Genomic DNA, 138,295 nt, shown 5'->3' with positions numbered 1-138,295 from the left:
AGCACCTAGGCCTGCAGACTGCTTCTACAGACATTAGTGAAAGAATGGGTCGCTCTCAGGAGCTCAGTGAATTCCAGCGTGGTACCGTGATCGGACGCCACCTGTGCAACAAGTCCAGTCGTGAAATTTCCTCACTACTAAATATTCCACAGGCAACTGTCAGTGGTATTATAACAAAGTGGTCGCCAACTTTCTGCAGAGTCAATACACTACAGACCTCCAACGTTCATGTTGCCTTCAGATTAGCTGAAGAACAGCATGGAGAACTTCATGGATTGAGTTTCCATGGCTGAGCAGGAGCATCCAAGCCTTATATCTCCAAGCACAATGCAAAGTGTTGAATACAGTGGTGTAAAGCGCTGCCACTGGACTCCAGAGCATTAGAGACGTGTTCTCTGGAGTGATGAATCACGCTTCTCCGTCTGGCAGTCTGATGGATGAGTCTAGGTTTGGTGGTTGCCAGGAGAACGGTATTGTCTCACTGCATTGTGCCAAGTGTAAAGTTTGCTGAGGGGGGATTATGGTGTGGGGTTGTTTTTCAGGAGTTGGGCTTGGCAGGAACTCTTAATGCTTCAGCAGACCAAGAGATTTTGGACTATTTCATGCTCCCAACTTTGTGGGAACAGTTTGGGGATGGCCCCTTCCTGCAAGGTCCATGAAGACATGGATGAGCGAGTTTGGTGTGGAAGAACTTGACTGGCCTGCACAGAGTCCTGACCTCAAACCAATAGAACACCTTTGGGATGAATTAGAGTGGAGACTGTGAACCAGACCTTCTCGTCCAACATCAGTGTCTGACCTCACAAATGTGCTTCTGGAAGAATAGTCAAAAATTCCCATAAACACACTCCTAAACCTTGTGGAAAGCCTTCCCAGAAGAGTTGAAGCTGTTATAGCTGCAAAGTGTGGGCCGACATCATGTTAAACCCTATGGATTAAGAATGGGATGTCACTAAAGTTCATATGCATGTGAAGCCAGAAGACCAAATACTTTTGGAAATGTAGGATAGGGGCTTTACAGACAGTGTTCAGAAAAAAATGATTGTAATTTTCCTGGGAAGTGACTACTGAGCTCTGCATGTTCCTAAATAATTCTTTTAATTAATGTGGGACTTGCGTTGCCTACAGTGTTCTCTAGACATTTTGCCACATTAAATTAATATGAATCAAACATGCTGAATGAAATTCAGTTTTTCTAAGCTGTAAACCCTCAGAAAATAACAATGTGATACCATTTCTCAGGGGGAAAGCTTCAGCATTTTTTTTTCCTCAAAAAAGATATGCATCACAATTTTACTCTTTGTGCAAGATAACAGCAGTTCCTAAAATGTTTGAGGCAGTGGAGAGAACACAGCAAGAGATCTGAGACAATTCCTCCATGCAGATTATCTCTCAATCCCTCAGTAGCCTTGGCAGTCTCCTCTTCAGTTAACTCACCAGGTTTTGAAAAGGGTTTAGGTCAAGGCACTGAGATTTCAGAACCCTCTGAGTTTTGTGGAGTGTACATCACTGTGAGGAGCACAGCTAGAGTGAGGCTTGTTTTAAGACTGGAAGTTGCATGATGCAGACCAGACCACCCTAAACTCTTAATTGTATTTCTCCTGCTACAGACACACACAGAGCATTGCCTTTGTGGAAAATCACATTACTTTCTTCATTTTTTTACTCTTATTTTTATCCTACACTGAGATGGCCAAGGTGGAATGAAAGCTGGTGAAAAGCTTTTTCTTGAATGTGACAATCATGACAGTTAGTATACTACAAACTAACCAAATAGGAACAGGGAAAAGCAGTGCTTATGTACAGTACAAAGCTTTCACAACTTGCAAACCATCCCCAGTCAAAAAGAATATGCAGAAAATGACAATGTACACTCGCTGCCCACTTTATTAGGTACACCTGTTCAATTGCTTGTTAACACAAATGGCTAATCAGCCAATCACATGGCCACAACTCAATGCATTTAGGCATGTTGAGGTGGTCAAGACGACTTGCTGAAGTGCAGACCGAGCATCAGAATGGGGAAGAAAGGGGATTTCAGTGGCTTTGAACGTGGCGTGGTTGTTGGTGCCAGACGGGCTGGTCTGAGTATTTCAGAAACTGCTGATCTACTGGGATTTTCACACACAACCAACTCTAGGGTTTACAGAGAATGGTCAGAAAAAGAGGAAATATCCAGTGTGCGGTCAGTTGTGTGGACGAAAATGCCTTGTTGATGTGAGAGGTCAGAGGAGAATGGGCAGACTGGTTCGAGATGATAGAAAGGCAACAGGAACTCAAATAACCAACCAAAATCTCTGAGGAACGTTTCCAACCCCTTGTTGAAAGTATGGCGTGAAGAATTAAGGCAGTTCTGAAGGCAAAAGGGGTCCAACCTTTTACTAGCACTGTACCTAATAAAGTGGCCGGTGAGTGTATATAAATTTTCAAAAGAGAACCTTGTATGTCTGAAACGATAACTTTACAAGAAAAGGAAAAACCTTTAAAAACTTTACTTTTAATGTAAGTCAATGGAACCAATGAATTATTGAATTTGAATGGAAGTCAAATTCAAGTTAAATTTTCAAATTGTGAAAAACTTGAAAAACAACAACAACGGAGATATGGGGTTTTCTTTTGACAGCAGCAATACGTGTTGTCTGTTTAAAAACTCAAAGGAGCTGGTTATTTTAGTTTAGTAGTAATAGCTACATTGGGATTTGACCATTTAATGACTATATAATCGACAGCCTCTTTCTCTCTGGTTACAGTGCTTCAGCTCAGGTTGGACATATGAGGTGACATTATTTTGATTACTAATAGTGACTCCTTGCCTAGTGCAAGCCCCGACTAGACCTCAGTAACATTTTGTGACATTCCCACCAAAATGTTCATTAGCTCCTAAAATGGAGTTGAAATCCGGTCATGCGCCTGTGCTCTTGAGAGTGGGAAAAACCAAAAAAGGAGAGAAAAAAGACATCAAGTCATTGAGTTTCCCAGCGTCTCGGTCACTAGCTAGCCGGCAAATTTAAAATCCTAAAGTGCCATTTTCTGTGCAAAAGCTTTTGGTGGCTGAAATTCCAGTGCATCCTTACTGTGGTTTTCCTCACTGGGATGCACCGTAAGGTGGTTTATTTGATGGAATCACAGTGTGAATCCATAACCTGCTGGACTCCATTCACACCTGCACTTGGTTCTGTCCAGTAATGACAAGATAATCCAAAATGTCAGTTAATGCACGGTGTGAATAGGGCTTAGATGTCCTGACAAAAGCAGTTGCATTTTGCTCTAAAACTGCTTGGAGCTTAAGAGAGTTTATTGAGCAGTGTTGTCCTAAGAAGGTTTTCAGGGCCTTAGGCAGCAAAACAGCTCCACATCCTTACAGTATGGAAGGCTGTTTTCTGCATGACTGTCAATCCTTTTGCCAAGCCTTTCTGAATTGAGTGTGGTGGACAAAAAGGTTTAGTTTGTCCTCATCACCACACAACCCGATCTATATTGAAGCTCTAGTGATGTTTATCAGAGCAGAGCCATTCTGTTCTCCTTCACACCTGCAGCTATTTTAAGTTCTTCTTTATTGTCATAATGCTGCACATAGATATTTTCACAGGGCTGTCTGTTATTTCGCAACTGGTGCCTGATTTATTAAGGTCAGCAACTTTTGTCTGATTTCATTTGTGTTATATCTGTCCCTGAAAGAAGCTGGAGGAACTGAGGAGGCAGGTGAGGGAACGAGAGAGAAAAACAAAGGGGACTGACAGAATAATGGGAGTGAAGTCGTCTCCCTAGTGCTTTTAAAATGCATAAAGATCATAGTTGTGTCTACAGGTGAAAGACTGGCCATGTTAGATAAGTACGATAACATTTTAATATTTTACAGTGATGAGATCTAAAGTATGCCTCATGCTACCTGTCCAATGAAAAGAAAACCGAGAATAACAGTCAAACAGAAAACGATTGTGATGAGCGCTTAACTTTTAATACATGTCAGTTAGATGGACCATGACCAGGGTCCTCTCTGTGTGGAGTTTGCATGTTCTCCCCGTGTCTGCGTGGGTTTCCTCCGGGTTCTCCGGTTTCCTACCACAGTCCAAAGACATGCAGTCAGGCCGATTGGACATGCTAAATTGCCCCTGGGTGTGAGTGTGAGTGTATGAGTGACTGTCTTTGTCTGTCTGTCTGCCCTGCGACGGACTGGTGACCTGTCCAGGGTGTATCCTGCCTTCCGCCTGATGACCGCTGGGATAGGCTCCAGCACCCCCACCCCCACGCGACCCTGAGGGAGAAGCAGCTTAGAAAATGGATGGATGGGTGGACCATAATTAGAACATGCACATGATGATGCATTGTCATTTAAATGAATTAAAACCACTAGTGTGGATCTGTCTTTTATATTCCACCCCTGTCAAACCTTTGCTTTGTCTGATGTATATATGGGCAATCTTGGCTGCACTCACTGGTGAATGAAAACTGAAGTGTGGTTTGAAGGAACTCCCTTGCTGCATGAAAGATGTATAACATTCTCCAATTACTCCAGCAGTCCAGCAAAATCAAAAGATTTTTTTGTGGTTAGCATTGAAATGCCCATTTTAAAGGTGAATTCCACAGATTTTTCTAATTGTCTGCACAGTTAAAAGGGTTACAATGTAAACAAAGTAATTCCAAGTGTTTAGATGTGACATCCTCGGAGTCAAATCTAAAATGCCTCCAAAGGTTTCAGACTTGCTGCTGATATGTGAGACTTTGTTGTAAAATAAAAAAGTGGGTTTAAAAGTGGGTTCTGATCTAAAACATATTTTTAAAATCTGTTCTTGGCAGGAAGGTACAAACCCAGTTCTAAATTGTTCCAAAGTTTGAACAGCAGGAAAAATGAAAAATAAAAACAAGCAGGAAAGCTTTGCAAATCCTTTTTGACTTCTATTCAATTGAAAACAGTACGAAGACAAGATGTTTCATGTTTAAACTTTAGAATTGATTAGATTAATAATTAGCTTTATTGTTTTTGTATTTATACATTTATTCTAAATTTGATACCTGCAACAAGTTGAGTCGGGGGCATCTTTACCACTGTGTTGCATCAATTTTAATTTGAAAAAAGCTTAGTTATCATTTGGGAACTGTTGTAGATGGAAGCTTTTCTCATTCTTGCTGCTGCTCCACAGTCTGGGGTCTCCATTGTCATATATTGTGCTTCATAATGTACCACATGTTATCAATGGGAGACAGGTCTGGACTGTAGGCAGGCTTGTCTTACTACAAAGACACACTGTTGTGACACATGCAGAATGTGGCTTGCCGTTGTCTTCCAGAAGCAAGCAGGGACATCCCTGAAAAGATGGCTTGATGGCAGCATATGTTGCTCCAAAATGTATCTTTTTGGCAATAATTGTGCCTTCATAGTTACCCATTTCTTTGGCACTAACGCACCCCATAACATGACAGACGATCGCCTTTAAACTTTCTGTTTATGACCATCTAAATGGTCCTTTACATCTTTGGCCCAGAGAACATGACCTCTATTCAGAAAATTATTTGAAAGGTGAACTTGTCAGGCCACAGCACATTTCCACTTTGATCAGTCCGTTTCAGATGAGCTTTAGCTCCGAGAAGTTGGCAGCATTTCTAGATGTTGTTTATATAACTTGTGCTTTGCCCTGTCTTAACTTGCATTTGTATATACAGTAACAAACTGTGTGTAGTGACCAGGGTTTTCTGAAGTATTCCCAAGCCTACATGGTTATATTCATAGCAGAAGCATGTCAGTTTTCTAATGCAGTACCACCTAAAGGAATCGAAAGTCACTGGCATTTAATCTTGGGTTTTGGCCTGGATTTAATGGTGGTTGGTTAGTGTAGTGGTTAACACCTTTGCCTTCTACGCTGTAGACTGGGGTTCAATCCCTGATCAGGGCAAACACCCTACACTATACCAATAAGAGTCCTTGGGCAAGACTCCTAACACCACCTTTGCCTACCTGTAAATGATGAAATTGTAAGTTGCTCTGGATAAGAGCGTCAGCCAAATGCCATAAATGTAAATGTAAATGATTTTCCAAACCTAGATGGCTTTGTTTACATCTCAACTATGTAGACATTTTGAGAAATGGGTGGAATTCCTACATTGTGAACAGTGTAGTTGTCTCATGTTTACTAAGGCTGGTACTGGTAAGTGGTGCTGTTAGCTGCATGTTTTATATCGAACCTGTGTTTTAGAAGCAGGACTGTTTAGAGGCCTGAAATTCTGAAAGCTTTGTCTCTATTTTTCCCCCCAAGCTTCTACTTATTGGGGGAAAATCAATTATTCAGGCATTGTGTAACCTGGAGATAAACTTAAATAGTTTTAAGTTTGCTTCACATCCCTTTCTCCCCATCTTCAGCCCACATGATTAAACCCTTTAAAGAGAGCCAGTTGGCAGATGAAGTTGTGCTGTTGATTGGCACGCAATTCGTGAATATAAAGCGCCTCATTTTTGCTTTGTCTTTGCTGAGCCACCGAATGTGCTTGATGGGGTAGGGGACAAACCTGTGATTCTGCTTAGTGATAAACATGATTCACCGCCTGCATATTTTCTGGAGCCAAAGAGTGTCTTTTAAATGAACTGAGCAGTGCAGAAGAATCTACGGTGGCTCCAGCAGAAGCAGTTTTAGTCGGACTTGCTTTGTTTCTTGACACTCTGGATACCAGCCGTTTTTACTACAGTGCGGTGCTACCATTATTGTTTCATAATGTTAGTCATATAACTATAACGCCACTATTTTCTGGTTCTTTGCTTTGTCAGCGCTCTCAGTCATCGTGGACCATTTTTTTCTCCCCAAAGCTGAACCTTTACATCTACTGCCCCCTGCTGTTGGGAATGAAAGCTGCTGGAGGTTAGAGTAGAGTAAATGTAAAAAATGTACTCTAAAGTAGAGTAATGTCTGAAGGCTTGTCCTGTTTGCTTGGAGAGACAACCATATTCCCTTTGTTAGGGCTCTATTATGTACATTTGTTCAAATGACCATATGAAAGGAGAATAAAAAGGACACATTCATTTGTGAGGGTAACGTTGCTGTATTTTTTCCTTCGTCTCAGATGGGCCAGTGAGTGGTGGCAGATTGTCTGCTAAGTGTCCGTATTAGAGCCCTAATTGCCAGCTGTGCTAATTAGTATACACAGACACTCCCCCCGCTTGTCTCCTGCAGTTGCCACAGTGACTCCATGCTGTGCGAGGTTTGTGATCAACTACCTCGAAATTGTGTTTAATGAAGTATCAGATCCAAATTATTAGAATAATTATTGTTTGTCTTTGTATTCATGATTGCCTCTGGAAGAACTCTCACTTTCTCCGTCACACTTCTGTCTCTCTCTGACGCCAGTGCTAACAGTACACTGGATACTGTTTGAGGTTATTTGATAGGCAGTAAGCAGGATTTTTGGGTCCAGCCTTCTTGCTAGCTCATGTACTGCACAATTGGAGGCTAGCTAATAACAATAACTACCACAAACTCTCTGATTTATATTAATTTATTAACTGGTTAATTGTGTATTGCTGATGATCTTAATAGATGCTAGTTTGGGGTTCTAATAAGTTACAGTTGAACTTTTTCAGCATTCTATGCAGTATTTTTTGCTTATCCAGCTAACTTTAAGCTCAGTTGGATCGAACCCTGGTAGTAGTGGTGGCAGTGATGTTTATTTTTTATAAATGCTTTATTTCTACATGTTTAGGCAGTTTTTATCCTTCTTTGGCAACTCCTCACATTTTTTGCTTGGCTGTTTGTCAAACGTCATGGTTTCATATACATATACGCATGAGAATGAATACAATCTCCGGATCTAAACCTGGATTAATCAAGGCCTGGGTATCTAAACCTGGATTAATCATATCCTGAGTTTCTAAACCCGAATTATATAAATGAAAGAATAATGAAAATATGAAGGGAATGAAGCTGAAAGGTCCAGTGTCATGGAAAACCCCATTTTTCTTCACTATTTTGACTTTGAGTTTGATGTGGTATGAACACAAAGTTTCAAAACATACTGTTCACTCTCCAGAACATGGGCAGGGCAGCTAATCATGTAAAAATGGTTGTAACTTTGGTACACAGGCCCACACAAATGTCATAAGTGGACCTCTGAGATGAAAATAAAAGCCAAGAAACATGTAGTTGCTTTAGTTGTTCTAAGGGTCCCACTTACCAAGTACACATACTCCTGCTGTGATACGCAATGCAATAGATAGGGCTGTTGAACATAAAATGATATTCATGCATTGAAACTTGGTGTACACATGCATGTTTGTTCTGACCATCTATATGGTACTTACTCATACACGTTACACATTATGTAACTAACGTGATGGTGGAAGAGGCACATGGTTGACGCGGTTTAGTTTAAAATATTTTTCCATTGTGTGTGTAGTAAGGATTTTGTTTAAGTCTGTTTTTTTTATTCCTTGTCTCTCTTTCTGTGTGTGTGCGCACGCATTAGCGTAGAGACAGAAAGGGTTTTTGACAGCCTTCCAAGTTTGTGCCATGAAGAAACCAGTCAGAAGGGAAAATAAATATGAAGTAGGCACAATCATATCAGGGCTAATCGGCTAAGTGCTGAGAATTCCACTGGCAGAGTTTAATTAAGATCCAGTCCATCAACCATGGAGGGGTGTGTGTGTGTGTGTGTGTGTGTGTGTGTTAAAGAAAGTTAAAGAAAGAAAGGTTTAAGGCTGCAGGTCCTCACTTCCACCTATCCCAGCCATGCATGCCCACTTCAGCATTTGGTTCAGCTCCTTTAATATACACTCGCAGTAGTAATGGGTCTCCACAAAGACTGTGTGTGTACCTGTGTGTCTCACACTTCTATAACTAAAACCTCTAAATCCCATCTGAGCTTTTTATTCATCAGTCTACTTCTGTTTGCTGTGTGCACACTCAGTCATCCCAGACAAACACAGCAGACTCCCCTGACCAAGCGCACTCAGCTGGAGAATCATTAGTAGTAGAGAAATCAATGTTTCTAGAAATGCTATTGGAAAGATATTAATTGCAAATAAAAGGGAAATTATTAGAGCTGCTAGGACACCAAGGAAGAGCGAGGCTGGTTGACTTGTCGGAACATGGTGCAGAGAACTGGCACGCTATGGGTTGTCGGTAGAGCTGATAGATTAATCATTTTAACTGGAAATGCAATTTGAAGGCTTTCGGTGGCATAACTCATCTTAATTATGGCCTACTGCTGCTCGATACTCACTACAAGACAAACTGCCAAACTGTCAGCACCGTACAACAGGTCTCACACATCTCAACATCAGCAAGAGACTCAAAACTGATTTCCCAGAAGAGCCCCCAAACGTTACCGTCCGCTCTCTATACTTGTTTTTAATGACCAGGCCAGGGGCAAGAGAGGACATAACATGAGATCATGAGATGTGTGAAAATCCGGTGCTATTGATGACAGTTAAGACAATCCACACAGCTGCCAAAGAAAAGAAAACAAACAAAACAACTTGCCTGCCTATCCTACTAACTTCCCTAAGAAAAAGAAAAAAAAAAATACACGTGTGGTACTCGCCCCTTACCTGGTGTATACAACAAACAATTAACCATCAATACTGCTGGGTGTTTCACTAACCTGCCCACACTGAGATGGTAAACTGTAGGTTAGCACATAGTCACAATTGCTCACATTAACTCAAGCAAGTTAGCGACAAACAAAAACAACAAGGCCTCCTCTCGCGCTCTCTCGCTCTCGCGCTCTCTCGCTCTCTCCTTTCTTCCAGCATGGGCCACCTTTGAACCAGAAGCCCCGCCTTCAATCCAGAAACAGCTCCATTCATTGGTCAGATACAGGGACTGCTGTTAATCATCTGAAATAGGACAGGATTAAGAGAGCAAGGAAAAAGTGGTGTGCAGAGGAAAAAAAAACACACAGCCTTTCTGGCATGTAACAATGTGCTTTTCTTGGACAATGACAATAAGCGCCCAGCTGGGTTGCATCATAGTTCCGGACCTCTGATTATGAGAGCAGATGAGCAATGAGTCCTCTGCCCTAACAGCAGATTGACCTGTTCAAGCCCTGCTAAAAGACTCGGAGTCCTCCCACTCGCGCTCAGACATGAAAAGGTTTAGTGTTTCAGAAAGTGGCTTAGTGTCTGACCTCTTTGTTTTCCTCAGGGAGAAGTAATTGAGAGTCAGGCAAAGTGTTCTTTTAGACCTGCATGTCAAAGAGATAAAACCAGACTTGCTGTGCTGAGAAAAGAAAAGGCCTCTCAAACAACAGTCTAGCACAGCTCTGGGGCTTTCTGTGATTTTCTCTCTTTTCCCTATTGATTTATTTACTTTCCGTATGCAGTGTGTGTCACTTTCGCAGTGAAAAAAACGAGAGGAATGGCTGCTAGATTGGAGTACCTGGCTGAGGTGACCATATGTCTTATCTACAACAACCGGGGACAAGAACTTGTTCCTAACGTAGAACCAACAATGTCATTCTTGAAAGTTCTATTAGGTCTGAGTCATGATAACACTTTCTTTTGCAGTGCCTTAAGTTCTAGGTCTTAACCAGGTAGGGGTGAGGTATAAATTCCAAACTACTATTTTAGGTAACCTGATGGTAAATTCCTAGGCAGTTTAACCGAATTACACTAAATGCCAAACAGGTTCTATATCGCTGTTGTCGGAAGAAAACCTCGTATCTCTGTTTTTGTCCTTTTTCACTTTTTGACATAATTTCTAAATGCTTGTTTTTGTTGTTTTTTTACATTGTCTGTAAATTTCATGATGAATGGGCCAAAATAAATGGCTCAAAATGGCTTGGGAAAAACTCTGGTTCTATTGACTTACTTTAAAAAGTAAAGTAGGTTTTTTTCCTTTTCCTGTGAAGTTGTCATTTTGGTGATACGAGGTTTTCTTCCGACAAAAGCAATGTAACTACGTATGTGTGGGTTTCCAAAATGCTGCATAATAATTTGGGGTAAAATGATGATAAGTACCAAGACAGTGTTACTACATTACATTGAAACAGTTAACAGGTTCTATGGATTTAACTGGTAAAGAACATAATAAAATACTTCATAAATATTCATAGCAACGTGTTCAGTGCAAACATATTCACCCAAAATTTCACTGTAGTGTTACATGTATGAGCGGGATACTAAATCAGAAACACCTCCAAGTACCAGGCAAGTAATATTTCATAAAATGACGGCACAAATCCAAAGCTAAGAACCCAGTAAAACTGTAGTAAGAACTATTGCTTTCTTTCTCTGCCCAGATTCAGTTATGGTTCTAGGTAGTAAACAAATACATACTATATTACAAATACAATGTTTATTGTACTTTATGTACATCTTTGTCATTTAACTACCTGGTATTTTTTACTTAAAGTATTTACACAGTTCTGTGGAGTTTGTGCCACATATTTACCCAGTTCTATCTAGTGCTCTAGTAATATGTAGTACTTGTTGGGCTTTTTGGTGTAAAGTTAGACTGTGTTGAAACCATCATGTTACCCAAAATAATTACCTAATAGTTTGGAGTTTCTGCCATACACTTACCTGGTTAATGCCTAGAACTTAAAGGATTCATTTCAACAGATGTTTAGACCCACATCAGCTCTTTGAAGAGTAAACAATAGACACCAGCCCTATGATATGACTGATGATGCTCCTCTCATGCCTCTCTTAGCTTACTCTACATGACGTTCACCCAGTTTTATCCACAATTAGCCCAATCACGTTTTCAGAACTGGAGACATATTTCTAGGTCAGGAGCTCGATCGTAACTGTTTGTCAGCACAGACGATCTGGTCACATACATGGTAAACACGTCAATCTTAAGCCTTCCGCTAGATTCCATAGTGATCAGAGGCCTCCAGACCTTTTTATGATTATTTTTATGATGGAGGGCCAGCTTGTAGAACTGAGAAATGCACTAGTACATTTACAATATCATCAATACAGAACATCAAGGCACTCAATTCAATTCAATCCAGTTGCTAGTTTATGGAATGTGTCGCTTGATGCAAAATATACATAGAATGATTTCTGCTTTCATTTTCTGTTATTATGCTTCTTGTCTGCATGTAAAGGCACAACAATGCCAGCTTCATCTTTGTTCATCAAGTGATTGCATCAAATTCCAGGTGATATTCATTCAAATAGCCACATCCCTCCTTGACTTTTTCCTAGCAGACGACAGCCACAGAAGTGTTTTAAAAACATGTTAAGAATTCAGCTGGGAGTCATGCCTTTGCTAAATGGTTCAACTTAACTTCTACAACAACTGAAACTAGCATGCACCTGAAAGAACAACATGAGATTCGCTCTCATCCCTTTTAGATCCAAGAAACATAGCAAGGTAGCAGAGTACACATTAGCTAAAGTTAACGCTGCTCACTGTGGAGGTTTATTTGTTTGATGGACAGACTTCAATCAATCAATCAATCAATCAATCAACCTTTATTTTGACTCGGAAGTACATTGAGGGCAACCATCATTTTCAATGTAGCCGAGCATTTACAAAAACAGGGATTGACATGACAAAGAAAATAATAACTACATTTAATCATTTTAAATTAAAAGAAAATTTAAAATAACAGTGAATAAAAGATAAAAGTAGATAAAAATAGAACTTGAGATTTAAATGGTAAGAAAGATCAAGATCAAAGATCAAAGAAATGAGTAAGGTAATAGTAGAATATCACAAATTAAAAAAAAAGTAATGATAAAAAAAACTTAAAAATAAAATGAGAGGAAATAAATAAATAAATAAAAAGAGATAAAGAACTAAGGAGAACTAACAGAAAAATAAAAGTTACGAATAAATATGATTAAGTAAAACAGGTTGCAATGGGAGCCAATGGAACCAATTTCATACCACTCTGTTATACTCAAAACCAGTGCTGTGATAAATGACATTTTTAAGGCTTATTCGTAGCATACAAAATAAAGTTTTCGAAATGGCTCATGGCCTGGATATAAAAACCTTTACATTATGTGGCGGTTCATAAAACTAAAAACGATAATCTCATTTTCAAAAAATGGTTTCTTCTCCAGCATTTCTCCAGCATTTGTGGCACCTGCTCAAGTGCCACGATGAAGCTGGATGCCTGTCTTTGCGTAATCAAGTGTGTGCACCTTTACTTTAAAAAAAAAACTGAAAAAGTATTAAAGCTGCACTGCATAAGTTTTGGAGATTTGGAGACCTCTCTGGTGGAAATGTGTAATTGCGAACATTTTGTCAGTTATACTTCGGACCCAATACCTGAGCTGATAAACCTGAGGTTTTGCTCATTGAAAGAGTATTCTAAAAGAACTCAAGAGGGACTTAATAAGATGTGAGTGAAATGCACATTGTCATCAGATCTTTATCAGAATAATATTGATTTTGCATTTGACACCTAAACATTCAATCAGACTTTCTCTCTGAGCCTGTGCGTTTGACATATGTAAAGATATATGATTGGCTGTAAACAACTCCAGCCAAATCTAACTTCTAACTTTTTAGAACTGACTTTTTAATGATTATTGCAGGCTTTACAGGACGACTCGCAGCAACGCACACACACCATAAAGTTGCTTTAAGTGTGAGATCCTGTCTGTTTTTTAAACCTATTTTTGTACAAGTCATGTAGTGTAATGTCAGCTTTGAGCTTGCAGAAGATCAACACAGCCAAATGTTTGTCCATTGGTCTGCATTGCCTGTATTTCTGGATTACACTTTCCCAGTACTCTCTTTGAAACTCCACAGCTGCTACTGCAAACTGTCCATCAGGCACAATGCTTAATCAATAACTGCAAACTTAACTTTTTATGGCACTTTCTAAAGTTTGATGCTTGTTGAGGATAACAACAACTCCAAAACATGCTCATAAACAGCGTACATAAAGTGCAAGGACCATGTTTTGACTGAGACCCTCCGAGGTCCCTGAATGGTGTTCAACGGAAGCTTTATTAGCCAGTGCTGTAAGTACTTCGGACAGCCTTGAGTTGTCCGCTCAGTAAAGGTCAATAACGACTTTAACAGACTAGCACAATAGGCGCTTATGGAAAAATGATGGATGGTTGACAGTAGAGGAGAGAAAGTTGCCCGGCTGCCATCTCCCATGTGCCTCTGCATGGGTTCTTGGCGATGTGCAAGTATTGATTATGTTATGCATAGACGCAGGCATTTGAGAGGCTGCAGTAATATTTACAGAGCCCTAAACGGATGGACAGGAATGTATATCACTGCATTGATCATTCCATTACGTGCTTGACGGAGAGCTGTGTATACCGTTCCTAACAACAGACATTTTTAATGGCCGCTATTCTCCATCCACCGAAGTGCTTTGTCTGGCCTGCCGTTTAGCGTACTGAGGAGATGAGGCTCCCCACTGGCTTCATTAAAAACAATACAGTGCCAGATGCAGTTTAATTTTCTTATTACTAGACACTGGATGCTGTCAATAGCCATGCATGCTAAGGTCTTGTTCACATGTAGTCTCGGCCTTCCCTCTCATCTCTTTCCACTGTGAGGGGCCCTAATGAGCAGCACTGTGGTCGAGAATACAGCGTCATCCACGCTCACTGCCTCATTATTTTCATATGAATAGCCAGGAGGGGCTCCATCCCCATCAGAGAAACATCTTCTTGTGCTTGAGTCACAGGCTGAGCAGCACTGTTTCGAGCTGTCAGTGCATCTGACTGTTCTTTTGCTCTAAAGTTAATGACTAACTCAGATAGAACTTGCTAGAATGTGATACATGGCAATAACAATAAGCCATAGACTAATGATTAATGAGGGAGTTGCTGTGGAAAGTTACATTGCTCAATATGATTGTGCTCTCTGTCACATTTACGGCATTTGGCTGACGCTCTTATCCAGAGCGACTTGCAATTTGATCATTTTTACACAGGTAGGCGAAGGGTAGTGTTAGGAGTCTTGCCCAAGGACTCTTATTGGTATAGTGTAGGATGCTTACCCAGGTGGGGATTGAACCCCAGTCTACAGTGTAGAAGGCAGAGGTGTTACCGACTACACTAACCAACCACAGATACCTTATTTCTGCAACAACACTTTAATAGATATGCATAGTGTTCTACAATAGAAAAAGTTTTTACAATGGGACATCAGAGGAAATCCAGATCCAAATGAGCAAGTCCATTGCAGCAGTGGCAAGAAAAACTCCTTAAGAGCAAGAGGAAGAAAAGCTTAGCGGATAGCAAAATAATAGTACACATGCAACATGAATAAAGAGATATAACAAATAATATACAATGGTGAATATAGGATAGAGAAAAGAAGTGAGCCTGTCACTGGACAGAAGAAGTTTAAGATTAACGAGTAAAAATCAATGACTACTGTTAGCGTTAGTTACTCTTACGGTCACTGTTAGAGGCCTATTACAGTAACAAATGAGAGAGACATTGGGAAAAGCAGTCACTGTTATTGAATGGTCAGTGTTAGTTTTACTGTTACAGTCACTGTTACTGTGACTGAAAACTGCTAGAGGCCTATCAGTGTAACAAATGAGAAATAGATCTGTGAAAACCAGTGACTACTGTTAAAAGCACGTCACAGTGAAAATGAGAGTAAAATCTGAGAACACCAGTGACTAGTGTTAGAATCCTATGATGATGTGTTAGTACGAATATGTGGAGAACTTATTGGTATTGTGTAAGGTGGATAAATAGTGTCTGTAAATGAAAAGCAGGGTGAGTTGGCAATGCAGATGTGTGTGTGTCGCTGCTGTAAGAACTAAACCATCCATCAAAATCTCCAAAATGATAACTTTACAGAAGAAAGAAAAAACATACTTTAATTTCAATGAAAGTCAATGGAACCAGACTTTTTTCCAAGTCATTTTGGGTCATTTGTTTTGGTCCATTCATCATGAAATCTACATACAATGTAAAGGGCAACAGGCATTTTCAAACTGTACCAAAAAAAAAAAAAACTGAAACATTACAAAAATGGAGATACATGGTTTTGTTCTGATAGCATAACATTTTATATATTCCTCACACTCACATCTTATTTTCAAAAATGTTTTCCCCTCCATTGAACAGTTCTTTAGAAAACCAAAAGTACTTCTTTAATGGCTTAATGCCATACCATTTCTAAAGAACTAGAGGTTGCTCTGCAGGAGACGGGCTAAAACCCTGAGTATCTCCATCTGATAAAATAGGCGTGGTTGAGCAAATATTTCCTCAACTTTTGTAAACAAAAGTAGGAACGACATTTGAGGTCTTCCAGAAAGCAGAAGAGAAAACAGTCAGTACTCCCAGTACTCCAGCATCTGTTGCGCATTGAGGAATAGAGCAGACAGGATGGGAACACTAGCCCAGTATTCACTCCAGCCTAGAAAGGGAAAATAACCAAGCTAAACATACCAGAGTTCGCTTCGAGTGTCCGTAAGTCTGCTTTGGAGCAAATTTTCCTTTTCAGTGTGGTACTGCCATTACACCACTTTTCTTCTGCTTAAAGCAAAGTGGAGACCACCCTGCAAAGAGCCAGTTTATTTATTTCAGTTAGTCCTTACAGTGTATTTTGATGTCAGTGCATGCTGAGTGAGGAATAGTTTGATGAAAAAGTCCCTTTCCTCAGAAGTTTTCAATCAGCCAAGATATGTTTGGTGACTGAAGTTTGCCTCTTTAATATTACACTAGAGCTGCACAGCTAATGCAGCTATGAAAGAAGCTTGATTTTGAGCTTTATGAAACTGTATGACAATATAGAAACATAAAAATGTGCAGAAATACACCAGAAGCTTTCATTTTGTACTTTGTCCATTTTTTGATGGCTGGATAGTCAGAAACCAGGCAGAGCTCCAAGGAACTGGACATGATTTGAGCCAGTTTGTGATAACTGAGGCATGTTTTGCATAGTGCTAATTGGTGGGGTATAAGCTTCCATTAGCTTCCATTACTTTTTAAGCGCATTAGTTATGTAGCTCCAGTGCAAAAGTAAAGAAATAAACTTCAAATGCCAAAACATGTCTTGATTAATTAATTACATTTCCAATGGAGAAATATTTGTATATTTGATTTTTCACCAAACTGTTCCTGTAAGTTGCTTGGGGAGGTCTGCCACCATTTAACCTTTCTTAATGCTTTTGTATACAGTAAAATGTAAAGCTTCCACCTATGACATGGACATGGCGAAGGGCTCTCGATGGGGCTCTGCCTTTGAATCAAGCACTCAGGTGTTGTGCACTGCATAGACTCTCACACATACCAATTACCTTTTCTGGTATAAGAATAGGATAAACAACATAAGCCTCTAGTTTAATGAAATATTTATGAGTTTACTGGTCTGCTGGTCTGGGCCTCCATGCTGAATAAAACTTTCTGTATGGCTCTCTCCAACGTTGTTTTGAAACAGGGTTATCTGAGGTCGGTCACTGCTCTGTGACTGCAATAATATAAATCCCTGATTAATCCTTTGCGGAGATTTGAATAAAGAGCCAGACAGTAGCACTTTGTGTACCATGCTTCACTTAAAATGGTCTCTGCCTTTGTTTTCTAATTCCCCTGGCCTTAGGGCTGCTTTAGTGGGAGCTTTATGTATATGTGGTGTAACCAAGAGTAAGTGCTTCACACCAGATATTGGAGAGTTTGCTTGTTGGAATCCATGATGGTTTTCTGCTTTTAAGCAAGACATTATATTACATGGATAAGTTGATCCATGGCAGTGGAAAAAACCCAAGTATTTGGAAAAGAAGATTATGTTTCAAACATAAGCCGGTCATTTTCATCTAGTGAATCCAATCACCACAAAGAAGGGCCTTTTTCCTTCATTAAATGCCTTTTTTCCTTCATGCATGGTCTGCGCAGCCGCATCTTCCTTGTTCCACACTGAAGCTTTGTCAAAACAAAATGCTATATAATAACGGCCTCTGCTAAAGGCAATTACAGTTCTGCCCGGAACACCTTATGTCAACATGGATACTCAGGATTCAGTGATTTGGACTTTCACACCAGTAACTCAGCCCAAAATTCAAGCACCAATTACCTGAACATGAGCACAATATGCCTGCAGCTATGAAAAGTTTGCAGAAAACCATGACAGGCATTAGATTAGTGTCTGTCTTAAGAAAACCCTACATCCAGTGTTTTTTTGGCAGATTGACTCAACACTTTATTTTTTTTTATAATCAAAAGATTTTAAATAGGTTTGCATCATTATGGAAGCTTTTTAAAACATACTAAAACTTTTTTAAAAACTTTTTACATAAGGCCTTTATGATAAAGGGTCATAGAGTTCATTGAATATTTTTCTCACTCTTTGCTTTGTGGTTCTTTTTGCAGAACCCCTTAGTGAGTGGAGGATAATTACACAAGTAGTGTAATAGTAATAGTAATAGTTATAAGACGTTATTTACCCCTTCGCTGCATTAACCGTGCCTACTGTTCTGGAAAGCCTTTACACTAGGTGTTGGAATATTGTTGTAAGGATTTGGTTGCAGTGAGGTCAGGTACTGATGTTAAATGATCAGTTCTGGATCACAAACACCACACCAACTCATCTCAACCAGTATCAGTATCAGTAGTGCTTCATCACTCCAGAGAATGCAGCTCCACTGTTCCACAGCCCGTGACTGACGGGTGTTATACCTCTTTGACTGACGCTTGCCGTGGTGACCTTAGACTCATGTGCAGCTGCCCCAGAGCATCCCATTGTCTTCGCAATGCTTTCCATGGAGATTTTACAAGCTATGTGTGTGCATATGAGCACCTTTCTCAGCACTGCATGCACCTTAAAGTAACTGAATTTACTAATTACAGGGACTGTCTGGATACTTTTGGATAAATTGTGTATGTAGTGTTGTATAATGTATGTACTGCGTTGCTGTATATTATGGGTCTGAAACACACTTATAAAATCAGTGTGAACTGCCAGGGCTAAACTGCTGTAGGCTGACTAGGCCAATATATGAAAATGCATTGGTTTCCATGACCAAAAAACCTAATTAGTTTCCATACATGGGCTGTATGGACTGGAGAGCGAATGGTACATCTTGACATTTTTTACAAGAGCTCTCAACCAGTTTGAGGAACAAAAATTAACAACAGAAATGAATGATATTGTGAGAGAAACAAAAATTTTCATCCTTAGTTGAAACATTTATAGATCACTGAATTTGCATGTCATTCTATAGCTGGAATTCTGAGGCTAAGCTTGAATCTCTATGGCAAAAATGAGCAGGATTTTAAGAAATTGCCTTTATCATGCCCTGTGGTTAATAAAAACATTCCAAACCCATTCATTTTGTTCCGTGTGCGTTTTTTTCCATATTTCACTGGATCCTCTAAACTCCAAGGTCATTAAACAGTCATAATACTAACATTTCTACATGCAAGCTAATGCTTCTGTTCGTCAATTTGACCTCACTAAGCTACACAAAGCTACTAAGCTACTGAAGTCAGCTACTTATTCACCAGCTTCTTGTTTGAATTTTCCTGTTCCACCTTAATTGTGCAGCAGTTCTTGTAAAGCATCAGGTGCTAGAATGTAACTGCTGCATCATTTAAGGCAGAAGGGAAGATTCAAACAAGAAGCAATGGGCAATGTCCTTATTAGAAAATGTCACCAGAGTTAAAAGAATCAATAGGATACTTTGATAGATTATCAAGGGGGAAGTAGTAATTAAGCTGAACCTGTACTGAATTAACATTAAAAACACAATAAAACATTTTATTTTATTTTTTACTAACACTATTAATAGTAGTTTACTAATGATATGCACATGCTCGGTTTGACTGCTTGATGGGTGGGTAGGATAAATTGTTAGAACTGGGTGGGCATATTGCTTTGTGGTTTGTGAGCTTATTTGAAGGATGACCAGAAAACTAGTAAATGAGGTGAAACCACTTTCAATCTGGTCATATTGAGCGATGTAGCCTGAGTGCAGGTCAGCTAGGTTGTGCACTGGTTTGTGCTGTTTAAGGAGGCGGTCAGTCTAATGATGTTACTTAATTACGCAAGATTAGCTTGCATGAAGCAATATTTATATTTCAACTGTATAACGACCTTGTGAGAGAAAAACGTTCATATATATATATATATATATATATATATATATATATATATATATATATATATATATATATATATATATATATATATAAATTTGGATCATTTTTGACACAGCAGAGGCCATTTTTGATTCTATTTTCTCGACACAACTTCAGGGGTCTATTTGAAATCCCTGTTACCAGCTGATAATGTTATTAGTTCTATGTTGCACACTGGCATGTTATTTGTCCTACCACCGAACTGTATTTAGATCAACATGACACCTCATGTCTTTTCATTCAGTGTATAATTTTTCAAGTTTTCTATTGCATGTGTGTGGTATTTTTGTTCTTAAGCTACTGATTATGACCTATGAGTAGATAATATGTTTGAATGCGCTGACATGATTTTGTTTGTATCATGTATCGTGATGCAGCAAACCCCTTTGTCAGCTGGTCAGTGGCTACACAACATGAATTTAGAGTTGAAGGTGAAACTGGTTTCGATTTGTGTTGTAAATGGTTTAGGAATGTTGGGGTTGGACCTCAAGAACAGAACTCTTCAAATGTTCTGAGCTCTGAACGTTACTTTAAACACAACTTTCCTGATCGAGGGTTACAATATTTTTCTCAAATGTTTTGTATGTATAATTGTGTGCAAGAAAAAACACACTGCAGTTCACCTGTTCATAGATGCTTGTCTAACAACTCATGATGTAGAGTAACAAGAGAATAGAATAGTGCAGTAGAACAGCACATTTTAGATGTCGTAGGTTGTTAACAGCCTTCATAGCCTTCAGAAAGCACAGCCCCCCTCCACTCCAGGTCAGTGCCAATAGCAAATCATTAAATGCCAATACTTTTACATCAGCCAAGGACTAATATGTCAGTGCCGGTGTATTAGTAATGTACTGATAGTGGTGTTGTTTGAGCTGTGTTGTGTAGTCGAGCAACAGTGCCAGTGAGCGCTCTCTCTGGCTTCTCAGCAGAAGGCCAGTGCTGTCAGATCCTGCTGACTATTTATTACTGTTCCTAAAACAATTTCACTCCAGTCTCTGCTGGTCTCTGGACATCTGGCATTTCCCTCCATAGGGCAGTGCAGAAGAAGCTGGAGAACAGAACACAGCTCTGTTATTCTTGTTCTTTATTGTGTTTGGCAATTCTTCCAAATCTGCAGCCAATTCTGGGCATCGTTTGCATCTGAAGTCCTATTACTGGATTTGTTTTACCTAGGGAGGTACTGTAATTCACATGATTACAGATGAAATATGTGACTGTATGTTTCAACTCGGAAGTCGGCTATTTCTGAGATGATATTCCAGAATGAATGTCCGGCTGACGGTAATAATTCTGGGTTGAATGTCCTTTTGTAATTGGCTGAACCAGGAGCTCCCACAGTGATAGTAATCCTGTTCACTTTAACCCCACCAATATGATAACAAAAGCTGCCTATTGACACAACTGTGTGGTGTGTTGTTATTGTTATTAAGCATCATGACTATTGTGTCAACTGTCGTGTACTACTGATATGTACAGCCAGGCTGTGACATTTAGAGGTAATTTGGGGAAACCGGCTTATTTATTTTTTTTATTCACTACAGCAGACCTGTGCACCACGCTGTGCTATGTGAATTGTATATGTTTGCTCATTGGTATTTCAACATAACCACCACCATCAAATGAAGGCCAGCAGTAGAAGAAGATGATATAGATCACTGTTCTCCATTGCCAGTCCTGGAGGGCACAATTTAATGCTTTTTCCTGCTCCAGCACACCTGAACCAACTCATCACCTTAATTATCAAGCCCTTCATGAGCTGAATCATGTAAAAGCATGGAGCCCCTCCAGGGCTGGAAGTAAAGAACATGGATGCAGATGAAATGGTCTGCAGCAGCCTAACTGCACTTAGTTGATTAAACTGATTTGAATGAGAATAGAGAACAATTCAGTGTCTAGTGCTGGGTGTCCTGATAAAGGAGCTGCAGTGCAGGTCTTATCGATGATTAGCATGAGATACAAACATCTCCCATTCCGCTCTCCATTTCTGAGAGCCTTCATTATCTTCTCTTGTGAGACATGCTTGTGTTTCAGGCTGAGCTGGGCAACAGGCTGCATTGGAGGCTGATGATGATGTTGATGCTGAGGAGCCTAACAGTATTGCTGTAAGCCTCGCCTTCCTCTTCTGTCTTTTCATCCACCTTTGAACAAAATGTGCATTATCTGTCAACAAATTCCAGCCTGGATTTCATTTTGATATATAATCGTTATATATAACGATATATTGTCAGCATACCTACATCTACACACAGCAAGGCCATTTATGCCCTCTTGGACTTCTAGCTGTGGATGGCTGTAGCATCAGCACAGATTGAACTTCTCCCTTTGCCATTTATATTTTTATTACTTTCCACGCTTTAGAGTAGCAATAAAATATTGGCACCCCTGGTATTCATGAGCAAAATGAGCTGTAAAATATACTCTTAAATTCTTGTAATATTTTATTTCTTAAATGAAGATCTAGGAGTGCCACAATTATTGGCACTCTTAGATCTTCTTAAGAGTGAAACTGAAGTTTATTCCAATTAATATTTTATGTTTTAAAGTTCACATGCTTGATTAGGAACATTTAAAGGAACTGGCTACAAGAGAATAGCTAAACAGTTGAAAATGCCCTTTTCCACTATCAGGACCTTAATTAAGACGCTTAAAACAACAGATGTTAATAATCTGCCGCAAAAAGGATGTATATCTATACTGACTTTACACACAGTGAGGAGGATGGCTCGAGTGGACAAAGAATCTGCAAGGACATTATTTAGGTCCTGGAGTCACAATGTTTCCCAAACACCACCTATATAACCACAAGTTATTTGAGGGGCGTGCCAGAAGAAAGCCTCTGCTGCCAAGCACCAACAAACTAAAGATTCTACAGCTTGAGAAAAGTTACTGGAACTTTCAGTGGGTCTGTGTTATATGGTCAGATGAGACATAATGAGACAAAATACAGGTTTTTACAAACACCAGAGGTGAGTTTGGTGTGGACACAAAGATAACCATGTAGAAAAGAACCCCATCCCCACTGTAAAGTATGGTGGTGGACCTGAAATGTTATTTTTCTTCTGAAGGCCCTGGACAGTTTATTTGGATACATGGTAACACAGACGCAATCAAGTACCAGCAGAAAGAAAATCAAAACCTGGCTGCCTCAGCCAGGCAGCTTATACTGGCCCATAGTTTGGACAAGGATCCAAAGCACACCTGAAAATTAACACAAAAATGGTTCACTGGTTCACTTGATTCACAGAATCAAGATTTTGCCATGGCCACTCCGGCCCCCTGACCTAAACCCCATAGAAAACCTGTGGGATGAGCTGAAGAGTAGAGTCCACAGTGTGGACCGCAGAATCTGAAGTATCCAGAGTGCTGTATGGAAAGATCTCTCAGATCCCTTACCATGTGTTCTCCAGTCTCATTACGCATTATAGGAGAAGACTCAGAGCTGTTATCTTTGCAAAAGGAGGCTGTACAAATGAATAAATAAAGAGATTCTAATAATTGTGCCACACATCGATTTGAGAAAAACATTTATATCCTCATAAGATTGATTTTTTTTTTCTTCAATCATTATACTTCAGATAAAAGTTAGATTTTTTGTTCATATTTTTAATAAAAGATCACAAAGACAAGCAATGAAGAATGTTTGTACTCTAGCTTTGCCTTCACAGTACTCCATCTACGCCTTTATTTAGGTTGAAAGAAGTTCTACCTATGCTGAGACCCAGTGAGACTCTTTTCTCCCCTTTTCTTTTTTCTGTGTATCACACAATGGAGAGTGGAAGGATGTGAGGAAATAATCAGCACATTAAATACATACATACGTACATAAAGCTGGTGGCAGTCAACTGTGAATGAATCAATAAGCCATTGTATAGGACACGGATTGACTCATTATTTTTTTTGTGTGCATGTGCTTCTATTCCAGGTATTCAAATGGAGCTCTACAGTTCCTCTGCTAGAGTCAGAGACAGGCGCAAAGAATGATAGTGAAAAAAATATTGCTGACAGACTGAACATCTATTCTTATTGTATGTGTATTTAAGAATCTGTAGTTCAATGTGCCGAGAGCTACAAGATCATGCTTCTCTCTCTCTCTCTCCTCTCTCTGCTGTCGCCCCCCCCCCCCTCCCCTGCCAGCTTGTGCTGTGTTGTTCCTCTAGGCGGAAGCTGCAATGACACCGCAGTCTGCTCATTTTAATCTCGTTATTGCTTTCATCATCTCCATGTTATCCCCGTGGCCTAATGCACATCATCGGCACACGGTGAGGGCTGATGATACCACGCAAATAGATACAGAGGGGGACATGGGGGGTGCTTGGCCTTCAGACGTCTTTGGTGGCGTGTTGCGAGGCTTGCGGACAAGAGCAGGGGCAGAGGCTGCATTAGCAGGGCCCGCCAGCGCCAGACTAGAGATTATAAAGTCATTGGGAAACTAATCATCCCTTATTAAAGAAAAGGCCAGTGAATTAATGTGTCCTGGGGCCACATGGTTTCAGAATGTTAAGCAGGATTTTGAGGTGCAGCCGTGTGGGGGTGTGTGCGCGTTCAAGTGAGAGGGCAGCGAGGTGACCAAAGCGGGGGCCAGCACATCAAGGGTCCAAATAGCAACAAGGACAGCCAGGACAACTGGCCTAGCCCAGGCAGAGTGATATATTACTTCTGAAGGAGGTGGTGGGTGCCCTGTGTGAGTGAATAAAGGCCTAATGGATTGCGTATCAAATAGGTTGAGCAGGGATTATGCAGTGTTCTTTTGCAGAAGTGAGAAGAAGTGCCAGATTTGCAATAGTTTGACCACGGTCTTTAAACTCTGAGTCCCAGGCTTAGCCGTAGCACGAAGCATGGATTCTTTCATTGTTATTTCAAAAGCAGCTGCTGCCAACTTCTTTGTATGCTGCATTGTTTTCTCAACCCAGAGGGAGGAATTTGTTACAGAGCTTTTTAATGGGGCAAGAGCCTAATAAAGAACTCCAGAGACCTTCAGCTTATAGAGCTCATAGAGTGCTGAGTCTCTCCTTACTGCTCAATGAGTGGCCACACCGGACTTTTCAAGGAGATGCTCCGAGGCCTGCTTAGCCACAAATCAGACACAGCAGCATTTGAGTGGGCAACTCACAAGGACAGAAGAGAAACTATTTATAAAGTTAAAAGATCTGCTGAGATGCTGCGTCAGCCTCGCACAGGGCTTTTTACTTCAGGCTGCTGTGTATTTTAGCATGAACGCTCTCAACGCAGTGTTCGTCATGATTAAAATGGTTTTACTCTTTTGCTGCCTGAATGACTTTTTATTTGTTCTGCTGCTTGTAGAGCCTCTGTGCTATTAAAGCTCTGCGTGCACATAATCAAATCAGCATCCTTTCTGGATCACAGCTAAATGAACAAATGCCCCACACACTCGTCGACACATTAGCCACTTTAGATTGCTTTTTAGCGTGTCGGGGAATACTGCTAAGTGTTTGAAAATTGACATCACCTGAGTTGAAACACTTTGTGTTTGCTGCTCATCGTTCATATGGCAGAATGGAATCCATGCAGAGAGAACATAAGATAACTAACATCTTTCCAGAGTTTCAGAAGAGCCTGCTTTATAGCTCACTGTTTTTCTAGGTAATGAAGAGTAAGAGGGAGATCACTAGTTTAATGCTACTTTTAGATTCTGTTGTAATTGCTGTAAATTGCGGCTGTTGGAACAAAACCTCGTATCTCAATTTTTGTCTTTTTTTTTTTTTAGTTTTTGACTTAATTTGAAACTGTGTGTGGCCACTTACATTGTGCAAAACTTCATGATGAAAGAAACAGCCCAAAAATACTCGGAAAAAAGTCTGGTTCCATTGACTTGCATTAAAAATAAAGTATTTTTAGTATAGTATTATTTTAAAAGTAAAGTGTTTTTTACTTCTCCTGTAAAGTTCATTTTGGAGGCAAAAGGTTTGGCTCCGACAGCAATTCCCGATCTACCTGTTGAGCATGAACATCTCTGAAAGTCCCTTGAGAAGCAGTTTTGATATCTGAGCATCAGTCCTTTTACAGACCTTTACTCTTTCATCATGGTGGAGAAAAAGCGGCTTCAAGGTCGATGGTAAATATATATTTTTTATTTTATAAACTCAGCCAAAAATGTATTTTATAAACATGTACATGTCTTTAACCACTGAATCCATAATACTAGGGTTGCAACTAACAATGATTTCCATAATCAATTAATCAGTTAATTTTTGGATTGATTAACTGCTTAGGTGCAGCCAGTAATCTAGCAAATTATTAAATTGTTTCACATCACACGCAATGTTTCTTTCAGAAAACATTAAAAACACAATAAATACATTATTCCTATTTTACACAAACATTAAACACCTGTTTTTACTTTTAACAGGATCAACAATGCCACAAGATGCCTTCTGCACTGCCCTCAAAAATGCCATTTTACTCAGATTGAAAGATGCAGAAGGGAGAAAGTATGGACTTATATGGACGCCCAAGCACTATACACCAAATGAGAACGTTTGTAAACATAATGGTTGGCTATTTCCGGGTGGATAACTTGTGTCAGCGTGAAAACAATTCAATTTACTGAACATGGTGGAATAAATAAATAAGGCATAAATAAAACACTGGCAATAATGGTAAAACCTTGTTGTGTTTGAGACTGTAATGTCAAATGTACCCAAGTATGTAATGGATTTTACCATTTTTTCCATTTTCCAGCTTTCAAAAGCAGGTACAGCTGCTATGAACCTTATTAGGATATGTTTTATGCAGGATTTTGCTAACACTTGCAGCTGAAGCCAAAGACTCTTGACCAAATCTTTCACTTTTGCAGATGAAATTGCCAGAACTGTTCCATGTGCAAAAAGAGCACCAGAATGTAAACTAGGTCTGTATTTTGATGTGTCAAATGGCTTTTTAGAATTATTACTTTGAAGAGAGTTCAGCATAAGGTGACATAAGCTAGTCGACAAACTAAAGCTATTAATATTAATACTAGCGGCCACAGAACGAATACCTTTGCTCATGTTTTTACAAAACACTTAAACACCCATCACTGGATTCTCTCCTGTCCACTTTCCTTGATTTTGCCTGATCTGTGGCCCAAAACTTTGTGGCATCTGCATAGGATAATTTTATTGAACAGGCAGCAAAGGAGAACCGCCATTCAGCTCTAGCTGAAACTATGGATAGCAGGCAGGTCTTCTCCAGCCTTACACCTATCAGCAGGCACCAACACTCCACTGTCACCCCAAAGACCAACGCAAACAAACACAGACACACTCCAGTCCAACAGAAACAACAAGCAGAAGTCTCTCCCACGACAAGAGCAGCACCTACCCAAGAGCCTGTTTGCATGGCCGCTCAACATGACCACACCTTCCTCGCTCCCACGACCAGTAGTAGGACGCTACAATATACTGGCAGAGTGGATACTGGCTAGCATGTGGATTTCCATCACAACCTAATCAGGCAAAATCAGGAGCAGAGATAGGAAACTATTCAGACACAGTGGTGATTACGACTTTGCAAGTGAGAAATAGATCCATGAAGGCAGCATCATTCAAATTTCTGTTACTGCTGGACGGCCAGTGTCCGTTACCAGGACTCCTGCCACAGTTCTCTGCAGCAGATTTTCTTCTTGCGGGGCTCTAGCTCTGACATTTCTTGCAGATAATGGCTGAAACCAGGACAGTAGCTTCTGCTGCAAACTGCCACCACAGATTACAGCAAATTGCACCCAGCTTTCAAACTCTTGCAATCGCTTGAAATATTTAAGAAATGTGAAGTTCCTATTACAGTAGCTAAAACTTATGAAGCAAGCTAGTTGTTTAGCCCTCTGTGCACTTAACAGCGTGTTAGCTTGGGTAAAACACAAAGACGTATGAATAGTGAGATAAGAACACATGCATTTTACAATTTGTTGCTTAGCGAATCTCTGTTCTTCTGCCACATTAGGTGGTTGGGTGGTAGCCTGAATATGTAGATGGACAAGTTTGTAGGCCTAAGTGAAATGTATTAGTAAATGGTTAAGGAGACAAAAGGTTTGATTATTGTTTGCACAAAAGCCATATTTCCACATTTGTTCGCACTGCACACAAGAATGTCCTTTAATGAATACATTATAATGAAATAGATCCTTTTTTATGTTTTGAAATGCATTGTCAGCATTTTGCAATATGCATTCCATTCTTGTTTGGGAGGTCCCAGCTAATTATTTCCTGTTATATAAACATGTCATTTACACAGAGGTGCCATTTATTAGGTACTATATCCCATCCCTAAACTCACACACCACTCAAATGCTTTTATTGTGTTTTGCTATTCAGTGTTGACCAGAGGAGGATGGGTTTCTCTCAGGGTTTCTTCCTCTTGATCTTAGAGGCTTTTTCCTTGCCACTGTTGTTCTTGACTTTCTCTCTAGAAATCCAGACCAAGATTTCTGGAGTACTAGTACTATACAAATACATTAGAATATATGTGTGTGTGTGTGTGTGTGTATGTATGTATGTATATATGTATGCTGTATGGACAGGGTAGAGGGTGTTGTGCAGCAACAGGTGAGCTACAGTTAGTAATCGTAAACCAAAACGTGCACCTACAGTGCTGTGCAAAGGAACAGGTGAGAGATCAATTTCCAGTCAAAGGAGCCATCAAGTACAAATTAGAAATTTCTGTGGAGTTTAGATGTAATCCTAACAACCAAACTGTCACCACTGAATAAGAGAGAGGAAAATCAAGCTCCACTCTTCCTTCAGAAAAAATCCACAGGTGAGACTAAAATAAGTCATTTAAAGCAAAGAAGCTGCTGGTGTTCTCAAATAAATGGACTGACCACCCCAGAGTCCAGACCTCAACATCACTGAATGTGTTTGGCATTACTTGGATCATGAGATGCTCGAAGTGCAACTAACCTCTGAGACTGAACTTTGTTGGTGTGGAAAAATATCCCTGCAGATTTCTTTGAAAAACTAAAAGCATCCCACACAGGGCACAAAACTGCAATTTGTTGAAAGTGCATTACAATATATCCTGTTTCCTTTTTTTCCCATTTCTATTTGGGAGGTCCTGCTCAGACTCTGTGGTTTGCCGCTTCTCCTGTGCAGTCATGGGCAGTGATTGACAGCAAGTGGTGTGTGAAGTTGAGTGCGGGGTGCGTGGGGCTGCTGGCCAGTGCGACGCCAGGGCTCCGGCGATTAGTCAGGAGCAATTAGAGCTCTGGCTCTTTGACAGGAACTTGCGGCTGATTAAGCGCAAGCAGTGGGAGTCCCGGCACCTTGCTGCAAACTTTCCCGGGTGGCTTCCCAGAAAGCGTGTGTGCTTAAAACCGCATTAGCACTGACACTGAACGATGGAACCCGCCGCAAAAGTCATCTGTATCCTCAGAGACCTGCCAGAGTCCTGCTTCTCGCAAGTTGTGGCTGTTTTATGCCGCAAGTCTTCGTTTCTTCCTTTAGCTAAGTCTTCTTAACCATGAAAGCGAAGGCACTCAGCAGACAGAAGCGGCGATGATGTATTCATATTAAGTGGAATGGCTGCCGGTGATTCTGTTTGTCAGAGTGGACTACAGATCACCAGCTGCCCTCGGCTTTTAGAAGCATTGCACTGCTTTCGCAACTCTTTCATCAGATCCTCAGGCCAGTAGTGGTGCAGCGGTGTGAGCTGAGTTGAGCTGAGGAGAGTTTGCATTGGTAGCCAGTTATTACTTAATCCAATCTCTGCCTCCAACCTAACTTGGCCTTTATAGTATACAGGTATATGTCTTTTGTGTATATGAATGCTTATAGGGTGCACATGTATGTGAGGCCTAATGGCTGCATATAGAAGAAGGGTGACTGGCATCGTTTCCAGAAATGGATACTGCTGCTGTCCATTACAGAGGGCTGAGATCAAGACTCTCAGCCTTCAGACTCTCAACCAACATCAAAGTAAAAAGTGCTCACCTCTGTTTCTTTTCGCTTTTTTTTCATAAATTCTCTGAACTCCAAATCAGGAATGTCTGATTGAGGCTTTAGAGAATCCACAGAGATTCTCAGCTCCCCCTCATCTTCAAAGCGCTCTCTCTCTCTCTCTCTCTCTCTCTCTCTCTCTCTCTCTCTCTCTCTCTCACTCCCCCTCTCTCCTTCTCCTTCCTTCTCCCTCTATTTCTTTCTGTCTGTCGCTTTTCTTGTTAATTGATTGTATATTGGCCTCTGCACCTGCAATTAAGCTGTCAGACACATAGAGAAGCCACCCTCCCTCCTCCACCCTGGCAGATTCATCACGATTATGCACTGACATTTCTCCCAGAGTGCAAGAGTGGAACTCAAAGCAGTACAGCAGCTAATTGGGCTGAGACTATATAGCACTTCACATAAATTACAACAAAATCTGACGGCAAACTGTTATTTTTGGCCATGAACAAAATCAGTCATTTCATATAAAAATGAAATAGTTCTAGTAAAAACAATACTTGTAATGAGATGATTCGGTCTTCTGTCCTCTGTGATCACTACCCTGATATTCCATGCACCAGCCTTACGCACAGGATACAGATCAGGACTCATGGAGAAATTCACTAGTGACAACGTCTCCACCCAAACACAGTAGGTCTGAGTCGTCTAACAGTAATTTCAATATAATTTATGATATTGACCTGTACGTTTAAGCGTGGACAGGCAGTTCCAGTCTAGAACGACCTCACAACTTGTACATTTCACTGATACACCCTACTCAGCTCATGATGAGTTTGATAATTAGCTGAAAAGCTACATTAGGTGTGTTACAGCAGGGAAAACCACTCTGTACTAGCACTAAAATTGCTCTCCCCTTTTCTTGGTGCCTCAAAAAGAGTCAGGGGATAACATAGAATTTTTAGTCCAAAAAGAAAATGTCTCTGTGATCAATATTCATACATTACATGCTTTCCAGTGAGTCAACACTCCATCCAAACAGCAAAACTTAACCAGAAGGCAACTTCCAGTCATGTGCACAATGATGTAAGTGATCTAAATGTTTGGATAGCACTGCTAACAAGGCATTTGGATTCCAGCTGTATTAAAGTTAGCTGAAGGCCCGCAAATGCTGTATTTTATAGGAACTTTTGTGAGGACAAGCTTTATAGGATGTTGCCAAAAATCTCATTCAACCCTAATGAGAAATTGTAATGCAGAACTCATTATTTGTCATTTTTCTGTTCAGATTTGTTATATAATGTTGAGCTTACAGTACTACAGGGCAGAGTTGAATGATTTTTGTAGCAAAATGAACCTACTTAGACTGGAAGCTACAGTGTGTCCAAATTTAAAACGGTGCCATTTTTTTCCCTCTGAAATCACTTTTAATTCTAGAAGATTTTAGACCTTTTTTGAGAGTTGATGTAGCAGTTCCATTTGAGAACTTTTATTTATATGAGACAAACTAATCTGGGCTGGATCTCCCAAAAACATCTTTACCCAAAGATCACGTTTAAATAGTGGACGAAGTGTCACACGTAACATTGTTTCTACCAGTTAAGATGATCTAAACACTATGATGCTGTGAGAAACTGAGCCCTGCGTGGTAAAAAGCTCTATAAAATCAGGTTCTGCCAGAAAGACTCAGGAGACGAGTGAAGGAGGACATTTTTTTAGATTCTCAATGGAAATTGAAAGATAAAAGTTCAGTAGAAGTGAAGAGTCTTTGGCGCAGGCCCCGTCCTTGGTCCAGGTCTGGGAGCGTCTAGACCCTTGTTGATCCTGCTGGGTAGAAATGGCAAGGGCAGAGTCTATCCCTGGACAACCAGACAGGGACCCTACTGGTGGTGGTGAGGAAGAAGGAGGGGAACATCAAAAGGCACCTGAAAGCAGCAGAATACGTACATAAGTTGAGTCATTTCAAAGACAAGTGTAGGCCCACGATTGGTCAGGAGTGACCAGAATGAATGACGTAACAGAGTCATCCAGGCAGAAATTTTACTAAAGCTTCCATGTATATAAAATACCGAAAATCAGTTTGAATCTTGACCTCAGAAGTCATCATCATCGTTAACCGCTTAGTCCAGATAGGCTCGCGGTAGCAGTTGAGAGAGCCGAGAATCCCAGATGACCCCCAGCAACTTCCTCCAGCTCATTCCCGGGGACCCCAAGCTGCTCCCAGGACAACTTGGAGATATAATACCTCCAGCGGGTCCTAGGAAGACCCCAGGTCTTGTCCCAGTAGGCCATGCCTGGTACACCCCCACTGGGAAGCATCCAGGGGGCATCCGGATCAGATGCCCGAACCACCTCAACTGCCTCCTCTCAACGCGGAGGAGTAGCAGCTCTACTCTGAGTTCCTCCCAGATAACAGCGCTCCTCACCCTATCAAATAGAGTGTAGCCTGTCACCCTGCAAAGAAAGCTCATTTCCGCCACTTGTATTCGCGATCTCGTTCTTTTGGTCATTACCCACAACCCATAGGTGAGGGTCGGGATATAGACTGACCGGTAAACAGAGAGCTTTGCCTTGTGGCTCAGCTCCCTCTTCACCACTACAGTCTGGTACACTGATCGCATTACCGCCTGTCCCAGCCTGCGGCCGATCTCACGATCCCTCTTCCCATCACTCATGAGCAAGACCCCGAGATTCTTAAACTCCTCCACCTGGGGCGAGTCCTTTCCCCTTACCTGGAGTGGGCATGCCATCCTTTTCTAGCTAAGACCATTGACTAAAACCATTGACCATTGATTTTTCCAAATGTATATAAAGCTTGAACAACTTTGCATCAATTGCTCCAAAAGACTGCATCTGTGGACAAAGCCCATACATTTACACTCAGTACACTGTTACTGTTGCCATGATTAAAACTAAAATTTAACAGTCTGTTAACTTGTAAATGCTGTAAATATCCGTAATATAACAGGCGTTTCTTCACTTTTAAAAATCATGTACTTTCATATCAGCGTTCTATTCACTTAGGGAGCAGTTTCATTTTGAACTTTTTCAGAGGATGAAGGAAAGCAAGGGGGAGAGGAGATTCTGACTGACATGTGGGCTGTAAATGCTGGTGCTGGGAGGAAGAGTAAGAGGCAAGCAGTGAGAATATGTAGAGATGAAGAGGGGAGAGAGAACTGGGAGAAAGAGGCATGAGGTGCTTGTGCTCAAGCAAACTTCGTGGCTCCACAGACCAAAAAGCACCTCATTAGATTTTAATCAACTTCCCCAGCCATCAACATAACCTCCTGCGCTGTGCACACCAACCCTCTGGCCATGGCACAGCGGGGCAGCAGCTTCATGGCCAGCCTCCTGCTACGCAGCCACTTTAGCTGTGGTTTGAGTCCAGCAACCTTGAATTCACTCTTCTGTTTCCATTGGCCTCTGAGGAACGGAGCTTGTCAAAACTGGCCACGCTGCAACTACCTAGCCTTCAGCTGGGTCCAAGAATAGTGCTGAGCATCCTTCATCTGCTCTCTCTACTACTGCCAGAGTGGAGGAGCTAACAACAGAGATTTCTTATGGAGTCTGACAGCGCAATGATTTTCGAATGGCATGTGGATTTGAAATGATAGAAAGCAGCCAGTGTCTATAATCTTAAGAGATGGTGCCAGCACTCATGTCAGCGTTGTGCAACCTGAGAGTATGAGTCAAACACTTCTACCAGCGCCCCCTGAGGGCTCTGTGCATTTATATAGAAATGTGTTTGTGCGTGTGTTTCGACTCGAAGGCAAGCAGAAGATCAGACACAGCGATGTGTGTGCAGGGACACAGGAAGGTGTTTTGAGTTCGCAGTGCTGAAATTTTAAGCAGTGTATAAGTGATGTCTGCAGTGATGTGATGCAAAATGATATGCCTTTTTTATTAGATTTTTTGGGGGGGAATATACAGCACTGTACAAAGGTCAAAGTCAACCCATCCATCCATCCATCCATTTTCTAAGCCGCTTCTCCGTCAGGGGGGGGGGGAGCTGGAACCTATCCCAGTGGTCATCGGGCGGAAGGCAGGATACACCCTGGACAAGTCGCCAGTCCATCGCAGGGCAGACAGACAGACAGTCACTCACACACTCACACCTAGGGGCAATTCAGCATGTCCAATTGGCCTGACTGCATGTCTTTGGACTGTGGGAGGAAACCCACGCAGACACGGGGAGAACATGCAAACTCCACAAAGAGAGGACCCCGGTCACCCAACCGGGGAATCGAACCCAGGCCCTCCTTGCTGTGAGGCAACAGCGCTACCCACCACGTCACCGTGTCGCCCATCAAAGTCAACCATCCATTTATTTATAAAGTTAAAACAGTCACTCAGTACAAGTCATTCATTTCTCAGGAGATATCTTTATCTTATTCTTTTCTGAGGAGATTAATCAACTTGCACAAAGAAGGTCCTCTCTGATTTTATGACAACATGCCAATATATATGCCAACAAATGCCATATTATACATATTATATATATGACATGTATGACAAAAAAGAGAATGTCAAATAAAAATATGAAAAACAAAACTGGAGTTTTAAAAAATGATTAAAAGTTGTAGAGAAAATGGGACTCCTAACAACCATGCAAGATATTATAGACCACCAAACTGTCACTGTCTGATAAACAGCACTTAAAGCTTTCATCATTGAGAGAGAGGAGAAAATCAAGCTGCACTCTTCCTTCAGATCTGAAAAAATCAATAGGTGTTTCAGTCCACGTTGTCTGTTCCACGAGAGAGGACAGCGTAACGCTATGAGTCTGAATTGATGTGTAAATGTGAAGCTGTTATTGAGAAAAACACAGAAATAAGACCATTTGCGAAGCTGCCGATGTTTCAGAAAAATGAACTAATCACGCCAAAGAACGTCCAGAACTCAACATCACTGAATGGGTTTGGGATTACTTGGAACATGAAAAGCAGAAAGTGCAACCAACTTCAAAGACTAAACTTTAGAAGAGTGGAAAAACATCCCAATAGAGTTCTTTGAAAAACTGAAAGCAAGTCTCCCAAAATAATAGAGGCTGAGGCCAAAGATGGGCACACTATATACTGAGAAAATGTGATAGATTTATGTATTATTTAGTTGTCATGGCTTCTGTGTGTATTTTATATTAAATATGTTTTTTTTTTTTAAATGTATCACTTGTGCTTAATGACCATTCTGACTGGAAGTTAAATAAAAGAGAGTGCTCCCTGATTTTTGCACAGGACTCTACTTCAAACAGAAAGTGTCATAACGTGCTATAAAATCTCATTCTGGACGAACTTAATGCAAATGAGTTGAGTAGAAACCAATCACATTGTTGGTATGTGGCTACTTGTGTCATGCCTATAGTAACATGATGAAGATTCAACACTACAATGCACATGGTTGAAAAAAGGTGTTCTCCGTTGTGTTAATTGAATTTTTCATTATAAAATGCAATATTAGGCTGATTTGGCCTGCAGCAGCATACATTTTCACTCTGGACTGTTAAATCTGCTTGTGTTTTAGCAACACACCCTAAAGCGGCCCGCAGTTGGAAAGGAAGGCAGGTGAGCTCGCTGTAATGAAAATGCAGCACTAACTTAAACAGCGCATGACTACTGTAGTCTTTGAAAATATATAAATAAAACATAAAATAAAAATTCTGCTCTAAATCAAGTGCACATGGCTTTAATATGCTCATATTATTATTTACAGTTCACCAGTTCCAAAATCTAGGGGTACTGCGCCCCCCTCAGTCACTCCCATTTACCACATCACTGTGTGTTTGCTCTAGTGTGTGCATTTATTTGTGCACTTTGAAGACTAATCAATTCTTTGCTGCCCCGTAAACCCCCCACAACCCCCACAGAGCCACAGAACAAGAGGCAAAATCCATAAAATCCACTGATGGCATTTTTCCATCTGTTTTCATTTACTCTCTCCACATGCCTAACCGACCAGCAGTGAAGAGTGATTGTGTGAGTATCTGTACAGGAGAGAGAGAGAAAGCTAGACAAAGAGAGAGAAAGGGGTCAATTGTGACTGGAGGCTGCCCCTTTGGCCAACACAAACAGAATAGCACGAAAACAAGTAGCGGAGACCAGCAAGATAAACTCTCACTGCCTACAGTCACAGTCGTCTAAATAGAGGTGAGAGAAAGCAAAGCCCCTTTCTTCATCTCCCCTCTATCTCTCCTCCCTCTCTTTTTCTGTTTCTTTCAGTAGTGCAGAGCCAGCAGGCAGGACTGTTCCCACGGTCACAGCTCTGATGAGATAACACACTCGCTCAGGCCGCAGCTCTGCAGATAAGTGACCCCCCTACAGACAGCAATCCGTCAAATCCCCTGCACTAGCTCAGAGAGGGCCTGAGTCCAACCGCTTGCCCCCCTCATCACAGGAGCACAGATTTATCATCTATCAGACAATGGTCAGGCTCTGCTCCCTCCAGCTGAACACTGATTACACAGAGAAACAGCTCAGTACTCTCCACCAGCTGAACAGCGGCCATGCCGTAAAGACATGCATGCAGTTTTCTTGCAACTTTGCCATGCCACATCTTGTTGGCATTTCATTGGAGACAATGTCCTTATAGGAAGGTCTGTCTACTCAACGGACGTCCTGGCAACTGATCAGGTAGTTCCAGTCAAACAAGACCAAAACCAAAAGCCACAATAACATTTCAAAAACTTTTAAATCACTGTTAAAATCTGACAAAAACAGTCTTAAGTAAGTAGTTTGTACCATTTGGCTCACATAACACAAAAAATGTGATATTTCAGCTTGTTCTGGCTACTGTGCGTGCACATACCTCCACAATGATGGGTAGCTTTTCCCATGAGTGGCTTAACCAGCAAGCTGATTGGCCCTTATTATAGAAGGGCAGAACTTTCTCCATAACAGACACACTCACTAAACCAATTAACAGACAAGTGTATTCAGGTGTGTTTGAGGGGGTAAATTGCCGAAGGGTTCTGGACGTTGATCTTCCAGAACTGGAGTTGTGCTCTCCCGCCATCAACAGATGGCATGTTGAGTGTTACCAGCTATCCCATTCGTTTTCAAACCAGTGACTGGTCTTCCCCTCCATAAGTCTCTGGCTTGGATCTGCACGGTGCCTGATGGTTGTGGAATGACTAAAGCTTCCTCACACCTCTGCATTGCTTTTACCAAACTGGCTTGTTGCTCAAGATGCGGCAGTTGAACTTCTGGCAAAAGCAGTGTGTGCATAATGACATCCAGCGGTATCTCAGTCAGTATTACACAATGACTTTCTACGCAAGATTTTTGCATGATCTACCAAAGATCACAATCGGTTATGCACATCACATCATTCAAACATCCTTATAAACACAGAGGAGCAAAAGACAGAATCATGCTTCATTCACGCTTGCAGCCCTTAACTGGTACTTAAGGTGATAAACACACTCGGTGATGCTGCATCGCTTTGTGCAGTGATGTACTAGTTTCTGTGAGGAGGTCTTGATGGCTGGTAAAGTCAAAAGTTTCTGCAGAACTTTGTTTTGAAAATAAAAAAACAAGGGAGGGCATTTTGTGCATTTAGTGCTGTATCGTGTGAGAGAAACAGCAAAATGTTCCCTTCGTTCATGTGGGCATGCTGCTACTGCACAGAAGTTATGGCACAGTATACATTTTTTGTATCATTTTCCCCCCAGTGTATTAAACTAAGCAATTAATCAGAAATTGTGCACTATGATTTGCAGAAAATGCCATTTTTAACTGTGTTAAATATGATGTGAGGATAAATGTGTTAACTTATTTTCTACTTGAACAAAACATGATTTGCGGGAATATTGTAGTTTACGTCATTCAAGCTGAAGTGGAAAATTCTATATAATATGAATATCATTGCTGTCTCTTGTATCTCCTTGTATCTCCATTTTTGCCATTTTTAAATTTTTGACATAATTTGAAAATATCTGTTGCCCTTTACATTGTTTGGAAATTTCATGACAAATGGATCAGAACAGAAACAGCCCAAAATTACATGGAAAAAACTCTGGTTCCATTGACTTACATTAGAAATACAGTTGTTTTTTTTTCTTCTCCTGTAAAGTTGCCATTTTGGAGATACAAGGTTTTGTTCCAACAACAGCAATATGCTAAGGTAGCTGTCTTTGCTAGTGAGTTTGCTAGCGTGGGTGACTGATGCACTTTAAGAAAATTACAAAAGCATTAAAACAGAAGACTACAGCTGTGGTGTAATGTTAAATAAAAAAAAAAATAAATAAATAAATAAATAAATAAATAAATAAATAAAATTAAGAAACACATTTACTGCCCCAGATATGTTCAGCCCTAGTTCTACATGAGGTTTATCCAGACCTTAAAGGTTTAGTACATTGTTCACATTGATAAATTCGAAACTGATAAAGGTAAATTCCACTGATTTTTCAAAATTAGATACATTTACTAACCCAGAATTGTTCACAGTGGTGGTGATAGGAACCAGAAGTCTGAAAACTTTAATGCCTTTAAAAGTTTCCTCTCAGAAAGATACACAAAATGTTTACAAATGTGCCACCTGGTGCCTGAGACATTGCTTTATAAAGGTTTTGATGCTAAAAATTGTTTTTATTTGTTTTATGATGACTGAGAAGTATTTTCAGATCAAAATAGTCCCCAAAAAGATGTTTTTCGATTGACAGTTTTTTTGCCATGATCCACATCCACATTGCCACCCCCAGTTCACCTGAAATCTGAATTGACAGGTTTTTCTACAATAAACAATTTTACATCCAAATTATATTTTGGAAAGTTGATAATAAAGCCTAGTCAGTTTTTTATAATAGTCACTTTGTCACATTGTCACTTCAAGCTAACTCAAAAGAGTTATCGTTATGAATGCAGAGTTTTATTCAGACTCTGAATTCTCAGTTCAAATTTTCAGGCCTAATTAAAGCTCCATTTTGCACCCACTTTGACTGCAGTTTAATTGAAGTTTAATACAGTTTACCTCCAAGGGTATGCAGTAAAAGACACACATGCTCTACAGCTGGGATGCAGAGTCAGTCAATGTCAACTGAAACTGACAGACTAGTTTTTAATACTGCAACAACAGAAACTTTCAAATTAACTGTAGTGCTGTTTCAGCGGTTCTTGGTTGGATCTTTAGCAATAGCACAGAGGCAATTGCTTAGGTGCATAGGTGCTATGTGACGTCTGCAGCCTGGGCAGTCAAGTCTAAAGATGACCTTGCTCTCAGTGGGACAGAGCACCTCAACATTAAACTGGTTTGTTTGTTTGTGTGGATGTGAGCACTCATGCATGGAGGTGCAGAGTTTGTGTGTGTGTGTGTGTGTGTGTGTGTGTGTGTGTGTGTGTGTGTGTGTGTGTGTGTGTCTGTCTGTATGTGAGAAAGTTGCTGGAGTTCTTGCATAGTGAATGAGGGTCCTGATGTGAGATGCTTTTTCGATCCACCCAGTAATAAAATCACTAATGAAGCTAATGAATGAAAAACAGCATGAGGGATCATGAGCCAGCACTTCTAAGATAAACAAGTCTCTAAGACATTGAGAACGAAAGAACGAAAGGCAGCCCAGTGGGGACATGCATTAGTGTGTTCGCAAATGACTTTAGCAAATGTCCAAGTCAATGTCAGGTTGATTAGGATAAGTATTTCATTAGTTAAGGGTCATATTTAGTTTAGCTTTTAGTGAACTGTGCACTTTAAGGAGAGTGGTTTTTTTTTGAGCATTTTCAGGAAAAATGCCCAGACTTTGTAGGAAAGCCATAGAAAATAGGGCCTGTCATGTCAGGACAGAAAAAATGTATTCTTTTTTTTTTTTATTTAAATGAAAAGGACAAAACTATTTGTTTTGGCACACTGGGGTTAAGGATTTAGCCTAAGTTTAGCATTAGGCTTAGAAATTATGTACTATGTGTAGGTGGCCACAATATTCTACTGAGAACTTATTTCAGAAGATATTTACAAGGATTATGTTGGTGATATATTTAAATTTTTTAATTTAGGTCATTAATTGAGAGAGTAATAAACTAACTACTTACAAAATCATCATTTGTAGGGTACTGTCCCAAACCCTAACCACTAAATTTCAACTTATAATAATAATAATAAATTGGGGGAAAATTGCATGTTATTTTCAATGTTTTAAGCAATCTGGTTTTCATGAGTTTAATAAATGACTTTTTTTAAAAAGTCTCATGTTTCATACCATTACCAAAAGTTTTAGATCAAAGGCGGAGCTGTATTTTAGCCACACCCCTGCATTTTAGAGCAGGAACTGAGACTGCATCCCTGTCCCTCATGGACATCTTTATGGACATCACTTTGTGAAGCACCGTCATGCTGGAACAGGAAAGGATCTCCCCCAAACTGTTGCCAGATTGGAAGCACATAATTGTCTAAAATGTCTTTGTATGCTACAAACATAACTACTCACTGGAACTAAGGGCTGAGCTCAAAGCTTGAAAAACAGCCCCAGACCATCATCACTCTTTCATTGTTGGCACTTTGTATTCTGGTAGGTAGGGTTGTCCTGACATCTGCCAAATTCAGATTCATCCAGCAGACTGCCAAATAGAAAACCTTATTCATCAATCCAAAGGAATTTCCACAGCTCCACAGTCCAGTGCCAGTGTACTTTATACCCCTCCAGCTGATGCCTGCCATTGTGGTTTTTTGTGAGACTTGCTTTCAGATCTTCAAAGAATTCATAATGGATATTTTTCCATACTTCTAAAGTTCTGTATCAGAAGTTGGTTGCATTTTCTGCTTATCATGATCCAAATAATCCTAGACACATTCTTAAGGGGTGGGGGGGCTGTGGGCTGGTCAGTCAGTTTTCCTGAGAACACCAGCGGCTTCTTTGGTTGATTTGCAGATGTTCTTCGTTTTTGTCTAGTAACAGCTTCTTGACAGCTGCACATCCTTTCAGACTCATAGCGTAAAGATGTTCTTCTCACAGTGGAATGATGGACAGAAACAGCTATGGATTTTTCAAATCTGAGGCAGGAGTGGAGCTTTACGTTTTTCCTATAAAAACAAACTTGTGTTTGTGTGTATGTGTGTGTGTGTGTGTGTGTGTGTCTGCTACACTAAGAAATGTCATTTGCTGGGCCATATCTTAAACAGTACTGGCTGAAGTTAGAGTTCAGGTTTGAAAATTGCAAATCTCTCGACTGTTTTCAGAGATATTGGTCATCTGTGATAGAGTGCCACAGTCAAAGCAAATAGTGTTCCAGGAGTGTTTCTGACAACTGAGAACATAGTTGGAAAAGACAGCGTCATGCTTCATACATTTCACTTGTGCCCATTTTTACCCTCTCAGACTGGTGCTATGCAATAGCAGACAAACCGACTTCACTGTGAGTTCTCTAGAGCAGAGCTGTGAGAAAAACAAAGCAAACGCCTCTGTATTCACCAACTTCAAAGCAAATGTGAAAGGAGTGGTTCCAATAGAATGCTTCCATGTGCAGGACACTAGAACACCAGCAAGCATCACTGACTAAACTCAGCTACAGTAGGCTGCACATTTGAGTAATGGCAACTGCAAATCAATGAGTAGTGAAGAGGAGAGTATTTCCTATGGGATGGCCACAGCTTTCTCATTTAGGGATTGAGATTAATGATTAACTTACATCGAATCCTACTCAATCGGTTGGAAACTATCAATCACCAACAAGACCCCTCTCACTCTCTTACTCCCTCTCTCACTTTCTCTCCATTCCACTCTCTCTCTCTCTCTCTCCCTCCCACTCCCTCTCTCACTTTCTCTCTCTCCCTCTCTCTCTCTCTCTCCTTTCTCTCTCTCTCTCTCTCGCTCTCCCTCTCTCACTTTCTCTGCCACTCTCTCTCTCTCTCCCACTCCCTCTCTCACTTTCTCTCTCTCTCTCTGTGTCTCTCTCTCTCTCCCACTCTCTCTCTCACTCTCTCTCCCACTCCCTCTCTCTCTCTCTCTCTCTCTCTCTCTCTCTCCCTCTCCCTCTCTCACTTTCTCTGCCACTCTCTCTCTCTCTCCCACTCCCTCTCTCACTTTCTCTCTCTCCCATTCTCTCTCTCTCTCTCTCTCTCTCCCACTCCCTCTCTCACTTTCTCTCTCTCTCTCTGTGTCTCTCTCTCTCTCCCACTCTCTCTCTCACTCTCTCTCCCACTCCCTCTCTCTCTCTCTCTCTCTCTCCCTCCCACTCCCTCTCTCACTTTCTCTCTCTCCCACTCTCTCTCTCTCTCTCTCTCTCTCTCCCTCTCCCTTTCTCACTTTCTCTGCCACTCTCTCTCTCTCTCCCACTCCCTCTCTCACTTTCTCTCTCTCTCTGTGTCTCTCTCTCTCTCACACACTCTCTCTCTCACTCTCTCTCCCACTCCCTCTCTCTCTCTCTCTCTCCCTCCCACTCCCTCTCTCACTTTCTCTCTCTCCCACTCTCTCTCTCTCTCTCTCCCTCTCCCTTTCTCACTTTCTCTGCCACTCTCTCTCTCTCCCACTCCCTCTCTCACTTTCTCTCTCTCTCTCTCTCTCTCTCTCTCACACTCTCTCTCTCTCACTCTCTCTCCCACTCCCTCTCTCACTTTCTCTCTCTCTCTCTGTCTCTCTCTCACTCTCTCTCTCTCTCTCTCTCCCTCCCACTCCCTCCCTCTCTCACTTTCTCTCTCTCACTCTCTCTCTCTCACTCTCTCTCCCACTCCCTCTCTCACTTTCTCTCTCTCTCTCTCTCTCTCTCTCTCTCTCTCTCTCTCTCTCTGTCTGCTTCTTTCAGTCAATCTTGTTTTTCCTCACAGCATACTATGTATCTTTGAGTTTCATTCAAACTTTACATGGCTTATAATCTTGGAACCTGTAGTGCCTGAAAAGTGGCTCTAAAAGGAAGCCCTTCTAACTGTACACATCTGTACACAACTCCATCGTCCACTCCTCCAAAGCTCTTTTCTTTCCTTTAAATCATTTGAAAACATGATCATCTCTGTCGTATATCGTGATTCACCAAAAACATGTGTGATAATTCCAAGTTGTAGAAAGGAGAAATACTCTGCACCCTGGTATGTGTATGGACCCAACCACCATCATTTTATAGAGCTGTATTACTGATTTGTACCAAAATTCTTTTTTATATGACAGTTATTATCTCTCTTAATCCTTTAGACTTAAACTGACTGATTTTGTTACAGCACCTTTAATAGTGCTATATTGTTACTGTCACACAAACTGTATCTTCATTTTTGTTGTTTTTTTACTTTTTTACATAATTTGAAAACTCCAGTTACATTGACTTTCCTTCCGACTTTAATTATGGGGATACAAGGCTTTGCTCTGTATTCTGATTGGCTGACCTATATTGCACCTTGTTGGCTGGGCTGAAATGCTCCTTATAACTTAAGCATGAGTGGGGAGGGCAAAACTGCTGTAAGATTAATAGGCAGATGAATGTGGTGTGGTCTTTGTAACATCCCAAAAAACAATTCAAATGAAGAATTTGGAGGGAATGGTGCATGTTGAAACTTTAACTGTGTTTGCATTCTACATCAAACTGTTGGGGAAAATTAAGTTTTCCATGGCCTGTAAGACATCACTACCCTTTACATTGTATAAACCTTTCATGACAAATGAACAACAGAAATGATTCCAAATTTTAAGGTTATGTTATTGTAAAATCTTAATGCATTAAATTTAAACATGGCTGTTGGAGGCACCTTAGGGACTAGCCTGCAAGAGGCCTTTATTCGTTTCTCACATAGCTGGAGATGTAAAAGAATAGCAGCATGTGTCCTGGCAGAGAATGTGTTCAGTGGTCAGTGGCACAGAGCAAGTGACCCTATAGTCACAGACAGCCTGAAGGTGAGCGTATTGAGTTCTGCTCTGTTTATGAGTGGGTTGAGGGCTGTGATAGATCTCTAAACTGCCTCAGCTGACACTGAGCCTTCAGCAGAGGTTCAACTGCTTTAGTGGCATCCTGGCTACAGGACTGGCCATTTGGGATTTGGCAGAAGAAGCGTAGACACAGAGATATTCGACCTATTAATGACTTTGGGGTCACAGATAGAAGCCCTTTTGCAGGTAGAGTTAGAAGGCTACACACTGTTCCCTGTGCCTCTGTCTTTCATTCCTTTTAAAAGCAGATGAAGCATTGCTTTGATATGCGGCCGCACGATGTAGCAATTAGGGCTATTCACACACACAAAGCCAGCAATCTAAGACCATTTACATATCTGAGGTTTACACAGGCAATTACATGGAGGGGCTTTATAAGGGCGCCCACCTGGATTTAAATCCATACAACATGAAAAGTGCTTTGCATAGTTTCATTAGAGACACTGAGTTTTTATATATTTGTTGGAGAGCTCAGAAAAATTAGTCCAATGCAAACAGAGCTGTGACAGCAGAGGGATGGTGGGAGACAGAAGCGCAGTCCTGCAGTGCCACCTGTTGGCCAATATGAAATAACTGAACATATTTCAGAAATGGAGAGAAGCTTGGAGTTTTTTTTGTCATTGAGCACCAATTCATGGGTATGCCATACATCTTCCAGTGTGTATTTCCCAGATGACCACCTGAATGTGGCAGACACTATGCCGGCACCCAATAATAGTCAGGTTTCTCAATGACACTGCTGGTGTCTCCATGCACTGGGCCAGATGCCTGGGTCAGGTAATCAGCTCACTTCTGCCTGTAAACTGTGAACATGGTTCACTAAGTGCTGCAGTAGAACAGAAATGTAGAAGGACTAAGGGTTCTTGAGGAACAGATTGATACCTACCGCACCACAACACCATTTCCCACGTCCTTAGAAACCCCCATACAGTCCATTATTTTTGCTGGATCTTAGCTCCTGCTCACCTAACTGATACCTATACAGAACTGGATGACTATAAAAAAAGATGTTAAAGCCTTTCCAGCTCTCAAGTTTCGCTTTCTAAAATGTCATTAAAAAATGGAAGTGAAGGGGAACTGTGGACATCAAGGCAAGATCTGGTAGAACACTAAGACTCTGAGATAGAACTGCTCATATGCTGGAGAGAAAGGCAAAGCAAAACCCCCATATCATAGCAAAGGACCTGTATGAATGTTTTGCTGACACAAAAGTGACGGAGCTATGTTCTATTGTGCAGTGTTGCTTCAATAATCATGCTCTGCATGGATGAATCACCAGAAGGAAAGCTTACTTGCAACCTCATCATGAAGTCTGGAAGCAAGTGCTGTGGACTGATGAAATAAAAATGACACGTTTTGGCCACAATCACAATTAAAGTATATTTTGTTCTGTAATGGACTCAGATAAAGAGAGTGATTTCTCTACTTAGACTTGCTATGAAACACTACACACTGTTTTCACAAGATACCACCTCATGTTCATTTATGTTCTCAGTGATAAAATGTTGAACTAAATGGAATAGTCACTTCAGGGATGAGCAAAAGCAAAGTGATGAGTTCTGGGCTGGTCTGGACAGGTGTACTTCCAGGCCACGTTAGAGGGGAAAGAGTCCAGAACTGCTAGGTAGGGGCTGAACGACCTTTGTTTATACAGGACGCTGAACCTGCACATGATACAATAGAAACACAGGAAGAAAACACACTAAGCAATGTACAAAACAAAGTCTAAAATACTGATTTCCTGGCAATTTATATGTTAGGAACTTGCATAAGCTACATACTTTTTACTTACATAGAAGAACAAGAATAAGGAATGTAAAAATGTGTGAAACCATTTGATTAATTTCTAAAACAAGGCAAAGGAGGCCTTCTCCAATCTACACCAGAGTTACAGATTACCATCATCACAGTAAACAATCTAATCCTAAATTCAAAACCTGAATTGAAGACTCAATAGTAACATAAGGGCTTCCACTAACTGGCTGAGCCAAATTTTCCAACTTAAGGAGCAGAAAGCAAACAAGCAAGTACAAGCTGCCTGGGACGTATTACTTTCATATTTACTAGTGGTTATTTTGCCCAGTAACTAACGTTAAGAAAGTTGCTGAAAAGTCACTCCGCCTATTAATTTACAAAGGTTAGACTAGCAATTCTCATAAAAATTCAAGGTGTTTGATGCTATATTTCAAATACTAGTTTGCAGCTTCAGTAGTGTCACAGACTATTAATAAAGATAATCAAGGGGGAACCAAACTAATACAACTGCTCTAAATAAATGACTGGCAAAAGAGCCACATACCACATACAGCTCAGAAGGAGGAGTACCCTGACGGGATAACAAAGCAGGCATGGTAGCACGCACACTCAAATGTGATTTCATGACAGTTGCATTGACAGCTTCTGCTACCACACAGTTACTGATATACACACCTCCCCCACCATCAGAAAGCCGCCAGCAAACAAATGAAACACAAATATTTCCCTGACAAGCCCCCAATCCTGTTATAACCCTAATAGAAACTGAGAGTTGAGATCTGCTGCCAGTTCAAACACCATCAACAGTGCTTTCACAAGAAACCAGCTCATGTTTATGATTTCCTCAAAAGTCTCAATGGTAAGATGGAAAATTACATGGAATAGTTACTTCAGGTATGAACATGTGCTAAAACAATAAAAACAAAAAGTTGAGGATTTTACAACCGACTAAACCAGAAAATAGTCACACAAAAATACAAGCTACCCTTCGTTCCTGCTTATCAAAATATACAGTTTCACAAAGTCATAGCTTTCATGAATTTAACAACAGCAACAGCAAACAAAATGAAACAAAGTGAAACAAAGTGACGAGTCTCTGGCGAGACTCCTCTGGGCAAATATCAGCACTGATCATGGAGAAATCTGATCTCAGACCCAACAGGCTTCAGCCACCATGCAACTCTTGTCCTTAGTTGTGTTAAAAAGTACAAGGGCAGCGCCGCTCACAGCCCATATGGCTTTCTGGAGAGCTTTTTACGAACATCTGTTGTAACTGAGCACAAGTGGCAGAATATTGGAGCTGAGAGACAGACAGGCTGGGAACAGCATTATGAATGAGATAAGGTTTTGGAGTCATCTAATGAAGTATTTGGCACTAGAGCCCAATTATATTCCTGTAATTCTGCACGGTGGTTCTTCTATTGCTATTGATTTATTCAGCACCTGCCATATGTTCAGTATTTGCAAATACAGATTTCCCTGCAGAGTACATTCTGTTTAAGCGGTGGACTGTAGAAGTGATCATAAACAAGCTGGCTTTCAAATAAAATGAGGCTTTTTTTTCTGCGGCACATCTGAATTGACCTTTGTCTCTGCGTGAAAGGTTTAAGCATGCTACTGCAGCTGATCTGGTGTTTTTGTCTCTTGTCACTAGGGAACTCGGAGTTTCATCTTGCAGCCACGTCGGACACAGGGCCAGTGAAAACAGACTCTGAATTCCTGAAGTAGAATCAGCTCACAGCATTCATGCCCAAGAGGCTCACCTCTGCCAGGTTATGCGTATGCAGCCAATCTTTGTTTACTATATTTGTGAAAAACAGCATGGCTGCAGTTAACATCCTGATCTTAGCAGGATTTGATTTGAGAAGTTAATAAACAGACATGGCAGACATTCTGCACCTGTATGGAATGACCTGCTACAGCAGCTGCTCATCACAGCAGGAAAATTCATACAAATTCATAGTTCAATGGGACCATATTCTACATTTTTTCTTGCATTTCAGTTTCATCCTTGAAATTTACTTATGATGTTTATGTGGGTTTATGCACCCAAAACCAGGCACAGTTCATTACATGACCATTTTCCCACTTCACTGTCTTTTAGATTTAAACTAGCTGTTTTTTTGTTACTGTGCCTTTAAGACATTTTTATAAATGACCTCTGTTTCGGTTGGTTTCCCTGTATTGTGCCTCAGCAGCACTAAAATAAACTTCACTTACTCCATTTGGGTGTCTGGATGCTTTTGGAAGGTTATACAGTGATGCATTAAATGATGCAGTCTTGAGCTCCTTTCTGTAGGCACCTTAGCGTCCATTACATCAGTGGTATAAAAATTGATTCCAATATTTTGAATTACTATGATCAAATAAAATATTTTCCCTGTAGTGCTGTTGGCTGTGAGTGAAATGCCATTACTCTGTTAAGCCGCCCGTCAGCAATACTGGGCAAGGAGGGGGCAGTGAGAACTGCTGTGAAAATCATATTGTATATGACTGACAACACAAAACAGCATTTCAACACTATTAAAACACTTTTAGCAATGTTGATGTACATACTCACCTACAAAGATGAAAGATCCAGATCACTTCTGGATTTGTAAATTATGCACATTGCCATCAAAATATATCACATCAGTGTTGTTGAAGGAAAAATGCATAGCACAAAAACCTCTAAAACAGCTGGAAATTGCTAAGTTAATAACTTCAACATCAGCTGCTACATACCATCTACAGTAACGACACTCCTTATCGCTTCAGCATGAGAGGGCAGCTACTGTGGGGTGGAGGGCCCTGATGACATTATGATGGACCTGTTTTTGTGGCCTCCACATCTGGACTGTGTGAACTGGAGAGTGATGGTATATTGTGAAACTTCCACTGCTTTTCCTGTAATAATTATTATAAGGTCTGCGTTGGAAAAAGCACTGGCGTTAAGTGATGCGGTGGCCTGGCCAGTAGAAACCAGGTAGGTCAGAAGAACAGCCAGACAGGTAAGGAAGTGATACGATGGACAGACAAGCTGGCGGATTGTCGTTGAGCTTGTGATGACTTCCAGATGAACATTACTTTCACACAACATTTCTTTCTCAGTCAGAAACAGAGCGAGATATGGAGAGAGAGAGAGAATGTGTGCTGGAGAGGAAGAGGAGGAGGAATGGGCCAGGAGGAGGAGAGTGGGAGTAAAGAGTTGGGGCCAGTGTGTGTGTATGTGAGCGTAATGTGCAGGGATTGTTTATTACTGTTCTGAACGTCTGGATTGGGCCCCGGTGATATACATTAACTGCAAGAGACACAGAGAAGCCCTGAGGGACGAAGGAAAGTATGGAGACGACAGTACTCATGATTCTGTCTTTGGTCCTCTGCCATCTGTCCATATCTGCTGCCCTGCACTGGAGGAAAGGTAAGATGTGACTGCAAATAAGACAAGTTAGCTGAGAATACAAATGAGAACCAGAAGTTGAGAGCAGAATAGAAACTTTGAACAAAATTGCTCTAAAAACATTTAACCACAAGCACTGTTTGGCCTTAGCATACCATAAGTCCACAGATGCAGTTTGTTTTGTCTGGAGGTCCAACAAATTGTCTGTAGGAAATAAAATGTCTGAAGGAAATAGTTTCAATACGGTCTAATGAAACAAATGGCTTTACTTGATCTAGGTTGTAGTCAAGCACAAAAGCAGAGTGGAAAGAATGTTTCTTTCTCAATTTTCGTGAATGTGTGCGAGGCAGAACTTTCAGCTGTTCTGTTTTGACTGGATTTAGACACACAAAGCTGTAGATCTTGCTTCCTCCATAAGAATAAAAACACTGTCTCCACAAAAGCATCCAATATCCCAAACAAACACTCGCGCTGAAACGGAGCCAAACTGATGTCCAGTGTCAAAAAACCTCCTCATAAGTATTAAACAAAGTAAACAGTTTAGAAATCCTCCCTTCTTCTAATCTCAGCACAGAAGCACATATCCAAATAGGCAGAACAGGAGCTGAGTCTGATCATTTAGTTAACTTTTATTATACATTTTTTTGGTCTTTTGATTGTTTTGGGTTTGCAATTTATCCTTTATGGTTTGTTAACGACATACTGTCCTGCTGTATCCTAAACCGTAGCCAAACTTTTGCTGAGGCCCTGGTGGCAGGGTTTATAAAGCCATAACATTGTGGGCTGTGAGTCTCTGGCTTTGGCTTGACCTCTGTACATCTAACTGACATGTCATTACATTCCACCACTAGGGAGGACATCACTATTTTATATAGAGCATTTTTGGGAAGTCATATCATCAGCACCAGTGTCTACCGGTCTGTGTTGGGCTAGAACTCCAAATATTTTTAATGAGCTGGCCCAAACATGGTAGTTGGCTCGGAGTGATGGTAAGGCACCCATTCACTTGTAGGACATTAACCTCTGAATGGAAATTTGGCAGAGTGAGAAGACTGGCTCCAGCTTTAGCCAAAGACCTCACCTACTACACTGTAAAATGCAATTAAAAGCTATTTACGCAGACAAATGCAAGAACCAGTGCTCAGTTTCAGGTCCTTATATTTTCTGATGTAAAATAGGGTCTACACTCACATTTGCTTTCAAGCATTGAAGGTCAGTAGGAAAACCCTTGCTAGCCCATGGACGTGCTGTTTTCCAGGTGCAAAGAAAGTTCCTCTGACCTTATGACGAATGTGAGTTAAGTTGTTGTAAGAAAGGAGTGGACACATAAGCAAACAAAAGGTTCCTGTAAACCACCAGAGTGGTTTTGACAGAGTAGCTGGTGAATGGAGAACATTCCATGGCTCTCAGTCACATTTACATGAAAGTCTGTCAACAAGCTGAATCATGCACCCTACTGGTGAATCTGAGCGCTTGTGACTGCCCTCTGAGTTCCAAGGAAATCGTACAAAATATGTTTCTGCTTCAAGTTAGCAACACTGAGGGTGAGCAAAGCAAAGACAGGAAGCTTGTACATTTTTTGAAGGCCACCCAAACCTTATTAGCAGCTACTGCTCCATCTCTGTCATTTGGTGCCAAATCACTGAAGCACAGCAATGCTTGCAATGCAAAGTGGACAAGGACATCCTCTTTGATTGTTACCAAAACTGTCTGTTAATCTCTGTGGTAAGGCTTGTTGGCCTATGCTGTGAAACAATACTAGCATGATTTAACATGTTGAGCTGAGAAGATAGTAAGAAAGATAAGATTAGATTGCCAATAAGGCAAGTAACATTAGAACCCAAGAACAGAAAAGAGAACCCAAAATTTGTATCTATCATAAGCGCCATTCAGTCTTAGCTCCCAGGCCAACACAATTTGTTTAGTCAGCTGATAATATTTGTGGCAAGGCTTGTTAGTCTATGCTGTGTGACAGTACTAGCATGATTTGGCATGTAGAGCTGTGAGAGACATGAGGCATCCCTGTTAGATGTGACTGCAGCCTTGATGAGGAGCAGATCCAGCATCACAAGCCTGCCACACAGATGTTTGCTTTAATATCCCCACAGAGGAGCTATCAGAGGAGCTTTAGAGAAGAGCTGTGACCTGTAAGCATATGAGGTGTCTCCCTACCAAAGTCTTTACCTGTCTGTCATAGGAGGCATTACTTCCAGACAGCTGGTCAATCCTTTTCTACCAGATGTTTTAATTGTTCAGGTTAAAGGTCTGTTATGGCTAAGAAAGAAGAGAAAACCATGACTTGCTCACCCTTTGAACCCAATGACCTGACCTTGTCTTTCCCAGCACTGTACCCGTCTGCCTTCAGAGTAAAGAGAGGAACTCCAACTCTACTTAACCCCTCCATTCAGAGATCTGTGGAGGATGCCAACTTGCTCTATGAGGTATGCAACATCCACTCCTTAAAAGAATATTTTTAAAAAATCAAATTTGCTGTTTTTATCACACACCCCATATGTGGGCAATCAGTTAAGACATACTTAATACTTGACTTTGTTTCTTTAGCTTTTCGATGGAGGTATGAAGCTAATGTGAGTGTTTTCCTCACCAATTGCCATTGTGCAAACTACTTTATTAAATTATCACATACTTACCCCAAACTGCGTCAAGTTGTTAAGTAAATAGACTTGCTTATGTGGGTTCTGACACTGTATGACCGTGTATGGAACACAAATAAATGTACAGAGAAAATATTGGCTCCCAGGTGCCTATACCTACTGAAGAAAAAACACCAAATTACCTGCAAAACAATGTTCCAATGAAGTCTGAATGTTGTGCAGTTCAGAGAATAAGGGAATAACATCCCTGATGGAAAAACCAGCACAGACCTGCATACCTGGTCACCAGCAATGCTGGCATATGTTGTATTTTGAATGCTACTATGCTACCCAGCAGCAATAACAGTTATTAAGTCAATCAGCACATTTCTATTTTTTGCTATTTAAATTTTTTACATCATTTGAGTGAAAATTTCATGATGAATGGACCAATAGAAATGCTCCAAAAATGCTTGTAATAAAGTATTTAATATTAAATGCCATTTAACGTAAAGAACCTTCTCTTTTTCCCTCTCCTGTAAAGTTTCCATTTTGGAAATGCTTGGTTTTTTGTTTGTTTTTTGACAGTGAAGATATGGTGTGTTTTGGATGCTTGTATGCTGGTCAGCTAAACCAGCAGAGACCAATTTAGACAGGCATGAAATTTGTGTAAGTCTGTGCTGGGTTGTTTACAGGGTAATTAGAGGGGGATACAGACAGACAGACAGACAGACAGACAGGCAGGCAGGCAGACAGACAGGCAGACAGACAGACAGACAGACAGACACTGACTTTATTGATCCCAAGGTAATTTACACTGCTTGCATTTCAAGTGCTGTGATAAGTGGGACAAAGCGGAGTGGAGAAGTATAATGTATTGTTTAGAGTCATTTATATCGACTGTCCTGTATTGCTTATAACACTAGCACATACCACTGTCATTGAGCCATTGTAATGACAGTATTTCATCGCTAGGGGGGGTGCCTATAACACGGTCAAGTAAAAATAACACAGTGCAGTACACTAAAGGCTGTAAGCTGCTTCTCTGCCTTTAACTATTCTGCATACTTTTGTCGATTATTATAATAGCTGATTGATTACATTTGGGTTAAATGAAAAAAAATATGCAACTATTACTTTAACAGTAATCAACAATAAGAAATTGAAGTAAAGTAAAAATAAAAGATGGCAAAAATGCACAAAACTAAGCCCTAAAAGTCAGATAAAGCCTTTAGCATCGCCCAGTCATCCTACCATCTCCGGCCATCTCTGAACTTTGAGTTCAGTTCACTCATGAGGGATTCTTTTCAATCCGGTGAGCGGAGCGCATTGTCTTTTTTTTCCCTAATACTCTTTTATCCATCAACTGCCCCTCACTGAGGTAAACAGTGTCTCGGCAGATGCCAGTAGCACAAACATCACCAGGCAGTCAACAAGCCTGCACTCAGAAACTCATCCCCTTTCTTATGTAGCAGCCTTGAGCCCAATCTCAGCAACACTGCTCTAAAACAAACTGCACCACGCAGCAGAACACTCACCAGTTAACAGATTTCTCTCTGGCTCTCTATACCTTTTACCTTCAAAGGCACCAGAAGAAGAAATCATTCACATCATTGCCCCAACAATGTTTACATTTTTCATGAAAAAGAATATGGAGATAAAAAACATACAGACAAAAAATAAAAGTGTGAGAGATGTTTTGAAGGTAGAAAGCATCTGAAGAACTCCAAAACCTCTGGCCCTGATCATTCTCAGTGAAGGGGTTTTAAAAAACATATGATGTGCACAGGCTGCAGGAATACAGCTCTTTGGATACAACGTGGACTAATACAGTGGTTGGTTAGTGTAGCGGTTAACACCTCTGTCTTCTACACTGTAGACTGGGGTTCAATCCCCCACCAGGGCAAACACCCTACACTATACCAATAAGGGTCCTTGGGCAAGACTCCTAACACCACCTTGGCCCACTTGTGTAAAATGATCAAATTGTAAGTCGCTCTGGATAAGAGCGTCAGCCAAATGCCGTAAGTGTAAATAAATGTACAATGCAGTACAATATAGTACAATCAAAATACAGTACAATGTGGTAAAACATAGTATGATATAGTACAATATGATACAGTACAAATAATATACTAGCAGCAGAGATGACATTACTGTAACTTATTTAGTGAACAAGCCACTTTAATTAATGAAATATACAGAAATTAAACTTTATTTACCACCCAAAGAACAGTACTAAAATACAGTACTAAGTAATTATACAGTACTTTACTGTTGAATGTCACTGTAATTTATATAGAGTTATTGTTTATCAGTATTGTAGTGATCACCACTGTTACAAGAGACACCGCTTTTGCACAAATCATAGTGCTTTATTCTCCAGCTGATGCTGGCCACAGTTACGCCTTGCGTAAGCAGAGTTTTCTCTTCTAACACACTTGTCCCCCTGGGCCTTCACAATAGGAGTCCTTAACAAAATGACCCTGTGAATTAATGCTAAAGGACAAATAAGGACAAAACATTTCTTGAACACATCAGAGTATTTTTTTTTATTTTCAGTAACACTGTCATGTACAGTTGTTTCCCTCACATATCACTGTTGTCTGAAGAAAACCAAAATAATTACAGGAAAAGGAAAAAAAACTTTTTTAATATAAGTCAATTGAACAATTTCTAAATACATTTATGTCATTTCTGTTGGTCCATTCATCATGGATGTTCCACTTTGGTCAGGCGCTGTGGTCAGGGCTATACGTGGACAGAGGGGAGGGTGTGCTTCATGTGGCTGATGAGGAGTTGGCGTCTCTGCGGCAGCTACAGCCTCTGGAAGTGGTGTGTGAGGACATTCTTCCGCGAACACTATCAGACATCCGCCGCCTCTGTCACCAACTGGAACAGCGCCAGGGACACCTAAGCAGAGAGGACTTTGAGCGTACCGTGCTCACTATGGTCTACACAGCTGAGAAACTTGCACAGGCAACTCCAGGCCACCAGAAGGAGCTGTGGGAAGATGCCTTTGTCCAGCTTTACAAAGCCATTAAAAGAGATCTGAGAGCAGAGTGAGGACTACATTTGAAGTCTGTTGGAACCCTGAATATTTGGAATGAATGAACATTTAAGTTTGACATTTAATTGAGCAACACGCTTTATTTTCATTGAGTTTGTATAAGAACTGTTTTAGAAGCTCATAATATGTGTATAGGCGGAGTAAAACATTGTATAGTGACATTGCAATCAGAGTTCAGTTGCAGATTCAATGTAATCTGTAACATGTCAAGTCACATTGAGGTACTTTTCAAAGACCCACCAGCACGCCATCTGCAGTGGGCAAGTATTTTGACATTTGTGCCAGACTTACAATTGTATTATTTTTTATTGTTCAAGAAACAAAATGTAAAACTAAGTAGCATTTATTTTTCAACTTTTTAATTTTTTTTTGCAAAGTGTTTTTAAACGGTGGCTGGTGCGTTCAGACACTTCCATCTCTGTGCTTTACAGAATTTTCATTGCAGGATGGCTGGAATTCCACGCAAAAGGTCTATCATCAGTTTGATGTTGTTCTAAAAGTGTGTGTCTCTGAAACACATATCTTTTCATAAACATTTTATGATGTCTGTCCAAATACTTACGGTATATTAGTTATTGTGATATTACTGTGCTTCCTGACCCATGAACACTAATGATATCTTTGACCCTAAGTGCAAAGAGTGTCTTTTTCCATATTCAAAGTCCTTGTGGTGCTCCACTGTGTAAGGCATGTTGCTTTATCTTCTAAGATGTTTAATCCATGTCATTTGTTCCCCTCTATAATGGGCATGTGGTGGAAAGAAGAGTCCAAACCTGCTCACTCTCTAGTTCTGCTTGCATCATTGCACTGTGTCTGGTTCATGTATATGTTACACTATTGATCTACATGTACTATGTAATATACACCGTCTTTATTTCTGTGTACATCTTGATAACAATATTTATGCAAAAAAGCATTCAAGGCTTAAGTCTTGAAAATAATGACAAACCATCTCATATGCTTAACGTATTACTAAAGCTAGTCATTTTAACATAACGCAACCTCATTACATCGATTATAGTCCATTTTTGTTCGTACACTAAACATTACATTGTTTACAATATGTCTTTATACATTATAACATATAACCATGGCTATTCATTATGCTAGCGACAGCCAAAGGATGTAGGGGTGGATGGGCTAGTGGTAAAGGTATCAAGCCAGCAGCTGGAGGGTGGTGGGTTTGAATCCCAGGGCTGCTGGGTGTTCATGAACCCATGTGGTTCATGACATGGGTGCTAGTACTAGGGTGCTAGGGTCCTGCTTCCATTCTGGGCATCAAAAATGATGAATTTACCAATAATGTAACTTGACAAATAAACAGCATAGTACCTAATGGCAGCATTAACAAGCATCATGTTTCAATAAATTAGCAGTAAACAGAACAATAAAGAAAGCATTTAACTCAAGTTTCAATAAATCATTAAGTATTCTTTTTTTACTGTGGTGACTAAACACTAGAACTATAATTTCACATCATCCAAAGAACGGAAGAAATAGGTCTACTTAACTTAAAAGATCAAACATGGACTAAGAAGAGCGGACTAAAGAGTATGTAGACTTTAAGAATAGGTTTACCCACTCGCTGATCTGAAATGATTACAATAAAAACATACCATAACATTAAAACCACCACCTTGCTTCACCACTCATTGTCCATTTTATCAGCTCTACTTACCATGTTGGAGCTAGAATTACAGACTGTAATCCTCTGTTTCTTTGCATACACTGTTAGCCCCCTTTGACCCTGTTCCTCAATGTTCAGGACCCCCAAAGGACCACTACAGGACAGGTACTGTGTGGGTGGTGGATCATTCTCAGCACAGCAGTAACACTCATGTGGTGGTGGTGTGTTAGTGTGTGAGTGTGGTCTGAGTGGATCAGACGAGCAGTGCTGCTGGACTTTTTAAACACCTTAGTGTCACTGCTGGACATGAGAATAGTCCACCAACTAAAAATATCCAGCCAACAGCATCCAAGGTATTTGTGTCTAATAAAATAGACAGTGAGTGGACACAGTGTTTAGAAACTCCTGCAGCTCTGTTGTGTCTGCTGTGCCCAGTCCTGGCCTAGACACTACTCCAGTTGTACAGCTAAGAGATGGGTTGGTAATGCCTCCGCTTTATATAAGAAAACTGTGGTTAGTGTAATGCAGTGGGTAACACCTCTGCCTTCTACACTGTAGACTGGAGTTCAATCCCCCACCTGGGTAAGCACCCTACACTATACCAATAAGAGTCCTTAGGCAAGACTCCTAACACTGCCTTCGCCTACCTGTGTAAAATGATCAAATTGTAAGTTGCTCTGGATAAGAGTGTCAGCCAAATGCCATAAATGTAAAACATACAGAACTGAAGCCTGATTTCCTACTGACCACTCAACTGCTCAAACAATTTATAACAAAAGCAGCACTGACTGCTTTGCTCAGGATGTTACCTTTGTGCTGTACACTTCAGCTCTTGAAAGCCCCTGTAAATTATAACATGACCAGACATATAACCCATCTGCTACATGCTTCAGAAACATCTGAAAACACATCTTTTAATCTACTTCTACTTTTCGGGGGCAGTTGTGGGCTGGAGGTCAGGGAACTGGCCCTGTAACCGGAAGGTTGCTGGTTCGATTCCCATTGCCGACAGGCCATGACCTGAGGTGTCCTTGAGCAAGACACCTAACCCCCAACTGCTCCCCGGGCGCTGTGAATAGGGCTGCCCACCGCTCTGGGCAAGTGTGCTCACTGCCTCTTAGTGTGTGTGCTCACTAGAGTGTATGTGGTGTTTCACTTCAAGGATGGGTTAAATGTGGAGGTGGAATTTCCCTGTTTGTGGGATTAAAAAAGTATCACTTAACTTATTACAATTTTAGCTTCATTTTTAAACACACTATTTCAAATAAAAGCACTTTGAGCTGTTATGGGTGAAAAGCTCTCTGTAAATGAAAGTATTATTTTATAAAGTCGCTTTGTTTCTTGTAGGCTGCTGTTGAAGGCTTTGAGACTTCAGTTCTTCCCTGCAATGTTTCGCGTTTTGTTCAGGCGCACAGAACGATCCTGTTGTGTTGTGGGGTCCTAACTGCGACAGCAGTGAGAGGAGAAAGTAACCCATCCCGCTGAAACCACCTTAATGCCCTTTTACGCGTTTTGAAGGTAAGATAACGTTATTAACTAAAGGCAGCGGGGTCTAAGGGTTATAATGAGACTTTGTGCAGGTTGGCGTCTGTACTGTCGGAGCTGCTAGCGGCTCGGCGGTGTTTACAGTCTCCTCTGAGGATGGCCTGAGATTCAGACGAGCTGAGGAGTCGTTGCTGACGCCGTTCACCGCCCTCTCATTTACGGACAGGCCGTAGAGACGCACGGTTTAAAACGATAACTCGAGTTTGTTGGTTGTCCGTCATTAGGGTGTTATTAAACGCTGTTTACTGAATGCCATGCGGGTGCGTAAAGTTTACAGCAGCTAGCACGTAAGCTAGCTTAGCTGTTAGCTGTTTAGGTTTCTGTGGCTGAGCTCTTAGCTTAGCTTAGCTTAGCTGCTAATGGGCATATGTGCTAACCTGTGACCGTCAATGAGGCTGAAGTCTTTTTCTTGTTAACCGGTTTGTTGTTCGAATTTTCCCGTTTCAGCTTAAACGGTGCAGCAGCTAGCCTACATTCTGGCGCTGCACAATTTAAGGTGGAACGGGACGTTCAAACGAGCCAGCTGGCGAGTAAGAGGCTGACTCCAGCCTCGTTGCGCCTCACGGGTTAGGGTTTTTTCAGTGCTTCGGCGCAAATAGCTTTCTTGTGTATATCGACAACTTGTAGTGTATTTAATTGATTATTACCTCTAGAAAAGCAACGTTGATTCATTGCGATTTTTTGGTGATTCTGCGTAGATAAAACGAACGACAGTGCAAAAAACTACGAAACCCGACGGCGTGGCTTTAGTTGGCGGTAGCTAACGCGAGCTAACTTTGTGATGTTTTGCAGAAGACCGCGCAGCTGTCACTACGCGCTACAAGTGCAGCCCGCTGCCCTCTCCGGTTAGCCGATATGGTGTGTATGTGACTTTATCAACTACCATGATGGGCGACGTTAACCCTGACGAGGCGTTGTAGTCAGTTAAATCAACGGAAACGCTAGCTAGCCACCACCGGGGTCAACTTTAGTGTTACAGAAACCACTCGCTCTTAGCACGTTGGCTAAGTTATTAGTAAAAACTTCAGTAGGTTACGTTTTGCAGGTTTAAACATCACGTTAGGTGTCCCCTCAGGCCGTTATCCCTCACAGACCACGCTTAAGACCACTGGAAAGCAAACATGAAGGTCAGGTTAACGGCCAGTTTGTTGTTATTGTAGCAGTGTGCTACCAAAAGTCAGTTAGTTACGTGGTGAAGTTTATTAAACAGCTAGAAAATGATAAATTAATCTCAGGTTTTTCTTTTTTAGCTTTAGCAGAATGCCTGCTGAACGCAAAAAGTCAGTGAACATGGATGAGAAGGAAACAAGCTCCTTCAGCAACAAGGAGAAAGAGCGAGACAGAGAAGGGGAGAGGCGACCAACCTCCTCCAGAGAGAAGGGCAAGGAGGAAGGCAAAATGAGTGGCAAGAAAGACGGCATCAAGTCTGCAGATGACAAGAAGCGAAGAGTAGAGGAGGAGAAGAGAAAGAAGGAAGAGAAGGAGCGGAAGAAGAAAGAAGAAGAAAAGCAGAGGGCTGAGGAAGAGCAGAAGAGAAAAGAGGAAGAAGAGAAAAGGCAGCAGGAGGAGCAAGAAAAGAAGCTGCTTGAGGAGGAAGCAAAACGGCAGAAGGAGGAGGCGGCGGCTCAGTTGAAGTAAGATTTCTGAAGGTTTTTGGGATAAGGGATGGCCGCTGATAATGTCTTCCACATTGACGTTCTCTGTTGACTGGAGATTTATGTGGAGAAGCTGTGCATGCATAATAAAATGATATTTCACAGTGCATGGTGTGTAATGCAATATTTAGTTTTTCAGAGGTTTAATAAGCTGGATTAGTGTTAAAAAGCACCAGTAGTGCAATATTTTATTTATTATAATAAATTGAGGGAAATATTTTTAAATATATAACATTTCTCATACTGCACTGTACCAAATCCAGTTAAACAGGTCTATTAACCCTTTGTAAAGGAACATGCAGTAGGTCCACGTTCTTAAAGTACTGACTAAATCTCTGATGTGCTCAGAAAATCATGCAGATATAATGTGTCAAAATATCTATAAATATATTCATATCCTCTACCTCTAGTTGTACAGCACTGCATTATTTGATATCTTTTGTAATCAGTCTTGAGATGAAACACTCCTGTCTGTCACTTAGCGCTGTTGTGACTGGTTGTTACTAATGGGTTTTTGCTGGTAGGGAGAAAGAGGAAGCTCAGCAGTTGCACCAGGAGGCATGGGAAAGGCATCAAAGCAGGAAGGAGCTGCGAGGGAAAAACCAGCATGCGCAGGAAAGCCGTCCCGAGGAGGCCTTCTTCAGCCGTCTGGACTCCAGCCTCAAGAAAAACACTGCCTTTGTCAAGAAACTCCGCACACTCACAGAACAACAGCGTGACTCCCTCTCGCATGACTTTGCTTCCCTTAACCTCAGCAAGTACATTGGCGAGGCTGTCAGTTCGCTGGTGGAGGCCAAGCTGAAGATTTCAGATGTGGGCTGTGCCGTGCACCTGTGCTCTCTGTTCCACCAGCGCTATGCAGATTTTGCCCCACTTCTGCTGGCTGCCTGGAAGAGGCACTTTGAGGCCCGTAAAGAGGAGAAGTCTCCAAACGTGAGCAAGCTGCGCACAGACCTGCGCTTCATTGCTGAGCTGACCATAGTGGGTCTCTTTACTGATAAGGAAGGTCTGTCACTCATCTACGAGCAGCTGAAGAACATCATCGGTGCTGACCGTGAGACTCATACTCACGTTTCGGTGGTGATAAGCTTCTGCAAGCATTGCGGAGATGACATTGCTGGCCTGGTGCCTCGTAGAGTGAAGAGTGCAGCGGAGAAGTTCAACCTGACATTCCCTCCTAGTGAGATTATCAATACAGAGAAGCAGCAGCCTTTCCAGAACTTGCTGAGAGAATATTTCACCTCTCTCACCAAACACCTGAAGAAAGATCACAGAGAGCTTCAGAACATTGAAAGGCAGAACAGGTTAGTAAATGACATCATGGATCTAGTGTAGTTTTTGTTTAATGATGCCTCAGCAACAGCAGAGCTTCTTAAACTTTGCTTAAAAGAATGGCTTGGTTAAAAAAATGAATAAATGTGTGTAATTTTCCACGTATTCCAGATTTTGTTGGTCAGACATATTTGCTGTCCGCATTTTGTTCTTTAGTTTTAACCTTTAAGGCTGATATTGCTAACCATCACTAGAAATCAGTCCATCCACCCATCCACCCATCCACCCATCCATCCACCCATCCACCCATCCATCCATCCATCCGTCCATTATCTTCCGCTTCATAACTGCATAACATTTATTTGTGTAGTGTTACAAATTCAGTGAAATGAGCAAACATTTAGCACATTAGCCCAGTCTCACCTAAGAACTCTGCTCTTCCAGAGAACAATAAATGTAATCAAAAATTGTTTTGAAATATTGGGAAATCTAAATATCCGTCATATGGCAACAGATTTTTTAACGCAGGTTTCTGTTGATACAAATTTGATTGCAATATTATCGTGCATCACTGTTTAGGACACAGTATTTCTTAATGGAAGCTATTACAAATGATAACAATAGGCATTTTAGACAGCAAGTTTTGGATTCCGACTTGTCTGCCGAATCTAGCTCCATGAAATCATGACCTGTAGCATCCGTATGCCTGCGTCAGGTGCATGCGTGTGAAAGAGGGTCAGAATTCAGAAAAATAATTGTCTAAAATGGCCCCCCGTGTGAAGTTTTGTTCATTTTATTAGTTCACAGTAAGTCTGGGCTAAGTGGAAAATTATGTAGATTAGATTTTTTTTTGGCAAATCACTCGTTTTAATTTTCTCTATTTTTCTCTCAGGCGTATCCTGCACTCTAAAGGAGAGTTGAGTGAGGACAGGCATAAGCAATATGAGGAATTTGCCACATGCTATCAGAAGCTGCTGGCTAACACTCAGTCTCTGGCTGATTTACTGGATGAAAACATGCCTGATCTGCCACAGGATAAGACTGTCCAGGAAGGTATAGACACTTGCAATGACATTTGAGACAATTGCATTCATTTGAGACTGTCCAGTGTCTGTGGTTCTTTACATATGGTTTGCTACTTGAGTGTGCTGTAGCTACATAGTTCACATACACTGTAAACAGTAATTTGGTTGTCATCTTTATACAGTGTTCACAGTTGATATATTTAAGTATATTTCACAGGCAAGTGTAGCTAACTTTGGAACTAACTTGACAGCTTTGTCAAGGGGGGGGGGGGGGGGGGGGTGACTGGTAGTCCTGTCACATGTATCATTATAAGTATTGTACTATGAGTATAACGAATATCATATTGTGAGCTAGTTGTAAATCCCCTGCCCTACAGTAAGGTGTGTGTCATGTTGCAGAGCACGGTCCAGGCATTGACATCTTCACTCCAGGGAAGCCTGGAGACTATGAACTTGAGGGCGGAATCTGGGAGGACGAGGATGCGCGAAACTTCTATGAAAACCTGGTGGACCTGAAGGCTTTTGTACCTGCCATTCTGTTCAAGGACAATGAGAAGGCCAGCCAGAGCAAAGACAAGGACGAGAACAAAGGTAAAGAAGTTATCCAAAGATCCATTGAATTTCAGTGTAGCTGTGTCAGGAGATGAATGGCAGTTTAGTTACATTGAACTGGATTCTTTCCTCCTCCTGCAGAGATCAAGGAGGGACGTGAAGGGAAGGAGACGAGCAGCACTGAGGAGCTGGAGCTGGAGCTAGAGGCTCTGGACATTACTGATGACCCTCTGGAGCTTGAAGTTGCTGATGAAGCTGAGAGTGAAGAATTAGCCAAGAAACTCCTGGATGAGCAAGGTGGATACATACAAACATGCATAGATGTGCTGGGGCAGCTACAAATATGCAGTAAAATTTGGTGATTCAAATTAAAACAGAAAAGCCATGTGAAGTACTGGGACGATTTTATGAAAGTAAGCACACTAGCAGTGCATCGAAAGAGAGCAAGATAAGCCTTTTTTCATGTCCATCTAATGAAACGGTCCTTTCTTGTCAAAGCAGCTGCAATATCTCAAACTGTAGTCAGAACTAAGGCTATCAAGCCTGTATTTCTCACTGTGTATTAGAGCTCATTTTAATTGCCCGATGCAATCCAAATGCTTTTCCTAATGCTCTGAATGGCCAATTAGCTTGCTTTCAACGCAATTATTTCGGAGAATAAACGAGAGCACGCACTCTAGAAAGGTTGCTGTCAAGAGCAGAAAGAAACTTATTAAAACTGCACTGGGCATTAAGATTAACACAGCTGAGTTAAGCACATGGTATAAAGCTTTTTGGAGCTAAAAACATTTTCAGTAGTTAAAAAGGTGTTGTTGTTTTTTTTTTGTTTTGTTTTTTTTTCTCCTGCACTACTCATGAGTGACGCTGATGCAGTCTCAACCACCTTGTCAGGGTTGCCAAGTTGAACAGGATTCCTCGGAAGGGCATTTTGTGCCACTTGCTGTGAGGAGTGGCATAAAATGTAATTGTTTCATTATTAAGTAATACTAATTGATAACAACAATATTACTAATAATAACTAATAAAAAATAAAGCTTAGATAAATACTAACAATTAACTAACTGAAAAATAAGACCGATTAAAAAATTTTCATTTATTAAGTGAAACCTATCTTAAGCCTTTCTTATTCTTATAGAATATTTGAAAAATGTATAGATTATTAAGAAAATTAAAAATTCAGTAGTTGCAGCCCTAAAGTGCACACACCAACACTAGTCTATATTTCTGTGATGTCAAACGTATGGAAATGTCTTTAAGGAATAAGGTTAGGGTCAGAGAGAACTCCATTCACAGGCTTTGTCCATGTCCTCTCAGCTTTGGTGCTGCACATTATGTAGTATCAGACCACATGTTAGAATTACGCTGGCATTTCCTTTGGTATTTACCAAGAAAAAAATTAAAAATATAAAAATATAGTCAATACTAAAGAATTTCTTAGTACAGATTACCTGAAAGCACTAATGTTAATATCACGTTATCATATAACCTGATGTCTTGTAGGGGTGTTGCAATGCGTTGTGACTGTGAGAATGAGCATTCGAAAAATAATAAGCTGTGCATTAACATGGACAGTCAAAGTCTTTCTTCTGTTGAATTTTGTTCACAATATTGTGAGAATGTGAAATCATGAACTCAGTATTGAGAATCCATTCATCTTAGACTGAATGTACCGTTACTCCTACTGTCTTGTCATTCACTTGTAGGGAAATATTCAAGGCCACATTCTCATCAGACTGCTTCAGGTAGTTTTTCATTGTTTAAGGACAATTAAACAAACAAGGGCAATTTTAAAGTGTGTGTGTGTGTGTGTGTGTGTGTGTGTGTGTGTGTGTGTGTGTGTGTGTGTGTGTGTGTGTGTGTGTGTGTGTATATTAGGGACAGTTATGCCGTCACTTCAGTAGCTGTGTTTTTTTTTTTTTTTCTTCATTTAATGTGGCTGTCTGTGTGCACGTGTGTAGAACAAGAAGATGAGGAAGCCAGCACTGGATCTCATCTTAAACTCATCGTTGACGCCTTCATCCAACAGCTTCCCAACTGTGTCAATAGAGACCTGATTGACAAGGTAAACACACAGGCACATCATTCATACAAGAATATTCGGCTCGGCACTCATAAAACTATTTATTCAGCCCCGCCTGGTTTTATGATATCAGACTTCTTTAAATAGTATGTATAAATGAGAGTGGGTGTATCCCGTATGAACAATACTAGACCTGTCACACAAGACAGAACCAAAATATGTAGCTTGGTTGTCCTATGCCCTACTGGCTTTTGTGTGCTTTTTTCTAAATAGTATTCCTCAGTGTTTTCTTATTTAGGATTTGTTTTTAGGTAAGAGCAGAATCTACACACACTCAAGCACAAAGGAGCAAACAGTTCTGTGGTTTATGAGCACGTAATTAATCTGACAGACCTTTTCTTAGGACTATTTACAAGAGCACATTTAAGAAAAAACGTGGGAAGATATTGAAGAATGAAGCCTACTATTTCTTGCTGAAAAAAAGTGTCTCACATTAATATGAATAACATATGAAACGATTGTAATGCTTTATGAACCTTCATTTGACAACAAGGTTAAATGATGGGACTACTTGTGTAATATAGTGCACTGTAACTTGTTTTTGTGTTTTGTCTTATTTTAAAATATCAGAAATTAAACTCTTTATTAAACTTTGCATGATTACTTCCAGGCGGCAATGGACTTCTGTATGAATATGAACACTAAATCTAACCGCAGGAAGCTTGTTCGTGCCCTCTTCACTGTTCCTAGGCAAAGGTGTGTTAACTCTCCTTTCCATTTACCTTGAACACATTAAATGAACATCAGTCTGTTTTTACACTAGATGGAGCTGTTGCTTCTTTCATTTAATGTCACTCTAAGACAGAGATCTCAGGTCTTATCCACTTATCCAGTCTTGTCAAGCAGAAGCACACTTGATTCCACCTCTTTAGTTAGTTGATCTCTTAAAATTTGGCACTAAAATTTGCAGAAAACGATTAAATAAAGTTTTATTTAAGTGTGTTTGCTGTAGAGTAACAGCTCTAGAACATTGGCAGTTAGACATTTAACTGATCCAATGGTTTGTTTATTACATGTTTTAAATATGTTTCCATCTCATGCTATTAGGCTGGATCTGTTGCCGTTCTACTCAAGGCTGGTGGCGACTCTGCACCCCTGCATGTCAGATGTTGCAGAGGATCTCTGCTCCATGCTGAGGGGAGACTTCAGATTCCATGTGTGTATCTGCCTCGTTGTCTTTCATTATCTAAGTAATACTAAGTTAAGACATCCTCTCTAAAGAATACATTTCTGCACATTTTAATGCATAATTACTGTTTATTTTCTGAATATAACAATGTTAAAAATAACTCCAATAAAGAGAAATGATGCACTAAAATTAGCAGAAAAGTGTTTTATTTAGGTGTTTTATATAGAGAAAAAATGAAGACATGTACTTTCACCAGGTTATTTAAACTTTTGTATACAAACTCTTCATTTCTTCTGTAGGTAAGAAAGAAGGACCAAATCAACATTGAGACCAAGAATAAGACTGTGAGGTTTATCGGGGAGTTGGCCAAATTCAAAATGTTTTCGAAAACAGACACTCTGCATTGTCTGAAGGTGTGTAAACTTTCCACAGCAAGAGTCACAACTGCATATTTTCACTTTGTAGAAGGTAACTGTGTGTATGTGTGATCTGTAGATGCTGTTGTCTGATTTCTCTCATCACCATATTGAAATGGCCTGCACTCTGCTTGAGACATGCGGGCGCTTTCTCTTCAGGTCGCCAGAATCTCACCTGCGTACCAGCGTTCTACTGGTGAGACACATATACAGACGTGCATACGTAAACACACACTGAGCAAGTCACATGCTTTGCGATAGCTCTCAGTTCTTTCCTATCCATAAAGCACAACTGTGATACAAATCATGATGGTGGACTGATTCCTGTCACTGCTAGTCTTTGTCTATCAGCGTAAGAAAATGTTGTTACATAGCACGGACACTTTTTCTGCTCTCTTCCCCCACCCCCCTCTCCTTGTTCTTTGCCTTTCTCAAGTGTGCTGCCCCAAAAACCTGTCAGATTAATCACCAGCATTCATCAACTGTATCTGCTTTATCCAAGAGCACAGATCAGCTCCCTAATACATGATCAGACACTAGGCTTAACCTGATTCTTTTAATTAACTCAGTTTCATTAACCCAGTGCACTTCACTCCTTTTAATTATACACTCAGTTCTGTCACATGTCTACATCACGCACTGCATTTGTGCCTTTTAGGAACAAATGATGCGTAAAAAACAGGCGCAACATCTGGATGCGCGGTATGTGACTATGGTGGAGAATGCCTACTACTACTGCAATCCACCACCCATGGAGAAAACTGTGCGCAAGAAGAGGCCTCCACTACAGGAGTATATTCGCAAGCTGCTCTACAAAGATCTGTCTAAGGTTACCACTGAAAAGGTTTGTACTTGGCTTCTGTAGCACTCTTGTCACTCTCTTCTGTTTTATCTCACTTTCCCTTACATACACTAGCACTGTTGCTCAGTACAGTCAGACCAACAGGTCAGCAAGTTATTTTGTTATTTTTGTGCATTACAAAGCAAGAAGGTATCAGAAATCTTTTTTGTATATGTTTGTGTTTTAGGTTTTGAGACAGATGCGAAAGTTGCCCTGGCAGGATCCAGATATGAAGAGTTATCTGATTTGCTGCATGGTGAACATATGGAATGTGAAGTACAACAGCATTCACTGTGTAGCTAACTTGCTGGCTGGTCTAGTTGCATACCAGGAGGATGTGGGTATACATGTAGTGGACGGGGTGCTGGAGGACATCCGTCTTGGCATGGAAGTACGTGTGTCTGCGTGTGCACCTGCATGCTTAATTGTAGCACCAGGAGACATGATGGATAGATTTATGACCAGTCTGACCAGTCTGTGTTTTTCCTGTGTACTTTTGTTTCTGTATTTTTTTTTTTTGTCATGTTGTTTGTTGTGTGTCAAAGCAATAATAGTAAGAAAGCAATCTTTATGTTCTGGTTCTTAGGTGAACCAACCAAAGTTTAACCAGCGGCGTATTAGCAGTGCAAAGTTTCTGGGGGAGCTCTACAACTACCGCATGGTGGAGTCAGCTGTGATCTTCCGCACCCTTTTCTCATTCATTTCATTCGGTGTGAGCACTGATGGCACGCCCAGTCCTCTGGACCCTCCTGAGCACCTGTTCCGCATCCGCTTGGTCTGCACCCTGCTTGACACATGTGGGCAGTATTTCGACCGTGGCTCCAGCAAGAGAAAGCTTGACTGCTTCCTCATCTATTTCCAGGTTTGAGGGTTATCAGGTTATCATGAATGTTTTTTTTTTTCATACATTTAAAGAGGAACCATCATGTTTAGCTATTTTTAATTAGTGGGAGCTGCTGTGTAATTTTGCCCTCAAAGATAAAACTTGGAAGTGCTGGCACAAACGTTTGGTAACATTTTCAAATGAACACTTTCTGGCTAAATATGCTAGCACATTTGGTTTTAAGTAATTACCAGTGGCACCTGACTCATGTTTTCTTTTGTGAGCGGAAATGTTTCTGTCAGTAATGTCTGGCTGGCAGAAGTTCAGGGAACGATTGAGTTCAGTCTTAAGGTGTTGCCAGTTTAAAAAAAAACAAAGTTCAGGAAATCCATGAAATGTTTTAAGGGTCTTAACGCACACCACTGTTTCTTAATGCATTGAATGGTGTAATTTACTCAAAGAATTTCACTTCCTTTTAAAATCTTTTTAAAAATTTAAAGTTTTTTTTTTAATTTATAAAGATTTGTTTAGTAAACAGAACAGTTAAATCACTGACTGCGTGGATGGTTCTTTTTCAAATGTTTTATATTTAACACATCTTTCATTTTTTGTTTATTTGTGTTGGAGCACAAGCGCTCATGTGCAGCACTGTTACCATTTATATAACGAAATGTTAAATTAGTAACATAATTTAAAATGTGAATATGCGCTCTATAAGCATGTGATTCAAATTTGCTAAAAATGTTTTGACCAGTCAGCGTTGACAGAACAAGTTAAAATGTGTGTGTGTGTGTGTGTGTGTGTGTGTGTGTGTGTGTGTTTTGTAGAGGTATATCTGGTGGAAGAAGAGTTTAGAGGTATGGACTAAAGATCACCCCTTCCCCATTGATATTGACTACATGATCAGTGATATGCTGGAGCTTTTGAGGCCCAAAATGCACCTGTGCAGCTCACTGGAGGATGCCTGTCGACATGTCACTGAACTCGAAAGAGAGGTCCTCGTCAAACTGGGTAATTCACCACCTCTTTTCTATGTGCACGCGCGTGTGTGTGGTTATTGTGCTAGTCATCCCAGTTCTGTGTTTCTGTCATCCCTGCTAAGCAGCATTCCTGTGTGTGTATGTGTGGTAGTTCAGTGACTCATTTTCAGGGTTGTTCATTGTGCCTGGCCTCCTTTCATTCATTCTCTCTTCACACCTACATACCTGAAGAAGAGAGAGAGAAAATGTTGCATTCCTTCAGCACATGTAATGGTATCATGCCTGCAGTGGCAACAGAACACCTTTAACGCTGCACTCTCATATCACTGTTTAACTTGGAATGCAGTCACGCCTGTGTCTGTATAGATGGGCTTATTGTTTATTAAAGGAGCTTCTTCTTGCAGCACAGGCAGATATAATAGGAATCTTTTTATGTCTTCTTGTTGTGTTTCAAAGAGGGTACTAATGTACCTCCTTTTCAGCCATAATGCAGAAAGAAAAACTCTGGTTTTCTGTAAAATATATTTTTAAAATCATGTTTGCTTGTAGAGGCTTTAGTAACATGAAGTTATGGCACTGTTGATTGTTCATGATCGTTTTTGTCTTTGTCAAAAAGTTTGTTAGCCCCCTTTTACCCTGTTCTTCAGTGGTTAGGACCTCCATGGACCCTCCCAAAGCAGGTACTGTTTGGGTGGTGGATCAATCTTAGCACTGCAGTAACACTGACATGGGGGTGATGTGTTGGTGTGAATTGTGCTGGTACGAGTGAATCAGACACAGCAGTGCTGCTGGAGTTTTTAAACACTGTCCACTTATTGTCCACATTATTAGACGCTCCTACCTTGTCAGTCCACCTTGTAGATGTAAAGTCAGAGACGATAGCTCATCTGCTGCTGCACAGTTTGTGTTGATCATCCTCTAGTCCTTCATCAGTGGTCACAGGATGCTGCCTACAGGGTGCTGTTGGCTGGATATTTTTGGTTGGTGGACATTTCTCAGTCCAGCAGTGACACGGAGGTGTTAAACTCCAGCAGCACTGCTGTGTCTGATCTAATCACACCAGTGCAACACACACTAACACACCAACACTACATCAGTGTTACTGTAGTGCAGAGAATGATCCAGCCCCCTAATAGTAGCTGTGTGAGGGTTGATTTTTTTTTTTTTTTTTTTTTTGTGTGTGTACATATGTGCGAAAGAGAGAGTTGTGTCTGTTTTGTGAATCACGTTTTGCTTTTGTCTCATTCTTCCATTTGTGTGACCAATAGAATGCAGTTCTGGTTTGCTACAGAGCCTTTGCACGGATTAGGTCAAAGCATCCGGTGCACATTCCGCTCATAGTTAGTAATGTAAACCCAGTTAAGAGTCCTTAAGTTGTGTTTATGGGTGAGAATGCTGCCATATCTTCAGATTACAGAGGCAAAGAACATTAAAATATGACTAGATGTATTCATATTACTCGGTGCAATAATACATTGTTTGTAATTGTAAGTCATAACTGTTGAGGTAGCTTCTGAATATGAAAGGAAATTTGAATAAGCAAGATAAGCCCATGAAAGTGAAACAGGACGTCTATTGGCCTAAGTGCACGCAATAGACAAAAGACTCATTCCAGCTGCATTGTAAATGCCTCAGCCCTTAGATATGACTGCTATTGTTCTCATAATCGACATGGCAAACATTGTGTGTGTTGGGGTGTGTATGTGTCCAGGCTTGGCCATGGAGAAGGATGGTCGTTGTTCCAGCGCCATGGGGGAGGGAGAGGCTTTAGATGAGGAAGACGAGGATGATGATGATGAAGGTGGAGCAGAGACGGAAGAGCAGTCTGGAAATGAAAGCGAAATGAATGAACCAGAAGAAGAGGTAAGAAGAACAGAACAGAGTGACACATTTTAGGTTTCAAATTTTGTACTTTTATTTTAGAATGTTGTAACTGATTGTAATAACATTCAGTATGTGCTCTTTTTGTGACTATAATATTTGGGCTGTTTTCAAATGTAAATATCAAGAGTACTGGTGTATGGTTTTAACTGTCTGTATTCCACTACTGGGTAAATAGTTCTTCCAGTCACATTTGGTTTTAGTGCATTTTAAATTATGATTCTAAATCATACTGTAATAAAACAAGAGTTGACATATTGTGACCCATTTAGGTGTTTTTTTTTTTTTTAAAGAATTAAATATAATTTTTGTGAAATCAGAAATTTACACTAGTCTGACACAGCGTTGCCATCCCACACCCGACAGAGTGTGAGAGAATGTGTTCTGAGTGGAGCACTATTGCAGAAATGCCATTTCTGAAATAGTTATTTTTCAATGTGTAGTGACTTGTAATGTTATAGACTGAAGGAAGGTGGTCTTGCACTCCTGCTGTAATGCCTGGTCCGAATTCAGGATGATATGGCCCAGGTTTGTGTGTTCTGTCAATTCTGTCTGTATCACAGACGCAGAAACTAAACATACAAACAGAGCAGAACGGAAATGCTGGTGTAAACATCCTTGGAGAGCTTTTGTGAGATTCCTTTCTTGCATTCAAGATTATGACCCTGTACACATGCAGGAAGGCTCAGAGAATGAGGAAGAGGAGCGGGAGGAGGAGGAAGAGAACACGGACTACCTGACCGACTCCAACAAAGAGAACGAGACAGACGAGGAGAACAATGTAAGCATACCGCAGATCTGATGATGGGGGGGGCAAGCAGGAAATTTATTGAAAAACAGTTGCTGTGAATAAAAATGTTTGTGCTGCTGCTGTGTAGGAGGTGATGATTCGAGGCGGAGGTCTGAAACATGTGGCCTGTGCTGAGGATGATGACTTTATTCAGGCTCTGGACAAGATGATGCTGGAGAACCTGCAGGTATGTGCCCTAACCTTGAACATTTCTGCACAGTTCTAACCTTACATTTCTAAGTTGTATGTTTTATTAATGTTTATTGGCATTAGCAGAAATACACATGGGAAAGACGACAGGTGTCTGCGTCGGCCTGCAATTCATATTGGTGCATCCCTAGTTCCTAGTTGTTTTCAAAAAGGTTTAACAGCTTGTAAAGCATCGTCTCAGTCTTTATAGGCAACTTGGCTGTTTGCAAAGGAGGACACTTCCTTAGTCCAAGAACTGTGCTGTGTTGGACTTCTGTTTTTCCTATATATGTGGAAGCCTTTGATTAAATTGTCTTTTATGTGGAACCAAGTATTTAATGTCTGTGTGCTCGTGTGTGTGGGTGAATAGCAGCGCAGCGGGGAAGCAGTGAAGGTGCATCAGCTTGATGTTGCTATTCCACTGCATCTGAAGAGCCAGCTAAAGAAAGGCCCTGCACCTTCTTGTACAGCAGAGACCGACACAGACATCAACGACACCATGCAGTTTGTCATGCTGACCAGGAAAGGCAACAAACAACAGGTCTGTGTGTGTGTGTGTGGGAGTGTGTGTGTTGGCTGTGGAATGTGTGGTTTTGGTCCGAAGCGGTAGGGTGTGTTCAGGAAGTGGCTTTGGGAGAGTAAACTGTAGCACACAGAACCATGCACTGTTGAGAAGCTACTCACACACACAGCCCTCTACACTACTTGCTCCATGTTTCTGTGGACTTTCTACTTAATCTCACAGCAAACCCCTGCTGTCGTATTGCTGGTCGCCCACATTACATTATACTGTATTACTGATTCAAATAAACCTAGTTTGTGTGGACTAAAATCTTGTTCTCTGTAGTTTAAGATCCTGAATGTTCCACTGTCATCTCACCTGGCCGCCAATCACTTCAACCAGCAGCAGGCAGAACAAGAGGAGCGCATGCGTATGAAGAAGCTCACTTTGGACATCAATGAGCGACAGGAACAGGAGGACTACCAGGGTGAGGAGACAAAAACTGGGGTTACGTAGGTTATGTTAACATTAACAAGTGGCACAAATCCTCCTATTTTGCCTAAATGTAACAGGTATTTTGTTTTCAAATCGATTTAGGCCATGTTCAGACAGACAGCTCAGATCAGATTTGAGCAGGGCAGATTTTCTTTTTCCAAACATATTTAACCCCATTTGTGGGGGCTTTTCAATCTGAATCAAATCAGATTTATGGATATGTGAATTAGCTTGACCAGTCAGATCAAATTTCATATGTTTTTTGTTTGTCAGCAGCATACATTCAGATATTATAGCTTAAACACAGATAGTAGAACTTTTCACATTTAGGTAACATTATGTACTTTTGTAGTTTACAGTGACTGCTTCATTCAATTTGAAATCAAAGCCTGTCTAAACTGTTATAGCCTATAGCTTGTTAGCAATTTGGTGACCAGGTCAGCCTACACCAATAACACATTCTGTTCTTGCTGTTGTTAATATCAAGTGAAACACCACTATGAAATATAATGTAATTGTTCTAGGAGTTAGTTGTCATCATTTGTTTGCTAAGTTTTTCTCCTACCTAGTCAGTTGCAGCTTTACTACAGCAACCAGTTTGGATATGCAAGCAAATGCTACTAGTCTGGCAATTGTAACTCTTTGCTTGTAACTGAATTTGAATCATTGGTCTAAAAAGTAAGCAACAAATCCAGTTTGCTCGAGTGTGAACAAAGCATATGCAATAACATAACATTATCAAGTCAATTGATACATCGATTGAGCAATAAGGCTTATGTGACCACTTATTTGAAGCACAATTTACATTAGCTTTACGTTACTATAAATATCCTTGCCTGTGCTTTTATTGACTTAATTTGTGTGTACAAACAGAGATGATGCAGTCGCTAGCTCAGAGACCTGCACCTGCCAACACAAACCGAGAGCGCCGGCCACGCTATCAGCACCCTAAAGGGGCTCCTAATGCAGACCTGATATTCAAGACCGGGGGGAGGTAAGACATGCTGAAAGAAAGTATATATGGCGTATATGCTGCTATATATGTGTATCTGTGACGTATGTTGACTGTGGTCAGACTCACGGTATGCTGTGAGTAATTGCTGGTTGCTGTATCTGTGGGCAGAGAGGAGAGTAGGGCGAGCCAGAGGCGCAGTCGAGTGACTAAAATTGGAGGGAGAGAGGCAACACAGCTAGGAAAGCAGCCATGCTGATACAGCCCATCCAGCATCAGTCATCAAGCCTGAAACTGCCCCTATACATCTTACTCACATCAGTCTGCTGTGGCAGTTCCAGCAGAGACTTAAGAGACTGACAGTTGTCAACCTCTCTACAGCAGTTTCATCTATACCACAGATGCCAGACAGTCAAGATCAGACAATGTTATCTAAAGACTGAATAATTTTGTTTTTGCTTAAGAAGCATATGTAAATAAAGCATGTTTATCACTTACATGTTTCTGTTGTTCGATGTCCGATATAATTTCTCTATGACAAAAATGTCTGTCCAACATTGTTTATGCAATAAATATGTTTTGCATGTGTATTTTAGGTTGTGGCTCTGTCTAACTGAACAAGAGTGCACATAAACACTTGCATCCACATGCAAATATCTATCTGCGCATTGGTGCTGCTGCACATCACTGTACGAAGGGACATGGACTTCAGTGATGTGTCTGTTTCGGGGGTGTTATTGTGGGCTGCTCACAGTAAACCTGCTATTCTGCTTTGTAGGAGACGCTGATTGAGCGAGTGAGTGATCGCGTGAAGGAGAGAGAGAAACAGAAAGCGAGAGCATGGTGCACTTGGTCTTCCCTGTACTGGCAGGGAGTGCGCACCTGCTACAGACAGACCTACAGACTCCAACCTCACCATGGCAACCTGAGAGGAGAGCGAGCGAGAGAGAGGAGGAAAGATGAGCATCATCAGCGGCAGAGCTGGAGGAATTCCACCTCCAGCACCGCTCACACACAGACACGGACAGACCCACACATATACATGTACAGATAGACGGTGAGACGGACAGACCGACAGGCTCCAGAGCGAAGACTGAGGCGTGTGTGGTTGTTTGTGATGGGCTCAGTGAGTGGTGTGAGAGAGTTTAGTTGTTTCTTCTTTAAACCGCTGGTAAATAGAGGAGCTCTCTCCTTTCTGCAGCGTTACAAACCACGAGTCAACCTCCACATCACACAATGATGAGGCGAACGTGGTACAGTGACCAAGCGAGAGATGCAAGAATGTAGTGCTGTTTGTGAAAATTAAAAACGAGGACTGAATCTTCACAAAGGCAGCTTGAAAGATGGAAGTGTGAGGGTACTGTGGGACGTGCTGCTTTCCTCAGCCGGAGCAGAGGAGGAGTTGATTGGAGGGAAATATCGTTTATTTTTTCATGGGCAAGCCTTCGACACATCTCCTGAGTTGTAGACCTTTTGCACTCCTAGATCTTCTCTTTCTTTCCGCTTTGTGCTGTACAGCAGCATTTCAGCAAATGAGCAAGTGCTTTCTCTGTAAAACGAGGCTGATTTTCAGATTAACTGATGGGTTTCTTTGTGATTTTCTCTCTGTTCAGTAGCTTATAATATCTTAATATATGAATGTGTACTTAGAGATGGCTTAGGCCAGCAATTCAAGCTGTCAGTGAATATTAATAATATTGCATTAAAGTGACTTAATTGCTGTGGACTTTGTATCTGATTGACCTCATCTGTTTGTCATTTCTGACTTAGTGATATCATGATGAGTACAGTACATCCTCCAAAACATGAAATATGGAAATGAAACACAAGCCTTGTGTATGAGTTAAGTAAATAAAGCGAGTCAGAGTGAGTTGATGTGTAATGTCTCTGTTCTAGAGGAACCCAGTGACTTTTTATTCACAGTAGTGATAGGAACCAGACATCTGAAAGTTCAGTCACAGAAAAATATTGCATGAAATGGTTATGAATGTCCTGCATTCTCAGCATTATGCATAAAAACTCAGAAGACGTGGAGTCATTTGCCATTTTGTGTAGCAGTGTTTCTCAACCCTGGTCCTGGAGGCCCATTGCACGGTTTAGTTTTTTTCTGCTCAGTGAGGTGGTGTTAATGTGCTGAGTATCTGGATCAGGTCTGTTGAGAGCAGGGAACACACTAAAATGTGCAGGGCAGTGAGCCTGGAGATGAGAAACCCATTTTTTATTAATTTATAGTAAAATCCCTGCTGGAAAGAAATTTTAAAAAGCATTAAACGTTTTACTTGGTCCCTGATTGTGTCCAGTAGTCAGTGATCGTATTTTGTGTTTTCCGGGTGGGTTGATATCAAAGTGTAAAGCAGAGGTCACCAAACATTTCCTTTCCCGCAGGGTGAAGTTCCAAACGTAATTCAGAAGTCCTTGATTGGCTGCATCAGACGCATTAGTGATAGGTGATGGAATGGGCAGCATGTTATTGCAGGTTGGAGCGAAACTCTACAGGAAAGTAGATCTCCAGGAGGAGGCGTGACCCCTGTTGTGAAGCTCTTTCACAACCCTGGGCCAGGAAACCCCTTCCAGCACATTTTGTGCTTTTCCTGCTTTAACACTCAACCATGGGCTGTTAATGAGCTTATCAGTTGGATCAGGTGAATTGGGAGCAGAGCAAACACTAAACAGTACAGGGCAGTGGGCCTCCAGGACCAGAGTTGAGAAACACTGAGAGATGCTAATGGTTCAACAGGTGTTCTGGGACTGAGTCTAGATCTATCCGACGGTTTTCTGTTGGGATGTGAAGGTGTCCTACAGGAAACTAGTGGTCGATATGTTATCAATGTCACTTCCCATTAGGAAGAAGCAGGTTCCTATTTTTTATTTTACATGTCTACAGTGCTCCTTCTCACATCAGACCACTCAGTAATGTTTACATCTCATTGACACAGTAAGTACATTGTGTAGAGATGTTTAAAAATAGGTTTAATTCCCTTTTGAATCAGTCATGTAGTCTTAACTGAAATAATTTAACATACACCTTTCAGGCAGGAATCATTAAATCAATCATGTAGTAAATCACAATTTGACATATGAGGCGGACAGAGTTAACATCTTGGAGCATCTGGAAATGAATAGTGACGATGTTGTGAGTCCCTGGCATTCCAAACCGTCACTCTGTACTTCCTAAATGTGTAAAGCACAGCTCGTCTGATGGGAAGCTCTGAATGTGTGAGTAAGCTGGCTGAAGGCGGAGTGACCGTACCTGTCTGAGCACACCAGCAGCCCGTTCTGCTGCATTCTGCTCTAACTGACATGTCAGGCCTGTTTCAGAGGAGCAGAGCAGAACAAAGAAATGACATTAACCAGCTTCACCTGTGCTGCTGCTGACTGAGCTCAGTGTGCAGTTTTACTCCTGGTCTCCAGCACAGCAGGTAGAGCCGGACCAAACCCCGTTACCTCACCTCACCTCATCTGAACATAAACACGAGGACTGGATACTTAATCATCACTCAGGAATCAGAATGGAGAAAATGAATTGGAACACTTTCTTTGAAGGCTACCTACATAAGGGCTTTATGACGCATTCAGAAGCACTGAATAATGTGTTTATGAAGCACTGCTTGAACATTTATTAAGTGCTTATTTCGGTTCTCGCAACCTGACATAAGATGTTTTATTAAATAAATGACATTGTACTGACATAATAAGAATAAACGTCGAACATATTTACAGCGCTAAACATATTTAAACCCTATACATAATTGCATCAATCATCTTATCCACACCATGGAGGGAAGAGGGGGTGGTTTCCAGGCATATTTAACCTGATATCAGTACAATGTCGTCTTAAGAATGCTGACATAAATAGTTATGTATAGTGTTTTAAATGTGTTTAGTGCTGTAAATATGTTCAACGTTTATTCTTATTATGTCAGTACAATGTCATTTATTTCATAAAACATCTTATGTCAGGTTGCGAGAACCGACATAAGCACTTAATAAATGTTCAAGCAGTGCTTCATAACCACATTATTCAGTGCTTATGAATGCGTCATGAACTCCTTATGTAGGTAGCCTTCAAATAAAGTGTTACCAAATGCTTTTAGGATGGTCATCTAGTTCTGTTTCAGCCTTTTTAATGAGTGCATCACTGCAGGAAACAAACAATACAAGCACTGAGATCAACTTTTCTATATGGAATTTTGGTCACTGAGATATTGAACCCCTGAGAATAACAGCACAGGTAAAGTGCAAAGTGCATTTGGTAATCTACAGATTTCATCTAAAGAATGTGCTGGTACTGAGAGAACATCTAATTGAATTGTAGACCCCATTTTTTTCTCAGTAAACACCAACTGACCGCTTCATTCTGACCACCTCCTGTTACCTGCATTTTTTGTTCATTTTATCAGCTCCACTTACTATTGTGAACATTGTAGCTCTACAGTTACAGACTGTAGTCCATCTGTTTCTCTGATACTTTGTTAGCCCCCTTTTACCCTGTTCTCCAATAGTCAGGACCCCCACAAGACCACTGCACAGCAGGTACTATTTAGGTGCTGGATCATTGTCTGCTCTACAGTAACACTGATGTGGTGGTGGTGTGTTAGTGTGTCTTGCACTGGTCTGAGTGGATCAGACACAGCAGTCCTACTGGAGTTTAACACCTCCGTGTCACTGCTGGACTAAGAATAGTCCACCAACCAAAAATATCCAGCCAACAGCGTCCTGTGAGCAGTGTCCTGTGACCACTGAGGAAGAACTTAGAGGATGACCAACACAAACTGTGCAGCAGCAGATGAGCTGTCGTCTCTGACTTTACATCTACAAGGTGGACCATCAAGGTAGCTGTGTCTAATCGAGTGGACAGTGAGTGGACACAGTGGAGTGTTTAAAACTCCAGCAGCGCTGCTGTGTCTGATCCACTCGTACCAGCAGAACACACTAACACACAACCATCATGGTTGTGTCACAGCAGTGCTGAGAATGACCCACCACCCAAATAATACCTGCTCTGTGGTGCTGTCGGGGGTCCTGACCCCAGAAGACCAGGGTAAAAGAGAAACAGATCGACTACAGTCTGTAATTACTTTTATTAGGAGACTATTCTAACGTAACTCTTAACTTTCAGAAAACAAAACAAGGCAACTTTAACAGCTTCCAAAACAATCTATTTTGAAAGGTTGATTTGAGTCAGATATCTTCATCTTGGCATTGGTCATTTTTAGATATTCTTGTTTTGCAGCAGGTCACAGCCGGACTTCATGAGGCAAAGGCCACAACTATTTTACTGATTCTACTAATTTGGACATTTTCACATATAAACACATACATACCAATAGTTATGCAATAAAAAGAGAAAGAGGAGGGAATACATGTTAGGACTAAGGATGGAGGTATAGTAGTTTCCCAATCACCAAAAATGATTGCTCATTGTCCGTCATCTATGTTTTACACTAACCGGTCGACATTTCCTGCTTTCTCTATAAGTGATGTCTTTACATTTGAAACTCTTATGGTACAAACGGCAGCAGATTCTGAGCTTGGTTCCCTTTACACTCAGGACTACCAGCCTCAGTCACATTCTTAGCATGTGACCCATTTGGATTTTGGATACTGAACGAAACATCACGGCCGCCTTTCAGCATCCTAATTCCTCATGGCCCACATTAGTAAGAACATTTGAAAACAGCATTAGGCATAATTCAGGAGATTCAGAGCAGTGAAAAGTAATCTGGTGAGGCTGAAGAGCGAACCACAAACCCCCAGACTGAGGCTTCACTCCTGGAGTCTGTTTCACCTTGAAGAAACAAAAGTTTACCAAAACTTTATTTATTTTTAATAGTATATCAACTCTGGTCTGGTTTGGGGTGTAACTGAGTCTGAACGACTTTGTTAGAATTCCCTCTGAATATTACAGTAACAGACTGACCGATGCACTGTTGACTGACTGTCCTAATGAATTTCACGCAGTTTGATGCAAAGTACATACAGTTACATGTCTCCATTATTTAACCATAATAATTAGCCATTCATAAAGCACTACTTTCAGTCTATACTATAGTCTCTGAACACACAAACACATATCGTGAGGGCAATGATACACTCTTTATTCAGGAAGAGAAGAGGCAGAAGATGATACAGAAATCTGCATAATAATTTAGCCAAAACAGCAGAAACAAGAGATTTGTCATGAAAACAATACATCTATGGCTGTGTCCCTAACTGCAGCTGCACTGTTTATGAAGCCTGAAGAGAAAAATAAAGTAGAGTGGCGAATGTGTTCGGTGTGTCTGTGTGTGTAAAGCACACGTGTGCTTCAAATCCTTCAATTAGAATTGCAGAACTGCTACAAAAACCGGAGTCTTGCTTAAAAAAAAAAAAAAAACACAAAGTAAACACATAAATCAACCAAGTATTTCATTCCACACATCTCTCTCTCATACACACACACACACACACACACACACAAACACACAAACACACACACATACACACACCCCTATGGATTTTATACCACTCTATGCAGCACTGATGAAGAAAGAGTCCAGAAAAGAGCACGAGTGAGGGACAGTCCAAGCAACAGAAATGAAAGAAAGTTACACATATTCTCTCCAGAAGCTCTGAAAGCCAGATTTGGATCACTGTGGTTTAGTGGGGGAGGCACTGCCACCAAACGTAAAAATATCCTTCAGGCAGAGGCCACGGAGCGGAGCAAGAGCAGCAGCCCAGCTCTCACTTCTGACGTCCTTTTCCACACAGGAGCAAGAATATTTCACGATTCATCAACAACATGAGAATAAATACACTGTTTGCTGAGACATGCTGTCAAATTGCTGAAGTTTAAGCAGATGACACACTAGATAAGGGTAAGAATGAGGACAACTCGCTGAAAATGATTGTGTCATCTGAACAACATCACAATTAACATTTAAGAAAGACTGATAGCCTCCATATCACACATAATCATTACAGTTCCTCCTTAGTACAACAAACTGACTTAATGGCCTTTGCGTAATCGCACATATGACAAAGATAAACTTTGTGCTTAAAGCCACATTCCCGTCAGAATTCACTTCAAAAGGTTTTGTCACAGTGGCAGAGTGAGGGTGAAAGAAAGAGAACAAATGTTTGTATGATCTCACACACACTGGCCCATATGGACCAAATATATTTTGAAATATGATTATGAAAGCTAATCTCAGATCAGGTCTCATGAGTTTATGTAATCCTGATCAGTTATATAAAAGGTGAAAGCTGAACCCAGATCAGTGTTATTACTGGGAGAAACTACAGAAGTGGATAAATATGGACCATTGACACTTTTCAATGTTAGATAACAAATGCTAATAATCTCTATTAATTTTGAACAAATAGGAATGACCCACATTTAACATCTCTTTGGTAGCTATTAGGAATGCATCAATATGGGAATTTTGGGCCAATGCCAAAATCCAATACTACATTTATGGCATTTGGCTGACGCTCTTATCCAGAGTGACTTTTACAATTTGATCATTTTACACAGGAAGGCGAAGGTGGTGTTAGGAGTCTTGCCCAAGGACTCTTATTGATATAGTGTAGGGTGTTTACCCAGGTGGGGATTGAACCCCAGTCTACAGCGTAGAAGGCAGAGGTGTTACCCACTACACTAACCAACCACACAATACTATATGTTGATGTCGATACATAAGCATTTATGAATTGTAGATATTGGGACTGTTTCTAACTGGCTTAGCATTCCATAAAATTAAACAGAGTTACAGGAAGACAGTTTAACTCAGTATCTTAGTTTGCCTTAATCTTCTGCTTTTAGGTCTGTAATATCAGTAAAATCTAAACATTTGTTTGATGGCATTTTTTTGTGAGCCAACTGAAACTTGGTATTAAACTATTTCTTCTTAGGATTTCTGGTGCAACACTGGCCTGATTCTGGAGTAGCACTTACAGAGTAGAGGACTGGAACTCAATGAGGGTTCCGAAGAGCAGAGAGAGCCTGAGAAGCACTTATGGAGGGAGGTGAGCAGCAGAGTGTGATTTTTCTTGCTCTTCTTTAGAACATCTTTAGTATCACCAGCAATCTACTTGTCACACAGTCCTTTACAACGATAATTTGGCACCAGGCAGTATCACACACAGCTAAAGCCCTAGTGCTGACTGAACTCTTACAAGTGTAGACTTACATTAATTCAACACTGCTAACTCAACACTGGGTTTTTCGCTGGGCCAACAGTACGGAAAAACTGCTGGGTAGCAACCTGTACTTCTGTCTCTGGTGCACTGTGTTCCACAGAGATTCCTGCACAGTGTACCTTTTTAAAGGAGTCGTTTCCGAAAATTATTACAGTTTAAGAAAATCAAGAACAAAATGTGAGCTTGAAACTTGATGTATGTTTTAACCTCTTCACCAACAGACTGACCCACTTATCTATATTATCTGAAGCTCTATGAATTACTCCAAGTGACTTGCGTTAAGAAAATGGCCACTTTCCTCTTTTTAAACTCTTACATTTGAGTGTGGTATCATTGGTGGTGCTCAGTGGATTACTGTAATATTATTGTAAATTACTGAATATTAAGTAATATTTCTTCTTAAATATTTTTCATTAGATTAATTGTAATTAAAAGAACAATTACCAAGTGCATACTCAAAACAGAAAATAATACTATTACCTTTAAGCTGAAACAAACAGAAGTGCTCCTATCTAACAGGCAACTGCATAGTGTAAAAGTACAATAATCCCTTAACGATGCTGGGATGAGAGTTTAAGAGGTGTTCTTCAGCAGTCCCAGTTTGCGTAAAGCATCTCGCCTGGCTTCGTCTGTGGCTCCTTTCCCAGAGAACTGCACCGTTATGCCCTGAGCGCGAAAAGAAGGTTTGGAAGCAGGCTTGCTGCGGATTTCTTGAGGAATCGGGTCAGGCCGTGGCCTCAGAGATCCAGTGGGCCTCTGTGGTCTGGGGGCAGGCGCAGGAGGCATTGTAGCAAGCCTGCTCCTGCTTATAGGCTGGTAAACTGGGTCAGGGTGCAAGGGGCTTACTGTCTTGGGTTTAGCCTCATGGCTGTTTAGGTCTGGCTGTGCTTCATCTCTCACTGTGCTGGAGAAGGGGGTGTGTTGGCCATCAGCTTTGGCAGGTGGGAAGATACTGGATTGGCCTCCGGTCGGGCTGTGCAGGTCAGTGCGGTGGGTTGAGGCTGTGATGGTGCTGGATGGTGAGGAACTGTGGGAGCGGGGTCTGTAGGCAGGCCTGTCCGGCAGGTCTGTTTGCGCGGAAGGGTTTATGACTCGGGATTTGCCACCATAGCTGTTAATCTGGACCTCTGTTGGCTCTGGCCTGACTGGCAGAGTGCTGGGGGAAGGGACAGACTCAGCCCTGAAGCTCATGGTGGGATTTAGCATGATGGTCTTGCCGCCATAGCTGTTGAAGTCGCTGTGTGTCACCTCTGCGCTGACTGGTGCTGTGTTAGATCTTCTGTCATGGTTAGCATGGTTAGACAAAGTGTCTGTAGAAGCAGGTGTGATTACAGCTGATTTTCCACCATAGCTGTTAAAGCTGTTGGTAGAAAATTCATTCCTAGCTTTTGGCTGATAGCTGCTGGTGCTTGACTGAGTGAACATGGTGCTGCTGTTCTTCTTCTGACTTATAGTGGTGTTAGGGCTGGTATTAGCATTACTAACAGTATTGTTATAGGTATGAGCACTGCTGCTAGTAGTGGCACTACTGCTCATTTTATAAGGACTGCTGTTCTTCTGACTGACAGTGGTGTTAGGACTGATATTAGGACTGATGTTGCTATAGGTAGGAGTACTGCTGCTACTGATTTCAACACTGCTTCCAACTTTGTTGTTAGCAGAATTAGCACTGCTCTGTGTCTTTATGCCGGACACTGGTACCATATTTGCTGGCATTGTTTTAGCTTGGGTCAGTCCCAACATGGACAATGCCTCCATCCTGGATTTGTCTAGTGCTGGGTCTCTGAATGATACACTCCGTAATGGGGGTTTACTGACACAGGCTGGCTCTCCGCCCTCCAGAGGGTGGGCAGAGGGAGGAAGATTGGCTAGCATCTGCGAGCGACGCTCCTGCATGTTGACCGCTGCTGTAGCAATGGACTGAGGGCTTGGTTCTCGGCTGCCCAGCATCATGTTGATGTTGTCGGGGAGTCGGTGAGGCTTGGCATGGGTGGGTGGTCCGCGTCTGGAGGGTGGACTGTTGGGAGACTCCAGGTTTCGTCCGCGCTGAACCAGCACTGAGGGCAATGAAGAGGTGCCACCTGTGCCCTGATGCTCTGCGATCTTGCTGGCAATGATGACAGGCGTGGGGATGGAGCCTGGAGGAGGCTGGTGGCTGCTTTCCTCAAACGCATCAGAGCCTGTTGACGTGACTGAGATGCTTTCCGTAGGGTTCCTCTTCGACATGATCTCAAAATGAGCCACAGGTGTTACAGCCAAGCTCTGAAAATCTGAAAGAGAGGAGGCACAGAAAAATGTTCAGCATTACAGTTTCTACAGTTGTAGAATAATTCAGTAACTACTATGAAGCAATTATTCACTCATTTTGAATTTGATGCCTGCAACACGTTCCAAAGAAGTTGGGACAGGGGCATGTTTACCACTGTGTTATATCACCTTTCCTTTTAACAACACTCAATAAGCGTTTGGGAACTGAGGACACTAACTGTTGAAGCTTTGTAGGTGGAATTCTTTCCCATTCTTGCTTGATGTACAACTTCAGTTGCTCAGCAGTCTGGGGTCTCCGTTGTCGTATTTTGCGCTTCATAATGCGCCACACATTTTCAATGGGAGACAGGTCTGGACTGCAGGCAGGCCAGTCTAGTACCCACACTCTTTTACTACTAAGCCACGCTGTTGTAACACGTGCAGAATGTGGCTCGGCATTGTCTTGCTGAAATAAGCAGGGACGTCCCTGAAAAAGACGTTGCTTGGATGGCAGCGTATGTTGCTCCAAAACCTGTATGTACCTTTCAGCATTAATGGGGCCTTCACAGATGTGCAAGTTACCCATGCCATGGGCACTAACACACCTACACACCATCAGAGATGCTGGCTTTTGAATTTTGCTTAAATCTTTTAAAACAAACGTTGGAGTTTCTGTTTGTGCATGATATGCTGTTTGTGTATAATGCCAATAAGCAAGGGGATACTTAGATAATTGTATGCTTAAGTCATTCTGTGCAAGACGTTTTGATCTAACTGTACACCTTTGTGTCATTTTTAACACTATATTAACGGTGACTTGTAATAGCTTTTAAAATAAATGAAGCACTAAAGAAATCGCTCTTTAATTCAACTGTAAACACTTTTTAAAGAGTCATTTATACCCACACAGCAGCCAAACAAGCCTCCTTTTACTGTTAGCGTCCATAGTTTTCCAACTGCAAACAGCTGAAACTGCATGAACACTTTTAGGTGGGATTCCACATTGGAAAACTCCAAGCTCTCAATTGCCATTAACATTTCATTAGAACAGGAAAAACACTCAAACACACAGGGCAGGGGTACCGAAGGACTTGAGGCCTGGAAACTGCCTCATGCTTAAGAGCAGAAGACCAGGTTACATAGAAATAAGTCTCTGATAAGCAGTTTACATTATTGAACTAAAGTACCTGGCATGGGGAAGTCCGGTGTGGAGTGGACCAGGTCGATGATGTCATGCTCTATCAGGCTTGGGGCAGTAGGTTTAATGGGGGCGGGTCTTACAGTTGAATGGGGTGCCGTTTGAAGATGATCCATATTTGTGCTTCTGTCTGGTGTTAACCCTGTACCATCTTCCTCGAGACCATCATCCAGAGAGTCGATAGTCTCCTCAAAGAAAAGAATGCACTCCTTCTCCTCCAGACTGAGAAACTGCAGGCCGTCTTCTTTCTAGAGAGAGAAGCAGAGAAATTGCTGAAGTACTGTCAGCAGGTATCTGCACGCAGCTGCTGTGCAGCAAGAGCTGATTTGTAACTGAATATTTGTTCTGCATGCCCTCATTTTCCTGAGAGTACAAGGCAGCAGGATAATTAGTGGCTGTATGTGTAAAAGGGAAATATCTATCAACAAGGCATTTTCACAAGCCACTCAACTTCTTTCAGAACATGCGAAAATGCTGTATACCCCTCTGTAATGTTATTGGATATATATTTTTGAGAAGAATAACAGCTGATGTTAATGGAAACTTGTTTTTATCATATCATTATAGAGCACTGGTGTTTCTTGTATGTGTAAAGCCCTCCCAACAACGTCTATGTTGAAAAAATATGTTTTTAAGAAGAAAAGCCTTCACTCTATAAACGTGGACCATCTGCTTCATTAGCCATTACAAATTTCATGATGAATGGACCAATAGAAATGCTTCAAAATCACTTGGAATAAAATCTCATTACATTAACCTACATTAGACGTTAATCATGCTTTTTATCTTTTCCTGTAAAGTTACTATTTTGGACAGTGGACATTTTGCAAAATTCTGGTTAGCAGCGCTACACAAACCACAACATTCCACTTATACAAATGTACTAAGCGTATTCACCTATACTTTCACCTATATTCATATTTCTATATGAAAGAATGCGCACACAGTCCAGACAGGGAGGGACTCTGTAAAAAGAAGGAGTGAACACACAGTGGTTCTGCTTCTCTTCATGTTTTTATATTTTGTTTGCGTTCCACTTTACAGTAGAGAGTTACTCCCTGCCATTTATAGAGAAGACATGGGGCAGGCACTAAAAAGCACTAAAAGAGGGCCATTTTTACTCTGTCTTATGCTGAAACAGCTTGACTGAGTGAAGAAATGCCTGTCAGCCCTGCCTCTCCATTCACATACACAACACAGTGCAACTCAGTGTCCAGCCAGACAGGAGCCTCCTCTCTCCTGCATGTGTATGTGTGAGTGAACAGTGGGCTGTTTGTTTCTTCAGCCCTGTGCCCCCACTCCTCAACCCACTACATCCAGCTTTGAGGTGGAAAGGAGGATCACTCCACCTGCTGCTTCGCAGGAGCTCTGAGGGCGGGGCAGTGTGTGAGGCAGCGAGGCTTCAGAAATAGAACATGAAGTCAGCCTCTAAGATTAGGCAAGGCCAGGTACCTTTACTCCAGTGGTTCCCACCCCAGTCCTAACATACACCTACATTAACATGTATTCATTCAGCAGATGTTCTTATACAGAGTGACTTATAAAGGGTGCAAGCAGTAGATGCCAAACTGGTACAAAGTACCCACCGAATCTGCAAAGAGCCCGGTCATAGTTTAAAAGTTAAATGTTAATGAGCTCTATTCTGATTGGCTGCCCTGTTATGAACCTCATTCAAAACAGTCCAAACTGCAACACTCCTTATAACTTTAATGTGAGTGGGTGGAGCTAAACTGCTGTAGGTTGGACAAGCAGATATACGCAAATCGGTCACACACAAAAACAGTACATTAAAAAAAGGCTGTTTTTGCACTTAAGTTTCCAGATATGGACCATATGGACTGAGGACCCATTGCCTTGTTTCAAGCAGTGTTTACATACTATATCGAACTTTATTATTTTAAAAAAGGGAAGTTTTTTTTTCATTATATAAGCCCTTTGATCTAGTTCAATGAACACAAATGTAAACTCTGAGGGCAAATCACAATGAGAGTTGGATTAGGTATGTGAGAGCAGTGGCAACTTTGGTTTCACTGTTTGGATCTGCCAAGTATAAGGCAGAAGGCAGCCATGGTGAGTTATTAAAAGCATGAAAAAAAGTTTTTTTGATGGGTTGATTGATACATTTTGTGATTTTACAGTAATAACAGGTGTGCTTTGGGTCCTCCAGAGAGAGCGAAGGAGAGAGAGAGCTGGAGGAAAGAGGCAGAACCAGCTTTTCTGCTTGTGCCAAATGGAGAGAGAAACTGAGGCTCTCACATTACTCTGACTTTGTGATGAAAACAATGCTGCAGGCTCTGTGGCAGTGCGCCTGGACCGGCTCTGTTTCTGACATAATCAAAAGAACAATCCCCATACAATTCAAATACAACGAGGTAATCACCATTAGAACACGTGTGTTTATGTGGATGTCAGAGAGAGAGAGAGAGAGAATTTCAGAAGCCTCTCTTGCATCCATCTGTCCGTCCTGTGGTGCTGTGGAGTTACAGACCTTATTACCACATTAACATTCTCCTGTTGTGTTCTGTAGTGACTCTAATCTGTAACTGGCTGCTCCTTTTTCCACTCTTTGGGAAATAACAATGCTGCTCCTAGAAATGATACGCATATACACAAACACATCCGGGATGGAAAGCCACACCTGGTAGAAAGTATGAAGAGCACAGTCAAACGCAGTCCAGAAAACTGCAGAAGAACTGGTTTCTCCCTCAGCACTGTGTGTACACAGTTCAGGTATGTGTGTTTAGCGTGTGTGCGGCAGAAAAGGAGACAGGAAGAATGTATGAGTCTATCTTTGATTATACATTAACAGTTGTATGTTCGTGCATTTCTCTTTGTGGACATTTGACTGTCCTCATTCAGGTCTACGTCATTTGGTGTGACCACGTATGCGTTAGTTTCAAGTTTAGTGTAAACCCATATATACTCACTGAGTGAGGAGCCTGGTGGTAGCCATTATGCCCATAGTGAAGGCGTGGATTGCCGTGCACACGAATGTCCATGGTCACCACGTCAAGGTCACCGTGTCCCGTGGAGCAGTCGAGTGGTGAAGGTCAACAGTTCAAACATCTCCGCTGGTGTCACAGACCTCCGCTGGCCCGCACACCTGAAAGACACACAGTTTCACTGTAATGTGTACCCCAAGCTGTTTTCAAGGCCGAGCCCCCGCGGTGATCCGGAACTCATAATATTTTGTAATGAATCACTCAGCTCTTTAAATACTTTAGCATATGGTGGTATTTAGTACACATACAGAATCATGACGTCATGCAGATCCTTGATGATTTAGCGCTGTGTAAGCTTAGTGTGTTTGTATTTTCTGTTTCTGCCTAAAGCCCTGAGGTCATATAGCATGACACAACTACTTCATACAGTTGAGTGTCGGAGCCAGAACAGACTATTGTTCAAGCTTTTATACCAACTGTAGTGTAGTGTAGCACGGATGACAATTGGAGTAAATCTTGAGTAAAAGGTTTGTAGCTGTTTTATCAACTACACCCAAAAATGATTCAAGAATAATTTAAACAGAAAATTCAAAACGTGATTAAGACCTCAAGCACTCATCTTACAAATGAGACAACCAAAGTAAAACCTTTCCTGAGCACATGATCATGTTTAGTGTGGAATCTGTGACTGATGACATTTTTGTCACTTGTGGTAGCAAACATCTGTTACTGATAACCCACTGTCCATCAAAGTGACCAATAATACTCACACTTATGGCATACTGTATTACATACATTGGAGTTACCAATAATAATTCTAATGACAACCTCTTGTTCATTACAGACACTAATGATTCATCCACTGTTAACTTTTTGTCCATTAGAGTGACCAAAAATACTCATACTGTCCATCAGAGTTACCAATGATAATTCTACTCTTACCTCCCTGTCCGTTAGAGTGACCAATAATACGCTTACTTATACTTATTATTAGAGTTACCAATGATAATTCTACTGTTAACCTCCTGGCTATCAGGGTGGCCAATAATACCTGTATGTATAACACATTGTCCATCAGAGTGACCAATCAAACTTTTACTTATACTGTCCATTAGAGTTACCAATAATACTTCTATTAATGACCTGATACTAATTATACTTCCCACTGAAAATCTACTGCCCGTCAATATTACTGTTACTGATAACCTGCTGTCCAACAGTGTGACCAATAATACTGCTATGACCTTCTGTCCATTCAAGTAACCAGTAATTCAGCTCTTACTGCTAAACTACTTTTCAGGTTAGGTTTTCCAAAATGATTCTATTATTGTCCATTAGCGTACATTAGAGATGTCATTAATATATATACACTGCTGCGGAAAAAATACACTAACACGTGAGTGGTTACATTCAAATGGGAAAAATAAAGAAGAATACGTACCTCTGACTGAGGTCTGAAACCCAGGGTGAGTTTAAAGTCCACTTTGTGCGCGATGACTAGTTAAACAGCCTGTTTCTCTGGACTGGAAGGTGATGTGTTCCTGCCCGGCTGATCTGGTTAAGAGTCTAAGTGAAGCCCAGCAGCCCGACCCGTTTTCCACACTCGCCTCGCAGCGCGGCTCCTCCCTCAGGGCGTCTTTCAGACAAACCCCGCCCCACTGCACTAAGCTCATACGCACGCACGAGCAATCATCAGCCAATCGGAGCGTAGAAGGGCGGGACATTCCGGAATACAGGTGGGAAAAACACATTCACAGTAGCCCTGGCTGCAATACTCAGTGTCTTAGTCCAGACACAAGACCTTAAAACACTTTTTAAAATGAATATGCTAATTGGAGCTTGTTTTTGTTAAAATTAGCGAGCAATCAGCTCCTGGTGAAGCGCAGAAACGCTAGAGACACCTGCTCAGTGGTGTCTCTTTGTCAAATGCTTCTAATTTGTGGTTAAAAGATCAAGATCAGAAGACAAACTTAAACTGGAGCTTAAAGTTAAGTGATACTTTTTAATCCCACAACCGGGGAAATTCCACCTCCGCATTTAACCCATCTGTGAAGTGAAACACCACATACACACACTAGTGAATACACACACACACACACACACAGTGCAGTGAGCACACTTGCCCGGAGCGGTGGGCAGCCCTATCCACGGCGCCCGGGGAGCAATTGGGGGTTAGGTGTCTTGCTCAAGGACACCTCAGTTATGGACTGGGGATCGAACCAGCAACCTTCACAGGACCAGCTCCCTAACCCCCAGTCCACGACTGCCCCAGGGAAAGTTCACCTCCACATTAAACCCATCAGTGAAATGAAACACCACGTCCACTCTAGTGAGCACACACACACTAGGGGGCAGTGAGTGGAGCGGTGGGCAGCCCAATCCGCAGTGCCCGGGGAGCAGTTGGGGTTAGGTGTCTTGCTCCAGCCTTCCGGTCACGAGGCTGGTTCCCTAACCTCCAGCCCATGACTGCCCCAAAAGGGTGAATGTGTGTAATAGTTTGATCGTGTGTGTTGTGAGTAAGAAGAGCAAATGCTGATTGGTGGAGTGGGGCAAAAACACAGTGCTGAAGCTCCAGCCCCTGACTATCAGTTTTCTAGTTAAAAAGAAATCATGAAGCATTTTAATCTGATGGACAGATGCCTAATTTCTGCTCTCTGTGAATAAGTATTCTGGCCAAAATGTATTTCTATACATTTTTCTACTGTATCTATTTCAGCCTTTATACAAAATAAAATAGCAGAAGCATGGCACACCTAGGTAAAAAGAAGGCTGCGTGAACTAAATTCCTGTGGCATTTTTCTAACACAAAAAATGACAGAAGTTAAATTTGAGACTACCTTCACCGGTCTTACGATCCTGTAGATTCAGTTGCCATGGGGCTCCCTCTAGTGTCTGATCAGGGCTGTACACAGTAAATGTGGGCTTTAGAAAGGATGAGGAGCAACTACATTTACATTTATGGCATTTTGCTGACACTCTTATCCAGAGCACCTTACAATTTGATCATTTTACACAGGTAGGCCAAGGTGGTGTTAGGAGTCTTGCCCAAGGACCCTTATGGGTATAGTGTAGGGTGCTTGAACCCCAGTCTACAGCATAGAAGACAAAGGTGTTAACCACTACACTAACCAACTACAGGAGAATCTTGACACACTCTGCTCTCACGCAGCTTCTCCAGTGTGTCTTTGCCTAGCTTCTCACAGAATCCCGTTACAGAGCCCCACATGCAGGCTGCAGCTCTCAGAGCAGTGTGACATGATCTGTCCACATCACTGTTGTTTTTACTGGTGAAAGTTGTGACCTTTTGTCTTTTTTTATGACTTTTTCAGTGCAGAGCCGTTAATGTGTAGAAAGGAGTGCGAAAGGCCTCACAATGAAACCATCAAATGCAACCGGAATCATTCTCAGATCACCTGTTAAGCCATTAGCGTCCTTTATGCTGTGATATCAACCCATCAGAAAAACACAAAACACCATTACTGAGTATTGGACACTATCAGAAATCAATTGCTTAATGATTATAATTTTTTTTTCAGTAGGCTGAGCTAGTATAATCTATATGATCTTTAAAGCTATATAAATCCTGATAGTTAAAGAACACTCCTTTAATGATTACACAAGGTACAAGGGAGTTACTTGCTGGCTTTTCCACGATACTTTAAGTAGTAGTTGGAGTAAAATTTACACAATCTTACCCTGTAACATAGTCAAGTCCCATACAGAAATCTGATATATGTTTACATACGCCACACATCATAAAGGATCAGGCATGTATTTCAACATTTACAGTACTGTGAAAAGTATTTGACCTTATTCTTTATGCTTATTCTATTATTTGTCATGGCTGAACAAACTACTTTTAATATTAGACACAGAAAAGTAAACACAAAATGCTGTTTTACATGAAGATTTCACTCACTGAAGGGAAAATCCTTCCTTTTCAGATCTATGTAACAAAAAGTTATCCCACTCTTAGCTATTAAATGAACAAATTAACCAAATTCAATTGACTATTGGGTTCAATTTCACCAGCCACACCCAGACATGATTACTGCCAGACCTGGTGAATCTAAACATCACTTAAATAGAAGTATTTAATGGTTTTGGGACTCCAGCGAACCACAGTGAGAGTCATTATCTACAAACGGAAAAAACTTGAAACAGTGGTGAACCTCCTAGGACTAGCTGGCCTACCAAAATTTCACCAAGAGCACATTGACGATTCATCTAGGAGGCCACAAAAGAACCCAGACTAATATGTAAAGAACTGCAGGCCTCACTTGCCTCAGTTAAGGCCAGTGTAGATGATCCCACAATAAGAAAGATACTGGGCAAATCCATGGGAGAGCTGCATGGTACAAACCACTGCTGATCAAAAAGAACACAAAGGCTCGTCTTGCATTTAACAAAAATCATCTAGATGACATTCTGTGGACTGAGGAGCCAAAGGTGGAATGTTTTGGAAGACATGGGTCCTGTTACATCTGACATAAAGCCAACACTGCATTCCATCATAAGAACATCTTATCAACAGTCAAACCTGGTGGTGGTAGTGTGATGGTCTGGGGCCGCTTTGCTTCTGCAGGACCCAGATGACTTAACTGATGTCATAATTGATGGAACCAAAAATTTTGCTCACTTACAGAACATCCTGAAGGACCCCCTGTCAGTCTGTGACCTAAAGCTCAAGCGCAGTTGTGTGTATATTTGTAAGTCCATTCATTTATCATTCTGACGCTGTTTCACAATTTATACCTAATTAAAAATAAATAATTGTACATAGCAATTAGGTTAAAATATGTATAATATGTAATATAGTACTGTATATATTGCTGATTGGGGATTAAGTATACTATATAAAATCTACATGAATCCTGAATTTATTAAACAGCTGAAAGAACTTTAATTGTATTTTTGTAATTTATCAATCTATCTCTGCATGGCTTCTTATAATGTCCTATTTATGAGCATCACACGCTCCCATTCCCCCACTTCACAATAAGTTTTTGCAGCCTATCATTACAGACTTTGTGTGAGCTCCCTGGTCTGTTAGTACATGACAGATGTTTACATCTGAGAACTGATTTTATACATTATTTTATTTTTGTCATTTCAGATTTAGTGATGAAACTACCTTCATTTGCCTGCAATGAAAAGCAACAGTAATCAGCTCCTTTTAAAGTAGATTATTAGATTAGATTATTATAAATTATTATTATAAATTAGATTATAGATTATAAATTAGATTATTTTAGAAAGAATACATACTGCTGCGGATAATACTATCCTAAACTAATACAAAACTGGAGGAAGACAGGGTAAATGGAAAGAACAGGGTTGGAGAAGTAGTGCCAAAAGTGGGGGAAAGTTCATCTCCTGTGTCATTATAGAGTTCTACATTTCTGCACTTGATCAAAAGTCATGAATTACGAAGGGTTTCAATACAAAAATGCATAAAGGACCATTTTTTGAAAATGTTCTATTTGTTATTATATAAAGAAATAATTTGATTGACATCATTCAGCCTTCTACGCTGTAGACTATGGTTCAATCCCCCACCTGGGTAAGCACCCTACACTATACCAATAAGAGTCCTTGGGCAAGATTCCTAACACTACCTTCGCCTACTTGTATAAAATGATCAAATTGTAAGTCTCTGTGGATAAGAGTGTCAGCTAAATGCCATAAATGTAAAATGTAAATGTAATTCAGGCTTCATTATTCCCCGAGGCACCCACTGATGCTTCAGACCGCAATAGACACAGAGTTAAAGGAAGGAACACATGTTACAGTGAACTGAGTGAACAGAACATTCAGGTCACCTGCTTAACAGCTGCTTGACAGCAAAGCATGAGATCAAATCCGAGTTATTACAATATAGTTCTACACCAGTTTGCTTAGACATAAGACCACTCATAAGAGACCAGTGAAGACTAACAGACACTATAAGACCTGCTAGTCACAAATTTGAGTTCTCAGTACAAATGTGGGCTGAGAACAGACATAATCTAGCTACCAACAGTACTAATAGATGCACCTTAAAGGCTGACATTACACTTGCTTTGTACACACAGTGCATGTGGAATAAGGATGGGCTGAACCAAAAGGGATAAAAAGCTGAAAATAATTCAATGGGCCAGACGGCTGGTGTCTATTTCTCCACGGTGCAGGAACGTTTTTCTGGGTTCTCTTTCTGAACCTTAAAAACAAACAGTTTATGGACAGAAATAAGGGACAGGGAGCACATGAAGTACAGACAGAGGACAAACAGACCGAACAAGAGAGAACGAGGGTTAAATGGTGGTCCAGTAAGCTTATTCCAGAACCAGCACAACAGCGGACTGAAGCAGCAGCAGCTCATAAAAAGGAAATAACAAGAAAGGTGTATTAATTAAGTACGTTTGCGTGCACTTAATAATCCGATCCTAATCGGACTTCTGCGGTTATCTGATTATTCAAGGTATTTGTCTTGGTCAAATATCATCTACAAGCAAAAAGTGACAGCAACTCCTGCCCCCATGAACGTACACACGTCCCGTGTAGGGACTTTTATTTTGAAATAAAAGTAGTTACACTACGGGCGAGAGCTCGAGGAGGACGCTATCTGCTGCAGTAAACATGTCTCAGACAGCGGCTCTCAGGTTGACCCGGTTTTGTGTCCGCAGACTTTCTCCGAGCTGCTGGACCCGAGCAGTGAGCACTCCGAGCACTCCGCCGCTGACCATCCGCGAGCAGGAGGACGGAATAAGGTGGAGTAAAAGAGCGAAGCGCTCACAGAACTTTTCATCGACATTTCAGCGCCAAGTCCAGACTCAGGAAAAACTGACCTAGCCAGAACCCCAATCTGGCAGTATGTCAGTTACACAGAGTCCGCAAAACATACGCTGGGCCGTTATTAGCAGATGTTTTTCAATGCGATGAACACGTGAACGCGCTCAGCTTGTAACCTTTAAACAAAGCTTGTGAGTCTTAAAGGGGAATTCCACCATTAAAAAAAATACATAATTAAATATACATAATTAAATCGTTAAGATGGAAACGGAGCCATTCAGAGAGATTTCATGTAAGATGCTCCATTTTAAAGAGGTGTACTGGGTCTGGGTTGTTTACAGCAGTGTTGATGGGAACCAGACGTCTGAGATGTTTAATACCTCACAGCAGGTGTGTCACTAGAGATTGATGTAGCTGTAACAGACGGCCACTGAATGTGCTTCTGTGTTTATCCAGTGTAGCAGGCAGGGGGTGTGAGGTGTTGTTCAAGATGGCTAAGAGCTTGTTCAGCGTCCTCTGTTCTGCCACAGTCCAGCTTGATTCCTACAATAGAGCCGGCCTTCCTAATAAAGTTTGTTCATTTTGTTCAGAGCACTCTTTTTTAATGCTGCTGCCCCAGCACATAACAGCATATTATGCAGATTTTTTTTAAAATGTCAGTGGAATTCCCCTTTAATAAAGCATTAGCCTCTAGTCTGGTTTATTCAAGTCACTTAAGAAAATTGACGTTTGCACAGGCACATTTTTGAACGACATTACTGCTCATCTTGATATCAGCTTAATAATAGTAGTGTGTTTTGTCTAGAGTTATAACCTTCCACATGTGAGCATAATGCACAGCTGGTGATAACATGTGGAGGACATAGCTGTAGGCTAGGGCAGGACAGCTTCTGTTTCCGCTAGGTCACTAGGACATGGTGATCACATCTGTAAGAGGATGCTGTCATTTTAGGAGGATTGTTTTGAATAACCCTAAGAAGAGAAATGCCTTGTCTCTGGCCATGCTGAGCTCTCTGCGAGAGGACATCCTGACTGATATAGATGACAAGGACCTCAGAGTCATCATAATATCAGGCATGTCATCTTGATTAGAGATCATAACAGATTTATTAAGACAGCAACTTTTTCAGGAATGTGTATGCACATCCATTTCTCTCCCTCTCTTTGTAGCACGGGGGTCTGTGTTTTCTTCAGGTCACGATCTTAAGGAGCTGACCTCGGCACATGGCAGAGACTATCATGCTAGTGTGTTCCAGGCTTGCTCAGAGGTTAGGAGTTCCTAAAAAACATGTACTCCACCAGCTCTGATAAGTTCATACGTGTTGGTCATATAAATAATTTCACCTTGTGATTATTGTTGAAGGTCATGACCCTGATCCAGGACGCCCCAGTACCTGTGATTGCTATGGTGAAGGGTATTGCCACAGCAGCAGGATGCCAGTTAGTCGCCAGCTGTGACATTGCTGTGGCATCAGAAAGATCCACCTTCGCAACCCCTGGAGTGAACGTAGGGCTGTTCTGCTCAACTCCAGGCGTGGCCATCGGAAGAGCTGTACCCAGAAAGGTACCTGGTCCTTTTCATAAAGTGATTTAGCATTGCTTCTAGTACGGTGGTTCCACATCATGCCTCTAGAGCAGCTCTGTCCTGCACATTTTAGTGTTCTTTCCTGCTATACAAATTTTAACTCAGGAAGGTCTGTTAGTTGGATCAAGGTGTATTATAGCAGGACAAGCCCTAAAATTTGCAGTACAGGGCTACTCCTTGACCAGTGGGCTGTGGTGGTACTGCTAGGGGGCCCATTGGTCATCTTTTTTTTTCTTTTTAAAAATACTGTTTCACAATATAGACATTTAATCAAACATAACTTTAAATATCACAAATGTTGATTATTTACAAAAAGAAAAAGTAATATTTATATCAAGCTCACTGATTACTTTGGCAAAATGCTAACTAATTATGTATATATTTTCATTGCATGTCATCCATCATGGATAAATGGTTAACAGGGCTTTCAAAAGAAAAGTTCCTGAGGCCAGGCCATCTTCAAGTGAAGTGACCTCTGTGTCTCAAACCAAGCATAAACTGAAATGATGAAAATACAAGCAGTGAGTAGCTAGCACAAAATTCTGCGTGGGTAGGAGCTGAAACTGGGTAACATTCACTCTGTAGTGTTTGCTCAGAGGTCTTTCGAACTGAAGCTTTGAAACCCAACGATTTACACCTTCACTTGGAGACTAAATATGTCTATGTACCTATCAAATTGAACCAGAACTTGTTCCAAACAAGATCAGCTCTCATTAGGTGAGTCAGAGAAACCCATCGGGTAAATCCTCTTTTGGACCTGGGAAGCTTTTGTGGGGTTTTTTGTGGTCCGCAAGTTGCAAAAGGTTGGGAACCCCTGTTCAACACCATTGACCTAGTCTATGCTCTACCTGCTCTTTGACAGGTCGCTATGGAGATGCTGTTCACAGGCCGCCCAATTACAGCGCAAGAAGCTTTGCTACATGGGCTGGTGAGTAAAGTCGTGAGCGAGGAGCATTTGGAAGAGGAGACGATGAGCATCGCCCGCAGAGTGTGCGAATCTAGCCGGCCTGTGGTGGCTCTGGGGAAAGCGGCATTCCAGAGGCAGATGGCACAAGGCCGAGACGCAGCATACGCCACTGCCACCGCTGTCATGGTGGACAATCTGGCACTGCGCGATGGGCAGGAGGGCATCAGAGCTTTTATAGAGAAACGCAGACCTGTGTGGACCAACAGCAATGAGAAAGCCCACGAATGACTGTAAACCAGAAGTGCAATTATGTAAAGCAACATTTAAAGATAAAATGAATATGCCAAGACTGAGATGGAAAAATGTTTATTCCTAAATGGCACACCGGTTTCTGTACGTGCTGATAGCAGATTTGGAATAAGAGCAATTCCAAAGTCACTTCATGTTAGGGTCTAAACTGCAGCACATGCAAGCAAATTCAAGCACTATTCCAGTTACATATTTTGCAAACTCTAATTAGAGGTTAAATTAGAGAGATATTTGTTTCCAATATCCATTCAAAAAAGTCTCTGTTAAAGACAGTTGATTAAAATTAGGGCTGCATGAACTCTTTAGACATTGACAGATCATTGTTTAAATCACAGTGTATGTAATCACTTGCAACTGAATGATATTGAATGCAAGAAAACATTGTAAATCAGATTTGATGTATATGTAACCAAGAAAAGAAAAAAAACAGGCTGATACCATTCTGGGAAATTATATCTGATAATATTTGGTAATTTGCCCTGTTCTTACCTGCCAATTATCATTTTCTGCTTTGGGCCTGCTGCACCAGTGATGACGAAGGTGTATAATTGCTGACTTCATAAATACTGTACAAGATCCTTTTCTGTTTGCACGCATGTTTTGCTTGCTCTGGTATCTTGCAACATTGACCCATAATGAAAAGAATGATAACCACATACCTCTCTGAAACATATATCAAATTAAACTTGAGTAGTTAGAAGCAGAATGTGTGGAAGTATCAGTGCAAGTTTGCTTGCTTTGGTATGTCCAGTAGCTTTTATTAGTGTCTGTAAGACATGAAGCAGAAGCTGATGAATTCAGATGAAGCCTCTCCTGATATCTGCTGGTCGGATCCCGCTTGGTCTCAGTGAACGGCGGCCAGTGGGAATCCCCATACCTGGCTGATGACCTGGCAGAGAGCCAATAGGGTCATAGCGTGGGCGGGGGAGAATGCCTTGTGGGATGGACAGTCTCTGATCATACTCTCCGCCGATGATGCCTGGTGGGTGAAGGGGCAGGGGCACAGGGGGTGTGGGGACTGGAGTGAAAGGGTAAATGGAGGGCATAGGGTAGGGGTAACATCTGGCCCTGCATCTACTCAATTCCTTTCTCTGCTTATATCTTCTTTTGTAAAGCTGTGGGAGAGAAAACATAGTAATATTTAGGGAGTAACAGCTTGTCAATAAAAAAACAAACAAACATAAAAACTAGAGATTACTCAAAACAAGTATAAACAATGTGTAAAAGAAGACCATCAAAAAAAAAAAAAATCATAACATCTGGCATGTCTAAAATCTTTTCAGGGCAGAAGAAAACAATGAACATTACTGACTGGTGTTCTCAGAACTGTAAAAGCTTAACTACAGCATGAAGGGGAAGGTTAGTTTTTCATTTTCTAAAGATTACAGTTTACCCATCAAAAAATTAATTTACATGCAGCAACTGTCAGTAGGCACAGTCTGTTTCCTCACCTCTTTCCAGTCTGTGTCTCTGTGCTCACTGTCAGGTCGAATACACGCTGGAAAAAAAGGTCATCACTGCTGTTAGATGCACAGTCACATCCAACTTTGGACTTGAACTTGAATTCAGATTCAGAGTACCAGTCAAAACTGACCATTTTTTACCTTGTTAGTTCATGTCCTTGGTCATATTTTGAACATACCATTTAAAAGATACAACTCTTATTTTGCTATAATCTTGCATTAAAATGGAATTACTTTTTTGATTACATCACCACATAAGCCGGCAGGGAAAAATAACATTATCCAAAAATATCAAGTCCTATTTCCCTCTCCCACCACCCACTCCTATGATGGAACAAAACACTCAACTAGCTCAGAGATCCTCCTTGATACTGTGTTTCACTCAGAAAAGCATCTCGGCACAGAAGGAGAATTTTATGATTTTTCAGTTTATGCTGACTTGTGTAGCAATCTTGTCACACTACATAAACCACATTTATCCTAATTTTCCCATCTTAGTATGACAAAAGCATTTGATTGACAGCTTTATAGCTTTTATTTATTGGGCAGGTATGCTCATTTACAGGTTTATGAGTGCAGAAACCTGGCTTCTGTTAGCCTAAAGCCAGCAAAAAGTTTGGTAATGGACAGTTTAAAGATTAAACCACAATAAATCTAAAACAGAGGTTAACCAAGACAGGTAGAAGGGAAAAAGTGGCCAATATCTGAAGCATAATCACTTTAATTGCAGTAAGGCAGTGCAGGATAATGTGTCTGTTGTGTTGGTACCTCTGAAGTCACGGTGCAGTAGGTGTCTCCAGAGCGTGGGATCTTGTGTGGCGGAGTGCAGGTGTGTGCAGACTGCAGACAATGAGAGGATAGTGTGAACATCCAGCAGCCGCAGAATCCTCAGCAGTAGCTCAGGAGGCAGTACAGCCAGACCAAAGAGGGCAGGCAGTCCTAGGGCTGCACCAGCAGGAGAAGACAATAAATACTCCGCATTATAAGTCCACACGCTTCCAAGACATACTTAAACATTCTAACTGAGGCATTATTGTAGTAGTTTGGGTTTTATTATTGCTGTATTATTTTCCATTTACTTATAAATGGTTACCTTTAGTTATTTTCCTTATTTGATCTTTTAAGTTTACTATTTTAAAATTATACTTCATTTTATTTTTTAGATTTTAGTTACAGTGCACTACTCAGACTTGCAGCCAGTGATGTACAGAATTCACCAACTATCTGCAATTTTTGGTAGTCTGAAGTTTAATGCTCATTCACAAGAAAAAAATACATTTCTAGTCTTTTTAGTCTTTTCGTACTAGATTATTGTTTTCATTTCACTCATTTCACTGTTAGTTTTGAAACTAACAGTTATTTTTTTATTTCGGTTTATAAAAATATATTTTGGCCTATTGCTATACACTGATCAGGCATAACATTATGACCACCGCGTTGTTTCTACACTCAGTGTCCATTTGATCAGCTCCACTTACTGTATAGCTGCACTTTGTAGTTCTACAGTTACAGACTGTAGTCCATCTGTTTCTCTGATACTCTGTTACCCCCTTTTACCCTGTTCTTCAGTGCTGAGTGGATCAGACACAGTGGTGCTTCTGGAGTTTTTGAACACCACAGTGTCACTGCTGGACTGAGACTAGTCCATCAACTAAAAATATCCAGCCAACAGCGTCCTGTGGGCAACGTCCTTTGACCGCTGATGAAGGACTAGAGGATGGCCAACACAAACTGTACAGCAGCAGATGAGCTATCATCTCTGACTTTACATATACAAGATGGACTGACTAGGTAGGAGTGTCTAATAGAGTGGACAGTGAGTGGACACAGTGTTTAAAAACTCCAGCATCATTGCTGTGTCTGATCCACTCATACCAGCACAACACACACTAACACACCACCACCACGTCAGTGTTACTGCAGTGCTGAGAATGATCCACCACCCAAATAGTTCCTGCTCTGAGGGTCCATGGGGGTCCTAACCACTGAAGAACAGGGTAAAAGAGGGCTAACAAAGTATCAGAGAAACAGATGGACTACAGTCTGTAACTGTAGAACTACAAAGTGCAGCTATACAGTAAGTGGAGCTGATAAAATGGACAATGAGTGTAGAAACAAGGAGGTGGTCATAATGTTGTGCCTGATCGATGTAGATCTTTACATAAATCTTGCCTGATGCCTGAATAGGAAATTAAAAGTTATAATGTACAACAAAGATCCAAAACATTATGAACGCTCACAAATGACATTTTTTGTTGATATATTTATATCTTGTGAGAATGGCGCATGTCGAAGTCTGGGAAATCATAGACGGTAAGGGAACAGTCGGGTCTCGGAGTGAGTGTGTTGTATGTGGGAGAAATGGGCAGAAAGACATGAGTGACTGTGATAAGGTCCAAATTATTATGGCCATACAACAGCAAGGCTTGTGGGGTGCTCCCGGTCAGCAGTGGTGATTACTGACCGCAGTCAGAGGAAAGACAAACCACAAATCAAGAACAGTCTGCTCCAAACCGAAAGAAGGGCTACTGTGGCACAATTCAGAAAATTTTAATGACAGTTACGGGAGGAACGTGTCACAACACATAGTGCATCGCACACAGTGCTGTGTACAGGGCTGTGTAGTCGCAGACCAGTCAGAATGCCTGTACTACGCTAAATACTGTTCACCATCAAAAGCGCTTACGATAGACATGCAAGCATCAGAACTGGACTTTGGAGCAATGTAAGAAGGTTGCCTGGTCTGTTGAGTCATGTTTCCTTTTTCTTTTATTGGTATGTGTGCACTATGTACCTGGGGATATGATGGCACCAGGATGCACTACGTGAAGAAGTTGGACCAGCGGAGGGAGTGTGATGCCCTGGGCAATATTCTGCCAGGTAACACTATGACAAGGCATTCATGTCGATGTTGATTTGACACATGCCTCCTACCTAAACGTTGTTGCAGACGTGGTTGTGGTCATAACGTTTTGGCTCAATAAATGTATATCTGGACATAAATCTGCTATGGGGAATGTGTATAGAGGTGTCCATTTCAGTAATATCAACTTTACCTTCTCTAGCTGTTGCCAGAAGTGGGTAAGCCAACTGGTCCTTAAAAACACGAGATAGCTTCTGCATGTCTTTGTAGGCAGCTCCAGCATTTCCACCTACAGTAAAAGCATATTTAATCACAGTGCTCTGGAAATACAGATGTTCCACACTAGCTATTCTTTTTTTATTGTTCTGCACCTGCCCACTCCTCAGTCACGTATGCAGTTGGTTTCAGGACCAGCTTCCTTGCACTCTCCATTGTGCTGTTCGTCTTCAGAGTGGCTGCAGCGTAAACATTAAAAAAAGGCCCTCAGATACAACCTCAAAAGCTATTCACTCATTATAGGGAATGGCAACAGTTATGGGTTATCTGGTTTACCATTAATGACGAGTGTTTGGCCCATTGGTACGGCAACCACCGATGCCAGGCTGTTCTCACAGTGAGGGTGAGTGTACTGCAGCCTATAGACGCCTCCTGCTGCACGCCAACCACTGGGCATTTGTCCAGTCCTGACATCACAACCCTGTAACACAGTGAGCCAAATACAACAAGGGAGTTTAAAGTATGGCAGTCTGGAACAACACTGCTGAAACTGATTACTGCAGCAGTGTCGCTCCGCTGTTAATGAGGTAGATCAGTGGTGGCCATTCTGCACAAACTGTGAATTTCATTCCAAGTAAGCAGGAGGACACCCGACTCCCCTTATTCAGCTGGTCTCAATCTTGAAACAACTGACCATGTGCGTGTCTGAGTAATGAAGACCTGCAACCATACCGTCCCTTTGCAGATAAGACTGGACAGCCCTGTTCTAGAGTCTACTCATCTAAAGTCACATGTGCTTTATTATAAGGAGACAAAATTTAAGAATCATTCTTTTATTTTTACCACAAAAAAGCACTTCGTAGTGGCAATTGTAGCTGATGGGCCCAGTCTCACTATCTAACAGGGCCTGACCAATTTGAACATTTTCTTGTTCTACGTGGTCAAAACCCAGAGACATCAATAGTTTCAATAAACCAATGCTTTACATTACTTTGGTGTAATAAACGTGTAGGTTGGGACCTAGCAGTTGTGGACATGGTCACTAACGCATATACATGGAATTTCGCTGTTTGTGAATCAGTAAATTGTTGGAGCAATTTACTGAAGCTGTTATAATTAATATAGTGTGTAACATAGTATTGTGATCCTATCAACAGTTAGCAAATTCCTCCTTTAAAAAAAATACACAGGTGAGCTAGCAAGCTGAATGGTTTCCTGCATCATGATATGAGATACAAAAAAAATATGTGAGTGTCCGGATCTATTGTCTACTTACAGGTTGAATTATTTTGTAGATTAAGCACAAAAATACCACACATAAACTATAAAAATCTCATAAAATAAAATATAAAATAAATTTTATAAAATAAAATCATGAACAGAATGACATCACATAAGCAAGATGCTGACCTAAAACATCTGGGAGTTTGGAGATAAAACATAAATAATAACTAGTGGGCTACATGCATAAAAAAATAACTTTATTAACCACTAACAGATTTCAGATTACTGTCTAACAATAAAGCCGTTTTATATTTTGTTAGCCATTCTCATTCACCCTCCACAGTAGACTATTTTTACACATTTCCCACCATGGTCCCAAAATGCTATAATGATAAAAGCCAGCCTGAGCAAAACCCGTGTCCTGCGTGAGCTCTGACCTGTGGCAGGAAGCCGGTCTCCAGCAGCAGTAAATGTGCAGCCACCAGCAGGCAGTCTGACGAGCTGTTGCACTGTGCAGCCTGGAAGAGCATCTCCAGAGAATGAGGAACCTTCCCCAGCTCAGCCTCACAGCACAGCATGGGCTCAGGGATGAAAGGCCCCACTGCCTCCTCCTCATCCTCCCCTTTCTCCAGCTTCTCCTCAGTCTCTGGATTACATGTTCTCTTTCTGCCACTATGGCTGCTGCTGGTGCCCGACTGAAGAAGACAGAAGAAGTTTATTAGCCATTCTGTGTAAGGCTGCTCAGTATATTGTTTACAGACCAACGGAGAACGTGCTGTAGATGGTTCTATATAGCACCCAAAAGATTATTCTATTGTTACAGTGTCTAGCTTGTAACAACAGAAAAACCCTTTTGGGTGACATATAGAACCCTTTTCAAAAAGGTTCAGCATGGAACCGACTACAGCACATTCTCCATCAGTCTGAAGAACCCTTTTATCATGCAAGAGTTCTTTGAGCGCTCATGGTTTTATATAGAACCGTTTTCATCCCTTGACGCATCTTTTTGAAGAGTGCAATTTACACTGTGCAGCTCTAATACTATGCAAGTGTTTTCAGTTCTCAATAGATTTGAATCAAACTCAACACATAACAGTCTCACACTAAGACTGAATACACAGACAACTTGAAATGTCTCAACCTGCTTTACTAGAAAGAAAGCACGCTGCATCACAGCTGAGACATGCCTGAGTCAGGGCATATACAGAAGCGAAGCTATCACTGTGATTTCACTTTCATTTCAGTAGAAACCACTTTCCTTCTTGTCTGAGGTGAGTGAGTGCAGACATTTTATTACATTAACACAATATTCCAGACGCTGCATGTTTCTATTGAATAGATTGCTAGCTTATAGTACAATATATGAAATAATTACATTTAAATAGTATTTTATATCAACTACAAACAGATGCCACAAACCACAAATGTGTTAAGAAAATATATACTCTTCGTTCTAGACAAGTAACGCATCACATGCATTTGTTTGGAGTGTTTCTGTCTTAGTTCTCAAAGATCTTAGTAGTACTCACTTCATCACTGGAGCGCTGCATGATGGACACAGTGTGATTCTGCTGTGTGCTCTGCTGAACTGCTGCTCTGGTGTTAGCCTGGGAAGAAGGGGGTGGTGGCTGAGAGGAGGAAGCCCTACTCTGAGGCAGAATCACACTGATCATGTCCCCCGACACCACCCCACATGAGGACAGTGACTGCCCTGTGTCCACCAGCAGCTCCTTCCCGTTCAGAGACAGACTGAACTCTGTATCCGCACTGCAGGAGGGACAAACACAAACCACAAGGAAAAGTGATTCAATTTCACCGAGGCCGTCTACTGAGTGACCCAATGAATACAAGGTTCTCAAACCTGACCTGTCAGAATTCAGCCAAAGCACTTCAGACAAACAGCCTGGGTAAATAAAAACTAACCTGAGACCAGTCGAAGGCAACAGCACCTCCTTCACTTGGACAGTGAGATCAGTCAGAGTGGGCTCTGCTCCCTCCAGCTCCACACGGCTGGTCTGCTTATTGACTCTCACTCTTAATTTCATACTGAATAGGAAAAAACAGTTATCACACGCTCAATCTCAAATGACCCCCTATTCCCTATGTAGTGCACTAACTACAAAGGTAATGAAATAAAAGCTTCTGTACCAAGCAGTGTGCTACAGAGAGCCTTCTGGGTGGTACTTTCATAGAATTTTGTCGTTCCACCTTAAATGGTGCAGCAGTTAACAGTACATTCTGGCGCCTGAGGTGTTACAATATTAAGAGCTGCACCATTTAAGGTGGATCAGAAACATACGAACAAGTAGATGACCTCAGCTTGGTGTAGGGCTCAGTGTACCCAGTATATGATATCACGTAGCCCCTGGTAAATGTGTCATTATATCCGAACTGCTGCTGAACTCGAGTCGCTCCGCTTTTAAAGAATAACACTCGTCTGTCCAGCTCGCTGACGGACAGACGCACGGCTGAAAGCTAGCGCTATCTGGCTAACCTGGCTGCGCTCTGGCTGTGCTGGCATGTTCACCCCGGCAGTCTGTATTAACACACAGGACGAACGAAAGCGCCATTCTTAGTTAAGCACAGCTAAGATTTTCTACGATTTTAAGCGTTTCTTCGGAGATTGTTCAGCGTTACCTGAAGTTTGTTGATATCGACGTCACAAATTTTGACACCGTAAAGGCGGAAACCGGTGCCGTTTCTTAATATAATAAAAGTATCTGTTGGGTTTTTCTCATCAAAATAACAAAACACCGGGATCCAGCTTTTCCTTCTTTTTTGGACGCATTAAATAATTCCTGATTGTATATTGAAAAGCCAACTTTAAGAATTTCATTTATTTTAAACAGATTTAGCTTAAGTCATACCTTCCTGTTTAAGTGATCAAAAAATGTTTTCACAGCAAATAATTCAGATTTTACATAAAGAAATGAGTGTAAATGTTTTTTTCTACGTTTTCTTCTCCATTTGTATCATCTATATGCTGCTGTCGGTCTAAGTATGCATGTAACAAAAGACGTTCATAATTTATCACTCCGAAATTTTATCTAATTTCCACAACACATTGACAGCCATTGATTTGTTTTCTTTTTGTTTGTGCCACAAAATCTTTAGTTTTTTTTTTTTTATAGTTAATTTTATAGAGTTCACCAGACTGTGCACGAATAGCTTGAATGATTCAACAGTTAAAAGTTACAGTTGTTTTCTGATTAAAAAGGTAAAAAAAATTACACACAAATTATATTATATATATATATATATATATATATATATATATATATATATATATATATATATATATATATATATATATATATATATATATATATATATATGTGTGTGTGTGCGTATATGTCTACCAATAATTGCGCTACACCTACAGATCCCCGTCAGAGCTGCAGGGGGCGGTATGCCCAAATGGCGGAGTTCACTTCGCTCAGAAGTCAGTGAATGAAGAGAAGAGGAGTAGCCCACTCTCTCTGCCTTCTCCCTCAGACACAGGCGCTGGCTGAATCTTCCAGTAATAGTCTGAAACGCTGAATATCTGTCAGAATGAGTCGGTCGTACAACGACGAGTTACAGTTTCTCGATAAGATAAACAAGACCTGCTGGCGAATCAAGAAGGGCTTCGTCCCAAACATGCAGGTAACCGAGCCGCTCTGCGCAGAAACGTGGGTCTGTTTACGGAGAAACACCGACGCTGAAGCCGGCTTCTTATTCGAATCTCTCCGTTCCACCTTAAATACGTTAGTGCGGGCACTTTCATTCTGAAGTCTCAGGCGGCTGAAGGTAACCGCTGCACCACTTAAGGTGGAACGGAGAAGGAGCTGGTGAAAAAGAACCGGTTCAGCACTGAGTGGTGCCATTTAAACCAGGTATTGTATTAGCTAAATAGCTAGGTTAACCAGCTGACTATTTAAGCAGGGATGGTTCTGGCATGTTCTTTCCATCAGACCCGGTCGTTAACTGTAGGCCCCGCGCGTTTCTCCGGTTCGGTTGGGCCATTTTTAGTTATGGTGCCATAAAGCCACGTAGTCAGCTTGTCTGCGAGGGCGCTGGTGCCTAATGCTGCTGTGGCAGAGCGCACTGGAGAGGATATCACCACCCGTCTGTTCAGAGTCACACGATGAAGTCTTCTGAAACTCCAAGTGAAAACACTGTGAAGGCTGTTAACTGTGGGTGTGTGGCTCCCATTAAAGGAGGAGGAGGAAGCCTTCTCCCTCAATCAGGGAGAGGAGGGAAGCTGATTAGAGGCTGCCTTTAGCCGTCATAACAGTGCAGAGCAGTGACATAACAAATTAGGGGATTAACTACATGTGTTCTCTTCTTGAACAGGTTTTCCAATATGATAGCTGTTATAAAATATGCTGCGTTAAGCAGAGTAAAGCAGTATCTAACAGCGGATTTGTTGTCTGGTTTGGCTATATGAAGGCCTCTCTTTAGAGTCCTGCATTTCACAGAAAAACACCAACAGATTCAAAACAAAGGGACATTTTTTAGAAGTGTGACTCAGTAAATGTCTGTACGTTGAACCATTTCACCTCAGAGCACTATGAATGGCTCTGTTTACATCTCGACGAGTCCATGCTGAAGAAATTTGGTAAAATCTGTGTAATTCCCGTTCAGTGATCCATGGACTGTTGGTCACGTTAGTACAGGGTTACTGCGCCCTCTCTTATATGTTATGTGTGCTGAATTCCGTAGGTGGAGGGTGTGTTCTATGTCAACGATTCTCTGGAGAAGTTGATGTTTGAGGAGCTGCGAAATGCATGTCGTGGAGGAGGTACAGTCATTTCAGCATTCATCCATGAAAACAACCCTCTGAGTGGGGTGAGGCAGTAAATATGATGTTCAGCTAATGTTTTGTGTTCATAGGCTTTGGAGGGTTTTTGCCTGCTATGAAGCAAATTGGAAATGTGGCAGCCCTGCCAGGAATTGTGCACGTAAGCGTATGATTTATTCTAGATACGTTACTACGTTACTTCTTAGGGTTTTGGCTAAACGAGGTGAGGTTTTTGGCGGATGCCGCCAATGGTGATTTCATGTTATGTACTTACCTGTATCTGTCATAGAGATCTGTGGGCCTTCCTGATGTTCACTCTGGATATGGCTTTGCAATTGGAAACATGGCTGCTTTTGACATGAGTGACCCCACAGCGGTTGTCTCACCAGGTAAGTGGAACCCAGATCATTTATGGAAAGGAAAAGCGTTCACATCATTTCAGGAATGCAGTGATAAATATTAGAGTAGACAGATGAAAATAAGTACTCAAGCCAAATACTCAATCATCTTGTGACAGTATGAACTGAGAGAAGTGGCTAACATTGTGCTTTCTCTGTGCAGGTGGTGTTGGTTTTGACATTAACTGTGGTGTGCGTCTACTAAGGACTAACCTGGATGAGGGAGATGTGCAGCCAGTGAAGGAGCAGTTGGCTCAGGCACTGTTTGACCACATCCCTGTAGGAGTGGGATCCAAAGGCGTCATTCCAATGAATGCCAAGTAAATAATAACCACCCCATTTATATGCTTTACAAGCCAAGACAATAAAGATTAAGAGACCTTTATTAGTTCCACAATGGGAAAATTTCACCTCCATGTTTAACCCGTCTGTGTAGTGAAACACCACATACACACTAGGGGGCAGTGAGCACACTTAGTCAGAGCGGTGGGCAGCCCAATCCACAGCGGCCAGGGAGCAATTGGGGGTTAGGCGCCTTAGGTACTGTCGGTTCAGGGGATTGAACCGGTGACCTTCTGGTCACAAAGCTAGTTCCCTAATGTAAAAAGAGAGATTAAAGTCTTAAAAATGTTTATACCCTGTTTCTTGTCTCAGATTTGATGAGTTAGCACAACAGGTTAACATGTAGGTTTTTAGTTCCTCAAGGTAGATCAGAAATTGCCACTTGTCATGTTTTGTAACATAGAATTTAGAACCATTTTGCTAACTGTGTTTGCACACTGTGGGTTCAGACCTCCACATTTAACCCAGCCGTGCAGTGAAACACCCACATGCATGTACACTAGTGAACACACACTCGGAGCTAGTGAGCACACTTGCCTGGAGCAGTGGGCAACCCTATCCGCGGCGCCCAGGGAGCAATTAGGGGTCAGGTGCCTTGCTCAAGGGCACTTCAGTCATGGACTGTCAGCCGAGGGCGACCTTCCGGTCACAGTGCTGGTTCCCTAACCTCCAGCCCACGACCGCCCCTATAGCGTTAGACAGTGTCAGCCTATATCATTGTAAATGCAAAGATAAAAAAAGTGATTCTCTAATTACATCATTTAAAAATGTAGTATATTAATATAAAATGTTATTACAATTTTTACATGTATTACATTTCTAGGTATAATTGGAATGGTGTATTGTAGAGAAACCATGCAATGCCAATGTTATAACCATTCAATGTTGATCATTGTAAAATGGTGGTAGATACATTTTTTTTATGTGCTATTTTGCCTCAAAACACTTTGTATGCATCACTCTGGCCATTTTAGGCCAAACACTTACATAAAAACTAATGTAAAAAAAATATGACATGAAGCCACAAATGGGTAACCATTCCATATAATAACATTGTGATCTTGCTTTTAGAGGGAGTAAATGCTTCTAACATCTTGTTCCTATTACCTCTGCTCTTTAAAAAAGGTTTCTCTGAAATGGCACAGTTCATGTTATACCACTGTAAATGACTTTTTATATTTTAATGGTTGAATTCTACAGAGATTTAGAAAAATTGATAGATTAAATTGTTGAATGACACAGTAAGGAGAATGTTTGTTTGGTACTGAAGTGAATACTGTATATATTTATATAGAGATTTGGAGGAAGCCCTTGAGATGGGGGTGGACTGGTCTCTGCGGGAGGGCTACGCCTGGGCAGAGGATAAAGAGCACTGTGAGGAATATGGCAGGATGTTGCAGGCTGACCCAAACAAGGTCTCCTCTAAGGCCAAGAAGCGAGGACTGCCACAGGTACACAACTGGGTTGGCTAAATACATGACACATGAAGCTGCTGTTCTTGGGCTCTGGGCTCTACTTGTGCTGACTGTGTTTCTGGTTGTGCTGCAGTTAGGGACACTGGGTGCAGGTAATCACTATGCTGAGATCCAGGTGGTAGATGAGATCTACAATGACTATGCAGCCAAGAAGATGGGCATTGATCACAAGGGCCAAGTGTGTGTGATGATTCACAGTGGCAGTCGTGGTCTGGGACACCAGGTAGCAACAGGTGGGTGCTCTCTTAAACCTTAATTGCATTGTAACACGTTAGCAACTGATGACCACGTTCCTCTTTACGTAAACCATTTTTTCCAAATACAACTAAACATGTTTAATCATTTTTATCATCAATTTCAGCATGATGGCAGATGGTAAATATATCAAAGCACAAAATTAAATGCCAGGTCACTAACAACCCAAGTTTGAGAAAACACTCACGCATTTAGGCGTTAAAGCTGTCCTGTGACACGGAGGCTCATATTTTATGTCTGTGTAATATTTACCTTTTAAATGATTAGCTCCCTTCTTTTTTTCCCTTTTTTCTTTTGGATTTTTCACAGATTCTTTTTTTTCCTTTTCTCTGCCCTCCTAATTTTGTTGTGGCCCCATCACACAGTGCTACAAAGTTGGCTGGGTGGAGGAAACTGGGTGTAAATTGCAAGTGACATGAGTTACTACTATGTTTTGTACTAAATTTATGTTAAATTGCCATTAATTGGTGTTAACTGTGCTAAAAACATCATCACAGACAGCACGCACTTGGTGTAAATTAAAAATGATGCAAAGACAATCTCACTAGAATTTAAATTAGATCGTTACAAAAGAACATAAAGTGAGATGTATGGCAAAGGTACACAGTTTTATCACCAAGCCCAGGTTCAAAGTGCTGCATATTTTGTTGATGATGCACCCTTTAGGTTCAGAACTCCACCTAACAGACACTCAGCAACATGAGCTTAACTTAAAGCTTTTTCATTCTTTTTCGCCTAGCTCACAAAATAGCAGGTGTATTCTGTAGAGCTGTGGCAACAGATGCAGAGGTGCTGGGTTTTGTGAACTAAATAGAATTTTCTTGAATTTCTTTGTAAATGTGATCAGATCTTCATTTAAGTTGTAACGATAGATAAAAAGACAAGCACAAACACAAACAATTATGTAGTTTTCCATTCATTTATTGAACAAAGTGGCCCAACGGTAAATTTATTTAAAGACAAAAGTATGTGAACCTCTGCTTTTAGTGACTAGTGTGACCTGCAGAGACTTCACCTGAATGGCTCATAAAATCAGCCCTGCATATTGGCTTGGAGGAATCATGGCCCCTTCTTCCTTGCAGACCTGCTGTAGTTCTTCAGTGTTGGAGGGCTTTCCTCCATGAACATGTTGTAGGTCTGGTCACAGCATTTATACTGGATTAAGGTCAGAACTTTGATTCAGCAAAAAAAAGCTATTTTTTTTTTTTGCTTTAACCAGCCCCAAACCGTGATACTGCTACCACCATGTTTCACAGTTGGGATGACGTTCTTTATGCAGTTTTTTTTTTTGCAAAACATAACACTAACGAATGTGTGTGCTAAAGACGAGACTTTGATGGAGAAGGGTACGGTCAGCCACACTCACACCTTGTTGTCAACCTATTAATTGGACCTCTTGACCTTATTTATCACCTGTACCGAACTATCATTCTAGACGTATGAATACTTTTGCCAACTTCGTTCAGTTACTTAATGAAAAGTTATATAATTGCTTTTGTTATTTATTTAAATGGGTTCTCTAAATCTATTATTATGACGTCAATAAAGATCTCTTCTCTTTTTAAGTCAAACTTATGCAGAAATTTCTCTAGTGATTAAGGGTTCACAACTTTCGAGCTGAACTGCATGTGTGTGTTTTGAGGGCAGGAAGGGTGTCTAAGCATTGCTCTCTTTGTGGTTTTGTGTAGATGCTTTGGTTGCTATGGAAAAGGCAATGAAGCGAGATAACATCGTGGTAAATGATCGTCAGCTTGCTTGCGCTCACATCACTTCCCCTGAAGGTCAGGACTATCTGAAGGGCATGGCTGCTGCAGGCAACTATGCATGGGTCAACCGCTCATCCATGACCTTCCTCACACGCCAGGTGAGCTTAACACTTCATTCACTTTACACAGGCTGTGTCTCGTCCGTCACACCCTACGTAATTATTACAACAACAACAATAATAAACTTGCTCAAACTTGCTAATAATCTTATTCTCACACTTAAGTTGGAACAGACAAAATAGAACCTGTAGTGCCACTACTACTAATAAAAACAATAATATTATTTTTATTATTAATATTTGTGGCATTACAGGTGCTATTTTGTCTGTTCCAACTTAAGTCTCAGAAAAAGAAACTGTTGTGATTCATATTGGGTATTGTAACAATGTTTTTACCATATTGCCCATTCTGGATGTCCAGTAAATGCTTACTGGTTGAGCAGGGTAGTATATCTGGTAGCACTGGGGTTTGGATGAGACCCAAAATAAAAAATGTTTTGCAAAAACGTGACTGCATGCATTATGAAGATATCATCGTACAACTGCACTGTTTGAGCAAGTTTGCGAACAGCCAGCACCCGTCAGCGGTCCACACCAGCATGTTCATTTTGCAGAACAACATGTTCATCTTTTTCTTCATTGGAGTTTTGTTCAGAGAATACTGTGAGAATATGGACTTGCCACCCCTGTTGCCTGTGCATTCACTCTACAGCAAGACTTTTCCTGGGGTTGACAATGGCAAAAGATTTTACAGTTAAAAAAGTATTCATCAGCCAGGGATTACAGATGGGGTATTTTCCCCCTCTTACAGTGCATAATAACATCAAAAGATTCAGAACATGTTTTTGTGACAGACATCTCACAGGCTTAGGAATACTTTGAAAAAACCTTTTCCAATAAATACCATCTATTGATGCATCAATATATGCAAGTTAGGATTGTATTATACATGGTGGATGCCGTGCATCAGCTGTGTAGCTGGACTCGAGCTCAGCTGAAATGGACTGATGCACAGTGGGAACATGTATTGTGGTTCGATGAGCCCACCTTTCAGACTGTAAATAATGGACTTTGTGCTGTCTGTGCCAAAGCGAGTTTAAGGAAAACTCAGATTGTTACTGGTGTTGCTAAAAGTCTGAAAGCCAGGCTCTGCAATGGATAAACTTCACGTTTTATGTTTTTGATTAGCATGTCACATTCTCAGCTTTTTTGGAATTGAATTTGTAGTTTCTTTTGTTTGTTTCATGACTATCATTAACCTTTATGTTATACTGCATCCCAGGGATATGTAAATGATGCCTCCAACTGGTTTAGGTTCTGCAGATTCCATAGACATACAACACTTGCATACTGTAGTCAGAAATTGGTCGTCTGTGAGCTTAAAGGTTACAGAATAAACCCAAGAATAGTTTGGTGCATTATTATTACTAGTTATTAGTCTGTTGTACTGTGGCTGATGCTGATTACTGTGTTCATACTATGTCTTTTTCAGGCATTCTCCAAAGTATTCAGCACTACACCAGATGATCTGGATATGCATGTGATTTATGATGTGTCCCATAACATTGCTAAAGTGGAGGAGCACATGGTGGATGGTAAACAGAAGACACTGCTGGTGCATCGCAAAGGCTCCACAAGAGCTTTCCCCCCTCACCACCCCCTCATCGCTGTCGACTACCAGGTATCGCAGTCCTGAAGTCTGCAGTATGAACTTGTTCTCTTAGTACAATTGTTATATTAAAGTGTGGTATTTTTTACTACTTAGTGCTAGATTTCTAGTACGGCTTTATGATCTATAATCAAGTCATCCACGTTTACACCTTTCACCCTGTCAAAAATGGTTGATGACTTTTTTGATTAAGATTTTTTTTTGTATTGCCAAAATAATGGCCAAAAATAAAACTGATATCTTCACCCAGACTTAAGATCAGGCAGTGCGGCACATTGAAGGGGAGCCATGGTCTATGGAAATGGCATACAGTCATTCCTGCAGTGGTAGACAGTGTTACATATGCTTACTCTATTTTCAGTTAGATCAGATAGAATCACTGTATTGTGGCTACAGTGTAAATCTGATTAGGCTGGAATGAATAAATTGCAACTCTTTCTCTTGCTCTCTAGCTCACTGGTCAGCCTGTGCTCATTGGTGGCACAATGGGCACCTGCAGCTATGTGCTGACAGGCACCGAACAGGGGATGACGGAGACGTTTGGTACCACCTGCCATGGCGCTGTGAGTAAAGAGCTGGTGGCCTCGTCACCTATGGACTAGTTTTTCACATTTTTTGTTATGTTATTCAGCAGCATTTAATGAACCAAGCAGAACTTAAAGCAGCTTAAGAAGACTCACTTCTTAAAAAGATGTGAATGTAAGTGTGCATTTTTCAACTTCAGGGTCGAGCACTGTCCCGAGCGAAATCCCGTAGGAATCTGGACTTCCAGGACGTTTTGGATAAACTAGCAGACATGGGCATTGCCATCAGAGTAGCTTCACCCAAGCTTGTCATGGAGGAGGTGAGCAAGAGAATGACAACAAAAGCCCACATACGTTATATGGTCAAAGGAATGTGGACACCCCTGCTAAATTATTCACTCTGGAGTGATTAATCACGCTTCATTATCTGGCAGTCTGATGGATGAATCTGGGTTTGGTGGATATCAGGAGAACGCGATCTACTGGAATGCATAGTGCTAACAGTAAAGTTTGGTGGAGGAGGCATAATGGTCTTTGGCTGTCTTTTAGGGTCTGGGTTAGGCCCCTTGGTTGCAGTGAAGGATAATGTTAATGCTACAGCACACAAATGCATTTTAGACAGTTACAGGAATTCCAGTGGCCTGCTCAGAGCCCTGACATCAACCCCATTGAACACCTTTGGTATGAACTGGAACATTGTCAGTCCTGGACTTCTTGTCCAACATCAGTGTCTGACCTGACAAATGCTCTTTTGACTGAATGGGCAGAAATTGCAACACATGTTTCAGAGTCTTTTAGAAAGCCTCATTTCAGGGTCTTTTGGAAAGCCTTCCCATGAGAGTCAAGGCTCTTATAGCCACAAAGGTTATAATGGCCATATTAAAACTAGTTGTTTTGGAATGGGACGTTTAACAAGCTTAAATAGGTGTCTGCATACTTTTGGCTGTATAATGTATGTGTCTTCTACAATGCATGAATCAGGTTTTGTTTGAGTTTGGGTTTAATGCTGCAGGAGTTACATTTAGAAGCCTTAGATGAGATCAGTTTAATTGTAATAAAAGGACGTGTCATCTTTGCGGAAGACACAATTGCTTGATTTGCACAATTTCTTTGATTGGTTTGGCTGTAAAAGCTAAACGTAAACTTTGTTCCTTTTAAAAAGGGCATCTTGCATTTATACGTCTGTGTTGTCTTTCCAGTGGCGGACAGTAACTAAGTAAATGTAATTCGTTACTGTACTTAAGTAGTTTTTTCGTGTATCTGTACTTAAGTAGTTTTTTCGTGTATCTGTACTTAAGTATTTCCATTTTGGGTGACTTTTTACTTTCACTCCACTACATTTCAAAGTCAAATATCTCACTTTTTACTCCACTACATTATGAAAAATCTGTCGTTTCTTTTGGTTTGTGTGACCTGTTGGTCATACCGACCCAGTGCAGCACACGGTTCAACGTCAGTGCAGCAGCGTAAAACTCTGGGAGCACATCCGTCACCTAAATGATGAACTAACCTAACTTTGTGTAAATAGACCACAATATAGAAATATGTGCACATATGCAGTCGTGACTGGCGCGTTTCTTTTTTTCTGAATTCATACAAACACTTTCATTTTATAGTAAATTAGTTTCAGCTAGTCTGTTTATGAACAGAGACCTACATCTGCAACACAATAAAGGAAAACTTATTTGTGATCCTGAGTTTAAAGCAAGTTTTTATTAAACTTAACTAATTTACAAAGTAATCTTAAACTGAAATTTTGCTTGCTTGTAAAAAGGCTTTTAGAGCCACTCGGTTCTCCCTGATTGGAAACTGTTTACCTTCAGTGTTTTGTGCTTATGATCATTTTAATAGACGTCAGCGTCACTAATTAATGACGTTCTATTAAAAGACTGGTTTACCAAGAGAGACGCTGGAGGACTTTCACCTGAAATGAGTTCATGAAGCCAGTCTGGTTATAAAAATGATAACAGGACATCAGAGCCAGAATTACTCTTTTAGTACTTTTACTTTATACTTAAGTACATTTGAAGGCAAATACTTTTGTACTTTTACTCAAGTTGAGGTCTAGAGTAAGGACTTCTACTTTTACTGGAGTGATATTTTACCTTGGGTGTCTCTACTTTGACTCAAGTACATGATTTGTGTACTTTGTCCACCACTGTGTCTTTCACACCATTATTAGAAAAATTAACATTTTCTTGTTCCTCTCAGGCTCCGGAGTCCTACAAAAATGTGACAGATGTGGTCAACACGTGCCACGACGCAGGCATCAGCAAGAAAGCCATCAAACTCCGACCCATTGCTGTCATTAAGGGATAAACATAGATGCTTCATGCACATCACTACAGGGTTAAACCCAGAAAACGCTCACATGAGCCATCATCAGAAACTGCAGAGACAAGGCCTCATCATGCCAAGCACTTCAGAAGGAGCAACTCCTGCCTTGGGGCTTCTGCACCGTTTATTGGGACTGGCCTTTCAACATGTGTGCCTAACACTGCACAGAAAAACAAAGCTCAGAAGATGAGGAAAAGATGAATATTTTGTTTACCTAAAGGCTTTACTATTATGAGGTCTGTGTGACTAATACACTTTTGTTTGTGGTATTAAAGGTGCAGTTTGTTGGGAAATAATAAATTAAAGTGAAAGCAGCAATAAATGAACGATTGCTGTGCTACTTTATTGTATACAGACACTCAGGATTTTGATGCATAATGAGTGAATCCATTAACTAGAGATTATATTAGATACTTTATTGGTCCATGACAAAAAGATTGACAAGAATGTGAAAGGGATATCAAAAATAAGTATTGACAAAGATATGTCAGCCTGAAATATAATGAAATCTTGTATCTCTTTTTCATCAATTTGGCATAACTCTCTTCATTGCTTTAAGATTGGGCTGCTGCTGAGGGCTGGGTGAGTGTTGTTGGATACAGGATGTGAGATGATTTAGCGGTGTTCTTCCAGAAGTGCTGGTAAATACATGGGAAAGGTGTGCTGCTGTTGTCAAAACATTCATTTGTTGACAAGCTGTGCAGGATATACTGTAGGAGACAGCATGACGCCTAAAGACTTAACCCAGACCAAGACTTAACCCAGACAGTGTGATGTGCAGTATTATACTAGAACTGTGAGTCTACGTGAACAAACAGCAGAAACAGACCTGAATAGTCTTGTGTGAGCTTGACTCATTTTGCTTCACACATCATACAGCAAAACAACTGATATAAATATACAGTAATACACAGCTCAGAGTGTGAAAAACGCTGCAAAGCCTTGTTTACAATTTTACAAGAATACTGAGAATATTCACAGAATTGTACTGCTAAGGTGGAAATATGAAGTACTGTATTTCCTGTTAATTACCTTGGTTCATGTACTGCAGGATGTTCAGGAGAAGACCAGATGTTTGCTTTATTTAAATCCAACAATCCAGCATGTGATACAATGCTTTAGTATGACTTGAGACCACTAGCAGTGATTCATAGAAAAACCGAGGAATATGAAAAAGAGCATAAAACTTTATTCTTTGAGACATTTTGAGCAGAACCCAGGAATCAAATCAAACCAGTTTTGTATGTATTACATGGCCTGCATTACGGACCAATATGTACTCATTAGAAGGGGCAAAGATTCCGTCCTAACCCTCATCCGAAGATGGTCACCTCTGCCTTCTAGAACCATTCAGATTTATAATGATCCTGCCCCGACCCACCTGTTTTTTCCTATGCAACTCAACGTCATGTTACAGTTTGGGTTTGCAAAGACAGGATTTGATAGTTTTCGAGACACAAGGCCAACATTAAGCCTCCCAGATCATTGCAAACTGCATGTTTTAAAATCAAGCTTCATTGAACTGAAGCTTTTATAAAAGTAATTTACCACGTGCTTCAACACCATCTGCTCATACAACGTCTAATCCTGCCCATTATTATTAAAGTTTTAAACAGGTTTTATTTTTCTTAATTTTAGCCAGAACAGCCTAAATTTGTGCAATTCTAACATGCAGTCTGTGTCATAAAACTGTTCCTCTACAGTACTAAACAGCCCTGCTGGCCAACACTGAAACATCACAGCCACAGAGACACTAGCTGAGCCCTCAGACTGGCAGTAATGTACAAATGCAGATTTTTGCCAGAATGTAGGAGCAGAAAAGGCTGACTTTGCATAATTCGTAGGAATGAGAGCTTCAAATGGATGTTAAAATGTCTTTTGATGTCTACATATTGTCATTTCCCTTGATCTTTTCATCAGGTTTGCTATTCGTTTAGTGTTTCGCTGGCAAGTGATGTCTAACTGCTTTAAGACAGCGCAGTGAGGGACTGTACAGTTTAAGTGGGTTATACTGCATTTAACATGCCATCAACAAAAAAAAATATTTATTTTACAAATCAGAAAGAGAAGCAGATTCTGATCATTTAACTGTTCACATCTGACAAGAATGGGACAAAATGTTTCAGACCCAGGACCCAGGCCAGGATCAAGAGCACTTTCATATTCCTCCCAATAAACTCAAAGTAAAACCTAAATACTTCCCTTCTACAACATAAAAGGAAAAATCAAATCAGTCATTAAATAAAATTGTCTCAAACCAGCCCTTCTTCTGCTCCAACTCATTAGAGAAACCTCGTTTCAACCACTCAATCAAAAATATCTTCATATCTTTAAATTCTAGTTTTTTTTAAACTCCCTACAGATTGTTTAAACCAAGAAAACACTCTCTTACAAATACAAAATATTACTGAGATAGTTTCATATTTTCAAGTGCCAATTTTTCTTTTTTTGTTCCTCGTTTCGGTAGGAAAGGGTGAAGTTGGGACAGACATTTCTCTTCGATCAAAACCCCTTCCAGTCTCCCACTAGCATTCTGCCCAGTCACGTTGGCTGATCATGGGCATCCTTCCCAACACCAGGAGGTTAAATCCACATGAAGAGCACGACTCTGACTGGGCCTAGGTCACTGGAGGGCTGTGGTCACCGTTGTGATAGCTCATCCTCGCGAGAGTCCCGTTACGGCACCATTTCCCTTACACCAGGGATGGGTGTGGTTAAGCTTCTCTCTTTAAGTGCAAAAGCAGCCTATGCTAAACTCTGTCTTTATGTTGTACTGTAAGTGGCACTGACAACTGTCGTCCCCTTGGACTGGAGTTTCTGTAACCCTTTAACTTCCAGTTTTTTTTACAGTTTGGCTCGCTGAAAGAATGCCTAAAGGGAGGGAGAGAGAGAGAGATGGAGTAAACAATTGAAGTTCAGATGAATATTTAAGAAGTCTGAAGAGACAACAAGAAGTTACAGAACAAATGTTATTAGTTGGAAATACCTTCATGTAGTTTTTCAGAACCTTGGTATCTGGTTGTTGTAGCACTTGACACAGTTCCTGAATAGAAGATACAAACAGCAGAGAGATCAGAACGAATTATATCCATTCAAAGACAATACATGTGTTCTTACAAACGAAAGCAAACAGCATCTCTTGTTACACAGATAACTTAAACCCAAAGATGAAGATAGGAATAGGAATGTCCCTCAGCCCTTTACCTATTAGACAACCTTGACTTCAGGCTTAGATTATCTGGCTAAATTAAGAAATCTTGCCATGTGAAATATCCCCCTGGTCAAGTACCTGTGTGATTTCAGGTGAGACTTGTAGAGAGGGCAAGTACTCCTGCTGCAAGAACTGAACAAACTCCAGACCCTGGAGGTGGGGGGGTGGAGACAAATGCTGTTAGAATCTCAAAAAAATGAAAGGGTGTGTGTGTGTGTGTGTGTGTGTGTGTGTGTGTGTGTGTGTGTGTGTGTGTACACATACATACTTTTTTTTTGTTAATATTTGTAATGTCAACAGGCAAATATCCAATTACTTGTAAACTTCTGTAAGGTCTGTATCCATTCATAAAGCATTTATCAGTCTGATCACTCAACACTACTGGCTTCACTATACTACTAAGCCAGGGAAAAAGAACTAGACTCACCCTCTTGAGATGAATAATTTTCAGCGTCAGTGTACACTCAGATAAGGTCTGAAATGCAAGAGTTTGCAATGCAATTTAAGCAAAGTAGCAGAGTAGCCAATTTTCTATTTGGGTGTGACACCAGTTTACTACAGAAGGCCTAAAAAGACTTACCAGGACAGTCTGGGCATCTGAAAGGTCAAAGGTCGGTTTGAGAGGGGCCAGGAAGCAGGCTGGGACAATGTGTTTATAGATAAAGTCTGGAAACCCAACCAAACCGTCTTTACCACCTGAGCGAATTAAAAAAAAAAAAAAAAAAAAAAAAAAAGTCAGTCATAACCTTTAATTAGGACCGTGACCTTATTTTTTCCCACAATTCTTTCCATTAGTAAACTGAAATGCATATGTATGCGAAATCCCATTTGAAAGCACCAATTTTAGTACCAAAAAAACAACGTAAGGCTATGTTTAAGGAGGCAGTTAAATTAGTTACTTTCTCCCCTCATAACTGATACAGCTTAGCAGCAACCAAGCAAGGTGATCCAGTTTTTTCACATTCATGTATGGACAATCATTAATTCCACCATATTCACAGGTCTATATAGAAGTAAATCTATGAAGCTAAGCCTACAAACTAGTGTTTCACTAGTGTTTAAGGTAGCCTCAACCTCATTTGACTTGACAAGATCAGGAATAAATTCTGAGTTTTCCAAGTACCCCATAGCTCCACTAGTTTAGAGAGGATGATGAAACAGGTCTTCTGGGCAACAGGGTCAGGAAAGTCAACCGCTCCCTGGATGATTGTGAACAGCACACGCTCAATATTTTCTGCACCTGGCATAAAAATAATTAAAGTTAATGAAAATAAATTTGCATTTGCAACATAAAGATTTCTACGATAACGTTTCACTATGTGCGTCTTCTCACCTTGGTTGGCCATGACTTCATTCATGCCACTGCTGGCAACGGTCTGGATGAAGCTAAAGTAACTCCTTCTCAGCATCTGATTCTCAAGGGCTGCAGTCTGGTCGTTGTCTTCTGCAGGCCGAGATAACACCTCAAAAATTGCCAGAACCAACGGCATAAACACTTGCTGCAGGAAGGGAGATACCTGGCTCTAGAGGTAGAGACACAGACATAGAGAACAACTGATTAGCCTAACTTACAGCAGTAGGTAACTCAGTGACTATGGCTTTTGGTTGGCTATGAGGTGACAACCAAGACATAACACCATGACATGGTCTTAAAATACATATGCATATACACACAGACACACACTCAGATGTTTATTCAGCATTTAACTACTGCACTGTACTAAATCTAAAAACTAAAACGATCTTCTTGTAATTAAACACAGGTATTCAGTTTAAGTACTGATAGCAATGATATGCTGAGAAAAGCAAATCGTGATACTGCGAATTTCCTGTAACCTTACGTTGGTCCAGGCTCCTTGCATCCAGTGTGTGTGTATGTATGTATGTGTGTACACACACACACACACACACACACACACACACACACACACGAAATTCAACTGAAAGGTAATTTTTTCAGACCTACGTTATCCATAAATCTAAATGAAAAAGATTCAATCAATACCACCATTCCACTTTATCCAAAAATGCATATACAGGAAAGTCACTCTAAAGACATCATCATGTTTTCACTGAGTAATCTCTTCCAGCACACCTTAAACTTGGCTGTGATCTGGTTGATGAGGGGGATAAACTCTTGCAGGTCTTTTGGCTCACAGTCTTTCAACATGTGCTCAGATGCTGCTGGAATGAAGGGCAGCACCTCCTCCTCTAAACAGATGATCATGCGATGGAGAAAGGAACGCACAGCACTGCGCAGAGTGCCCCGCTGCACTGGACAACTCAGAGCAGGCAGAAAGGTCTGCAGGCAATCCAGATACACCTCAGAGCAGCCACACAGCTTCACCGTCTGCTTGTTACTGAATGCCTTACTGGTACGGCTGAGAGGGAGAGATGGAGCGTGAGGGAGAGAAGAGTCAGTACAATGAAATCCATATACAGTGAAGCTCAAAAGTAACCAGACACTGACATATCACATGCTGTGGAGTCAAAACAACAAACGTCACAGTCCAAATACTTAAACTACATCTTCTAGGGCTAAATGTGTGACCTCCCTAGAGGCATATACCGAACATATAAACAAAGATTATTCTGATGAGTGTTGTGCGTTGCATGTGCTCAGTTATTCTCCTGTTAATCACAGACAGCATCTACTTCTGTAGCATTTACCATCAGTAGAAACACACACATTGTCAGTTTTGTTTGTGCATGTGTGTGTGTGTGTGTGGTGTGTGTGTGTGTATGTTGATCATAATGTGTGTACCTGGCAAAGCCCACTGCATGGCTCAGACAGTCAGCAAGGGCCGTCTGTCTCTCCTCATCAGCCTCTTGAGTCAGCTTGGCGAGGAGCAAGCGAAAAGCCTCCATCAGCGGGGTGAGAAGACTGCGCATCAGAGCCTGTTTTCTGTCCGCTGGACACTCTCCGTTCACAATCAGAACACCAGCCGTCTCAAACATAAATAGCTGGTCATCGTTGCTCAACAGTGCCAGAAAGCCATTTTCCTGAATATGAGAGAGTGAGAGAGGGTCTAAGTAAGACAGGTCAACTCTGTGGATCTTTGCTTTGGTGTATTTTGGGGGTGTGTCTCTTACAGGAGGAGCCAACTCCAGCAGGTCCTGTATTCGGCTCAGGATGTCCTCAATGTAGGCATTCATGTGCTTACTGTTTAAAAACAGAAATAAACCTTAAATTTACTTACACACACACACAGTGTAGTTTTACAATAACAGACTGCAGTCCATCTATTTCTCTGCATTTGTTCGCCCCCTTTTACAGTGTTCTTCAGTGGTCAGGACCCCCATGGACCCTCAAAGAGCAGGTACTATTTAGGTGGTGGCAGCAGTGCTGCTGGAGTTTTTAAAACACCTCAGTGTCACTGCTTGACTGAGTATAGTCCACCAACCAAAATTATCCAGCCAACAGCATCCTGTGACCACTGATGAAGGACTAGAGGGTGACCAACACAAACTGTGCAGCAGCAGATGAGCTGTTGTCTCTGACCTTACATCTACAAGGTGGACTGACAAGGTAGGAGCGTCTAATAATGTGGACAATAAGTGGACAGTGTTTAAAAACTCCAGCAGCACTGCTGTGTCTGTGCACCTATATAGTAAGTGGGGCTGATAAAATGGACAATGACGTAGAAACAAGGACGGGGTCATAATGTTACACCTGATCAGAGTTTTCACCAAATACAGCGGTCATTCATTCCACTTTCATCCACTTTGCCAGAACTTACAAGTTTTCTAGATCAGCGGTTCTCATCAACCTACTTGACAAGTAATCGGTTACATCACTGTATGGGGCCATGTCCCCTTCACAGCCGCAGAGCATGCTAATAAAATGGACAAGAGGTAAGAGATGGCCCACATTTGTTAGGTGAAATGAAAAACCTGAGGACAGGGGACTGGGGCATTGCACTTACTACCCCCAGAGTGTGAGAACTGCTCTGCTAGAAGGTGTGAATTAGATGGTGTTTGGTTGGCCAACTTACTGTAGCGTTTTGATGAACCTGGAGAAAAGGTAAGCCACCCTACTGCGCACTTTTGGACTGCTGTGTCTCAGACCACGATGGTCTAGAAATGCCATCTGTACAGGACATACAAATCAACTTTTTATTGGCCAAGCTCAAAGTTAGTATTTCTGTGTAGTTTGCAAATGGCATGGAATTAAAAACTCACCAGGACATTTGGAATGTGCTGCGGTTCCACAATGAAAAACTTGTCGTAGCGTACGACAGTCTCAAAAAACTCCAGAGTGACCGAGGTGTGGTGGTACTCACTTACTCCACTGGAGATGAGCTATACAGGCATACATACAAACCTGTTAAAATAACTTTCTGCTAAGATTCTTTCTATAATACACCCTCCTATAACACAAATCTAAAAGCTCATTTCACCATCGTTAGTTTTTTTTTTTTTTATAACATTGGTGCAGTATAAAAAGGTATAGTACAGTGTGGGCATTCTTTACCGTCCTCATCATGTCCTGTAGAGCGCTGGATTTGGTGGCATCCCCTGTAAAATGAGCACCATGTGATGCAGGCAGTGCCTCCCCCATCATGTAGAACAGCCGTATTGCTACTTCCACCTCCATGAATCGTGCTGTTTGCCAGTTCCTGCACACGCACACGGTTAAATGTTTATAGCATTACTGCTTTATGCATGGCTGAACTGCAGATCTTCAGTAAAATGATTTCTTTGCAAGTATTACATAATTTTATAAGTGCGTATGCTTGGCCTTACTGCATGGTACTGGTAAAGACTCTGCGCACGGACTCTAGCAAGAGTTCAGGGGAGACCTGAGCCAGGCGATCCAGCAGCATCTTCAATTGCTTCCTATACTCCACAAACATCGCCTCATCCTCACCCTGCAACAGAAATAGACAGAATGAATGTTAAATTACAAATAATGACCACTTTCTACACTTTAATGAACAACTTGTACACTTTAATTATTAATAAACCTACCTAACAATATGTGTTAGGGTAATACAACCATGACATTGAAGATTAATAGTACCTCATTTTCAAAGTTGTACTCATCGTCATATGTCAGTTTTTTCATAACAGCCAGCATGACAGCCTGTTCAAAAGAAAAAGACAAAAAAAACCTTAGCGGGCACTGTGGGGTAAACAGAGAGCTAGAAAGGCAAATGGTGATCTCAGTGGTGTTTCTGTACCTCAACATTATTCTTCTGCTGATCAGTAAGGAGAGGGAGCTGGGAAAAAAACAAGAAAACATGTATGCAATGAAAATGACCTAAAAATACATCAATTCTGTATGCATCTGAATGAGGGAGAGAAGAAAGCATGTACTTGTTTAAGTATGTGCAGGTAGTCGTAACAGAATCCCACTATGTTAGCTGAAATATCATCGTCCTCATGGATGAGCAACTGTAGCATCAGAGGAACCTTGGCCTCCAGTGCTCGCAGCGTTTCTGCAGCAACCTTCACGTCTCCCATCTTACTGAGTTTAGTCCAGCTTAGCACCAGAGCCTGGCCCATCCCATTCACCAGTCGTGAGAACTTTGCCAGGAAGTCCACATCCTCCTCCTGACAGACACACAGTTAATAAAATATAGTTACCCATTCATTACTCAGAAACATGCTTCATGAATATGTGCATGAAAAATGAAGTGTACCTGCTCTACAATGAAAAACCCAGCAGACTGCAGAACTTGGGAGAGAGACTCCACAAGTTTGGTTTTGTCCACAGGGTCCATACCCTTATTTACAATCTCAAAGAGACAGTCACAGGCCTCCTCTCTCAGCTCCTCCACTGACATATGGCTCAATAACAGATTCACAAACCTGTACACACATAAAACACACACACACACACAATCAAGGTCTAACCTGAACAAACATCACATGGTCAGCGTAAGCACTATCTGTAATTTCATCATCTGTGGCAAGTTAAACAAACACTAGAGAAACAATTTCATGAACATGCAGATGGCATAAAAAAACTAAAGCAAGCTATTTCCCTCCGTTTCTTCTATTCTAAAAATGTAGTGCCACTTCAAAGTGTAAGCTCTGAGAAATGTATGAACTATTTGCTGCTGTGGTTAACGTTCAGAGTGAGCCACTGACTGAGAACCGTGTTGACTCAGCAGTTCAGAACATACAAGCTTAAGACTTCCGTCAAGCTGTATTTTTAACTAGAGATGGAATAATTGATTGACTGTATCGGTACAGAATGTAACTGCTACACCACTTAAGATGCAATGGGAAAATCTAGATAAGATGATGATGATGAATAGGAAGGCAACTTCAGCCTCGTCACACTTATTTAACTACAGTAAAACATTTTTCCTGGAGCACATAACATACTGTATTTGGCTGCTATTATGCTGCAAACTCGCTGTGTAGAAGTATAGAGCTGTAACTGACACAGTTTGTTGTCAAAGCTCTGAGGATTCGTTTCTGTGAGAACATTAGCATCTGAGCACTAATCTTAGCTTCCACTGGACTGGCTTTATGACCTTCATCAAACTGCACAACTAAAAAAGCAATCCTATGTCAGCCCTTTCAGCTTTTTTCATTTTACAGTATCTTTTAAAACCCATCCGTGAAGCAGAAGAATGGTCATGTACTGTTAGCAGCGTCACTTGTATAGGCTCCAGTTATTTCAATGATCAAATTAAGGTTAAACAGAAAAATCTGAACTAGAAACTGGCGAAAAAGAAGCTGATTTTGTTGAAGGCATGAAAAGAAATTACAAGTAAAGAGTCACTGTTTCTGCTTAACAGGTGGGTAATACCTCCGTAGAAGGTCACTATTGTTTTGGCTCGTTCGCTAATGTTTGTGGTTAGCTTTGCAGTAGCAACCGTAGTAACCGTTTGCAAAACCACAACATTGCCAACTAACATTAGTTACACACCTCAAAAATCCATCTGGTCCATCTCTTTTCAACCTATATTCAATTGAATACACTACAAAGACAAGATATTTAAAGATCAAACGGATAAACTTTGTTTTTTGCAAATATTCACTCATTTTGAAAAGAAAACAAAGTTTATCTGTTTTAACATTAAATATCTTGTCTTTGTAGTGTATTCAATTGAATATAGGTTGAAAAGGATTTGCAAATCATCATAGTCTGTTTTTATTTATGTTTTACACAACGTCCCAACTTCATTGGAATTGGGGTTGTATATAAAAGATCAACCAGGATGCCTCAGCTGAATCACTACTTTGATTCCAATAAAAGCAAACTGATTTTTTTTTGCTCAGACCAGAGTATTCTGGAAAAGACGAGATTAACTTCTCAGTCAAGGACCAACTCAGAGAGACCTGTTTGACAATGGAACTACTGAAGCTGCCTTTTAAGCTGCAACTCATCTACACAGAACAGCTGGTCCTGCTTCCCTCTTTTCTGACCTGTCATTGGCAATGAGGTTCAGGTCGATCCAGGAGACGTACGCTCCTACCACCTCCAGACACTGGCAGGTCAGCTCGCTATTGCTCTGCTGATACGTCTGCAAGATCTGGTACCAGGACTCCACCAGAGCCGGGATGCAGTTCTCCCGCATACTGTCTTTAATCAGTGTGTTCCTGCGTGTCTCCTGGAGAACAGAAGATAAAGTGTTAGAAGTGTTATGAAGGTTCTGCTAAAACTGTAAGTGTTATAGGTGAAGGGACATTGTTTATTGAGAAGACGACCCTCACAGAACAAAAGGTTCATCATGACCTTTGGCCCAGCGTACCTCAGGTGAATGCAAGATATCCCTGTCCACCACCTCAGCATCAATGGCCATGAGAGTGCGCAAGTAGATGTCAAGACCATGAGGGCTCAGGCCCACCAATGAGAGCAAGTCAAAGAAGAACTTGGGCCACACTGTCAGGTACTCCATAATGAAGGTCAGGGCAAACACTTGGGCAGCCTTGTTCTTGATGAAGGGTTTCTCTGACTGCGTGCTCATCAACTGCACAAAAACACAAGAACTCAGCGGCACCACTCTCACAGGCTCCCACCTCCACATAACGCTTCCTTCCAAAAATAAAATCCCACAGCTGACAAAAGAACATCAGAGTCTGAGCCTAGAAATATATAGCAAGAGTGAGGTTCACACCTGCAACTGCAGCCATTTCATCAGAGTCTCTCTAATCAGCTGCTGCTGCGCTCCAGTGAGGCTCCCGTGCCTGTCGGACACAGATTCCAACAAGTTTGTGACCTCACTTTGAAACTGGTGTGTATCTGATCATATGATATCAGTTCTGTTCATTGGTTGATATGTTTAAATCACTTTCTCTCCTGTCAAGATCTCACACTATGGTTCAAAAGTCTAAAATTTCTGTAAAAAAAATTTTTGAATCACTTTGACATAAAACCAATTTGGTTACAGTGGTAATTAATGTATTTACAATTATTCAAATATTCAAGTCCCGTGCAACTTCAGAGATTTCAGATAATTAGTTATTAAATAATTAAGTAATTTTACATGTGTCAAGAACTATGAACAGAGCTACAGACTAAAATGATTGAGCAAGGTGTAACAGCAAAAAAATCAAGTATAATAAAATTCAGAATACACCACATTTCATTTCAATAATTATAACTGTATATAATATAAATTGTTTATGACAAGCAACTCCAAACTTTTAAACAGAAGTGAATTATTTCCACAAACATACACATTCACAATGATGAGAAGAAGAAAAATCTCCTTCGTTGTACCTGTATTTGATCTGATGCTCCAGTACTTGAAAACAGAAGAACTTCACATGGTCATCACTGATGGATAAGAAAAGAAAAGAAAAGAAAAACGCAACCAAAAGTCACATCATAAAGTAACATCACTTAACTGAACATCAGAGCCTATAAAAAAAGACAGACTTTTTGAATAAACCAAATGCAGTGGGGGAAAAAAATTTGACCAATAACAATGAATGTCTTAAAAACAATGAGCCAATCATAGTCATCTATTCAAATGACAATATTTTTTAACTGCTTCCTGCCACTTCCTAATGAAAAGACAGGAAGCAGAAACACTGTAGCTACAATGGATGAATGTACAGCTGGCACCATCAATTACATTAATAATTAAATAATATGGCCTTCGTTCAAAAGATTAATTAGGTAGCTTGATTTAAATGCAACACAATATAAATGAACTTTAATAATAATGCAACTACGCATAGCACAACTGTAATTGTGGAAACCACCAGTACTGGTAGAGCAAACCTGTAGATTCCTTTAGCCAAAGCCTCACCGCAAACCTCCCAGCCATCCTGAGATTCCTTCAGCTGCTCAAAATACGCCAGTGCCTGCGGGACAAAAGGCATAGATATAGATTTGTTACTACAAAGACTTCTTGCCTATGCACACCTGCTCGTTTTCAAATCATGGCTGGTATATGATTGAGAATGAACGTTATGTTTCAACTGTGAAAGCTGTGTAATCCAGCAACATGTACATTTATTACATTTATGGCATCTTACACAGAGCAACATACAGTTTGATCATTTTACACAGGTAGGCGAAGGTGGTGTTAGGAGTCTTGCCCAAGGACTCTTATTGGTGTAGTGTAGGGTGTTTTACCCAGGTGGGGATTAAACCCCAGTCTACAGTGTAGAAGGCAAAGGTGTTACCCACTACACTAACCAACCACACACGTAGCATGTAGCAGCTAAACATGTAAAGTCAGACATACACAAGAACCAGCAGTTTTTGCACATTTTTCTCCTAAACTCACTTTTGAACTTTGTTTTCATTCTACTTTTTTAATTATGAGATGTAGCAGTGGAACAACGGCCAAAGGCTTTATTTGTCAGGAGAATTTTCAATTTCCCCGACAACCTTCAGGGCAAGATGTAATAAACAGCACGGTACACAGTACCTGCTGTTCTATATCGTCACACTTTAATAATCCTTATAAGAGGCAAGACAATTAAAAATAAAATAAAAAAAAAAGGAGAAAACTCAAAATATTTCTTCTATAACTTACAAAACATTATTAATGAATTGGATTAATTAATGCTTATTAATCAAGCATGTAGCACAGTTTAAGCACAGTCCAAGCAAGTTTAAGCCTTTTGGATTTCCACTTTAAAAATAAAAAAATATCAGCAGATACATTTTGCTAATCATTCTAGTACTGCACAGTCCAAAATTAGCTAACACTTTGCATTTAGAAAACTTTCAGCTCACGCGAAACCCGCGCAAAAGCCCAGTGTGATAAGCAAACACTTGACTGCAGGCTAGTATTTCAAATGTTCTGTGATCCATGCGTTCATCCAGGTTTTAATAGCAATTCCAGGCTTTAATAGCTGATTGTCTTTTGAAATGTTTGCAAAACTCTTTCTGCCACAATTATATGTTCAACTGTGGCAGACTAACATCTCTAATAGGGGCAGTCATGGGGTGGAGGTTAGGGAACCAGCTTCGTGACCGGAAGGTTCACCGGTTCTATCCCCAGAGCCGACAGCACATGACTGAGGTGTCCTTGAGCAAGACACCTAACCCCCAACTGCTCCCCGGGCGCTGCAGATTGGGCTGCCCACCGCTCCGGGCAAGTGTCCGCGCTCACTAGAGTGTATGTGGTGTTTCACTTCATGGATGGGTTAAATAAGGAGGTGAAATTTCCCCGTTTGTGGGACTAATAAGGATCACTTAATTGATGTTTTTTTTTTTGTTTTGTTTTTTTTTTAAATCAATATAACTGAGGCACTGAGGTGGGGGAAACAGGATGAGTGTGCTGATGAAATTACAGCATACCAAACATCTTTAGAAACAAAATCTAAAAACAGACAGATCAATTCAGTACCTTCCTAAGTGCCCTGTTTTCTGCCAGCACAAACCCTAATAGGTATTTACCCATAACATCCCCCTCCTTTCCTTATCAGCTTGTACATTACTGTCAATAAAGAACAAGCCAAGCAAGAATTATGAACCAAGAAGTTTTGACAACTTTAACCTCTTTGTCACCGTCTTTCATCCGTTCCACTCAAGATTCTTACCACAAATTCAGGTTCATGAACTGACAGACACTGAACAGGAGATAATATTTTCAACCATCACTTGTTCAAAGAGCTCTGCTGGCATGACTTGTGTCCATATACAAACAGGGTTGGCTCTGTTAAATGGGCTCAGACTAAAAAGCATAACCGTGTGTTTCTGAGGAGTTCATCAGCATTTACAGAACAGAGAACAATCCTCTGACTCTCCCAAGTTCTGCTTCTTGAGTACCAGTTCTTACGTATAACATGAGTAACACAGGATCATTTTCAGAAAGTAGTGCATGTTACTGCTGGGAATATGATGCCAGACCTTAGAATAATTTCTGACATACGAGATTTTTGCATAAATCAGACTAAGTCCTTAACAGAAGGGTGTGTGCATGTATCTTACTCTTTGCCGGTAGCATGCATCGGCGTTGGGGTTCAGCCCCATGAGGGCCTGCTCGTCCATGATGGCAGGTAAAGCCGACTCGCAGGCCATGTGTGGGTTAGCTTGTTTCCACTATAGGATCACTCCAATCTTCTACACAAATGCAGGGTTCACACATCTGCCAAACAAACCAAAAGAAAGACAGAGATCACAACGTTGCTGAACCGAAAGTGAGATGTTGTGGACTAGGTACACCAAGTTTTCTATTTAGCTATACAAAGCAACCATCATTGTCTACATTACCTTGATAGCCTGTGTCTTTACTCAAGTTTACTGAAACCCAAGTCAACATCTTACTTTAAATATTAGTCATGATGTTCAATTTAAAGAATGACAGACTGCCAAAGAACATCCAACAATGCCCTAAGTAACTTATGGCCACTTTCCTAAACACAGATTAAGCCCAGTTTTGGACTAAACTGCAATGCCAAATGTGTTTCACCATTAAAAGTCTCATCAAATTTATATCTGAGATTTACTCTGGGTCTGGAAAACCTGCCCTTAAAGCCCGACTAGCTCAATGGGAAAGGCAATTACACCAGTTACACCACCTGCTTTACTAACGGGCGTGATTGAAAACACAGAGGCCCAAGCCGAATCTCCACATCAGCACAAATGCCACAACACAACAACTGAAACTCAACACAAGCCGTGCAGTCCGGGTCTGACCAGTGAACAGGCCACAAACAGCGAGTCCGGTTTAGTCCAGCTGCCTGCGCTTCTTTGTGGCATGATGCAACATGGCTACAATATTTTGTCCACACACACCGACTAACGTTACTGTCGAGTTAGCGAGCTAAAGCTAGCTGCCGGCCACACGAAACCGGAGATGAAAAGTGCTGGCCCAGTCTGTATCACCCTTCACAGTCATGTCTGTCAATTAGCTTCGCATTAGCCAACATTTCGAGCTGAAAGCGGTGATCTGGTGGGAGTTAGCGGATCCCTGGCTGAGTTAGTTAGCTAGCGGTGGTTTAGCTACCTCGCTAACCGACTAGCTCGTCACATGCGCTTCGGCTCTCAGTAACGTGGCAACAGCTGCTGTGGGTCCGATGGCGGGAGGCAGGAAAGGCAGAAAGAACAGCCCTGTTAATCTTTAAAAACACATTATACGAGCACGTCCGTGTAGAGTAGTTAAAATGCTGGTAACGGTGAGAGGGGTGCGTGTGCTCACTCTCTGTCTGTCTCGCAGGCAGACAGGCAGGGAGGGTAGTGGCCGCTCAGCTTCAGCACGAGTCGAGCTGCTACCACTAAAAAGCGCTGAGACAAAGTTCCCGACCGACGGCCTTCGGTGCTAAATATCACACAGCGCCAGACGGGCGTTTATTTATGTACCTTACTGCTCGCTTCAGGGCTCCATTGCTGGTCTTCGGCAGAGCTGGACTGTATCAGATAAACGAAACGAAACGAAACGATGATCCAGCAGCAGCGGGCGGCGTGTCGGTGCGGCCGGACGGAAGCGCTCCTCATGTGGGTCTCGACAGCAGGAAGGAGTTGATGAGCGGGGGCACAGCCATCATCCAGTCAGCGGCGGAGGAGTTCACTGAGTCCGCTACTCTGGAAAAACTGCGTACATACTTCAAATATAAACGGTCGAAAGTTCACGCCTGGCTTTGATTTGTCCACCCAACGCATGACAGCACTGGGCTTTTCAAACTTTTCTTACGAAATGGGACCCCAAACGGTGTGTTAAAGGGGAACTCCACCGACTTTCCCCAAATTCTACACAATTAAGTCGTTAACATGTAAAGTCCTTTAAAGTGGTTTGGTGTGAAAGGCTGCATTTTAGAGAAATTTACCGAATGAGATGGTGATAGGAGCCAGACGTCTGGAGACTTTAATGCATTAAATAGTACTTCAAACTTTTTTTTTTATTATTCGTCATTAATTTACCATTATCAACATTACATAGAAATGCAGAAGAAAAAGAAAAATGGCTATATTTGCAATGTTGTCACTGTGATCCCTCTGATAAGCCCAAATACAAGGCTGTTCAGTAGGGGAAGAGGGACGTTCCTACTGAACAATGCTCAACTTTGGACTTAGGTTATCTGGCTCACTGAAAAAAAAAATCTTTGTCTATTATATTTTGTATTACAACGTACTGCATGTACATTTCTGTTTTTAAAAATATACTTTTTTTTTGCCAAAACCTTATCGCAAAACTATCAGAAACAATGCCACAGGCATCAGGCAATATATCCACATTTCATGCCATAGCTTTCAGCAAGGGAGCTTTTAGAGGCATTAAACTCTTCAGATGTCTGGCTTATAAATTATGATGGACTGAACTGGAAATGTTCTGCAATTTCTGCTAATTTCACAGTAGACCATTAGCAGACCATTGGCATCATAAGAGCAGTCCTTTGCATCAATAACACTGTGTCTCTGTTGAAATGTAAACTGTAACATGAAGAGGGTCAGCTCTATTTTTTGCTGGCCGTAGAATGTATGCTAATGGCAAGAGTTGTAGATTGTACTGGGCTGAAGTGTAAATGAATTTTCTCCACAGAGTTGTAGGCCTTTATCTTAATGATGGGAAGTTAATGTAGTTGAAAAAATTCTAACAGGCCCTGGATTTTATTCAACCACAAGAACTTAACTTCATTGAGATAAAGCCTTGCTCACTAATATATATATATATATATATATATATATATATATATATATATATATATATATATTAGTATTAGTCCACACATGCTGGACACCATCTGAGCCAAACAAGTTTACCTTGTCTCATCAGACCACACGACATGGTTCCAGTAATCCATGTTTTTGGACCGCTTGTCTTCAGCAAACTGTTTCTGGGCTTTTTTGTGCGTCAGCTTCAGAAGAGGTTCTGGGATGACGGCTATGCATACCGAGTTGATGCATTGTGCAGCGTATGGTCTGAGCAGTGACAGGCTGACCTCCCTCTTCTTCAACCTCTGTAGCAATGCTGGCAAGCACTCATATATATATATGCTTGATTATCTCCTGAGAGAAGTTAAATTAAGAGGGTTAACAGAGTTATTTTAGTTTTGTACAGACACAGTAAACACTGTGGCAGTGTTTTAGATTTTGAATTTATAAGACTGAAAAATATCATGTGCTATATTGGATTTAAAAACAGTGACTTCTACTTGATGTAGAATAACCTGGATGACTGACATACTACAGGTTGTTGGTTTTCGTTTGGGTGTTTGAGGCAGGGCACTGTAACTAGCTAGGTTAACTTAGCTAACTAGCTAACCTAATAACAAATCTCAGTTAGTTTGAATAACTATTAATAACTACTAATAAAATTACTCTTTGGTCATGGTTAACTAGTTAAACCTAAGTAAGGCTTTTGGCATTAGCATGTGTCTGGTCGAGTAAAGATAAGTAAACCAGCTGGTTCTGAATGATCTGTTGTTAGCTAGCTACATTAACTAGCTGACTATATTCAGGCGAAAACTAAACTTCTTAATGTTATTCCATCTTGGAAGTTCACTTAAATGAGACAGTTTGTGTCTGCGACTCATCTCCTCATGAGGGTAGATTTCACATATTTAGTAGATGAAAATGCCTGAATTAACGTTAACATGCGATATTCTAAACAAACACTTGTCATATGTACCTTTCAGTTTTTCACATACTTTATAATTACATTACATTACATATGTTCCTTGAATATTTCAAGAACAAAAGCACCCAGTTAAAAAGGACAAATAAACATTTAAACTGGGAAACATGCATTCCAAGCTAAAAACCCTCTAGGCTTACCACTTTAATGTCAGTATCTGAGGATTCACCATGCTAAATTATATTTGGTTATGCCTAGAACGTCTAATAAAATGTTTTCAATAGCATATAAGAAATTCAGTAGCACTTTGAGAAATTAAAACCTTCATTTAAGTTGCAAATTGGTAAGTTTTGTGGTTCAGTTCTTTGTTGGGAATAATTAAAGCACTAAAAGAACAATACAGCTGTAGAACAAGATGGCTTTTTCACCTCAAATAAATGTTGACTTATATTTCATAGTATGTTCCCATCAGAGAGTAACGTTGTGAAGATAAAATAGCAAACCCAATTAGATCTGTAATTCCACATGTGATGCTAGAGAAAAGCCGGCAGGCTACTGTGCTAAAAGCACAGGCACTTTAGCACCAGGCTAAAGGCTACCCCAAAAGACCAGCTGCGATTTTCAAATCTTTTTCTAATGTTTGCTCTCTTAATAGCCTGGACCAGTATTGCTTTAGACTGCAACTGTCTACACAGTGAGGGTTTGCTGAAAGGTGACAGATTCAGCCTGGCTTGCCTGGCTGAGCCATTCAGGTAAACAGGCTATTGGGAGTGTGTTTTACTCTGTATGAACGTTGCTTGTGGCATACTTGTATAAAAGTACTCTGAACCTTTACAGCTGTTTGACTCAAGCATGAAATAACCTCACACTGCATGTGTATTGCTTGCTTCAGTTAAGAAATCAGAAATTGCTTCATGCTATTGGTTTTCTCTGTTAGTTACCCAGTACCTATATTGTATTTAAATGCCAATACTGGCACAGATACAGTATTAGTCTTGGTGCAGTGCTAGCTGGGAGAAGCCTTTGGATGTTGTCTCATAAATGTTAAATGTTATAAAGAGCCATTTTATCCTTCAACAAAAATCGAACCACTTTGGGAGCCGCAACATTTTACGTTCACTTTATTGAAATAATGTTTTACCATCTTGGCTGAAAATATGTCTTAATATGTGCTAGTATAGAATAAAATTATAAATGAAAATGCTTTGCTTTAGGCTTTAGTTCAGCTATAGCCGCTTTTCTCACATGTCCAGCAGGAAACTTTTCCTAAAAAATATATAGTTTCTTGGTCTAATTGTCTTATTCCACTCATTCATGAAGGCAACTACTGCTTTTAAGCGTTTGGACAGTTTCTTGTTGCAGATTAAACATATCAGGAAAGCAGCTGAAGTGCTTATAAATGCAAATTAGTCCATTAGTCTCCAAATGATCGATGTTTGTCTAAAATCCTTCTCTTTGCCTTTTCATAGCTACTAGCTAGGTGAGATTGTTGTTTGTGTTGCTATGGTGACCAGCAGTCTGCGCACCAACATTCAGTGTTAAAGGCTGGTGAATTAGCAGTTATACAATAACTCCAGCATTTCAGAACTCTGTTAGAACAATCAGCAGAGCTTTATTTTACTGCAATAGAGGATTATTTTATTTTTTCCATAAAAATCGAATTCTGCTTTGGATCCACAACAAGGCAGTGAAATGTGGCTCGGGAGCCCGTGTTGCCAACCCCTAGCCCACAACAGGGGTGTCCAAACTTTTTTCAAAGAGGGCAAAATCAGACCATGTCAAAATCTTATTCACAAAGAATTCAAAATATTAACTTTTTCAATTTCTTAATCCTGAAGCACAGATTAGACAGCATAAATAGACACATTTTTGTTTGGCCTTAAAGGGTTAATATTTGTCAAAATGCTGAATTTGCACTGATTAGAACCTGATGCTGTGAGATTTGGGTAGCTTGTAGTTACTTTACTGTTTCTGTCCTCTCCCCTGTATATTTATTGTAAGGTTCATACTTTGTTTAATGTCTATGGGTGATAAATTCATTGCACACTCTCAGAAGTAAAGGTGTGAAACTATCATTGGGGCAGCATCCCTCTTGTCACTGGGGTGGAACCCTCAAGGGTACATCTTAGTACCTTTAGTCAGGGAACATACCTGTACCATAATCCATTGAAATCATATCGTCTAAGTTGTAAGTTGATTCCACACACCCTGTCTCCTCTCCAGGCTTTTTATTTTATTGTTCTATTTGAAAACATTAAAACAAAAGGTACAAATATGTGCTTTTCACCTGGAAAAAACACGTACTTAAGGTTCACAATTGGACCTTAAAACCACCTTTGAGGGAACTTTTACATTGTTTGTACCTTGATGAGTGAAAAATGTACCTGGACAGAACCTTTATTTCTAACAGTGCATGTGAGGCACATGCATTTGTTATGGCTCTCAATGAAAAAGTATTAACATTTCTGTTTCACCAAAATTGGTGGTTCTCAATGTTATGTTTGTGTTTTATGACTGTAGTTTTGACTAAATGTGGTGGGGTAGTGTAGTGGTTGGTGTAGTGTAGTGGTTAACACCTCTGCCTTCTACGCTGTAGACTAGGGTTCAATCCCCACCTGGGTAAGCCCCCTACACTATACCAATAAGAGTCCTTGGGCAACACCACCTTGGCCTGCTTGTGTAAAATGAGCAAATTGTAAGTCGCTCTGGATAAGAGCGTCAGCCAAATGCCGTAAATGTCATTCAGTAAATTGAGCTTCAGGTCTAGTCAGAGAAAAAAGCTTTTAAAATTTAGATAACGTTGTTACCACAGTGCAGTGCATCATAGTGTAATTATGTGGTACTGCTGCTACTATCAGATGAAAGTAAAAACTGCAATATATAAGCTGAGGGGCCACGTTCTAAAACAGAAGCTATGGGCAAATTAAAATCTGTCTGTGTGTTGCAGACTTTGGACACCCCTGCATTACAGTGATACACAAAAAGAGAGTTATCAGATTACAGATACATCATAAAAATAGACTAATTACCAACAGTATAACATTCGAAAAGCATGCTTGGAAATCTGTTGACTTTCAGGAAAGTTTTGAATGACAGATACATCATATGAATTGTATAGGTTTGAAAGTGTTTTTCATTTTTGGAGAAAGCAGAGGAAAGAGTATTGCTGCTAGCAGAGAATTCTGAGAAATTCCTTCCAGCCAGCATCAGTTCAATCTTTTACTCATCCAGTCTATGGGCCATTTAGTAAGTATGTTCTTTTTATTGGCAGGACTAAGATCTGCAACGTTTTCCCAAAGATTTTTGAAACAGGCATTTGCCCTAGGTTTCCATATCTCTACATTCCACAGCAGTAATAGACAACATTTCTCTTTCACCTTAGAATGTCCATTCAATATGCTGTGTAGTTTGGGATTGGGCTTGAT

General features: G+C 41.0%; 7 protein-coding genes across 11 annotated transcripts; 4 read left to right on the top strand and 3 right to left on the bottom strand.

Moving 5' to 3' along the window:
- The first annotated feature begins 48,661 nt into the window (after positions 1 to 48,661).
- Positions 48,662 to 56,144, top strand: LOC108438118 (protein FAM180A). Its single transcript, XM_017715702.2, has 3 exons — positions 48,662 to 48,869; positions 51,192 to 51,289; positions 54,179 to 56,144. The coding sequence occupies exons 1-3, from the start codon at positions 48,791 to 48,793 to the stop codon at positions 54,506 to 54,508; spliced, it is 507 nt and encodes a 168-aa protein (XP_017571191.1). The 5' UTR covers positions 48,662 to 48,790; the 3' UTR covers positions 54,509 to 56,144.
- A 1,390-nt stretch (positions 56,145 to 57,534) lies between these two features.
- upf2 (UPF2 regulator of nonsense mediated mRNA decay) lies at positions 57,535 to 75,136 on the top strand. Of its 5 annotated transcripts, none has more exons than XM_037542767.1 (23): positions 57,535 to 57,657; positions 58,935 to 59,318; positions 59,864 to 60,643; positions 61,504 to 61,664; positions 62,036 to 62,227; positions 62,330 to 62,485; positions 63,892 to 63,930; positions 64,147 to 64,250; positions 64,879 to 64,964; positions 65,316 to 65,424; positions 65,697 to 65,810; positions 65,893 to 66,009; positions 66,472 to 66,657; positions 66,842 to 67,045; positions 67,241 to 67,516; positions 68,305 to 68,488; positions 70,169 to 70,320; positions 71,018 to 71,119; positions 71,217 to 71,315; positions 71,691 to 71,858; positions 72,165 to 72,306; positions 73,188 to 73,308; positions 74,045 to 75,136. In XM_037542767.1, exons 2-23 carry the CDS (start codon positions 58,945 to 58,947, stop codon positions 74,052 to 74,054), a joined length of 3,876 nt encoding a protein of 1,291 aa, XP_037398664.1. In that variant the 5' UTR covers positions 57,535 to 57,657; positions 58,935 to 58,944; the 3' UTR covers positions 74,055 to 75,136. The 5 variants fall into 5 exon arrangements, with proteins under 5 accessions (XP_037398664.1, XP_017571190.1, XP_037398666.1 ...); XM_017715701.2 differs by having other exon boundaries at positions 71,688 to 71,858; XM_037542766.1 differs by lacking the exon at positions 57,535 to 57,657 and adding an exon at positions 58,389 to 58,811 and having other exon boundaries at positions 71,688 to 71,858.
- A 4,206-nt stretch (positions 75,137 to 79,342) lies between these two features.
- Positions 79,343 to 89,395, bottom strand: LOC108438119 (cell wall protein RBR3). The gene is made up of 4 exons (XM_017715704.2): positions 89,276 to 89,395; positions 87,820 to 87,995; positions 84,882 to 85,140; positions 79,343 to 83,717 (listed from the first exon to the last, which is right to left on the bottom strand). The coding sequence occupies exons 2-4, from the start codon at positions 87,889 to 87,891 to the stop codon at positions 82,021 to 82,023; spliced, it is 2,028 nt and encodes a 675-aa protein (XP_017571193.2). The 5' UTR covers positions 87,892 to 87,995; positions 89,276 to 89,395; the 3' UTR covers positions 79,343 to 82,020.
- A 5,017-nt stretch (positions 89,396 to 94,412) lies between these two features.
- Positions 94,413 to 97,824, top strand: echdc3 (enoyl CoA hydratase domain containing 3). The gene is made up of 5 exons (XM_017715707.2): positions 94,413 to 94,583; positions 95,558 to 95,679; positions 95,776 to 95,873; positions 95,969 to 96,169; positions 97,053 to 97,824. Exons 1-5 carry the CDS (start codon positions 94,453 to 94,455, stop codon positions 97,383 to 97,385), a joined length of 885 nt encoding a protein of 294 aa, XP_017571196.2. The 5' UTR covers positions 94,413 to 94,452; the 3' UTR covers positions 97,386 to 97,824.
- On the bottom strand, positions 97,448 to 105,862 carry fbxo7 (F-box protein 7). The gene is made up of 10 exons (XM_017715705.2): positions 105,810 to 105,862; positions 105,096 to 105,218; positions 104,702 to 104,939; positions 103,610 to 103,867; positions 102,285 to 102,429; positions 102,104 to 102,187; positions 101,926 to 102,021; positions 99,638 to 99,814; positions 98,858 to 98,904; positions 97,448 to 98,521 (listed from the first exon to the last, which is right to left on the bottom strand). The coding sequence occupies exons 2-10, from the start codon at positions 105,215 to 105,217 to the stop codon at positions 98,204 to 98,206; spliced, it is 1,485 nt and encodes a 494-aa protein (XP_017571194.1). The 5' UTR covers position 105,218; positions 105,810 to 105,862; the 3' UTR covers positions 97,448 to 98,203.
- A 724-nt stretch (positions 105,863 to 106,586) lies between these two features.
- On the top strand, positions 106,587 to 117,060 carry rtcb (RNA 2',3'-cyclic phosphate and 5'-OH ligase). Its single transcript, XM_017715710.2, has 12 exons — positions 106,587 to 106,817; positions 107,877 to 107,955; positions 108,048 to 108,115; positions 108,245 to 108,344; positions 108,517 to 108,673; positions 109,990 to 110,146; positions 110,244 to 110,403; positions 112,114 to 112,289; positions 113,683 to 113,871; positions 114,312 to 114,422; positions 114,584 to 114,703; positions 116,595 to 117,060. The coding sequence occupies exons 1-12, from the start codon at positions 106,725 to 106,727 to the stop codon at positions 116,700 to 116,702; spliced, it is 1,518 nt and encodes a 505-aa protein (XP_017571199.1). The 5' UTR covers positions 106,587 to 106,724; the 3' UTR covers positions 116,703 to 117,060.
- A 715-nt stretch (positions 117,061 to 117,775) lies between these two features.
- On the bottom strand, positions 117,776 to 132,922 carry xpot (exportin, tRNA (nuclear export receptor for tRNAs)). The gene is made up of 25 exons (XM_017715708.2): positions 132,659 to 132,922; positions 131,288 to 131,444; positions 129,122 to 129,204; positions 128,615 to 128,671; positions 128,010 to 128,079; positions 127,644 to 127,862; positions 127,318 to 127,502; positions 125,577 to 125,745; positions 125,251 to 125,487; positions 125,115 to 125,153; positions 124,955 to 125,017; positions 124,678 to 124,802; positions 124,406 to 124,550; positions 124,114 to 124,233; positions 123,927 to 124,021; positions 123,025 to 123,094; positions 122,696 to 122,934; positions 122,027 to 122,312; positions 121,265 to 121,454; positions 121,055 to 121,171; positions 120,512 to 120,627; positions 120,359 to 120,406; positions 120,010 to 120,081; positions 119,707 to 119,763; positions 117,776 to 119,591 (listed from the first exon to the last, which is right to left on the bottom strand). Exons 2-25 carry the CDS (start codon positions 131,375 to 131,377, stop codon positions 119,565 to 119,567), a joined length of 2,919 nt encoding a protein of 972 aa, XP_017571197.1. The 5' UTR covers positions 131,378 to 131,444; positions 132,659 to 132,922; the 3' UTR covers positions 117,776 to 119,564.
- Between the last annotated feature and the right edge of the window lie 5,373 nt (positions 132,923 to 138,295).

The sequence above is a fragment of the Pygocentrus nattereri genome, chromosome 11 (genome assembly GCF_015220715.1).
Source record: "Pygocentrus nattereri isolate fPygNat1 chromosome 11, fPygNat1.pri, whole genome shotgun sequence".
Taxonomy (NCBI): Eukaryota; Metazoa; Chordata; class Actinopteri; order Characiformes; family Serrasalmidae; genus Pygocentrus; species Pygocentrus nattereri.
Note: the sequence above shows the minus strand (reverse complement) of the source record. Positions and strands in the feature narration are given on the sequence as shown.

Coding starts and splice junctions, on each gene's coding strand:
- echdc3 (XM_017715707.2), top strand. CDS start 94,453: ATGTCTCAGACAGCGGCTCTCAGGTTGACCCGGTTTTGTGTCCGCAGA. Junction 95,680..95,775: donor CAGAGTCATCATAATATCAG/GCATGTCATCTT, acceptor CTCTCTTTGTAG/CACGGGGGTCTGTGTTTTCT. Junction 96,170..97,052: donor GAAGAGCTGTACCCAGAAAG/GTACCTGGTCCT, acceptor GCTCTTTGACAG/GTCGCTATGGAGATGCTGTT.
- rtcb (XM_017715710.2), top strand. CDS start 106,725: ATGAGTCGGTCGTACAACGACGAGTTACAGTTTCTCGATAAGATAAAC. Junction 108,345..108,516: donor CACAGCGGTTGTCTCACCAG/GTAAGTGGAACC, acceptor TTCTCTGTGCAG/GTGGTGTTGGTTTTGACATT. Junction 114,704..116,594: donor CCAAGCTTGTCATGGAGGAG/GTGAGCAAGAGA, acceptor TGTTCCTCTCAG/GCTCCGGAGTCCTACAAAAA.
- LOC108438118 (XM_017715702.2), top strand. CDS start 48,791: ATGGAGACGACAGTACTCATGATTCTGTCTTTGGTCCTCTGCCATCTG. Junction 48,870..51,191: donor TGCCCTGCACTGGAGGAAAG/GTAAGATGTGAC, acceptor TGTCTTTCCCAG/CACTGTACCCGTCTGCCTTC. Junction 51,290..54,178: donor ATGCCAACTTGCTCTATGAG/GTATGCAACATC, acceptor CACTTTGGTCAG/GCGCTGTGGTCAGGGCTATA.
- fbxo7 (XM_017715705.2), bottom strand. CDS start 105,217: ATGAAATTAAGAGTGAGAGTCAATAAGCAGACCAGCCGTGTGGAGCTG. Junction 102,430..103,609: donor AGACCGGCTTCCTGCCACAG/GTCAGAGCTCAC, acceptor ACTGTGTTACAG/GGTTGTGATGTCAGGACTGG. Junction 98,905..99,637: donor ACTGCACCGTGACTTCAGAG/GTACCAACACAA, acceptor CTTTTTTTCCAG/CGTGTATTCGACCTGACAGT.
- LOC108438119 (XM_017715704.2), bottom strand. CDS start 87,891: ATGGACATTCGTGTGCACGGCAATCCACGCCTTCACTATGGGCATAAT. Junction 85,141..87,819: donor ACCACCAGGCTCCTCACTCA/GTGAGTATATAT, acceptor TTCTCTCTCTAG/AAAGAAGACGGCCTGCAGTT. Junction 83,718..84,881: donor ACCGGACTTCCCCATGCCAG/GTACTTTAGTTC, acceptor CCTCTCTTTCAG/ATTTTCAGAGCTTGGCTGTA.
- upf2 (XM_017715701.2), top strand. CDS start 58,945: ATGCCTGCTGAACGCAAAAAGTCAGTGAACATGGATGAGAAGGAAACA. Junction 65,811..65,892: donor ACACTCTGCATTGTCTGAAG/GTGTGTAAACTT, acceptor TGTGATCTGTAG/ATGCTGTTGTCTGATTTCTC. Junction 68,489..70,168: donor AGAGGTCCTCGTCAAACTGG/GTAATTCACCAC, acceptor GTATGTGTCCAG/GCTTGGCCATGGAGAAGGAT.
- xpot (XM_017715708.2), bottom strand. CDS start 131,377: ATGGCCTGCGAGTCGGCTTTACCTGCCATCATGGACGAGCAGGCCCTC. Junction 128,672..129,121: donor TTGGCTAAAGGAATCTACAG/GTTTGCTCTACC, acceptor CTTATCCATCAG/TGATGACCATGTGAAGTTCT. Junction 122,313..122,695: donor CATGCAGTGGGCTTTGCCAG/GTACACACATTA, acceptor TCTCCCTCTCAG/CCGTACCAGTAAGGCATTCA.